This window comes from Leucopleurus acutus (assembly GCF_964270905.1).
Source record: "Leucopleurus acutus genome assembly, chromosome: 3".
NCBI classification, from domain to species: Eukaryota; Metazoa; Chordata; class Mammalia; order Artiodactyla; family Delphinidae; genus Leucopleurus; species Leucopleurus acutus.
Window position 1 is genome coordinate 108,567,570 of NC_139145.1, and position 144,179 is coordinate 108,711,748.

Here is a 144,179-nt window from a genome sequence, read left to right on the forward strand (position 1 = left end):
AGTTGAGGACTAGTTATTGTTTATCTTGAGAACATGTATATAATGAGTTGTACCTGATTGGCTATATAAAAGGGTCAGACTTCTTTCTGTCTTTGCAGTCTCTTAGCAGATTGCCTGTGGTGCGTATCACATTCTGTTTTAAATCTAATTCAATAATAGTGTTGTTTTCTTTTCTCTTATACCTTTGTGGAAAGGTTTTCTGGGTTGGTAGAATATTTTGTTTTTAATTATCTTTCTCCAACACCATACACATGTGATGTAAGTATATGCTAATGTATATGCATACATATATAACATCCATATATATTTAAAATAACTTAAATATCTCTAAAAAGAGCTTTTCAAACTTCAGCCTTTTTTTAACAGCCTTTACAGAAATTAAATCCAAATCCACTATAAAAAAATGTGTCATTTTCTTTTTACTTTCTTCATTGAATGTTCTATGTCTTTATTTTTATGAAACTTCATCTCATTTAAATAAGTAATGAAAACAATTTTGAGTGTAAAAATTCCTTAGAAGAAAAGTACCCATACATGAAATTTCATCTGTTAAATTTAATTAAAGTGTATGGCTTCAGAGCCTTCCTTGATGAGGGATTCATTGAGTATAGAAAATTGTCACATAAAAATGATAGGGGGGAGTTCCCTGGTGGCCTAGTGATTAGGATTCCAGTTTTTCACTGCCGTGGTCCAGGTTCAATCCCTGATTGGGGAACTGAGATCCCACAAGCTTCACAGCATGGCCGAAAACAAACAAACAAACAAAAATAAGAAAGAGGAAGAGTATATTAAACTCCTTTTGAAAATAATAAAAGGAGTTTAGCTCAAGAAAATTAGAGTTAACATTGACACTGGAGAGGAGAAAATGAACCAGGGTTGTTTTTAGGGGTGCTAATGGCATGGGCTTTACTATGAAATCTATTCATAGCAAGTGAGATGGAGACCCAGACATTCCTGGCCATCATCGTAACACATTCATCCTGATGACCGAAGAAGTGGTGAACAAATGTGATGAATCATAATCAGTCTATTAAACCTTTTGCCCAGTGTGATATATACCACTGATATATTTTTTGGCCAAAGCACATTGTGGGGAAGTTATAAAGCCATAATATTTGAAGAACAGCATTAATGGCCAGAGTAGTGTTACTAAATTTCCTCTTCCTAAACAAGCAAATGCAGATGAGCCAATGATTATTAGACCTCTAATGATTGGGCCTTGAGAGTACAAAAACCATTGAATGAGCTTATGATGGCAGCAGTCTTAAAATACAGTCTTAATACATATTAAAGTGTACCATCCAATCCAATGTTAAATTTTAATTTCTTATTAAATTCAAAATGTTAGCCAACCCTCTTTTTCCACCCTCCCCACACTCCCCAGTTAGTTCCTCATGCCTAATATGTGGCTCTTTGAGAGCCATAGGAAGTGATTGTATGATCTATTCTTTCATTCACCTCTTAACTACCTCCATGACCTAACCATTATCTGTTGATTTCAGCTCCTCCAGGGTTGAGCAGAGTGGAGAGATTTCAGAACCAGGACAAGGGTCTATTAATTTAGCTTTTTTTATTTGTATTTCTCTCAAGGCTGAGTCAAATATATTTTTCAAATGCTGGCTCTTTTGAGGAACATATAGGTGGTTCTCTCAGAGACAGTTAAGGATCCCTGTGGGCCTTCTAACCATTTTCTAACACAGGCAATGTATTCTTCAGCTCACTTTTGTCACATACCTTCAGCTTTGACACAGTAGTGATCTCCCTCTCCCTGCTGATATCTCCTTATCCAGAAGATAGTTCTTTTGAGCAGTATCCTTTTTTTTTTTTTTTTTTTTCCGGTACACGGGCCTCTCACTGTTGTGGCCTCTCCCGTTGCAGAGCACAGGCTCTGGATGTGCAGGCTCAGCGACCATGGCTCATGGGCCCAGCCGCTCTGCGGCATGTGGGATCTTCCCGGACCGGGGCACGAACCCGTGTCCCCTGCATCGGCAGGCGGACTCTCAACCACTGCGCCACCAGGGAAGCCCGGAGCAGTATCTTTTCGTGACTACTCAAACTCAGTTACCTTTTATGGCATAGAATTGGAGCATGGAAACTCATGCAACCTTGTCCACTACCTTGGAAAGCAGCTGATTCTTTTTCAGATTTCCTTGCTGCTTAGGGATATTCAAGTCAGCCTCTGCCTTCAGACTTCAGTCAGTTACCAGTCTCTGACGCACCACCAAACATCATAGGGTTCTTGTTAATTCTCCCAAGAATCTCTCTCACTCTCTATTCCAGTAGTTACATGGCTTATGCATCTCTGCCATTCATTAAACATTCAAGTAAACAGTAGGATGTTTATTTCTCATAAACCATTAGAATTTATATAACTTCTTCTTTGAGTACCCCTTCAGTTGATTTGAATTATAGGAGATGCAGTCTTCTATCCTCCATGATGAAGAAAGAGAGGGGAAAAAAAAAAACAAACACGAGAATAGTTATGGGTTTTGAAATTCCCTTTAAAGAAGCTCTTCCTCTACTGAATTGCTAGTCTTCTCCCATGAAGACTATTGAGGTTGATGATTACTGGAGCATTTTGCTACCTCTCAGTAAGTCCTTTGAGTACATGATTATATTTCTTTTTAGAATATGAAGACAAATATCATTAATCATCTCTGACTTTGAGCCTTTAACTGAAATTCTTAGAGAATAGGAAAAGTCCCATTTTACATTCCATTCCATTCCATTTGAAAGAGACATAGCACAGTAAAGAAGTGTCAACTATACCAGGCACATCCATCTTCCGGGAGAAGGTTAGGCCATCAGAATGCCTTGCCTTGCAACAAAAATTAAGATACAGAGGAACATGGACCTTGATCTAACTATGCCATTTTCTTTTGTATATGTTTACATATATATATCATTGGTAGATAATCTCTTTTAGTAATTAAGCATCAAAAATCAATTCATTAATACTCATAGGTTACTTACCTCTTAAAATCAATCTCTTATTCTGAAAAAGGCTAGAAATAAAATTAAAATATTTGCAACTTTTCCTTCACATTAAACTGTTGAGATTAAGAAGAAAGTGAGATAATTCTTGAAAATAAATACTTGTCACTTAAAGTAGGAATGATAATAACAGTGATAATAACAGTGACATGACCTAACATCATCAAATGATTGTCATTTTTAAGGGATTTTTTGTTTCTGTTCTCAAAGAATTGTCATGATTTCAGATAAATGGGTGTTAGAGGTATTACAAATCCAAATGGAAATTGTTTTCAGTTTTATGTGGAGAGTGATCATCAGATTATAAATCTTGACCCCCATCTTTAACCATGTGACAACTCAGCACCTCTGACCTCAATTTCCTGGTCTACTTTTTCTTCCCCTTTGTGCTGTTTTAGTTGAGAATTCAGATTGCATATGTGGCCATGCTTTGAAAACTGAAGAATAATACAGCAATGAGAGATGTCAGTCCTTTAAATATGTGAGATAAAACATTTCTTTTATAGTACTATGTTTTCACAAGTAGCTTTCATTTTCTCACGGGGTTATCATACACTTAGATACTTTTTTTTGTAATCATGGTGTATTCTTTACTCCTAACTCGCTGACTGAGGTTTCCAAATGTTTTGTATACAGTAGATAGCCTAGTCTCTTCATGAAAAATATATTTTTCATTTTTCCTGTCACCTTCAAATAATGTCTTTTTAAAAAAATTTTTAATTTTCCTGTTTGCTGTTTCTATAAAGTTGATGTAGCAATTGATTCCTCTGTTTACTGAGGATTAAGAATTACTTGGCCTAGAGTCAGCAGCTTAGTAGAGAAAAGGAGATAATTGCTTGAATTTAATTTGAATTTAATCTAGAATATATTATATAGTCTAGAATATATAATAGATATGTATTTCTATGGTAATAGAATCTCATACAACTATCCAAATGGCTCATATGTATGAACTGTTGTAATAGTAAATTGGATATAACGGCTTACTTCTCTTGAGAGTTCCTTACTTTTTCCCCATTTTCATTGTTTTAATGGCATGCACGTAAGTTTCTGTTAGCATTTCCATTCTCCACACTTGTGTTAGTGAATTCATATTGCATCTACTTCTTTAAATTTCATTTTACACTAATCTTAGGTTTTCCGTACAGAAATTCTTCACAACTATTATATTTCAATTTGGCTACGGTAACCCTAAATGTTAAAAAGAATAGCTGAGTCTTTATTTAATGGTTCCATGCTCCCAATTTGTGCTCTTAGAACTGAGCTGCTTAGATTTTACAGGTCATTAGCACCATCATGAGAGCATCTGCCACTGGCTATATCAGAGACATTTAATTAGACAGAGATATTGAGGTTTTAAAGCTATCTAGTGCACAAGTCTGTGACTACTTGGAATGATTTTTATAGGACGTATTTCTTCTGTAGATTCATAGAACAAATATGGACACAAAATTCATTGTTCAAATAGAGAAAATGCCATAGAAAAGAGCTGATTATTATTTCCATACAAATTGAGTATAATATATCACATTGAGTTTTCTGTAACATTATGAAGTTTATATTGTCTGGTTGGAAGATATATAAATTTTATCAATCCACTCTACCTTTGGAAATAGTCTCATCATTTCTGTGCGTACTGAACTTATTTTAGAGTGTTTTCTCGGTCTGTACGTTCCAAACTTTTAACAAAAATCTCTGCCCTGTGAACAGGTTTTCACCCTGGCAATTAGTCTGTACTATGAAATTTGTCCCCTGCCACAGTTGACTTTGGACCAATCCTAAACTTCTTTCCATAGATTTAGAATTTGGACAGAGCAATTTCAGCTAGTCTCTTGTTATGCACTTAAACTGGTTAAGTGTGACAAAGTTTGGCTGAGATTACTGATTTGACTGTGAACATGATAAAATCCAAAGTAATCCATGTGTCAGGGGAGCAGAATGATGCACATATGTGGAGAAATGCAGAACAAAGAGACCATGTGACCCAGAATTAAAAGAGCATTCTCATTTCCTGATTTGAGAGTTCCTGATTCCTGTTACTAGTGAGATTTAACTCTGCTTCATGTCACTGGGTTTCATGTGGATAAGCTAATATGCTGACAGTAAATTCTCTCCCCTTACCCACTCTTAAGGTAATTGGAGTGAATTTCTAATATTTCTGTTCAAAAGAGCTTTGACTACACCCTCATGGCTCAGCATGGAGTGGCCAGTTTATTAATCAGTGTCAATATCAGAGAGAACAGAATACTGTAATAACAAGGTCAGGGTTTATTTAAAATTATAGAATATTAATGCCGAAATGGACTCATATCATTTAATGAACCTATCTCATTTTCCTTCTCCTCACACACAAACAGGGAAAGTAAATCACAGAGGTACTATATTCATTTTTTAAATTTTTTTACAATTATTTTTTATTTCACCATGCCTATAGATTAGTATTTAACAATTTTTATAGAATTAGATATAATATATACTTTCTTTGAGAACTAATAGAAACAATCATTTTTGTCTTGGCTATATAACTAATTTACAGTTTGACTTTATACATGTTGTTTAACTCTTCTGAATAACTACTGTCTTATTTATAAAATAAAAGTATGCATTAACACCATTTCACCATCTGGAGGAGGTGAAGACCATGAGGATTTCTTGTCAGTGAGTAATGTATAATATGATTACATAGATATGACCATGGGAGTGACAGAAGGAGTATAGAAATGAGACTTACTGAGTCCTTGCAGCAATTCAAGAAAGGAAAGCAAAGGACAATAAGAGCTCAATTTGAATCCCAGCTAGGTCAAAATTGACTGAAATAAATGTGAATATACTACACATATTAGAAGGACAATACGAGGCTAGCAAAATATGTAGAGAGTTGGAAAAAAAAATATATATGTACATATATATATATATATATATATATAATGTTCAATTTCCCCACATAATTCTTTAAATCTTTGAATCCTAGCACCTGTTGTATTTAACAAAGTTCATGACAAATACTCCTATTCTTAAATGAGAATAAAGAAGAGCCACATAAAATTTTTAAAAAAGAAAACAAAATTTGAAAGAAGGAAAGAAAGAGTTGCTGCTGGTGTTTCTATAATGTCCTCCATAAGGGAAAAAGGAGGAGAGAATAAAGAGAATAAGATGACCTATACCTGACATGTCTCACATGCCACTTTAAATCTTTAGGGTGTTACCCCATATCCCAGCCAAATTTATGTTCACTTTGACCAGATTCACAGGGATGCAATCTGAAATTCACAATTCTTGTTGACTGCCTTTGAGCCTCTTTGAGATCTTAGCATGAAATTTCTGAGGAAACATTTCTTCTTCTGGCATGAGCAGTTACAGAATTAATGCTACCTGTGAAAAGACTACTCTTGACAAAAGCAGGATGAGAGCAAAAGGATGAACTTTTCTTTTTGTCTTCCTGGCACATAGTTCTGAGAACCATTGCTTAAGGCTCCTAAACAAAGTCGCAGGGGATTGAGCCCCTGCTACAGGTAGAAATGACCAATTTAATACTGCACCCTTTTATTGGCTTTCCCATCTTCTCTGGGTTACTATCTTTATACCTCACTTGGGCATATGGGATAACTTCCATAAGCTTTCAAATAAGCTGCAGTTTCACGTTTGACTTTCAGGTAAATCCAGACTGAGAAAGTCAGTACCTGGGAGTAGGCAGACAGGCACGTGAATTGTGGGGCTGTATCATTCATTCATCACATGAAAATCATGACCTTAATACTGGTTATAATAGAGATGGGGACAACCCCTAGTAAACAGTACCATCAACAGTTACCAAGAATCTCTCCTGGTAGGTTGAAATAATGTATAGATAGAAGGTGAAAAGCAGGTTATGATGTAGTTATAGTACTTGAACAGAATGAAGAAATACTAATTATGAGAATTGTTTAAGTAGCATACTTTTGTTAACTGCTTACTAAGTTTAGGGAAAGATAATGATAATTCAGATCAGCCAACTATCAACTCAAGGCATGCTGTGGAACACACAAGGCAGGCCTCCATGGAAGCACTGAAGGAGACCAACATGGAAAATCAGGGCCAGAGTCTACTTATAAGAGCAGAAATATAGAGAATACTGGAATTACAGCTTTGGCATGTCACTTATATTGGGATTCTGATATTTAAAAAATGGGACACTGAGGACTTGAAGGAGATAGAGAGCTCGGTAGTCCTGCACACTTCCACCACCTACCACTAAGAAATAGAGCACATTGTGGAAATCTTAGAGCTAGGAGGCAGCATACCTCACACTTGGGAATACTGCTCTGACTCACTATTAGAGGACTGCAGGCTGCTAATATTGATTGGACCTAAGATTATAAGAGAGGTTGGAGCAAATCCAGGTTGTGGTACAAGCTTCTTGACAACTCAGGCCATATGATCTAGCAAATCTGATGAGGCTAAAAGTATAAGTGGCAAATAAGAATGTGCTATTGGATCTCTGGTAGTCCAGTAGGAAATTCTCAGCGCAGTTTCCTAGAGTTCTGGAATAGGACCATCATGCTGCCAAATAACTTCTGTTTGAAAACTCCTGACATGCTCTTGGGCCCTCACAGTTACTGAGTGCCTGAACAAAGAATCAGAACAGTTCATCATGAGCTTGGTATTGTCAGATCTGTTGAGTCATAAGGTCAGGCAGGCACAGATGCTATCCATTCCAAAGTGGAAATGTATATTGAGCTACAGGCAAAAGCAGTATCATAAGGCACAGGTAAATTACATTAAATTGTGGCACTTCTATCATACCTTCTCCTATTGTACCACTGCCTCTCTCTTAGCTTATACCTTTGTTATGAAGGGGAGTTCCCTATGATCAACTGACAGAGGAAGAAAAACCTTAAGGTTGGGTTAAAGATCGCTAGTGTAATATGTTGGTATTACTTATACATTTGCAGGTGAAGCACTGAGGTAAAGGAAAGGAGTGGGTAGACCTCCAAAGAGTATACTTCAGAGGGAAGAGTGGCCTGAAAAAGAGAATGCATGAATACTTGGGCAGTGGCAAAGGGTTTAGTTGGTTCATCAGGTGTCTGGAAAGAGCAGTCCTGGAAAATCAGAGACAAACTAGTCTGGGTAGAAGCTTGCACAGTGTGCAAAGCTTTGTGTCTCGTGTTAATTTCCACCAAAAAAGTCCATACAAGAGGAAACACTCAATAACAAAGTAGATGTCAACCAGCCTTTTTTGTTAGCAACTCTAGTCCAGGCTAAAGGAACCTGGAACAGAACAGCCATGGTGACATGCATGGAAATGTTCTGGGGGATCAACATATGAGCACTGTTCTCTCCAACTCTGATTCTCCTTCAACCACTGCTGAAAACCGAACCTTCTCACAGAAATCAAATCTGTGCCCTTGATATGCTACCATCACTTAAGGAGACCAGCCAGCCATATGATGATTAGATTTTATCAGATCCTTTCCACCCTGTAGGACAACAATGCATCCTTACTGAAATTGACATATACTCTTGCCTGTAAAGCTTTTACCTGCACCACCATCCAGAGACTTAAGATGTGCTTACTATCTTTCATAATATTGCTTTAGAACAAGGGACCAGTTTATGGTGCCTAAATATCAGATCAATTTGTAATACAAATATTTTTGTCCTAATAGAACCTTAAAATGCCCTGAATAACAGCTCAGATACATTTATTATACTCTAAAAATTTCACTTATAAGTTCTAGGCTAAGGAAATAATCTCAAATATGAAAAATTGTGTTAGTGTTATTTGAAACAGTAGAACATTTAATTTCATACATGTATGCAATAAGGTGACAGATAACTGATTTAAAATTTCATGATTAAAATGTATTTATGAACAGATATAATCAAAGAATTATAAGATTAAAACTGAATTAAAAATAAATTATGCCAAGAAAACTTGAAAACTGATATTCTGAAATATTCATTGTGCTTCTACATAGATGACATGACTGACTGGTGTTTTTCTTATTTATATTTTTATTAACTGTATAGATATAGTTATGATAAAAATTAAGCACTCAAAAGAAATGGAGATAGTTAATATATTTGCCACTGGAAAAAGAAAAATAGACATAATCAGTCCAAACTTTTAAATTCTCTTTGTCTTGAGCGATGCAATTTGTTTCTTTTTCTTAAATATTTAGAATGTGATGGCCATTATATCACAAAGTTTTCTGCAGAGAAAAGGTTTAAGGAAACAGAAAGAAGAAAACCTATCAAAGGAACTTAATAAAGAAGACTCTAGAGTGGAGATAATAATATATTTAATTAGGATAAAAATGAAAATATTTTCTAGAGAAACATCAAAGAACATTAACAGTTATATAACCTGGGGTTAATAGCAGTGTTGATTTTATAATTAGTTCAGGAAATTATTAATAACTAAGGTTGTTCTGGGACTAGATATATAGAGAGGGTTCTTGACCTCATGAGGGTATGTAAAGGGACAGCATTTAAACTTCTGCCACAATTCATATGGGCAAATTGGTATACTCCTAAAGAGGAGGAGTACTAGTACTCTAGTATTTTGTGAAGACAAGCAAGCATCTTAACTAAAAATTGTTAGTTGTTTGAACCATACCTTACTGTTGGTCAGAATAGATCTGTGATCTAATTTAAGGCCTAGTCTGTTAGGAGCCAAGCTTTCTTTTATGGAATATCTATGAAAATCTTTTAAATTTATTTCTTGAAGAATCTACTTTTACAAAGAATTCTGCTGTACTGTTACACACACTGAATTTCCATCTGAGTTTAGAAGAGAAGCCCTGAACTGCCTGAATTCCAGTTGATCTGGTTAGTTTAATAATCCTGAGAAGCAAAAGGAATTGGGCAACAGTAATTGACTATGTGAGAGAAATTATAACATTAATATGAGCACAAAACAAGAGGATTAGAAATAAGGAGCAAGTTCATAAGTGAAGAGAATCGCAGTCTGTAGTGTGAAATGACCTGGGTTCGAATCTAAGCATTTCATGTGTGTACACAGGAAACCTTAACTGTTTTGAGTCTTGGTGTCCTTTTTTGCAGAATTATGGTTAAGAGTAGTGCTTAGCTCAAGAAACTATTTTAAAGATAAAAAAAATAAAACAAAAAACTTGTGCACAATCCCTGGCATAGTTAATGGTCAGTGAATATTAGCTGTTTTCAAATATTTGTTTGGATAGTCCATTCAACTAAGATAAATATTGCTAGCTGAAGGCCTTTGTTTTGTTTTTTTTTAAACATCTATGTTGGAGTATAATTGCTTTACAGTGGTGTGTTAGTTTCTGCTTTATAACAAAGTGAATCAGCTGTGCATATACATATATCCCCATATCTCCTCCCTCTTGTGTCTCCCTCCCACCCTCCCTATCCCACCCCTCTAGGTGGTAACAAAGCACCAAGCTGCTCTCCCTGTGCTATGCGGATGCTTCCCACTAGCTATCTATTTTACATTTGGTAGTGTATATAGGTCCATGCCACTCTCTCACTTCATCCCATCTTACCATTCCCCCCTCCCTGTGTCCCCAAGTCCATTCTCTACTTCTGCATCTTTATTCATGCCCTGCCCCTAGGTTCTTCAGAATTTTTTTTTCCTTTTTTTAGATCCCATATATATGTGTTAGCATACGATATTTGTTTTTCTCTTTCTGACTTACTATACTCTGTATGACAGACTCTAGGTCCATCCACCTCACTCACAAATAACACAATTTTATTTCTTTTTATGGCTGAGTAGTATTCCATTGTATATATGAGCCACATCTTGATCCATTCATCTGTCAATGGACACTTAGGTTGCTTGCATGTTCTGGCTATTGTAAATAGAGCTGCAGTGAACATTGTGGTACATGGCTCTTTTTGAATTATGGTTTTCTCAGGGTATATACCCAATAGTGGGATTACTGGGTCATATGGTAGTTCTATTTTTATTTTTTTAAGGAACCTCCATACTGTTCTCCATAGTGGCTATATCAATTTACATTCCCAACAACAGTGCAAGAGGGTTCCCTTTTCTCCACACCCTCTCCGCATTTACTGTTTGCAGATTTTTTGACGATGGCCATTCTGACTGGTGTGAGGTGGTACCTCACTGTAGTTTTGATTTGCATTTCTCTAATGATTAGTGATGTTGAGCATCCTTTCCTGTGTTTGTTGGCAATCTATATATCTGCTTTGGAGAAATGTCTATTTAGGTCTTCTGCCCATTTTTGGATTGGGTTGTTTGTTTTTTTGATATTGAGCTGCATGAGCTGCTTGTAAATTTTGGAGATTAATCCTTTGTCAGTTGCTTCATTTGCAAATATTTTCTCCCATTCTGAGGGTTGTCTTTTCGTCTTGATTATGGTTTCCTTTGCTGTGCAAATGCTTTTAAGTTTCATTAGGTCCCATTTGTTTATTTTTGTTTTTATTTCCATTTCTCTAGGAGGTGGGTCTAAAAGAATCTTGTCGTGATTTATATCATAAAGTGTTCTGCCTATGTTTTCCTCTAAGAGTTTGATAGTGTCTGGCCTTACATTTAGGTCTTTAATCCATTTGGAGTTTATTTTTGTGTATGGTGTTAGGGAGTGTTCTAATGTCATTCTCTTACATATAGCTGTCCAGTTTTCCCAGCATCACTTATTGAAGAGGCTCTCTTTTCTCCATTGTATATTCTTGCCTCCTATATCAAAATAAGGTGATCATATGTGCATGGGTTTATCTCTGGGCTTTCTATCCTGTTCCATTGATCTATATTTCTGTTTCTGTGCCAGTACCATACTGTCTTGATTACTATAATTTTGTAGTGTAGTCTGAAGTCTGGCGGCCTGATTCCTCCAGCTCCATTTTTCTTTCTCAAGATTGCTTTGGCTATTTGGGGTCTTTTGAGTTTCCATACAAATTGTGAAATTTTTGGTTCTAGTTCTGTGAAAAATGCCATTGGTAGTTTGATAGGGATTGCATTGAATCAGTAGATTGCTTTGGTTAGTAGAGTCATTTTCACAATGTTGATTCTTCCAATCCAAGAACATGGTATATCTCTCCATCTGTTTCTATCATCTTTAATTTCTTTCATCAGTGTCTTATAGTTTTCTGCATACAGGGCTTTTGTCTCCTTAGGTAGGTTTATTCCTACGTATTTTATTTTTTTTGTTTCAGTGGTAAAGGAGAGTGTTTCCTTAATTTCTCTTTCAGATTTTTCATCATTAGTGTACAGGAATGCAAGAGATTTCTATGCATTAATTTTGTATGCTGCTACTTTACCAAATTCATTGATTAAGAGTTTTCTGGTAGCGTCTAGGATTCTCTATGTATGGTATCATGTCTTCTGCAAAGAGTGACAGTTTTACTTCTTTTCGATTTAGATTCCTTTTATTTCTTTTTATTCTCTGATTGCTGTGGCTAAAACTTCCAAAACTATGTTGAATAATAGTGGTGAGAGTGGGCAGCCTTGTCTTATTCCTGATCTTAGTGGAAATGGTTTCAGTTTTTCACTGTTGAGAACGATGTTGGCTGTGAGTTTGTCATATATGGCCCTTATTATGTTGAGGTAAGTTCCCTCTCTGCCTACTTTCTGGAGGGTTTTTATCATAAATGGGTGTTGAGTTTTGTCAAAAGCTTTTTTGCATCTATTGAGATGATCATATGGTTTTTACCCTTCACTATGTTAATATGGTGCATCACATTGATTGATTTGCATATATTGAAGAATCCTTGTATTCCTGGAATAAACCCCACTTGATCATGGTGTATGATCCTTTTAATGTGCTGTTGGATTCTGTTTGCTAGTATTTTGTTGAGGATTTTTGCATCTGTGTTCATCAGTGATATTGGCCTGTAGTTTTCTTTCTTTGTGGCATCTTTATCTGGTTTTGGTATCAGGGTGATGGTGGCCTTGTAGAATGAATTTGGCTGTGTTCCTCCCTCTGCTATATTTTGGAAGAGTTTGAGAAGGATAGGTGTTAGCTCTTCTTTAAATGTTTGATAGAATTCACCTGTGAAGCCATCTGGTCCTGGGCTTTTGTTTGTTGGAAGATTTTAATCACAGTCTCAATTTCAGTGCTTGCAATTAATCTGTTTATATTTTCTATTTCTTCCTGGTTCAGTCTCGAAGGTTGTGCTTTCCTAAGAATTTGTCCATTTCTTCCAGGTTGTCCATTTTATTGGCATATATTTGCTTGTAGTAATCTCTTGTGATCTTTTGTATTTCTGCAGTGTCAGTTGTTACTTCTTTTTCATTCCTAATTCTATTGATTTGAGTCTTCTCCCTTTTGTTCTCGATGAGTCTGGCTAATGGTTTATCAATTTTGGTTATCTTCTCAAAGAACCAGCTTTTAGTTTTATTGTTCTTTGCTATTGTTTTCTTCATTTCTTTTTCGTTTATTTCTGATCTGATCTTTATGATTTCTTTCCTTCTACTAACTTTGGGTTTTTTTGTTCTTCTTTCTCTAATTGCTTTAGGTGTAAGGTAAGGTTGTTTATTTGAGGTGTTTCTTGTTTCTTGAGGTAGGATTGTATTGCTAGAAACTTCCCTTTTAGAACTGCTTTTGCTGCATCCCCTAGGTTTTGGGTTGTTGTGTTTTCATTGTCATTTTTTTCTAGGTATTTTTTAATTTCCTCTTTGATTTCTTCAGTGATCTCTCGGTTTTTAAGTCGTATATTGTTTAGCCTCCATGTGTTTGTATTTTTTACAGATTTTTTCCTGTAATTGATATCTAGTCTCATAGCATTGTGGTCAGAAAAGATACTTGATACAATTTCAGTTTTCTTAAATTTACCAAGGCTTGATTTGTGACCCAAGATATGATCTATCCTGGAGAATGTTCCATGAGAACTTGAGAAGAAAGTGTATTCTGTTGTTTTTGGATGGAATGTCCTATAGATATCAATTAAGTCCATCTTGTTTAATGTACCATTTAAAGCTTGTGTTTCCTTATTTATTTTCATTTTGGATGATCTGTCCATTGAAAGTGGGGTGTTAAAGTCCCCTACTATGATTGTGTTACGTCGCTTTCCCCTTTTATGGCTGTTAGCATTTGCCTTATATATTGAGGTGCTGCTGTGTTGGGTGCATAAATATTTACAATTGTTATATCTTCTTCTTGGATTGATCCCTTGATCATTATGTAGTGTCTTTCTTTGTCTCTTGTAATAGTGTTTATTTTAATGTCTATTTTGTTTGATATGAGAACTGCTACTGCAGCTTTCTTTTGATTTCCATTTGCATGGAATATCTTTTTCCATCCTGTCACTTTCACTCTATATGTGTCCCTAGGTTTGAAGTGGGTCTCTTGTAGACAGTGTATATATGGGTCTTGTTTTAATTGTCCATTCAGATAGTCTATGTCTTTTGGTTATAGTATTTAATCCATTTACATTTAAGGTTATTATCGATATGTATGTACCTGTTACCATTTTCTTAATTGTTTTGGGTTTGTTATTGTAGGTCTTTTCCTTCTTTCATGTGTCCTGCCTAGAGAAGTTCCTTTAGCATTTGTTGTAAGGCTGGTTTGGTGGTGCTGAATTCTCTTAGCTTTTGCTTGTCTGTAAAATTTTAAATTTCTCTGTGGAATCTGAATGAGATCCTTGCTGGGTAGAGTAATCTTGGTTGTATTTTTTTCCCTTTCATTACTTTAAATATGTCCTGCCACTCCCTTCTGGCTTGCAGAATTTCTGCTGAAAGATCAGCTGTTAACCTTATGGGGATTCCCTTGTATGTTATTTTTCCCTTGCTGTTTTTAATATTTTTTCTTTTTATTTAATTTTTGATAGTTTGATTAATATGTGCCTTGGCATGTTTCTCCTTGGATTTATCCAGTATGGGACTCTCTGTGCTTCCTGGACTTGATTAACTATTTCCTTTCCCATATTAGGAAGTTTTCAACTATAATCTCTTCAGATATTTTCTCAGTCCCTTACTTTTTCTCTTCTTCCTCTGTGACCCCTATAATTTGAATGTTGGTGCATTTAATGTTTTCCCAGAGGTCTCTGAGACTGTCCTCAATTCTTTTCATATTTTTTTCTTTATTCTGCTTTGCAGCAGTTATATCTACTATTTTATCTTCCAGGTCACTTGTCCATTCTTCTGCCTCAGTTATTCTGCTACTGATTCCTTCTAGAGAATTTTTAATTTCATTTATTGTGTTGTTCATCACTGTTTGTTTGCCCTTTAGTTCTTCTAAGTCCTTGTTAAAAATTTCTTGTATTTTCTCCATTCTGTTTCCAAGATTTTGGATCATTTTTGCTATCATTAATCTGAATTCTTTTTCAGGTAGACTGCCTATTTCCTCCTCATTTGTTTGGTCTGGTGGGTTTTTATCTTGCTCCTTTATCTGCTGTGTGTTTCTTGTCTTCTCATTTTGCGTAAGTTACTGTGTTTGTGGTCTCCTTTTCACAAGCTGCAGGTTCATAGTTCCTGTTGTTTTTGGTGTCTGCCCCCAGTGGGTAAGGTTGGTTCAGTGGGTTTGTAGGCTTCCTGGTGGAGGGGACTAGTGCCTGTCTGGTGGATGAGGCTGGATCTTGTCTTTCTGTTCGGCAGGACTTCGTCCAGTGGTGTATTTTGATGTGTCTGTTACCTTATTATGATTTTAGGCAGCCTCTCTGCTAATGGGTGTGGTTGTGTTCCTCTGTTGCTAGTTGTTTGGCATAGGGTTTCCTGCACTGTAGCTTGCTGGTCATTGAGTGGAGCTGGGTCTTAGCTTTGAGGTGGAGATCTCTGGGGGAGCTTTCACCGTTTGATATTACATGGAGCCGGGAGGTCTCTGGTAGACCAATGTCCTGAACTCGGCTCTCCCACCTCAGAGGCACAGGCCTGACACTTGGCCAGAGCACCAAGACCCTGTCAGCCACATGGCTGCTAGTGTTGGAGCGTTTCCTGCAGAGGTGGGTTGTGGCTGTGGCTCTCCGTGAGGACAGGGACACTGACAGCAGAAGTTCTGGGAGGTACTCCTTGGCGTGAGCCCTCCCAGAGTCCGCCCTACACAGGAAAGCTTCTTAACTGTTTTGAGTCTTGTTCTCCTTTTTTGCAAAATTATGGTTAAGAGTAGTGCTTAGGTCAAGAAACTTTTTTAAAGGTAAAAATAAACAAAACAAACAAAGAAAAAACTTGTACACAATGCCTGGCATTTTAATGGTCAATAAATATTAGCTGTTTTTAAAGATTTGTTTGGATAGTCCATTCAGCTAAGATTAATTTTGCTACCTGAAGGTCTCTGTTCAGGTCTATTTTAGTATGAATTATTCTTGATGGAGAGAAGTGCAAGACATAAGAATATTGGTTCCCTCTTAGATTAGAATCTCAGAAGTTTTGATTGGGTACTGATTCTTAAAAAATATATTTTAACCTGTACTCAAGTATCTTTCCTATGTCCTCATTGTGAACTAAAGTGTATTTTAGGATATATTTCTACAAAAAAAGGTAATATATTTCTGGACATAAAAGATTAATGTTTAAAGAAATATAAAGTTTCAATTATTTTGTTAAATTTCAGTTGTAGTAATAAGGTCTAGGAAAAAGGAGAGTAGATATACAATGTAAATGTTTGCTAAATTAACGGGTAGATGAATGAATGAACAAATTATTAAATGAATTGAATTAAGTGAGTTTATAGGGGAGAAAGCAATACAGTATACATGCATCCAAACTGAATTGTGTTAGAATGATAGAAAAGTAGTGATGATGTATTGTTATAAATATGTGGTTTATGAGGTCTTATTAAAAATGAGATGAGGAAGAGCTAAAGATTAATATCTTTTAGAAGATTCCTTAGGTAATATTGAAAATATCAAACTTCTTGTTGCTTAAGAGTGAACAAGGATAGGTTATAAAATTTATAAAAGTAGAACCAAAGGAGACAATTGCATAAAAATAAGGGAAACATGGCTTCTATAACTTTTTCTGAGCACATTCTTCTGTAAAATTATATTTGAACTCTTAAGCTTATTAGTGTACTATATGTGGCACTAGTGATTTATGATTTGACAACAAAATATACGTGTTAATGACTAAATGCCATTTACATTTTAGTGAATCAAACTATTGATCAACTATCAAGATTTAGTGATATACCACAATACCTGCTCTGACTGTGAAAAGCATAGGTATTGTGAATATTACACTCAAGTATTTAACTACTTTGGGAGAAAAGGTATCAAAGACTACAATGAACAAAAATATCAAAATTTAACATAATTATTTCTTTCTAAAATGTCACATTAGGCTTTAAAATGCCAGTGTTAGGGAAATAAGTCACTTTTCTGCCAAAGGCATTTTTATCATACCTTACTTAAGAAGTATTATGACTTTTTAGTCATATGGCAGCAGACTATTTTATATTTTAATAATAGTTATTTAATATTTTTTGGCATAGCATCATTTTTTGTGCAAAATTTTATATAGGAAATAATTTTGGAAAACAAAGCTTCAAGCTGGAAGCAAAGAAAATCATAGAAATACATTGTATATTTTATAGTTCAATTCAAAATTATCAAAACCCATTTTTGGCTTTGTTGTTTTACTAAACTATTATTAAAACACCTGCCTATTAAACAATGAAGAAAGTACCTGCCATAGGCACAACTGTAATACTTAAGAACTAGCCTCAGAATATCCAGGTTCTCTGTTAAGCAGAGCAAAGATAAAGCAGATCTATATAGATTCTTTGCTACTGCAGAAAGTTTGCAGAACCTCAGAGGCTTTCTGCTCCTAAAGCAACAAAAGATTTCCTCACAAGGCCCAAAGGTGCCCAGCTTGGTGATGAGGTCCTGGGCCTAACCCACTGTGCCACAAAACCTGGAGAAAAAATTCCTCGACAATAATGTAAAGTGTCCTTTTGAGTCAGTGGTTGATATAACATGATATGACAGGAAATGTCACATTGTTGAAACCATCTATTTACTTTATCACCTCTCAAATATTAGTTGACTTATGGTCACACTGGATTAACCCAGATGAGAAGAATGTGTTTTTTTTTTTCTTGTTTCTTTTCTTTAAAGCATACTATATCATCAGTAATAAAATCAGCACGCTGAAAAAAAAAATCAGCACCCTGAAGACAGTTTTCAAAGAGAAGTTATCTTATGGAACTTCTTTTAGTCACTTTTCAAAGGTAACTATATTTACTACTCTAATTTTCCTGTTTGGTAAAGGAAAAGTATCATTTTTGAAATATTTTTCTATTTGATCTATTTGCTCCCTCTGAAATATATTCTAACACAATATTACACTCAGTGTGTGTTCTACTCCCCATCTGTGACAAGATTTATAAGTACCCAGCCAATTTGTGCACTACCAGTTTAAAGGTTTAGGCAGTCTCTTCTGAGTCAAATTGCTTTCCTTGTCCTAATGCCAGTGAAGCCTCAGGCCTAGATGAGCTCTTCTCAGATCCTTATATCCCTAGCAAAGCCAGACCTTTCTCCCTGTGCCTCAGATTCATCTGATTCAGCATTAAGGTAAACTCAGACTGGGACTTCTGTTCTTGGCAAAGATGGAGCATAGGGTCTGAATGTCTCCTTCCACCCAGAGTTAATAAAAGACTAAACAAAATGTGCAAGACAGTGGACATTTCACAATAAAAGTGAGTAGTCTTGGAGAGATAGGGAACAAAGTGTGTAAGTCTTCTAGTGTCACAGCTTTCTACTGGTATGAGGATGGGGAACCCTGTGAGAGCCCTGATTTGAGGAGATGGAGCTGAGGGTCTGGAGAGACTAAGGGTAGAGTTCTCAAGGCAGAGCCTTAGAAAGGAGAGAGCAGCATGGAGATAGAAACTATTTGAGGCCAGGTAAGGAGACACCTAAAAGGATTAGAGGTGACAGGAGGGACAGGAATTTACATCAGACCTGAAATAAATCATAATGCTACTAGTAAGAGTTGAAGACTCCACAGTTCACTGGACATGCAAAGTAGGATTTTGTATTAGTAGTGGGACAAAAGTAACCCTAGGTCAAGTGTTACTCTGGTCCTATTTAATAAAACCTAAAAGTAAGAACCAAAATAATCAAACTACAATTAACTTAAATACTTCTAGGAAGAAAATTCAAGAATATGCCTAGTAATAAAAAATATCCAGAACATAAAAAAGTAAAATTCACAATGTTTGACATCAAACCTATCAATTTTAATAGAAGCAGGAAAATACAACTTATCATGAGGAGTAAAATCAATCAATTAAAACTGACTCAAATAATACAGATGATAGAATTAGTTACTAGGACATTAAAACAGTTATTATAACTGTACTGCACATGTACAAAAAGGAAATAATGAAGATTTTAAGTGTGAACATGCAAGATATTAAAAAAGGTATAAATCTGACTTTTAAGGAAGAAAATTACAATGTCTGAGTTGTTAAGTACCACAGATGACATAAGCAGCAGATTAGATATTTCCAATAAAAAGAGTAGTGAGAATGAAGTTATAGAAATGGAAATTACTCAAAGGGAGAACACAAGAGAAAAATGGCTGGAAAATAAATGAACGGAGCATAAGTGAGGTGTGAGACAACCTCAAACAATGTTATTGGAGTCCTCAAAGTAGGGGGTTAAAAAACTATTTGAAGGAATAATGATTTCGCATTTAGCGTATTTGATAAAATCCACAAATCTACAGATACAAGCAGTTTAACAGACCCTAACTGCAAGAAACATGAATAAGTGACCATCAGGGCAAATTAGATTACTTAAAATCAATAACAGTGAGAAAAATCTTAAAATCAGCTTTAAAAAAAGACATTATGTACAGAAGAGCAACGATAAGGATGGCAGTACTTTTCTTGGGCAAAAACTGTCCAAACCAGAAAATTCTGGTGAGTGACTTCTTTAAAGAAGTAAAAAGAAAAAAAAAATCAAAATAGAAAAGAATGTTATCATAAAAATCTCTACCAAGCAAAAATATCTTTCAAAAATGAAGGTTAAATAAAGACTTTGCAGACACATAAAAGTTGAGGATTCATCACTAGCATACTCACACTATAAGAAATGTTAACAAGAAATCTATCGAGCAGAAGAAAAATGACACCAAATGGCAGTATGGACAGAGTGTTAAAAATTTTCAATTTTCTCAAAAAAAGGTAAAAATTAACAAAGGGCAAAGAAAGAGGAGACAGAGGAAATGAGTAGCAACATGGTAGACTTAAACCAAAGTATATCAGTAATCATTTTCAGTGTAAAAGGTCTACACTTCAATAGAAAGAGATTGCCAGATTTTATTTAAAAAACAAGTAGATGCTACTTATAAGATTTCCATTTTAAATATAAAAGGTGAAATAGTTTAACACAAAAAAAGTTAAAAACTATACAGTTCAATGCTAAATAAAAAGAATGTTGTAATGGCTTTTCTAAAATAAAGTCAGTATCAGAGAAAAGGATATTGCTAGGAAATATGAAGCTTATTTCATAATGATAAAAGGGTCAATTCATCAAGAGGACCTAATGATCTTAAATGTTTATGGATCTAATAAAATAAGTTAAAAAACAGAACTTCAAGGAGAAATAGACAAGTAAAGTAGTTCAAGATTTTAATATTCCTTTTTCAACTTTACTGAATTCACTTATTAGTTCTAACAGGTTTTTTTTGTGTGTGTGGAGTATTTAGAGTTTTCTATATATAATATCATGTCATCTGAAAATAGTGACAGGTTTACTTCTTCCTTTCCAATTTGGATACATTTAATTTCCTTTTCTTGCTTAATTGCTCTGGCATATCAACATTTGTGGAATAATGCTAAAGTAGTGTGTAGAGGAAAGTGTATAGCATTTTGATATTTCTGTTAGACATCTCTGAGTAAATGTTTAAAAGAGTGATTTAATATAGAAATTTAGAGTTATGTTAAAAAGTAAGGATTGTAACATACTCTAAAATTTATGTTTGGAGTATGTTAAAAATCTAACTTAGTCTCATATTTCAGAAATATGGAGCTAAATTTATATGAAATGACTTAGCTAAGGAATGAGAGGAGAAGATGATCCTATACCCAGTATTTAGAGAATAGATGGAGAAGATTTAATCAATAAAGAGGACTGAGGGGATTCCCTGGTGGCACAGTGGTTGAGAGTCCGCCTGCTGATGCAGGGGACATGGATTCGTGCCCCGGTCCGGGAAGATCCCACATGCCACGGAGCGGCTGGGCCCGTGATCCATGGCCGCTGAGCCTGCGTGTCCGGAGCCTGTGCTCCGCAACGGGAGAGGCCACAACAGTGACAGGCCCACGTACTGCAAAAAATAAAAAATAAAAAAATAAAGAGGACTGAGAAGAAGCAGACTCTAAATTACGAGCCAGATAAGTAGAGGGTTGTTTCTCAGATTTGAGAAGTGATGCATTTCAAGGTGTAATGGAAGAACACCTACCAAAACTTCAAGTGAAATGAGGGGAAAAAGGTGGCTAGGGGCTGTAGTTGCAAAAAGGATTGTTGAAGACCATGATCTAACAGTTTTGATGATGGAGCTGAGAATGGTATTGAGATTATGTTGGGTTCTAGAGTAAATGGTTACTGAGGAAGTACAAATATCAGTTTTAGAACTTGTACGAAGTTTTGCCATTGATATTAAAAATATTAAAACAGAGCATTAGCTTCATGGAGCAGGGGATCTCAGAAGGGTTTAGATTTTGTTCTTATTGTAAATTATGGATGTTCCTATAGTATGGTTTTGTACTGATGAGTATAATCTAGGAGAGAGGGAGATATGATGCAAAAGGGGAAAAGGTGAATAATTGTAAGAGCTTAGTCTCAAAAATTCAGGATGGTGTAAGATTCCAACAGTGTTACAGATTTGAACTTTGATTGACTCAGAAACATTTATTCAATTGTGACTAGGGAACATACAAAGAATATGGGTAGTAATGCAGGCAATTTGTAAATTGGTAAAAGGAAAAGGAGGAAGTTTCTATCCATTTTTTTAAATATTCTCAGTAAATATGAGGTAAAGCTATCAAATTAAAGTGATGATGGAAGTGGTAGAGGTATAAAGCAAGATGTGAAGGTAAGAAATAATTGTCTCAGGGGAAGGAAAAGTTAAGTCCTGTAGTATCCAGGCAGTTTTGAGTGCTGAACTGATGTTTGCAGTCATTATCTTAGAGTAAAACAGTCTGAGTTATTGTTATTGTTGTTGTTTTTTACTTTCTTCCATGAGTTCTTGCACTCAGGCCAAAAGGGACATAGTTAGGTTTAACCAGTATTAAAATGTTTCCAGACATCCAGTAGAGCTAAGAGTATTTCCACAGAACTGAGTATATGAATATGATAGGAAATTATAGTTGTCAATGGAACAATGAAGACATGAGGAAAGTTGATGGGTACAGAGGAAAATGGTGGAGGCAATGAATAGGAAATCTAACTTTGGTGAAGAAGTTTTGGAGTTCACAGTCTAGGACAGGAGGAGGAAATGCAGAAGATGGTTGTAAGATAATGAAATAATTGATTTGAGATTTAAAAGGTAAAAGAAAAGCTATAGCATGTGCCCATGTGAGTGGGATACTGAAAGAAGGGGCAGATGAGTAGGTCAAAAAACATGGCTTGACTGGATAAACCATCTACATGTGTACTGAAATTCCAGAGAAGGATGGCAGAATGTATAAAGGAAAATAGTAAGCCTCTGTTGATGAAGTCATAAATAAACTTTTTGTTGATAAATCCAAATGATCCTAATGGATGAGAGACACGGAGGGAGTAGCATGAAAGTGATTAGCTGGGAGCAATGTCTAGCAATGGTAGGTACTGTCAGGATATGATCATTACCTTGGTCAGTTTTACTCTGAGCTTATACCAGTATTTTTATTTATTTATTTATTTAATTTCAGGTCGTTTTGATTTTTCTCCTGTGACAACTCAGTAGGTTTGCTTCATTTCTAAAGCCTAATTCCTGCTTCCTTCTCTATTCCTAACTAGGTTCTAGGAAGGATATATGTGTGTTATTATTCATGCAGCATATAATTATTTAGTACTTACTATGTGTCAGTGATGTAATAGTAGGTTTGGATTACTATCAACTATGATTTGGACATTTAACATAAAGTTCTTGTCCTTTAGCTTTTAAAATGTGGTTATCATATGTATCAGTTGACCTTCTTTTAAAATGAATTGAGTATTGAATTGAAAATCTTCCTCAGTTCTATTCCCATGCCAGACTCTTATGAATATATAAGAACTTTAGAGAGATTAAGTGACAAAATAGGAAGCACAGTACTTGTGTACTTTTACTATTGTGTACAATTAACATCCTAACAACTGTGAACAACACTCTAGATCTCATTTCAGACATTGAAAGTAGCGTCTATTGATTTGCTCACTTTTTGTTCACATTTACCACATTTGTTCCAGTATATATCAGGTTTGTGCAACCATTGCTTTGTTGGATTTTTATCAAGTCCCATATTGATTATTTAATGTCTTTCTATAGATCTCATTTTGTGTTGTTAAAAAAAAAAACAACAAACACCTGTTTGAAAGTTTATGGCAAATCCACATTGTACAGAGCACATGCCTTTAATGTCTCCAGAAGAAAAAAAGCCTTAATATTTGCACTTTGGGGCACAGTTTAACAGAGAGGGCATTAAAAAGAAAAGTATGGGTGGAGGTGAATAAATACTTTGAGTAAAATGTTACCTTTGTCTTATGCATAGAATGTCTTTTGATCTAGTAAGTAGTCTTTAAAAGATAGAAATGCTGTGTGATAGATAAAACAGTAATTATGTTAAATTTCTCAAAATCTTATATTTTTCGCCATACTTAGTGTATGTTATTTATCAGATATTTTGGTGTGAATTGTGATTTTTTTCTTCTAAATCTTTCTTGTAAAAAAAGTGGATTTCTGCTAATAAATTCAACAGATCTTTAATATTTTATATTCCTTTGAACTGTGTCTTCATATTTGAATACTTGATACCTTATTTTATTATGTAATTGGTACAATGGTGGTGAGTATTAATGTTAGTGCAGCCATATACTTGTAATGTCTTGGAATGTATGGTTATTGTGGAAGAAATAGTTTGTCAGTGTTTGCCAGCTTGCAGTAACTTAGTGTGAGAGCTTAAAATATATAAATGAATAAATAAATAAATAAGTACAAAAAACCACCCCACAAACAAACACTGAAAACAAACAAAGAAAAGAAATAGACCAGAACATCAATCATTGAAATAGATCGTAACAGTAAAATAGTTAAGTTAGTACCTTTCAGGGTAAATGTTCATGGTAAATTTATAAGAGAAAAGAACTTCAAAACAGCAGGATCATATTTGGAAATTAATAAATAAGTTGTGACATATTTATACAAGGAAAACTATACTTCAAGAAAGCTAAAATAAGTATTGTTACAAAAGAAAAACATTGATGATTCTCACAAAGTTTTAAGCAAACACACAACTAAACGCAAAAAAGCATATGTATTTTTTTTTTTTTTTTTTTTTTTTTGTGGTACGCGGGCCTCTCACTGTTGTGGCCTCTCCCGTTGTGGAGCACAGGCTCCGGACGCACAGGCTCAGCGGACATGGCTCACGGGCCCAGCCGCTCCGCGGCATGTGGGATCTTCCCAGACCGGGGCACGAACCCGTGTCCCCTGCATCGGCAGGCGGACTCTCAACCACTGCGCCACCAGGGAAGCCCAGCATATGTATTTTGATTCCATGTGTGTCAAGTTCAAAACAAGCAAAACTTTTTAAGTTTATATAATTGGTAATTGAAGAATGGAAAGAATTTGTTTAACCCAATTCTGATTGCACAAAATCACCCATATGTCTTACATAAGCATACACACACACTCATACACATGCATACATAAATGTGTATACAACATGTTACATTGATTTAAGGAATATCTTTGGTACTTGGAGAATATTTTCCTTTGATTTAGCAATGTTTAATGATGAAAATATAAATCTTTAAAATAATTTTCACAAAGAAATTTAATGTCCTCAGATATTAAAAGTAAAGATAACTGCATTGACCTTGATTTTGCAATTTCTTTAACCTCATAAATATATTCAGCATAATAAAACATTATTATAGCCTGTTTTATGTAAGTTTTAATGTTCACTATTTTATAACTAAGAGAAGAAAGTTATAAAGGATTTATACTCTTTTACTATAAAAGCTGTAAGAATTATGTACTGAGTGATCAGAAATAAATTCACAAGGAATTAAAAATGTAGTAACAAATTTGTTTTGTTGAAACATATTTGTTTAGAATTATTGATTATGTTTGATGTGTAGCATATTTCCCAAATACTGTGTGTGTGCATGAGTATATGGGGTGTGAGGGAGGTGTAGGGAAGGGTGTTATAAATAGAATCCAATGTGACATGGGTAAGTATGCTAACTTTGTAGTTTTTGTAAAGTTTGAGTTTTAAACTGTCATCAAGAATAAAACTACTATAACCACTTTAACATTGTCTGATGGGACAATATGTATATACAGAGAAAGAAAAACAATAATAATTTTGAAAATAATTTAATAAATGTAAACACAGTTATGTTTCTTTTATAGTAAATATGTAGAATCATGTCTTGTGGATTGCTTTGTTTGCTTCATATATTGTTTGTGAGAAGCCTCCAAGGACTTATGTGTAGGAAAAATTGATTCATTCTTGTGGCTGAATAGTACTCCTTTATATGAATATACTACAATTACTGTGTGACAAATTGTCAATTCTACGATTGATAAATATGTCAACATTTTTGGGCATTTTGGTGGTTCCAGTTTTTATCTATTAAAATCATGTGCACTTCTTTTGGTAGATATTCGTATACATTTCTGATGGATATATAACTAGGAGTATAATGGCTAAGTCATGAGGCATATGTGTGTTTAGCATTAATATATACTGGGAAGATAGTTTTCCAAAGAGGTTGTGCCATTTTACATATGAACAGTGTATGAGTTCCAGATGCTGCATATCTTCACCAGAATTTGGTGTTGTCTTTTTCATTTTATCCATTCTCATGGGTCTGTAGTGGTATTATATTTTGGTTTTGGTTGGAATTTCTCTGATAACTAGTAAAGTTGAGTGTCCTGTCATGCACCTCTTAGACATTTGAATTTCTACTTTTGTATAGTGCTGTTCAAGTTTGCCTTTTAAGAATATTCCTGGAGAGTTTATGTGAACTCTTTTTTTTTTGTCTTTTAATTTAATTAAAAAAATTTAACTATAGTTAATTTACAATGTGTTAGTTTCTGGTATACAGCAAAGTGATTCAGCTATATATATATATATATATTTGCATATTCTTTTCCATTATAGTTTATTACAAGATATTGAATATAGTTCCCTATTCTATACAGTGGAACCTTGTTGTTTATTTATTTTATATATAGTAGTTTGTATTTGCTAATCCCAAACTCCTAAATTATCCCTTCTCCCCACCTCCTTTCCCCTTTGGTAACCATAAGTTTGTTTTCTATGTCTGTGAGTCTATTCCTGTTTTGTAAATAAGTTCATTTGTAACATACTTTATGTTCCACATATAAGTGAATCATCTGATACTTGTCTCTGACTTACTTCACATAATATGATAATCTGTAGGTCCATCCATGTTGCTGCAAGTGGCATTATTTCATTCTTTTTTATGGCTGAGTAATGTTCCACTGCATATATGCATGTATATATATATATACACACACACACACCATATATACCACATCTTCTTTATCCATCCATCTATGGACATTTAGGTTGCTTCCATGTCTTGGCTATTGTAAATACTGCTGCGATGAACATTGGGGTGCATGTATGTTTTTGAATTAGAGTTTTGTCTGGATTTATGCCAGGAGTGGGATTGCTGGATCATATGGTAATTCTATTTTTAGTTTTCTGAGGCACCTCCATACTGTTTTCCATAGTGGTTGTACCAACTTACATTCCCACCAGCAGGGTAGGAGGGTTCCCTTTTCTCCACACCCTCTCCAGCATGTATTATTTGTAGACATTTTGATGATGGCCATTCTGAGCGGTTGTGAGGTGGTACCTTATTGTAGGTTTGATTTGCATTTCTCTAATGATTAGTGATGTTGAGCAAAATGTGCCTATTGACCATCTGAGTGTCTTCTTTGGAGAAATCTCTAGTTAGATCTTCTGCCCATTTTTTGATTTGGTCGTTTGTTTTTGTTACTGAGTTGTATGAGCTATTTGTATATTTTGGAAATTAAGCCCTTGTTGTTCGCATCATCTGCAAATATTGTCTCCCAGTCCGTAGCTTGTATTTTCATTTTGTTTATGGCTTCCTTTGCTGTGCAAAAGCTTATAAATTTCAATAGGTTCCATTGGTTTATTTTTGCTATCATTTCTATTGCCTTGGGAGACTGACCTAAGAAAAATGTGCTAAGATTTATGTCAGAAAGTTTTGCCTATGTTCTCTTCTAGGAGTTTTGTGGTATCAAGTCTTATATTTACGTCTTTAAGCCATTTTGAGTTATTTTTCTGTATGGTGTGAGGAAGTGTTCTAACTTCATTGATTTACATGTGGCTATCCAGCTTTCCCAACACCACTTTCTGAAGAGACTGTCTTTTATCCATTGCATATTCTTGCCTCCTTTGTCAAGGATTAGTTGACCATAGGTGTGTGGGTTTATTTTTATCCCATCGATCCATATGTCTGTATTTCTGCCAATACCAAGCTGTTTTTTGTTTGTTTGTTTGTTTGTTTTTTGTGGTATATGGGCCTCTCACTGCTGTGGCCTCTCCCGTTGCGGAGCACAGGCTCTGGACGCACAGGCTCAGCGACCATGGCTCACGGGCCCAGCCGCTCCATGGCATGTGGGATCTTCCCGGACCAGGGCATGAACCCGTGTCCCCTGCATCGGCAGGCGGACTCTCAACCACTGCACCACCAGGGAAGCCCACCAAGCTGTTTTGATTTCAGTAGTTTTGTAGTGTTGTCTGATGTCTGGAAGGTTATGCCTCCAGCTTTATTCTTTTACCTCAGGATTGCTTTGGCAATTCTGGATCTTTTATGGTTCCATATAAATTTTAAGATTATTTCTCCTAGTTCTGTGTAAAATGTTGTGGGTAATTTGGTAGAGATCACATTAAATCTGTAGCTTGCTTTATGTAGTATGGCCATTTTAACAAAGTATTAATTTTTCCTATCTAAGAGTGTATGCTCTCTTTGCATTTCTTTGAATCATCTTCAATTTCCTTGTTATCAATGTTTTCTAGTTCTCCTTCATCAGGTTTATTCCTAAATATTCTTTTTTTTTATGTGATTTTGAAAAGGATTTTTTTTTAACTTTCCCTTTCTGATATTTCATTGTTAGTGTAAAAAGTACAGTTGATTTCTGTATGTTAATCTTGTATCCTGTACCTGGCTGGGTAGTGTCCTAGGTTGTAGGGTTTTTTTCCTTTCTGCACTTTTAATATATCATGACACTCCCTTCTGGCCGGCAAATTTTCTGCAGAAAAATCAGCTGATATCCTTATTGGGGGTTCCCTTGTATATTTATCTTTATTTTTCTCTTGCTGCCTTTAAAAATATTTCTTTGCATCTTTAAATTTTGCCATTTTAATTATGTTGTGTCTTGGTGTGGGTCTTTTGGGCTTATCTTGTTTGGGACTTTCTGTGCTTCCTGTACTTGGATATCTGTTTCCTTACTCAAGTTTGCAAAGTTTTCAGCCAAAATTTCAAGATATATATTTTCCATGTCCTTTTCTCCTTCTGGGACCCCTATAATGTGAATTTTGGTATGCTTACTGGTCCAGAAGTCCTTTAAGCTTTTCTCATTTTTTAAAATTTGTTTTCTTTTCCCTGTTATGATTGTTATTCTACCCTCTAGATTACTTATGAATTCTTCTATATCACCTAGTCTGCTATTAATTTTTCTTAGTGAGTTTTTTATTTCAGTTGCCATAATCTTCATTTATGGTTCTTTTTTATATTTTCTAGTTCTTTGGTATAATTCTTACTGTGTTCATCTATTGTTTTCCCTAATCCAGTTAGCATTCTTATTACTAATGCTTTGAACTCTTTATCTGGTAAATTGTTTAATTCTGCTACAGTATTTTTTTTTCAGGAGTTTTCTCTTGCTCTTTCAATTGATTACATTTTCCTCTGTCTTCTCATTTTGTTAACTTTCTCTGTCTCTATGAAATTAAGTAAAATAGTTACCTGTTGCAGTCTTGAAGGTGTGTCCTTGTGTGGGAGCATCCCTGTATAGCCTGAGGGTGCCCCATGGTGTGGTGGGAGAGCTGTATCTGGCATGAACACATATCACATCTTTCCCCAAATTGTGTTGGCAGCTATCACTGGTAGGAAGTTTGGCTGGAGATAGGGGAACTAGGGCCAGAGCCATATGTGAGCCAGGACTTCCCTTCTGCTCAGTGGCCCTCACTGCCCTATTAGGGAGGGTGGGTCAGATTCCATGTTTCTGGAGCAGAAGCCCTGAGTTTGAGTTAGAGCCCTCTCTGTTCCCTTTAAGTGTGTGCTTTGCCCCTTCCCAGAACTGGCACCCTCACCCCGGAGGGGAATAGTGCTGGAGTAAGAGAGGCTGATGTGGGTGCTTGGTGTGGGTCCAGGCATGGGCTGGGTCTGTCTCATCTGTAGTCAGAGACCTGGACTGCTTCTGACGTGCTGTCTGTGTAAGCGCCAGTAATGACTACCCCATCCGGCTCAGACACTGCTCTAGGTTTGAGCTACCTTAGTGCCTCACAACCAAGTTCTCACTTCAGCCATGGCATCCCTCACCCCATTGTGGAGCTGGGTCATAAAGCAAGCATGGCTGGAACAGGAGCTCAGTTCAGACTGGAGTACACTCCAGGGCAGTTGTGGGAAACTGGCTAATGACCCTCACAGTTTCAATCCACTCTCTGCCCTGTTTTGGGAGTAAGCAAGCTTGTGCGTGCTCCTCATGAGTGGAGTCTGGGATCCCACAGCCTTCCTGTTAGTCCCACCAGCCTTTCAGCCAGCCAAGGGGACTCATCTTTACAGTTTTTGGACCTCAGGGCTGGGCGCTCAATATGTGATTTGAACCACTCACTCTCCAAGGAGGATCCCAGCTTGTGTAATTCTCCTCTGCTGAGTCCTCTCCCAGGGGCCCAGGTCCCGACCTCATTACTTGTCTTACCTTCCTAACTGATTCTGTGTGGATCTTTCTTACAGCCTTGGTTGTACAGGAGTCCTTCTGTCAGTCTCTAGTTAGTCAGTGAGAATTATTGCACATGTAGATGTATTTTTGATGTGTCTGTGTGGGAAGGTGAGTTCCACATCTTCTTACTCTGCCATCTTGATCTCTCTCCCTGGGAGTTTGCCACATTAACTTTTAACATAGTGTTACACACATGTACATACACACAAAGTATTACAAGTGACATTATATTAAGATAATGCAAATAATTATGTTAATATTGATGCGATCCAAAATTATCAGCATAACAAAAAACCCCCACATAATGTAAGTAAAATAGCTGAAATATAAATGTGTTTTAAAAATGTAAGTATGAGTCCATAATGTATTTTCTCTTTAAAAAAAAAAAAAAAGAATAGTCATTCCTAGTTGTTTCCAGTGAAGAGGCCTAGAAACAATGACTAAATCCTTCACAGTGTACAGTTGTAGTATCAGATATAATCTGTAACTAAAAGGAAAACAGGGCTCTTTGAGGGAGTGTGATTAATCCCACATTTGGAACAGGAGTTTTATGAGCCTGGAATACCTTGTCATGTAGAAAGTTCCAGATAACAAAGACTATTAGGATCATGTCAGAATGGCCTAAATTTTAACTTGAAAGTTCTCTTATTAGCCAAATATAGGATGCTTGAGCATCAATAAAAATAAGTTCAATGATTTGAAGTATATCAAATATGTCAAAATTCATTAATTGTTCCTCCTTGTAAGGTACTGTGGAAGATGGAATAAGGTAACAGTCTCACTTGCATGGAGCTAAAGAAAAATAAACTGGAATTCAAGACCCCCGGTCAAAAAGTTTTGAGAATTTAACATCTTATTATTATGAAAACTAGTAAATAACAAGACACTCATTTTTTTAACATCTTTATTGTAGTATAACTGCTTTACAATGGTGTGTTAGTTTCTGCTTTATAACAAAGTGAATCAGTTATGCATATACATATGTTCCCATATCTCTTCCCTCTTGCGTCTCCCTCCCTCCCACCCTCTCTATCTCACCCCTCTAGATGGTCACAAAGCACCAAGCTGATCTCCCTGTGCTATGCAGCTGCTTCCCACTGGCTATCTATTTTACGTTTGGTAGTGTATATATGTCCATGCCACTCTCTCACTTTGTCAAAGCTTACCCTTCCCCTTCCCCATACCCTCAAGTCCATTATCTGGTAGGTCTGTGTCTTTATTCCCATCTTGCCCCTAGGTTCTTCATGACCTTTTTTTTTTTATATTCCATATATATATGTGTTAGCATATGGTATTTGTTTTTCTCTTTCTGACTTACTTCACGCTGTATGACAGACTCTAGGTCCATCCACCTCACTACAAATAACTCAATTTTGTTTCTTTTTATGGCTGAGTAATATTCCATTGTATACATGTGCCACATCTTCTTTATCCATTCATCTGTTGATGATAGTTCAATTGCTTCCATGTCCTGGCTATTGTAAGTAGAGCTGCAATGAACATTTTGGTACATGACTCTTTTTGAATTATGGTTTTCTCAGGGTATATGCTCAGTAGTGGGATTGCTGGGTCATATGGTACTTCTATTTTTAGTATTTTAAGGAACCTCCATACGGTTCTCCATAGTGGCTGTATCAATTCACATTCCTACCAACAGTGCAAGAGGGTTCCCTTTTCTCCACACCCTCTCCAGCATTTATTGTTTGTAGATTTTTTGATGATGGCCATTCTGATCAGTGTGAGATGATATCTCATTGTAGTTTTGATTTGCATTTCTCTAATGATTAATGATGTTGAGCATTCTTTCAAGTGTTTATTGGCAATCTGTATATCTTCTTTGGAGAAATGTCTATTTAGGTCTTCTGCCCTGGGTTGTTTTCTTTTTTGATATTGAGCTTTTTTGATATTGAGCTGCATGAGCTGCTTGTAAATTTTGGAGATTTTGGAGATTAATCCTTTGTCAGTAGCTTCATTTGCAAATATTTTCTCCCATTCTGAGGGTTTTCTTCTTGTCTTATTTATGGTTTCCTTTGTTGTGCAAAAGCTGTTAAGTTTCATTAGGTCCCATTTGTTTATTTTTGTTTTTATTTCCATTTCTCTAGGAGGTGGGTCAAAAAGGATCTTGCTGTGATGTATGTCATAGAGTGTTCTGCCTATGTTTTCCTCTAAGAGTTTGATAGTGTCTGGCCTTACATTTAGGTCTTTAATCCATTTTGAGTTTATTTTTGTGTATGGTGTTAGGGAGTGTTCTAATTTCATTCTTTTACATGTACCTGTCCAGTTTTCCCAGCACCACTTATTGAAGAAGCTGTCTTTTCTCCACTGTATATTCTTGGCCTCCTTTATCGAAGATAAGGTGACCATATGTGCATGGGTTTATCTCTGGGCTTTCTATCCTGTTCCATTGATCTATATTTCTGTTTTTGTGCCAGTACCATACTGTATTGATTACTGTAGCTTTGTAGTATAGTCTGAAGTCAGGGAGCCTGATTTCTCCAGGTCCATTTTTCTTTCTCAAGACTGCTTTGGCTATTCGGGGTCTTTTGTGTTTCCATAAAAGTGGTGAAATTTTTTCTTCTAGTTCTGTGAAAAATGCCAGTGGTAGTTTGATAGGGATTGCATTGAATCTGTAGATTGCTTTGGAAAGTGTAGTCATTTTCATAATGTTGATTCTTCCAAAGATACTCATTTTTAACCTCCAGTTCCTACATGAACAGTACCTCATGAAAACCAAATAATTGATGACAGGAAGTTTAAGTTTCTCTAAAGAAATGTTTCCACTAAAAATGAAGTATTAATGATTCTGAATATTACTCTTATGCCAACGTCTAATAGAATAATGAATCTAGGCAATGATTATCAAAGTCCATTAATAGCATAAAAAGGGAGATATGTAGATGTTATGTGCCACCTTGTGGAAATACATGACTCTACGCATGAAATATTCTTGCCAAAATGGAACCTGAGCAATATCAAGATGCTAGTTGATCTGAAATAGCCAATAAGCAGATGAAACATTTCTCATTCTTAATAGTCACAGAAGAATTTAATTAAAATCCAAATGAGATAGTAGTACAGACATCAAGGTTTTGTAAAAGTAAAAAGGTTGATAATGTCATAATACCATCTTTTGGCAACAATGAGAATTAATTGGAATTCTCAATATAGTGCCAATAGGAATAAAAATTGGTATAACCCACTTTGGAAAATGTTTGGAGATATCTACTAAAGTTGAAAATGCAAGTAATCTATGAACTGTCACTTTCACTGATATGAACACAGTCAATGTAAATATGGAAATATTTGGACCAAACTTTATATTCATGTATTTTCTTAGTGGGAGTATTATACTAGCCAAATCCTGGAAATAACTAAAAGGTCTATAAATATTAGAATAATAGATAAACAGATAAATTACAATATAAATTTTCAGTGTAATTGTGTTTAGAAAAGTGACTGAACAAACTACTCATGTGCACAACAATACACTTAAAACTCATGAGCCTGGTATTGAGTGAAATAAACCAGACACAAAACAGCATATATTGTAGAATGCCATGAAGATAAATTTAAAATTCAAATACAGGGACTACATATTCATGGCATTAGAAGTTAGGGGACGAGAAGAGATGTCACTGAGAGAGCTATGAGGGGGTTTCTAGGATGTGGTAATGTGTTTCTTGATCAGAATGGTGGTTTCATAGATGAGTCCAATTTGCAAAAAGTAATCAATCTGTACTCTTCTGATTTGCATAATTTTCTGAATTAATTTTATATTACAGTAACAAAATTTATTTTAAAAACTACTTTAAATTAGTCCTTGTCTTGTGGAATTCTAAAGATAGTTTCTGAGATTGCAAATCTTGGGAATGCCAGGCCAAAATATAAAATAAGAAACAAGAATTAAACCTAAATTCAATTATTATTTTGATTATTTTGATTCCCTTTCAAATAAATCAACCAGTTAGTTAAAAGCTAAGAAATTTTCAGTTTTAATGTATGGTAAGTGTATTATAGTATGCATTAATAAATGAGTTCTTAGGATTTAGAGATTTATATTGAAATATTTATGGATGAAATTATATAACACATGGAATTTGTTTCAAAATAGTACAGTATGTGTGGACAAAGAGGTGAGGGGAAAGCTATGTACTTATAGATGAAATAGGTTTGTCCATAAGTTGATAATTTTTGAAGCTGTGGGTGCATTATACTAATAATGATACATTAAAAATATAATTAACGGCTTCCCTGGTGGCGCAGTCGTTAAGAATCCACCTGCCAATGCATGGGACATGTGTTCGAGCACTGGTCCCGAAAGATCCCACATGCTACAGAGCAACTAAGCCCGTGCGCCACAACTACTGAGCTCTTGTGCCATAACTACTGAAGCCCGTGTGCCTAGAGCCCGTGCTCCACAACAAAAGAAGCCACCCCAACGTGAAGCCTGCACTCTACGACGAAGAGTAGCCCCCACTCACTGCAACTAGAGAAAGCCCATGCACAGCAATGAAGACCCAATGCAGCCAAAAATAAATAAAATAAATAAATTAAAAAAATATATAATTAAGTACAATTATGATTTTCAATTGAAAACTTTAAAAAAACTATAAATTTTAAAATATAATGGTAAAAACATTAAATAAAATCAATAAAAATAGCATTATAAAGTGTGATTACAGTTTTAATAAGTAATATAAATAATTTTTTGTTTTAAACAGAGACTATTTAGAGGTATTGATTTGGTTTTTCTGAATGTACCTGTAATTTTCAGGAAGATAGAGACTTCCAAACAACTTATTTTTAGATTATATACAATAATTTTAACTTCAGATGTTCAAAAAGATTGAGGACTTTGGACACTAAGAATGTACTGTAGCTTTAGGACAAATTAGTCACTTGAAGCAGGCTTTTTAATTTGTATTAACTCTTTTTACATACATAACCTTGTACATATCCTTTTACCTTAACTGAGAAATATCAGCGTTTTAAAGAGTAACATTTTTATGAGGGTTCTGATTTAATGTTACTGAAAGCTCAGTAGTTCCACTTCATGCATTGAAGTAAAGTAGAAAGATATCGGTAACCTTTCAATAACAGCTTCATGGAAGGATATGACGACAGCTGTAGGTTATTTTCTTACATAAAAAATCTTCCTTATTTAATTTGAATTCATAAGGGATTATCAGCAAAATTTCAATAAAACATTAAATTTCAAACTATTTGGAGTAACATATTTTACCAGTATTTTATAACTTCTTGCTGGATTTTGCCACCAAAGTTCTTGAGGCTTTCTTCAAGTCTTTGTAAAGTAACCTAAAATCCTTTATGTTAAGATTAATACATTTATAATCATTCTATTAAATTGTTTAACAAGTGAAGCAAGGCTATAAAACTTGCTTCAGAAGATGGAAGACTGTCAGAAAATAGTTATGTGGCATTTAACAACCACATTTTCTAGTCATCAACTTCTTATTTGATAGAGTCCATGGCACAGTTTTAAATTTCCCATCAGTTCAAATACTACTTAAAAGCAGAAGGGGGAAAAAGACACTGTTGCAAATAAGTGTATTCTCTTTTCCATTTTGAATGATTCTCTGAAAGATATCAGGCAATGATAGAACCATTTCAAGTTAAAATTGGGTATATATGTGAATTATTCAAGCATTTGTTTTTGAGTCAGTTAATTTTAGATCCAATATACTTTTTCTTTTTTCTTAAAAGCACCTTCATCCTCTATGTTACCTAAAGTTAAATAAGGTAAGCCTGTATATTCAGTACATGGAGAGATCCTCTTGCAAGAAAGGAAAAACCATCTGCCTTATTATAAACATTTGAGTGGTTAATGCTATATTGCTATTACAATGAGACTCAAATGTAAACCTTAAAAATCATACAAATTCAGTTATCTTTCATTTAACACTTCAGAGGGGACCAGAAATGAGCAGTATATCTTTACTTCTTGGTCATTTGCAACCCCGGTACCCTAAAATTGTTCTGCCTACCCTAACAGGAAGAAAGGGGTTCAATACCATGGAGAGAAACTCTAAAAGTATTAAGTACAAGGCATGAAATCAGTAGACATCGCTTCTGCTCACATTTCATTCATAAATATATAGTCATAGCTGACTGCAAGGGAGGCTGAGAAATGCAGTCCAGCTGGGTAGCATTGTGGCCTGTTATATTTCTATTATTATGATTAAAGAGAAGAATGAAGTTTTTGGAGAGCTCCACTAAAATTAATAACTAGAAGTAAAGGTTGGTGTATTAGATTAAGAGAAATGGAGAAGTAGGAGAAAAGAGAGCCAAAGGAACAGTCACCTATGAGGATATCTTTTTACACAGGGTTTTGTTTAGTTCCTGATATTAACTAAATGAATGGCCTTGATTAAGTCACTTTTTGCATCCTATTTTTTTGTATTTTTAAGGTAAGCAGCTTGTGTTACCCAGTATTTCTCAAAATTCAGTAATCAAAATGTAAAAAAATTGTGTGTGTGTGTTTGTGAGAGAGAGAGAGAGAGAGAGTATGCACAAGAGTGCAAATCTGGGAACCTGGAGATTCTAATAGATTTAGTTATGTGAGTGGGATAATCTGAGAATATATGTTTTAACAATCTCCTTAAATCCTTCCATTGCATTTAAACCATAAGTGATACTTGGAGAAACTCTAAATTTAATGGTCTCTAAAATACCATTCAGCTCCAAAATTTTGAATCCAGATATTCATGAAACTGAGAAGTATGATATGTGAAACACACAGAGAGATTTTGGAAGTCTTGAAGACTATAGGAGCAAGCATATTGGAGTTGGGCAAATATTATACTGATATCTGAAAATAGAGAAAGGTAGTTTCCAGAAATGATGACAAAGTATAAAGGATAAATAGTTAAATTTGTCCTTGGTAAAATTGTAAACTTCTCTTTATCAAAAGGCACACCCAAAAATAAAAGATGTACTGATATATAACTAACATTTAACATATAGCCAACACATATAGTCAACAAAGGACTGATGTTCTAGATCAGTGGATCAGTAGATAGAGAGATGATAGGTAGATAGATGGCCATAATTTAATAAGAAAAAAGATGTATAGTCAAATTAATAAATGGGCAAAAATCTAATACTATCCCCTTAAGAGGAAATCCTTTATGATCAATAGTCAATAAATAATCTCAAATTAATGGAAGCCACTTCCTTTGATACCAGTGTGCTGCCTCTTTTCATTCTCTTTGACTTCCAAATGGCCAATATACCTATGAAAAGGGATTCAGCATTATCAAAAATCAAGGAAATGCAAAATAAAGTAAATAAGTTACAATTATACATCCATCAGATTGGCAAAGATTTAAATATTTGACAACACCAAGTGTTGGGAAGGACATAAACCAATGAAACACATATACAGTGCTGTTGGGAGTATGATATAATATTTGAAAAGCAGCTTGGTTTTTCCAAATGCAGAAAAGGTAAAGTTTTGCATTATGTATGACTTAGTTATATGCTCTAGAGAAATACTTGCACATTTACACTGAGGGACAAGTACAAAATATTCGTAAAAATGTTGCTTTAAATAGGTAAAATTTGGAAGCTTTGCAAAAGTCTGTAACACATTCTATTCCTACCAAAGACATTAATAAACACATAACAACCATCCTTATCCTTATCAATATAATTTTGACTGGCACAGAACTAAAAAGGGAAAGGATAATTGAAAGTTGAGAAAATTGATTTCCTATATGATTTAAATGATTTGAAATCATGAAAAACATTATTGATTAAAAAGAATAGAAATGTTAAGTACCACATTTAGATGCAAAGCCTGTTACATTGTCAAAGCATGGTCTTGATTTATACATACCTACTATGAAAAAGGCCTAAAGGTTTTGGTGGATCACAAGTGTAATACAAGCCAACAATGTACTATGATGTCAAATCAGACCAGACTAATAACATTTCAGACTTTATTAATACATGCAAAAATTCTCAAATCAAGGAGAATAACTATCCCATTTTTCTCTCCACTGGCTAGTATGTATTTGGAATAGGGGCTTCAGTTTAAAGGGCATATTTAATGTTAGATTAACCTAAAGGTTGTGAACTCTGGAAATGTCTGAAGGAAAAGAAGATATTTCAGCTAAGGTTAGACACCCAAATTTTTTCAGAGGCTAGATAAGTACATCTGCTTTCTTGCAATAGACCAGATAAGTAAGATAACTACGTGAAGTGTCTGAACTTAAAACTTTCATGCTCTGTCTCAAGAAAGCAGATCTTTTTTCGTCAGTAACAGAGACTGAACAATTACAATATGTTACCTAAAAAAATGAGTTTGTTTCACCACTGGAAGCATTCAAACAAGCATGATATGATCAGCTCTGATAGAGCACTGGAGAAAGGGTTTGATTGAATTTTGTATAAATTATTTTGTATAAATTATCTTTGCCATGTAAAAGTCTATTTAATTTTCCAAAACAGTTTTATAAAACACTTATTTTTAGATATAATGTCAGCTTTTTAAAAAGTGTATGATTATGATTGTGTTCAAAAGGAATGGTATTTTTGAAAAGAATTTTATTTTCCAGTGTTGATTAGCATTATCATTCCTGTATCAGATAGGTTAAAGAATGGATGTAGTTAGGCTCTTAAATTGGTTCCAAGCTTCCAGACAAAATATCTACATATACTTATATTCATTTCCTGTCAATATTATGGACTATAAGAATGTAATTTGTTCTGCCTGCATTTAAGTGGGAAGTACAGAGCTACTCATCTAAATTTTGATTTTAGATTTCAGTTGCTGTTTTGCCTGTGGTTAAGACAATTGCAAAGGTTTTATCCCAAGTGATTCAAATTTTATTCTACTGATAATAGTGCCTAAATGCTCTTAATTTGATTTTAGTGGAATCTTTAGATGCTTTTCTTTCCAACCGAATATAATTGTGATTTAATGTTGTTGAATTGAAGTTTAGGATTACATTCTTAAGGATGTTTTGGTCATTTCATTTTTACATTTTGAAGTTCTGATTTCAGTTTGTGTAAGGGTTATTTTCCTAATGGAGATACAAACTTTATGTCATTTGTAGACAGAAACAATTTTGTGAGAGAAAACTAGCACAGCACATAATCACATAGACTTTTTCAACCCTCAACCCTTATTTCCTATGTATTTTCTTAAAATTTATAATAATATTTAATAGAAAATAACTCAGCACTTACCAATTACCAGGCATGCATCTAAGGAGTCTACATGTTATTACATCAGTTAAACCTTCCAAAAAATTATGAAAAAACACTTTGTTCTATTCTAGGACTTTATTTCACCAAGCTTTGTTTCTTAAACCTTGCTTATAGATCCAGGTTTGTTTATTTATTTATTTTGGTGACAAAAGCCAATGTCAAATTTCAGGTTTCTGGTGAAGTTGGACAATGTTATAATGCCGTAAAAGCTTCTCAAAATATGGCCTGTGGAAGGGTAGATGTAGAAGGATAGAAAGATTGCATTTACCATTGTTAAAGTGCTCCTACTGCTGCCTGATTCATTCTGTGGGGTTACACTCCCTTGGAGAGTCCCATGGCCAAGGAAGGGGCATTCAGGCACATTGCAGCTTTATTATTAAGCAAGTGAGGCTCTCTTTGCTACTGCAGTGCCTTGGATATTCTAGGCACACCTATGTAAACATGCTCGAAATGGATTGCCCTTCATTATAAGATAGTTTTATGCCCTGAAAAGAAAATGAATAAATTCAGGACTGCAGAGGTGAGTAGAAGGCAGGAAAGCATGAAGACATAGAGATTTTAGGGCCTGAATAATGCACAAGAATACAACTGCAAGTAAATTAATTTACACATTTGTCAAGATAAGAGTGAAAGGTCAGCTTGCAATCCTAATTTTTCTGTAAAACAAAAAGTTAGGTAAATTCTAAGAAAGAATTCTCACTTAAGGCAGTTTTCTCTCAGTTGTTTTTAGGTAACCTTGCTGCCTGTTAAGCAGAGATTTACAGGTGATCTGTGAAGGAGAGTTTGTACTGCCACACATTAACAGAAGATGGAGAGTAAAAACATAGTCAAAGTCTTAACTTCTTGAATTTATGATATTGAAACTCTTTTAATGTCATTTTAAATTCGCTTAATTTAATCTCCCTGTTAATTTAAAAGAACATGGAACCCACTAGTTTTATGCTTATACTTTATTTTTCCCTCTGTGACCCTCTATTTTAATTCATTTCATGGTGGTTTTAGGCAGGCAAAACTAGGCTCATCACACCGCACCTCAATGATCTTACCAATCACAGTGTCATTAGCTGATCTAGGGATGCCTTATCTTCCTTTATTTCACTTGTGCCCTCTCTTCTTTAAATGCATAATGAATGCAAAATAAAGGTCTTTTCAAGTTTGTTGGTATTCTTCCACTTTTAGTCATGTTGTGAATGATCTATGCCTGCTTCCTAGTGGTAAGGATTGGATCTGGGGAGGGGACTGGTAGAGGAAGGGGTAAATCATCTGGTCCTTAATTGCTTCTCCCTGTTCCAAGTGAGAAGAGAGCTCTATGTGACTTACAGTTAGTCTCCAAGGAGACTTGCCTTGCTAAGAAATGAGTGGCTTCTTTGGAATCCTGGCCATTTATAAGCAGTATCCTGAGTGTTTTTAGTCATCCTCTGAGGACATAAAACTCTCTGGAATTTGTTCCTTGTAGAATCCTGATTGCTGCAAGGTCATATCTACTTGAGAATTAATCTGACATAATTAGTTATTTTGTGTTCTAACTAAGTTCCTTAAAATGTAAGTTACAAAAGTGGCCATACTCCTTTTCAATCTAAGAGAAGTCTAGTCCTTCAATAAGCAATATCTATCTATTAGAATTGTAATAATATTCACAATTCTTATAGATTGTGTACTGAGACAAAGTCAAGACATTTACATTTATTTTCTTATTGATTCTTCACAGTGAAGGTGTTATTTTTTTATTTTACAGAATAGGAAAATGGCATGCAGAATTTTGGGCTCTCAGATTTTCTTATGTAATCCCTAGACAACAGGCAATCTATTGTACTAATAAACCCAAGACTACCTTATTACTTGCTTCAACAATGAGAGGCTACCCCTGAGTTAAACTGTGTTTGTGCTACCTTATTCCTCATAGGAAACAGTTTCTGATATTCTGGAGTTTTGTCTATAGTACTTTACACACACAGTATTTAAATCTGATGATGAAAAATATAGAAATGATTTAACATAGGTTACAGATAGAGCCCCTTAATTATGCTGATTCATTTCTCTACTTGGCCCATCCCTGTAACTTACACACAGGTAAATGGACTCATCTGCAAAAGTAATCAGGTCATAAGCTTATTTAAGGAAGAACATAATTAATTCCAAATGAATAACAGTTAAATGTGATAACGCTGCATTTTTTCTTTTACATTGTTTGTATTTTTGAACATTTTTAAACAGTTTACCCTTGTTAGCATATTTTGAATTGTTCACTTCTGGTAATATGCTACAGATTCATAAAAAGTATGCTTCTAGAAATTTGAAGTCATGAGGGTATATTCAACTTACTGAATATAATCAGGACTCAAAATGAATCTAATGTACAGTAACAGGCTATGGTATGGCTAAATGTGGGCAGTAAAATACTAAGTGAAAATGTAAATTTGAAAGATTACATTCAATATGATATACATTTTGCAAATTGGAATAATAATTTTAATACATATATGCTTCAGGAGATACATGAATATTAAAAAGAGGGCAGAGTAATAATATACGCTGGGTTTAGGTCTGTTACTTCAAGGGAAGAAAGACAAGGGTATGAGATGGGGGCAGACCACATAGAAAGGTTTTTGTGGTCTTAGATTCTCTTTTTGTTAGTGGGTTCCTGTGTCCTTATTATATGATAATACTTATAAATATGATTATGTACAAGTGTATACTTATATAAAATAAAAAAGAGGGCTTTATATGGAACAATGATCAGAGTGTATCATGAGGCAAAAATTATGGTTAACCTAATTATTTGTCCCTGACATTTTAACAAAAAAACCTACATAAATGTAGACATGAGATTATATTCTAGCTCAGCCATTTGCTAACTGGGTCTTCTTGGGCAAGCTACTTAATACTTAATGATTCTAATTTACTTCATCCATAAATATTTGTGTTGAACAATAATACTTATGTCTCTAGGTAAGGATTAAATGATGCAATTATCTTACTTCCTGGTTAGAGTAACAGAGGTTATTTTATTTTCCTTTTAAAGAATTTAATTTTCTCAATTTTGAACTAAAATTACCTAAGAAATATATATTGCTAAAATTTTAAAGTGTTAAAAATTCTCTCATAGTTTTATCTACTGTATTTCTGTGAATTGTTCTTATAGATTCTCTGCATAGACGTATAATATAAGGGGGAGTATAAAAATAATTTATGAAATAAATAATAGATGAAAAATCATAATTAGATAGAAATCTGACACTATGTAGTAAGAAGTTAAAATAAATCACTTGCCATTCTTTGGTGAAGCTCAGTCTTTAAAAAAAAATCTTTATGCTACCCCCATGACTAATTAGCTCACTTGCTTTTACTCCCAAATATGCCTACTTTTCCTTGGAAAATGTTCATATTCTGCAAATGTCCTTTTTATTAAATATCTTTTGAAGGTTTCTAAGGGAAAGTCACTGGCCCTGGTTACTCGAGTTTGTTTGTAGCAAAGATTAAAAACACAGTCCCTGACCTTGAGGGTGTACTATAACTTTGGAGAGGAAATCTATATGTCAAATATATAATACCTAAGTATGATAGAATTTATTGCCCAACTGGTTCAAGCATTTTTCTAATTGTTTTACAGAGAATATCACATTTAATGTTTTTGAAGCCTATGAAATAGCTATGATTATTTTCACCCCCATATTACAGATGATGTAATTAAGGCACAGAAAGTTCAGATCATTTTCCCAAGGTCACACACTTTGACAGTAGTTGGGATTTTAACCCAGCTGCTAATTCCAACCCTTTTATCTTTAGTACTATTCTATATAGTTTTTCCTGTTTCTCCGGTGATACACACTATAATGTGATACATGGAAAATGATAAATGAGTACCTATGACAGAGCTTTAAAATTTCATTGAATAGAGATGACACTCCTATTGACTGGCTAAGATATGGCTGTACTGAGAAGGTTTAATTTGAAGCAAAATTAGAATATAGATAAGGTGCCAGAGCAGTAATAATTCTATGAAATTACTCAGAAGAGAGTAGTGCTGAAGTGACCAGCTACCATTTGTTTGTTTATTTATTCTTTCAGTAAAGCATTAGTGAATGTTTACCATGTGTAAATCAGTATATGGTACTAGAGATGCAAAAATTTTAAGACTGCTAGTTCTATTAAATTATTATGTATTAGGGAAAAAAAGCAGAATAAAGCATTAACCACACAGATTACACATCTAACGAGTGGCAGAGGCTGTCCAATCTCAAATAGACACTGTGGGTTATAAAAAAAAAGGTTAGGGTGATGAGGAAGACATTAGTAAGATATTGCTAGTGTTCAACCCTCATCTGCTTTTTTTCCTTGGCCCAAGAGTGGCAATCTTCCCAGTACCTTTGTAGTTATATGGGGTAATAAGATTAATTCTATCTTATGGACTATAATGAGAGTGATGCATATAACGTCTGCTCCAAAGCATGGAAGAACAGATGTGAACCCTCTTGTGTTGCTTCTCTTCTGGCCACAGTGACAAAAAGTAAGGTTGAGATAGTAGAGGCTGTAAAACCAAAGAAAACTTGATAGCAGTTGGAGGGAAGTCACCCGGGAGAGTTATCCAAATATATCATCAACATTACATGAGGATAAGCTTACTATTTATTTATTTTATATTTTGGCCACGTCGTGCAGCTTGCAGGATCTTAGGGTCTTAGTTTTCCGACCAGGGATTGAACCCGGGCCATGGCAGTGAAATCACTCAGTTCTAACTACTGGACCACCAGGGAACTCCCCTACTATTTTCAGTCACTGAGATTTGGGGGTTGTCTTTTATCACAGCATAGTTTAGTCAAACCAGACTAATGTAAATGATTGCCCTTGTCTTTTGGAAAATTATTCCTGGGTGGAGGTAATGTGTTATAAAAAAAGACAGTTGAACTGATCACAAAGAACTAAAGGTCGGAACAACTCCTACGGAGCACCTACTGAACGCTGGCAGAAGACCTCAGACCTCCCAAAAGGCAAGGAACCCCCCACGTACCTGGTTAGGGCAAAAGAAAAAACTAAACAGAGACAAAAGGATAGGGACGGGTCCTGTACCAGCGGGAGAGAGCTGTGAAGGAGGAAAAGTGTCCACACACTAGGAAGCCCCTTCGCGGGTGGAGACTTCGGGAGGCGGAGTGGGGGAGCTTGGGAGCCGCGGAGGAGAGCACAGCAACAGGGGTGCGGAGGGCAAAGCGGACAGGTCCAGTGCAGAGGATTGGGCCGACCGGCACTCACCAGCCGAGAGGCTTGTCTGCTCGCCCGCCGGGGCGGGCGGGACTGGGAGCTGAGGCTCCGGCTTTTGTCGGAGCGCCGGGAGAGGACTGAGGTTGGCGGCGTGAACACAGCCTGCAGGGCGTTGGTGCGCCGCGGCTGGCCGGGAGAGAGTCCGGGGAGGGGTCTGGACCTGCCGAAGAGGCAAGAGACTTTTACGTCCCTCTTTGTTTCCTGGTGCACGAGGAGGGGGGATTGGGAACGCTGCTTGGGAGAGCTCCAAGGACGGGCGCGAGCCGCGGCTAAGAGTGCGGAGCCCAGAGACGGACATGGGACGCTAAGGCCGCTGCTGCCGCCGCCAGGAGGCCTGTGTGCGAGCGCAGGTCACTAGCCACACGCCCTTCTGGGGAGCCTGTGCAGCCCGCCGCTGCCGGGGTCCCGGGATCCGGGGACGGCTTCCCCAGGAGAGCGCACGGCGCGCCTCAGGCTGCAGCGTCACGCCAGCCTCTGCCGCTGCAGGCCCGCCCCGCACTCCGTGACCCTCCCTACCCCCCGGCCTGGGTGAGCCAGAGCCTCCGAATCAGCGGCTCCTTTAACCCCGTCCTCTCTGAGCAAAGAACAGACGCCCTCCGGCGACCTACACGCACAGGCGGGGCCAAATCCAAAGCTGAGCCCCTGAGAACTGTGAGAACAAAGAAGAGAAAGGGAAATCTCTCCCAGCAGCCTCAGAAGCAGCGGATTAAAGCTCCACAATCAACTTGATATACCCTGCATCTGTGGAATACCTGAATAGACAACCAATCATCCCAAATTAAGGAGCCCTGTGGATGAAAGGCTCTTGGTGCTGCAGCCAGGACTCAGTGCTGTGCCTCTGAGGTGGGAGAGCCAACTTCAGGACACTGGTCCACAAGAGGCCTCCCAACTGCACATAATATCAAACAGCAAAAATCTCCGAGAGATCTCCATCTCAACGCCAGCACCCAGCTTCACTCAACGACCAGCAAGCTACAGTGCTGGACATCCTATGCCAAACAACTAGCAAGACAGGAACACAACCCCACCCATTAGCAGAGAGGCTGCCCAAAATCATAATAAGTCTACAGACACCCCAAAACACACCACCAGACGTGGACCTGCCCACCAGAAAGACAAGATCCAGCCTCATACACCAGAACACAGGCACTAGTACCCTCCACCAGGAAGCCTACACAACCCACTGAACCAACCTTAGCCACTGGGGACAGACACAAAAAACAACAGGAACTATGAACCTTCAGCCTGCAAAAAAAAAAAAAAGGAGACCCCAAACACAGTAAGATAAGCAAAATGAAAAGACAGAAAAACACACAGCAGATGAAGGAGCAAGATAAAAACCCACCAGACCTAACAAATGAAGAGGAAATAGGCAGTCTACCTGAAAAAGAATTCAGAATAATGATAGTAAGGTTGATCCGAAATCTTGGAGATAGAATGGACAATAGAATGGACAAATTGCAAGAATCAGTTAACAAGGACCTAGAAGAACTAAAGATGAAACAAGCAACGATGAACAACACAATAAATGAAATTAAAAGTACTCTAGATGGGATCAATAGCAGAATAACTGAGGCAGAAGAACGGATAAGTGACCTGGAAGATAAAATAGTGGAAATAACTACTGCAGAGCAGAATAAAGAAAAAAGAATGCAAAGAACTGAGGACAGTCTCAGAGACCTCTGGGACAACATTAAACGCACCAACATTCGAATTATAGGGGTTCCAGAAGAAGAAGAGAAAAAGAAAAGGACTGAGAAAATATTTGAAGAGATTATAGTTGAAAACTTCCCTAATATGGGAAAGGAAATAGTTAATCAAGTCCAGGAAGCACAGAGAGTCCCATACAGGATAAATCCAAGGAGAAATACGCCAAGACACATATTAATCAAACTGTCAAAAATTAAATACAAAGAAAACATATTAAAAGCAGCAAGGGAAAAACAACAAATAACACACAAGGGAATCCCCATAAGGTTAACAGCTGATCTTTCAGCAGAAACTCTGCAAGCCAGAAGGGAGTGGCAGGACATATTGAAAGTGTTGAAGGAGAAAAACCTGCAACCAAGATTACTCTACCCAGCAAGGATCTCATTCAGATTTGATGGAGAAATTAAAACCTTTACAGACAAGCAAAAGCTGAGAGAGTTCAGCACCACCAAACCAGCTCTACAACAACTGCTAAAGGAACTTCTCTAGGCAAGAAACACAAAAGAAGGAAAGGACCTACAATAACGAACCCAAAACAATTAAGAAAATGGGAATAGGAACACACATATCGATAATTACCTTAAATGTAAATGGACTAAATGCTCCCACCAAAAGACACAGATTGGCTGAATGGATACAAAAACAAGACCCATATATTTGCTGTCTACAAGAGACCCACTTCAGACCTAGAGACACATACAGACTGAAAGTAAGGGGATGGAAAAAGGTATTTCATGCAAATGGAAACCAAAAGAAAGCAGGAGTAGCAATTCTCATATCAGACAAAATAGACTTTAAAACAAAGACTATTAGAAGAGACAAAGAAGGACACTACATAATGATCAAGGGATCAATCCAAGAGGAAGATATAACAATTGTAAATATTTATGCACCCAACATAGGTGCACCTCAATACATAAGGCAAATACTGACAACCATAAAAGGGGAAATCGACAGTAACACATTCATAGTAGGGGACTTTAACACCCCACTTTCACCCATGGACAGATCATCCAAAATGAAAATAAATAAGGAAACACAAGCTTTAAATGATACATTAAACGAGATGGAGTTAATTGATATTTATAGGACATTCCATCCAAAAACAACAGAATACACATTTTTCTCAAGTGCTCATGGAACATTCTCCAGAATAGATCATATCTTGGGTCACAAATCAAGCCTTGGTAAATTTAAGAAAATTGAAATTGTATCAAGTATCTTTTCTGACCACAACGCCATGAGACTAGATATCAATTACAGGAAAAGATCTGTAAAAAATACAAACACATGGAGGCTAAACAATACACTACTTAATAATGAAGTGATCACTGAAGAAATCAAAGAGGAAATCAAAAAATACCTAGAAACAAATGACAATGGAGACACAACGACCCAAAACCTGTGGGATTCAGCAAAAGCAGTTCTAAGGGGGAAGTTTATAGCAATACAAGCCCACCTTAAGAAGCAGGAAACATCTCGAATAAACAACCTAACCTTGCACCTCAAGCAATTAGAGAAAGAACAAAAAAACCCCAAAGCTAGCAGAAGGAAAGAAATCATAAAAATCAGATCAGAAATAAATGAAAAAGAAATGAAGGAAACAATAGCAAAGATCAAAAAAACTAAAAGCTTGTTCTTTGAGAAGATAAACAAAATAGATAAACCACTAGCCAGACTCATCAAGAAAAAAAGGGAGAAGACTCAAATCAATAGAATTAGAAATGAAAAAGGAGAGGTAACAACTGACACTGCAGAAATAAAAGAGATCATGAGAGATTACTACAAGCAACTCTATGCCAATAAAATGGACAATCTGGAAGAAATGGACAAATTCTTAGAAATGCACAACCTGCCAAGACTGAATCAGGAAGAAATAGAAAATATGAACAGACCAATCACAAGCACTGAAATTGAAACTGCGATTAAAAATCTTCCAACAAGCAAAAGCCCAGGACCAGATGGCTTCACAGGCGAATTCTATCAAACATTTAGAGAAGAGCTAACACCTATCCTTCTCAAACTCTTCCAAAATATAGCAGAGGGAGGAACACTCCCAAACTCATTCTACGAGGCCACCATCACCTTGATACCAAAACCAGACAAGGATGTCACAAAGAAAGAAAACTACAGGCCAATATCACTGATGAACATAGATGCAAAAATCCTCAACAAAATACTAGCAAACAGAATCCAACAGCACATTACAAGGATCATACACCATGATCAAGTGGGGTTTATTCCAGGAATGCAAGGATTCTTCAATATACGCAAATCTATCAATGTGATAAACCATATTAACAAACTGAAGGAGAAAAACCATATGATCATCTCAATAGATGCAGAGAAAGCTTTTGACAAAATTCAACACCCATTTATGATAAAAACCCTGCAGAAAGTAGGCATAGAGGGAACTTTCCTCAACATAATAAAGGCCATATATGACAAGCCCACAGCAAACATCATCCTCAATGGTGAAAAACTGAAAGCATTTCCACTAGGATCAGGAACAAGACAAGGTTGCCCACTCTAACCCCTCTTATTCAACATAGTTTTGGAAGTTTTAGCCACAGCAATCAGAGAAGAAAAGGAAATAAAAGGAATCCAAATCGGAAAAGAAGAAGTAAAGCTGTCACTGTTTGCAGATGACATGATCCTATACATAGAGAACCCTAAAGATGCTACCAGAAAACTACTAGAGCTAATCAATGAATTTGGTAAAGTGGCAGGATACAAAATTAATGCACAGAAATCTCTGGCATTCCTATACACTAATGATGAAAAATCTGAAAGTGAAATCAAGAAAACACTCCCATTTACCATTGCAACAAAAAGAATAAAATATCTAGGAATAAACCTACCTAAGGAGACAAAAGATCTGTATGCAGAAAATTATAAGACACTGATGAAAGAAATTAAAGATGATACAAATAGATGGAGAGATATACCATGTTCTTGGATTGGAAGAATCAACATTGTGAAAATGACTCTACTACCGAAAGCAATCTATAGATTCAGTGCAATCCCTATCAAACTACCACTGGCATTTTTCACAGAACTAGAACAAAAAATTTTGCAATTTGTATGGAAACACAAAAGACCCCGAATAGCCAAAGCAATCTTGAGAACGAAAGAAGGAACTGGAGGAATCAGGCTCCCAGACTTCAGACTATACTACAAAGCTACAGTTATCAAGACGGTATGGTACTGGCACAAAAACAGAAAGATAGATCAATGGAACAGGATAGAAAGCCCAGAGATAAACCCACGCACATATGGTCACCTTATCTTTGACAAAGGAGGCAGAAATGTACAGTGGAGAAAGGACAGCCTATTCAATAAGTGGTGCTGGGAAAACTGGACAGCTACATGTAAAAGTATGAGATTAGATCACTCCCTAACACCATACACAAAAATAAGCTCAAAATGGATTAAAGACCTAAATGTAAGGCCAGAAACTATCAAACTCTTAGAGGAAAACATAGGCAGAACACTCTATGACATAAATCACAGCAAGGTCCTTTTTGACCCACCTCCTAGAGAAATGGAAATAAAAACAAGAGTAAACAAATGGGACCTAATGAAACTTAAAAGCTTTTGCGCAGCAAAGGAAACCATAAAGAAGACCAAAAGACAACCCTCAGAATGGGAGAAAATATTTGCAAATGAAGCAACTGACAAAGGATTGATCTCCAAAATTTATAAGCAGCTCATGCAGCTTAATAACAAAAAAACAAACAACCCAATCCAAAAATGGGCAGAAGACCTAAATAGACATTTCTCCAAAGAAGATATACAGAGTGCCAACAAACACATGAAAGAATGCTCAACATCACTAATCATGAGAGAAATGCAAATCAAAACTACAATGAGATATCATCTCACACCAGTCAGAATGGCCATCATCAAAAAATCTAGAAACAATAAATGCTGGAGAGGGTGTGGAGAAAAGGGAACCCTCTTACACTGTTGGTGGGAATGTAAATTGATACAGCCACTGTGGAGAACAGTATGGAGGTTCCTTAAAAAGCTACAAATAGAACTACCATATGACCCAGCAATCCCACTACTGGGCATATACCCTGAGAAAACCATAACTCAAAAAGAGTCATGTACTAAAATGTTCATTGCAGCTCTATTTACAATAGCCCAGAGATGGAAACAACCTAAGTGTCCATCATTGGATGAATGGATAAACAAGATGTGGCACATATATACAATGGAATATTACTCAGCCATAAAAAGAGACGAAATTGAGCTATTTGTAATGAGGTGGATAGACCTAGCGTCTGTCATACAGAGTGAAGTAAGTCAGAAAGAGAGAGACAAATACCGTATGCTAACACATATATATGGAATTTAAAAAGAAAATGTTATGAAAAACCTAGGGGTGAAACAGGAATAAAGACACAGACTTACTAGAGAATGGACTTGAGGCTATGGGGAGGGGGAAGGGTAAACGGTGACAAAGCGATAAAGAGGCATGGACATATATACACTACCAAACGTAAGGTAGATAGCTAGTGGGAAGCAGCCGCATAGCACAGGGAGATCAGCTCGGTGCTTTGTGACCACCTGGAGGGGTGGGATAGGGAGGGTGGGAGGGAGGGAGACGCAAGCGGGAAGAGATATGGGAATATATGTATATATATAACTGATTCATTTTGTTGTGAAGCTGAAACTAACATACCATTGTAAAGCAATTATACTCCAATAAAGATGTTAAAAAAAAAAAAAGAACTAAAGGTCTTACTCTTCATAATGATTTGTATATCATTAAGAAAATCTTTTTGGCTCAAGTGATCATTTCTAAAATTAGAAAACTTTATCACATTGTTCTCTTTCAGCTCTAATAGTGCATGACTATATAAAATAAAGTCTTTGAAAATTTTACAATGGTAGGTGTATGAAAAATGTTTTTGAGAGAATGAGCATGACCTTTTCAAGATAGTGAAGGATGTAAAATAGAATGATCTGACTTTGATAGCTATGTGCTTTGACAAAAGGAGGCAAATTATTTAATCTTGTATGTAGTGTGCCCCTACTCCTTTGTTCAAAGGCAACATTAATATTTAGTTTGAAATACAAATAATTTTTTTAAAGCTGTGAGATTTTTTTCTCTAACGTAAGTCAAATGTACAAAATTACTTGCTCTTCAAGGTATTTGGTTATAGCTTACATTCACTTTTTAAACATATGCATAATAGCTTATGATCTTTTAGACAAGCCTTTTTATAACATGTTTTGTAATTTACTTTATAATTTAAGATAAATAGCTATATTCATTAAATTGTGTTACATTATGAATAAAATTTTATAGATGATACTGAGTCACCAAAGTATTTTACATACTTTAATTCTACAATGTTCTGTTCAATAACAGCCATTATCTATTTCACAAGTATAATTAATGCAGTGAGTGTCAAATAAAATATTTTTTTAATAAATGAATTAGACAAGTTCTCTTCCCCTCTTGGGAAAAGAGAAGGCTCACATTTTTCTAGTTAGAGGAAAAGACACAATATTCTATCTTCTCTTTTCTCTGCTTCAAAAACGTACGAGTGTAATGGTCATAGAGGTGCAGAATTGCAGGGTGACTGGGTTGGGCCCAAGAAAGTGGACACAAAAAGGAAAAATCTTCAGGACCATGATCTCTTTTCATCTGCTGGCAGCAGTCACAACAAAGCTCCATCTCCATTTACTCTTCTTCTGCATAAAATGTCTGCAGTTCACATCTGTAAAGAAATAAATATAGTACATTTATCGGAGGATTTCTGTATTGTAAGATGTAACAGAAAGTGTAGTTAGGTATTTCCATATGTAGCATTGAAACAATTTAGCTTCTTTTCAGAGACACCAAGTTTAGCCAGAAATTTTCCTATCAAGTCTATAAATGAGTCCCTGCTGTTTGTAATATTTTTTTCCAAAGGCTTAAAATAGGAAAGGAAATATTTTGCTCATTACCTAGCGATGTCAGTAAATATTATTTCCAAGTCACTTATTTTTTTTTTTACATTTTACCATAAATGACAAATAGTAAGACTGCATTCCTGTGTTCTCACTATGAAATCTTTAAAGTTCAGATTTAAAGATTTTCCCTCTAGTTCTTATAGGTGAAAAAGAGCTATAAATGATGAGAAATCCTCCTTCTGTGTCTCTCTTCTGGTATCTGTCTTCATTCATCTGAAGCTGAATCATTGCACATAATGATGGTAGTGATGGTGGTGGTGTGCCTGTGTGTGTGTGTGTATGATGTGTATATGTACTGGAGGTGGGGCTGCACCAATACAGCTTAATCACTTTTCTGTGTTGTTTTAAGAACGCTAGACAAGGAAAAAATCTGTATCTCCACCCAGTTTATATTCCCAAACAGGTATACGCCCTAGAGAAGACAGCAATCATAACACCTGTCACTCTACCTAGTCTCAGAGAGCGGACTGCAAGCCTTTCATAAAACTAACTTAATAACAGATTAACACATGTTATACCAGTCTAACCAATAAGTGTTGTTTAGGTTGCGGGTCAATTTAAGCCACAGAGTGTCTCCTCTCCTCTCTTGATTTAGAAAGTTTATATATGAGATACCCTGATAAGTAGAATTTGAATAGCTTACTGCTGTTGCCCTAAAATATATGGATTTGTCAGTATAATAGCTTGAGGGACATACCTAAAGTGGTACGTTACTTAAATAAAGGCCTGACGTGAAAGCCAAAGGCTTCACTGTGTTCAGCAAGTTTAAAGATTATTGTTAAGCATCTGCATGGGCAGCGGTATTTGTAACTTTGCCATAGTTTCTGAGGAAGTTGTAAGGAAAATTAATGAAACCATGTGTGAGAACTAATGCTTTATGAAATGTCAGCTGTTTTATTTTGTTAGCATTTTCCTTGTAGTATTTAGGTTCAATTTCTGTATTTGAGGAATATAAAAATGATGTAAAATTTTATACCATCATGATGGATTTCAAATGTTAAAATATTCTGTTACCCCACCTTATCAAAGTTTAATTTAGATTTAGATATATCAAATCTAAAGAAGAAAATTGATACTGCATTTTTTTTCCTCCAAGTTGGCAACATTTTCAATATAACCAAAATTTGTGTTTGGGATTACTATAAAGCTTCAAGAAAATTAGCAGAAATGCTGACTTCCAAATATTTTATAAATTGATTTAATTATAGTCTAATTCTCTTATCTATGAATTGGTGGGCACTTCTGTATCTTATTGAGATGAATATCTGTTGCAAGCAGAGAATTAATGAGGGTTGGGGAAAGGGAATGTGGGCTTAAGTTGACTCAGTGTCTCTGTATCTTTCCTGTATAAATCCAAAGTAGAAGTGGTCCGTGTACTACATGTATGAGATAGAGGGAAGTCAAAGACTTAATATTATTATAGTCTCCAGGCCAGATAAGTATTAAATTTTTTTTCCTGTTACCATAAATTAGCTTATTTTTAAAGAAAGCAACATGTTGCTTTTTTTGCCTTCTTTTCCTCCCTTGCCTTGTAAGTGTACTAAATTTCCAGTAGAGTGGCCAAATGCTATTGCCACATGGATCCATTGCCTTGTCTCCAAAGCTTCGTAGTAGGAATGATGCATTTGGCCCCTCTGGCTAAAAGAACACCTTTAGGCCTGATATTGATGGACACAAGAGAAAACTGCCAGGGCTCAAGAGGGAGATGCACAAAGTACTTAAACTGTTCAGAGAAGATTGCCAGAAGGTAGTTAAAGGTAGAAAAGCAGGGATTTAAAACTTTGGTTTCAAAATATTTAGCTTTGTAGAGTGGAAACATTCCTTCTTTCAGTCTTTTTTCTTACAGGGTTTAGAACAGTACAGACCTCCTAAGAACTAGAGAACATTAATTGGTAAAATTTGGTTTGTAATTTCAAATAGCTATTGATTCAGTCCTACAGTCCGAAATAAGTTTCAAATTTAGAGAAATAGGTGATGAATATGTTCAGAATACTGTTACATAAATTGACTTTTAACATGTGCGCACTTTCACAAATATCCTATTTTGAGAAAAGAAATTTACACATATTATGGTTTCCACCCTCCCCCTTTTAAGCAAAAGTTACGGTCTAGTTTATGCCAAGGGCTAATCAGACTTCTCAATGCTGGGAATTAATATATTTGGTGATGACCAAGAACTTCCCAGATGATATAAAGAACCCTCATAAAAAGATATCTATCACTGCTTTATTCAAAGGACATGAATATTTTTTCTTCATTAGTGCATGTTGTGTTTTTATTTAATATGCTGAGTCTTTTCTCCACATGCATAACTGAGTGCAACTGCAAATGAGAGTTAAACATTGAAGTGGCCCAAAAGGAGTTTAGGCTTACTTCAGTGGTGTATAGACAATGTAAGAAACACATATTTAATCTATTCTTATATGTAAATGAAAAAGTAGACTTCAAAGTCAATGTAGGGGCTTCCCTGGTGGTGCAGTGGTTGAGAGTCTGCCTGCCGACGCAGGGGACACGGGTTCGTGCCTCAGTCCAGGAGGATCCCACATGCCGGCTGGATCGGTGAGCCATGGCCGCTGAGCTTGCGCGTCCAGAGCCTGTGCTCCACAACGGGAGAGGCCACAACAGTGAGAGGCCCGCGTACCACACACACACACACAAAAATCAATGTAACCTCTTGGTGGAACTTGCTGATTCTAAGGAAATAGAATTATGTGTAAAATACACATAAAGTTTTCTAAAGTTTTTGGTCTTTTTTCTATTAGTTATCTATTTTATATATATTAGTATATATATGTCAATCCCAATCTCCCAATTCATCCCACCAACACCCCCCCACCCAGCGTTCCCCCTTGGTGTCCATACATTTGTTCTCTACATCTGTGTCTCTATTTCTGCCTTGCAAACCTGTTCATTTGTGCAGTTCTTCTAGATTCCACATATATGTGTTAATATGCAATGTTTGTTTTTCTCTTTATGACTTACTTCACTCTGTATGACAGTCTCTACATCCATCCACATCTCTACAAATGACCCAATTTCATTCCTTTTTATGGCTGACTAATATTCCATTGTATATATGTACCACAACTTCTTTATCCCTTCGTCTATCAGTGGGCATTTAGGTTGCTTCCATGACCTAGCTATTGTAAATAGTGCTGCAGTGAACATTGGAGTGCATGTGTCTTTTTGAATGATAGTTTTCTCTGGATATATGCCCAGTAGTGGGATTGCTGGGTCATAGGGTAATTTTATTTTTAGTTTTTTTAAGAAACCTCCATACTGTTCTCCATAGTGGCTGTATCAATTCCACCAACAGTGAAAAGAGTTCACTTTTCTCCACACCCTCTCCAGCATTTATTTGTAGATTTTCTGATGATGCCCATTCTAACCGGTGTGAGGTAATACCTCATTGTAATTTTGATTTGCATTTCTCTAATAATTAGTGATGTTGAGCAGCTTTTCATGTGCCTCTTGGCCATCTGTATGTCTTCTTTGGAGAAAAGTCTATTTAGGTCTTCTGCCCATTTTTGGATGGGGTTGTATATTTTTTGTTTAATATTGAGCTTCATGACTGTTTCTGTATTTTGGAGATTAATCCTCTGTCCGTTGGCTCATTTGAAAATATTTTCTCCCATTCTGAGGGTTGTTTTTTTGTCTCATTCATAGTTTCCTTGCTGTGCAAAATCTTTTAAGTTTCATTGGTCCCATTTGTTTATTTCTGTTTTTATTTCCATTATTCTAGGAGGTGGGTCAAAAAAGATCTTGCTGTGATTTATGTCAAAGAGTGTTCTTCCTGTTTTCCTCTAAGAGTTTTATAGTGTCCGGTCATACATTTAGGTCTTTAATCCATTTTGAGTTTATTTGTTTTGTATGGTGTTAGGGAGTGTTCTAATATCATTCCTCTACATGTAGCTGTCCAGTTTTCCCAGCACCACTTATTGAAGAGGCTGTCTTTTCTCCACTGTATATTCTTGCCTTCTTTGTCATAGATTAGTTGACAGTAGGTGCATGGGTTTATCTCTGGGCTTTCTCTCCTGTTCCATTGATCTATATTTCTGTTTTTGTGCCAGTACCATATTGTCTTGATTACTGTAGCTTTATAATATGGCCAGAAGTCAGGGACTCTGATTCCTCCAGCTCCATTTTTTTTTCCCCTCAAGATTGCTTTGGCTATTCAGGGTCTTTTGTGTCACCATACAAATTTTAAGATTTTTTGTTCTAGCTCTGTGAAAAATGCAATTGGTAGTTTGATAGGGATTGCGTTGAATCTGTAAATTGCCTTGGGTAGTATAGTCATTTTCGCAATATTGATTCTTCCAATCCAAGAACATGATACATCTCTCCATCTGATTGTGTCATCTTTGATTTCTTTTATCAGAGTCTTATTTTCTGAGTACAGGTCTTTTACCTCCTTAGGTAGGTTTATATTCCTAGGCATTTTATTCTTTTTGTTGCGATGGCGAATGGGATTGTTTCCTTAATTTCTCTTTCAGATCTTTCATTGTTAGTGTATAGGAATGCAAGAGATTTCTGTGCATTAATTTTGTATCCTGCAACTTTACCAAATTCATTGATTAGCTCTAGTAGTTTTCTGGTGGCATCTTTAGGATTTTCTATGTATAGTATCATGTCATCTGCAAACAGTGACAGATTTACCTCTTCTTTACCAATTTGTATTCTTTTATTTCTTTTTCTTCTCTGATTGTCATGGCTAGAACTTCCAAAACTATGTTGAATAAGAGTGGCAAGAGTAGACAGCCTTGTTCTTGATCTTAGAGGAAATTTCAGTTTTTCACCATTGGGAATGATGTTTGCTGTGGGTTTGTCATATATGGCCTTTTTATGTTGAGGTAGATTCCCTTTATGCCCACTTTCTGGAGATTTTTTATCATAAGTGGGTGTTGAATTTTGTCAAAAGCTTTTTCTGCATCTATTGAGATGATCAGTTTTTATCCTTCAATTTGCTAATATGGCATCTCACATTGATTGATTTGCATACATTGAAGATTCCTTGCATCCCTGGGATAAATCCCACTTAATCATGGTGTATGATTTTTTTTAATGTGTTGTTAGATTCTGTTTGCTAGTATTTTGTTGAGGATTTTTGCATCTGTATTCATCAGTGATATTGGTCTGTAGTTTTCTTCTGGTAGTATTTTTGTCTGGTTTTGGTATCAGAGTGGTGGTGGCCTTGTAGAGTGAGTTTGGGAGTGTTCCTTCCTCCACCAATTATTGGAAGAGATTGAGAAGGATGGGTGTTAGGTCTTCTCTAAATGTTTGATAGAATTCTCCTTTGAAAACATCTGGTCCTGGACTTTGGTTTGTTGGAAGATCTTTAATCACAGTTTCAATTTCATTATTTGTGATTGGTATGTTCATAGTTTTTATATCTTCCTGGTTCAGTCTTGGAAGTTTATTATACCTTTCTAAGAATTTGTCCATTTCTTCCAGGTTGTACATTTTTTTGTCATAGAGTTGCTTGTAGTAGTCTCTTAGGATGCTTTGTATTTTGGTGGTGTCCGTTGTAACTTCTCCTTTTTCATTTCTAATTTTATTGATTTGAGTCCTCTCCCTCTGTTTCTTTATGACTCTGGCTAAAGCTTTATCAGTTTTGTTTATCTTCTCAAAGAACCAGCTTTTGGTTATATTGATCTTTGCTATTGTTTTCTTTGTTTCTATTTCATGTATTTCTGATCTGATCTTTATGATTTCTTTCCTCTACTAACTTTGGGTTTTGTGCGTTCTTCTTTCTCTAATTACTTTAGGTATAAAGTTAGGTTGTTTATTTGAGATTTCTCTTGTTTCTTGAGGTAAGATTGTATTACTATAAACTTCCCTCTTATAACTGCTTTTGCTGCATCCCATAGGTTTTGGATCATTGTGTTTTTGTTGTCATTTGTCTGTAGGTATTTTTTAATTTCCTCTTTGATTTCTTCAGTGAGCTCTTGGTTATTTAGTAACATATTGTTTAACCTCCATGTGTTTGTGTTTTTTACATTTTTTTTCCTGTAATTGATTTCTGATCTCATAGTGTTGTGGTCAGAAAGGATGCTTGATATGAGTTCAGTTTTCTTAAAGTTACCAAGGCTTGATTTGTGACCCAAGATGTGATCTGTCCTGGAGAATGTTCTGTGTGCACTTGAGAAGGAAATGTAATCTGCTATTTTCAGATGGAATGTCCTATAAATATCAATTAGATCTATTTGGTAGGGGCTTCCCTGGTGGCACAGTGGTTGAGAGTCCGCCTGCCGATACAGGGGACACAGGTTCGTGCCCTGGTCTGGGAAGATCCCACATGCCACGCAGCAGCTGGGCCCGTGGGCCATGGCCACTGAGCCTGTGCATCCAGAGCCTGTGCTCCACAACAGGAGAGGCCACAACAGTGAGAGGCCCACGTACCAGAAAAAAAAAAAAAAAATCTATCTGATCTATTGTGTCATTTAAAGCTTGTGTTTCCTTATTAATTTTCTGTTTGGGTGATCTGTCCATTGGTTAAGTGAGGTGTTAAAGTCCCCTACTATTATTGTGTTACTGTCAATTTCCTCTTTTATAGCTGTTAGCATTTGTCTTATGTATTGAGGTACTCCTATGTTGGGTGCATATATATTTATAATTGTTATTTCTTCTTCTTGGATTGATCCCTTTATCATTATGTAGTGTCCTTCCTTATCTCTTGTAACATTCTTTATTTTTAAGTCTATTTTTTCTGATATGCATATTGTTACTCCAGCTTTCTTTTGATTTCCATTTGCGTGGAATATCTATTTCCATCCCCTCACTTTCAGTCTGTATGTGTCCCTAGGTCTGAATTAGGTCTCTTGTAGAAAGCATATATTCAGGTCTTGTTTTTTGTATCCACTCAGCGAGCCTGTGTCTTTTGGTTGGAGCATTTAATCCATTCACGTTTAAGGAAATTATTGATATGTATGTTCCTATTACCATTTTCTTACTTCTTTTGGGTTTGGTTTTGTAGGTCCTTTTCTTCTCTTATGTTTCCAACTTAGAGAAGTTCCTTTAGCATTTGTTGTAGAGCTGGTTTGTTGGTACTGAATTCTCTTAGCTTTTGCTTGTCTATTAAGCCTTTGATTTATCAGTCAAATCTGAATGACATCCTTGCCAGGTAGTTTAATCTTGGGTGTAGGTTCTTCCCTTTCATCACTTTAAATATACTGTGCTACTCCCTTCTGGCTTGTAGAGTTTCTGCTGAGAAATCAGTTGTTAACATTGTAGGAGTTCCCTTGTATGTTATTTGTCATTTTTCCCTTGTCGCTTTTAATAATTTTTCTTTGTTTTTAATTTTTGTCAATTTGATTATTATGTGTCTTGGCATGTTTCTCCCTGGATTTATCCTGCCTGGGACTCTCTGTGTTTCCTGGACTTGGGTGGCTATTTCCTTTCCCATGTTAGGGAAGTTTTTGACTATAATCTCTTCAAATATTTTCTTGGGTCCTTTCTCTCTCTCTTCTCCTTCTGTGACCCTTATAATGCGAGTGTTGGTGTGTTTAATGTTGTTCCAGAGGTCTCTTAGGCTGTCTTCATTTCTTTTCATTCTTTTTTCTTTATTCTCTTCTGCGGCAGTGACTTCCACCATTCTGTCTTCCAGGTCACTTTTCCGTTCTTCTGCCTCAGTTATTCTGCTAATGATTCCTTTTAGTATATTTTTCATTTCAGTTATTGTTTTGTTCATGTCTGTTTGTTCTTTAATTCTTCTTGGTCTTTGTTAAACATTTCTTGCATATTCTTGATCTTTGCCTCTGTTCTTTTTCCGAGGTCCTGGATCATCTTCAGTATCATTATTTTGAAATCTTTTTCTGGAAGGTTGCCTATTTCCACCTCATTTAGTTGTTTTCCTGGTGTTGTATCTTGTTCCTTCATCTGGTACATAGTCCTCTGCCTTGTCATTTTGTCTATCCTTCTGTGAATGTGGTTTTCGTTCCACAGGCTGCAGGATTGTAGTTCTTTTTACTTCTGATGTCTGCCCTCTGGTGGATGAGGCTATCTAAGAGGCTTGTGCAAGCTTCCTGATGGGAGGGACTGGTGGTGGGTAGAGCTGGGTGTTGCTCTGGTGGGTAGAGCTCAGTAAAACTGTAATCTGCTTGTCTTCTGATGGGTGGGGTGAGTCCCCTCCCTGTTGGCTGTTTGGCCTGAGGCGACCCAGCACTGGAGCCTACAGGCTCTTTGGTAGGGCTAAGAGCAGACTCCAGGAGGGCTCATGCCAGGGAGTACTTTCCAGAACTTCTGCTGCCAGTGTCCTTGTCCCCTCAGTGAGCCACAGCCGCCCCCTGCCTCTGCATGAGACCCTCCAACACTAGCAGGTTGGTCTGGTTCAGTCTCCTATGGGGTCATTGCTCCTTCTCCCGGGTCCTGATGCACACTCTGCTTTGTGTGTGCCCTCCAAGAGGGGAGTCTCTGTTTCCCCCAGTCCTGTCAAAGTCCTGCAATCAAATCCTGCTGTTGTTCAAAGTCTGATTCTCTGGGAATTCCTCCTCCCATTGCTGGACCCCCAGGTTGGGAAGCCTGATGTGGGGCTCAGAAGCTTCACTCCACTGGGTGGATTTCTGTGGTATAATTGTTCTCCAGTTTGTGAGTCACCCACCCAGCAGTTACGGGGTTTGATTTTTTTGTGATTTCACCCCTCTTCCTGTCTTATTTCAGCTTCTCCCTTGTCTTTGGATGTGGAGTATCTTTTTTGGTGAGTTTCAGTGTCTTCCTGTCAATGATTGTTCAGCTGTTAGCTGTAATTCCGGTGCTCTCGGAAGAGGGAGTGAGCGCACATCCTTCTACTCCACCATCTTGAACCAATCTGACCTCTAAATTTTTTATATATCCAAATTGTTTTGAGATTATTTTGAAAGAACGAAAGTATGAAATTACTTGAATAAGTTACGTATGATTTCAATTAAATTTAATTTCAGTGATTTGTAGCATCTTTTCTTGACCCAAAACCTCTGAGAATAATATACTCTCCCTTTAGCTAATAAGGTGGCTCACTAAAGTGTAGTTCTCGAAGTCGAAGAGTGATATTATATAGTGTAGTATATCCAAGTGTAGATGGAAAATGAGGGACATGCAATATATTAAGAAAGACAGGTAATTTTGTTATATTCATTTAGATCTACCAGTAAAGATAAATCTTCACTAAATGCATTTCAATTTTCTATGATTCTTTGATAAAAGACAATATAGTATTGCATGCTTTTGAAATAAATGAAGTACAGATTAATTATTTGCAAAAAGAGACTAAGGAAATCTTTAAAATTTCATATTATTCAATCAATTTAAATTTCATAAGAGTAAGTTTACTTAGCATGTTTTTTTCTGGAATGTTATTTTTGTTTGTTTAGATCTAGTTGTTTAATATGTTAGTTTTCCTTTGCTATCTGATAAATTACCACAGCTTAATGCTTTAGCAGCTTAAAACAGCATAAATTTATTATATTACCGTTTCTTTAGGTCAGGAATAGAGTACAGGTTAGCTGTTCCAAGTTTGGGTCTTAATAGACTGAGGTGTTTGTAGCTGGGGCTGATATTCTCATCTGTCACTCAGAGTCCTCTCTCAGGATCACTGGTTTTTGGCAGAAGGTCTCTTCTTTCTCCAGTCTTTCTCCAGTCTTTGCTCTTCTCTGATGATCAAGCCTGCTCTTATCCAGCAATGAAAATAAGCAGATCTGAGTTCCACTTTGCTATATCTTCTCAGTAGAATATATACTCTAATATTTCAATCAGTGGGCTTTCTAGTCCCCTCACTCCAAAGCTTCTTTTCCTTATATACCCTTACTTGCCCAGAAGACAGGAAAAAGATAACAAAAATGTCAAGGTCATTGGGTTCTTTTAGTTCTTTCTCTAAAATTTTACTCTCTTTGTTTCATCTCATCACTCCATAGATTCGTTTTTTTCCTCCTATTCAACACTTTTCCTAATTTTTGTTTTTGTTTTACAGTAGTCTGCATATGAGAGCGTTTGTTGTTTGCCACAACTAACCTGCCAAGTAATAGCAGCTCAAACAAGATAGAATTTTATTTTTTTTACAGAAAAAAAGTCTAGAGATTGGTTATTCACCACTGCGATTGTGGATCTCCATAATTTAAGGACCCAGACTCCTTTTATCTTTCTCCTTTGTTATTCCTGATGCTTGCCTTGTTATCTTAGAGTCATGGGAATAAATACAGACTCCAGGGGAGTTCTAGCACAATTGCCTAGCAAGTCCTCAATACCTCTTTTTGTGAATGAGTGACCACATGAATTAATGAACAGAAAGATGCTTATTTTCTCTATCCTTTCGTTGCTTTGCAACCTCCTCCGGAGCTTCCTGAGTGTGATCTAAAACTTTCCCTTTGTACAGAGGGCAGGGAAAGACTGAAGAAAAAGGAAGACCCCTCCAGATTGGTAGGTGGCAGGTTTAATAAGCAAGGGAACTTACTTAAGTGGCTTGTCTTGGGCACCCCCAGCACTAGTAGATTTCTGTACCCATCTGCCAGATCTTAAAAGTTTATATTGAGGCCTTAACTGGTTTCAGTCATGTTCACAGTCCATATGGTCTCCACACCACATTGTTATCTCAGGGCTGTGTCCTTGGGCAGCTTTTATCAAGAGGAAGGCAATAAAGCACATATTTCAAGGACAGGGAGAGGGTGAGGTGCTTCCCATTGTCCGGGTCCAGCAGGCAAGTCATACCGGCAGTCACTGTCTTCTTGATAACCTCCTTTGACACCTTTATATAAAAATTTTCTTAGCTTCATGCAGGATTTGCATGATTGAAAACATTTCTTTATTCCAAAAGTAGAAGAACAATGAGACATCCCTTCATTAAAAATGAGACATCCTTTCACTGATAAATACGTTTTCTTTTATTGCTTTCTTCCAGTACACCTATAAAGTACACAAGAACTCAGCAATTAGTAGTGCATGACTAGTAGATGGGTATACTTTGAGGGAAATTTTGATAAGTTTACATTTGAGGACAGTTTTTTATTACAAAAATTGCATATGTTAGACACATTTTTAAAAAGAAAAATTCTTTAAAATTTTCAGCATTATATGATAAATGCTAAAAGATAGAAAATATTTTTATTTTAGCATACAGTTTTAGGCATATGCCATAAAATAAAACGTCCCAAATGTATAGAAAGTTAAAATACAATATAACACATTAAATTTTAAGAAAATGTCAGTTTTTAAATAGAAAATTGGTGGAAAAAATACAAGTACTAAAAAGTAATTGAAATCACAATAGCTACACACTAAGAATGACATGAGAAACTTGTGTTTATGTCAAATAAAGCCCTCATGGGGCTTATTTTCTACAGTCTGCTTTGTATTCTCTAGCTGCCAAAATTTTAATAGCCAATTGGTTCTAATTGAAAGATATTGTTAGCTTTCCATTCTAGCCTATGGGGTAGCTTGTTATGAATCTATACAGAGCTGTCTTATTCATAATTCTTTATATCAAAACTTAAATTTGTAATCTGAATTAGAATCTGAAATGGGAAAGACTTCCACAGAAATTCAGTGCCTGAATGCAGTAGGAACAGCTCGGTCAAGCCCTAGAACTTGCACTTTCAAAATAGTCATCAAAATACCAATTATTCAATCCAATAAATAGCAAGTAGAGACAGGGAGATTATTCATATGAGAAGCAAGTCTGATGAAAGTCGTTTGCAGAATAGAACAATAAAAAATCTGTGTTAGACCTTTATACAAAATCCCCAATGTAATGTAATGTATTCTGTAGTTCATACAATTATGAATTTTTCCACATTCAAGAATCATTTTGACGACAAAACCAATCAAGGCTTTTGAAGGTTTGTATTCTCTTTTTTAGTTTTAAGACTTTTCCTTGTCCACCTAGCTATTTTCAGTTTTCCGTCATGTACTCTTTTATATGATTACCTTCCTGAATGTTTCCTAGAGTTCTCACTTCCTCAGTTCTCTTACCATCTCTTGACAGCCCATTTAGCACACATGTTTATGTTCATCCTTGTACACTTTGTATGTAGCACAAAGATATGAAAGTTTGTTTATAAATAATTCTAAAGGAAATGAATGCCCTTTAGCACAATAAAATTTTGCTCAGAAGCCATTTTTTGTTGGAAGACATCCTTCAGATCTTTAATGACTTTTATTTCCCAACCAAATTTCTCTATATATATTTATTAATTACAGGGTGTTTATAATCAATAAAAAAATCAGGTTGTTTTTGGTAATAAAGAGTATTTTTGTAGGTCCAGTACCCACCAGAGAAGCCAGTGGAACTCTTTGTCTCTCTTCGAAGTCCCACTCACCCTCATATCCACATATTTCAGGGATTTATCAGCATTTCTTTAATGGTGAACAAGTTCTGTTAACTTCTATCCACTTTTTGGCAATTTCCTTTTTTACTCTAGATGCGGGCATTTTGGAAGTCACAGAAAGGTATCTCAGTGCCGCTAGTACCCATTAAAACAAAGGCACCATCTCCCTTTGCCTTCAAAGCCACCTGTATTACCTGTTACTTTTGGTGTCAATTCGTGCGGGATTCCCTAAAACTTCTTAGAGCAAAAGGCTCTCCCAGGAACTGCCAGTGCTACCAAAATGTACTGGAGGACACTGCAAGCATTGCTGTACCAAATTATCGTAGATTTGTCCACTAGTTTTCAAACCAGTGTGGGCATTAATACCACTAGCTGTCTGTCTCTTTTACTGATTCAGAATAAATTGTAGTGTGCTAATACCAGACAACACTTAATCCTGTCTAATAAAGAAAGAACAATCCTTAAGTTTCACCTCTGTTTTACAATCTTGTATCAATTAGGATTCATATTTGCAATCACTGAAGGCTGACTGGGTGATTAAGCAGAAAAAGAACTTGAAAGGATATCTCACAGATTCGTTGAGAGTCTTGAAGAACAAGGCCCAAGGTTACATTTTCAAAAAATTTCCAAAGCAACACTAAAAATATATCTTTGAGAAAAATATTGTTGCTGAGTTCAACTGGATGCTACAGGTTTCCATTGCTTCCATTTATGCAAAAGTAACTAAACTTTGCAGCCACTGCTACTGTGGGGAGGGAGGGAGGGAGGGAGGAGGGGGTAGGGGGAAGGTAGAGGAGAGGAGGAGAAGAGAGAGGAGAGGAGCGAGAAAAAGATATCTTTCTGGATGCGCAGGCTCAGCGGCCATGGTTCATGGGCCCAGCCGCTCCGCGGCATGTGGGATCTTCCCGGACCAGGGCACGAATCCGTGTCCCCTGCATCGGCAGGCGGACTCTCAACCCCTGCGCCACCAGGGAAACCCGAGAGATATCTTTATTCCTCATCCCATGTCATCATGTTAGTCTGATGTATATGTCTGAGTAAAAGAGCTTAGGTCATGTGCTTGTGTCTTAGGTGCAGAGAAAGTTGAGAAGATGAGTTCATAGCAGTTTTTTAGCTTCCAGAGGTGGAGGTGTTTATTGCTCCCTCACCAAGACTCATCAACTTGGACATTCCCACATAAAGCAGCATTCAGAGATTGTTTGGCCAAAAGAAGTAACAAACAATATATACAGATGTACATGAAACATCTCTATTGGTCTCCCTGTGTGTCAATGCTTTGTAGTAGTGTTTTAAAAAGTAGTGTTAAAAAAAAAAAGATATTTCCACCTAGACTTAAGCTTGTTTCCATGTTCATAAGAGAGAATACTCTGAGTTACAGGCTCAATAGTTTGCTCAAAATTGCTCATTCCATCCATTTCATGCTAAGTAATTGTTTTTGGACCTAGTCATGTGCCCCATACTCTCTCTACTTATAGTGAGTTCTTTCTCTGTAGACTCCAGATTTTTTTTTTTTATCCAAATAGTCTTCTGGTATGTTCCTTACTCAGTAGTGCTTCATATATACCTCAGTAATAAAGTGAGTGAGCTTAAGTTCAAGTGTTCCCTATAGCATATGATATGGTTTGATGATTATTTAGGTATTTTCCATGACTAACATATGCATTAATTTGATGGCAGGGTAATTTATTGGCATATGATCTTGTGTTTTTTCTCCATTTATATTCTCTCACTCCTTCCAGGAATGCAGTGTAGAAGAAACAGTGTGTGTGTATGTGTGTGTGTATGTGTGTGTCTGTAGAAAATTGTTAGAGGAAACTTTAATATTAGCTTTTTGTAAGTAGCTGCTGAGATGCAAGAGTCTCAAGTGTTCCCACTCCCCAACTCCCTGCCAGATGTATTGTGGAGTATATGTAGATAGTAAGAACAAAGAAAGAGAAATAGGAAAAAAAAATTACTACTAACTTATAAAAATAGTTATTAACAACCAGCCAAAATTATCAGCTATATTCCATAGAATTTAGGGGTTGCTGTGATAAAAAAGTTTGACATTTCATAGCACTTATCTTTATATTCAAAATGAGGAAGCATAGAGTAAGAATCTGCACCTTAGGGTAAAGAAGAGGGCATAGTCATTCCATTTAATCTTACTGAGAACCTTTGCTCCAGCCAGATGAATCAGTTAACAGGGATCTTTATTTAGCTCACTGGGTTGTAAATATTCCTTGTCTGTCTTAGCCTTGTACTACAAAGAATAGCAATTTTTTAAACATAGTGCCAGAACTAAAAGAATTTCATGATATCATTTCTTCTTTTTTTGAAATACCTTGTCTATCCCAAATGTTAATCAAAGTGGATTCTTTTCTCAAAGTGAGACCTATATTCAACAACCTCTAAGCTTTTCCTCATCATCACAGGTTAGGGGTAGAGGTAACAAGATCAGTCATACAGCAAGACTAAAAATAGTTGGAAGACAAATATAAAATAATATCTCCTATATGTGAGAGGATACTGATTGAAGAAGAAAGTAGAACCCCAAGGTAATATTACAGAAAACATAGGCAATGGAGAAATTTTTCAGAGAGTATCACTTAGAGTGTGTAGGTCAGCTACACAGAAGAAGTTCTGTACCTTCTTCCAAGAAAGTAGCATACCACTCCTGAGGAGTGTATTTGTATTTACTTACCCATCCTTTAAGAAGCCATCACACCATGAGGTGAGTCCCTGTGAGAGATATTGCTGTGAAGATTCCAGAGTCTTTACACCTCTTCAGGGAACATACAAATGAGCAGTCAATTTTTATGCTGATGCCTAGGCTCCCTGGGATATCTACATGTCTGAATTTCATGGTAGTCTTTACCTTTTAAAGGACCTAAACCAGGAGTACAAATGGAAGTGTATAAATCATAAGTCTAAGTATTTCAGAGTCCTAAATCAAGTTAATAAAATGTTAATATAGCTTATCTCCTCTGTTGAAAAGATATAATTCCATAAAGGCTAAGAAATCCAAATTCCAACTTGAAATACTTAGACAGTTGGGGTTCTACAAAAGACAAAAGGTAGTGCCTGTACCTGCCCCTTATCTTCCCACTCCTGCCTCTATTTTGTTCCTGGTACAGGCATGTCCGTCCACTCACGTAATCCCTGTTTCAGCGTGGAATGCTGGGTTCCCATATATCTGTAGCATTATGTTGAAGAGACATCCTATAGATCTCATTAAATGTGTAGAGGCATATTGGATGGAAGGCCAAAGTGGGGACTTTTAAAGTGTGGGGCCCATGATGGGGGCCCCTCTTCCTAAGTATGTCAGTTTTATTGAACATGAAATGACTCTCTGCTTGAGATGATGAAGATATGACTTAGGTGAAGGAAGATCACTATTTGGTTTATACTCCAAAGAACACTTTGAGAGCAGAATATCTGTAAAGCTGGAATGAAAAGAGAGGGAGATAAAGTGAGCTTACAACATATCATACCAAAGTAAGATTACTAACTTCTAAATTAAAAGTTGTAAAAGAAGCACTGAATAGTATATTGATATTGGAGAAAACATAATTAGTTCAGTACAGAACATTTGAAAAATAATCCTAGAATTCCAAGGAAATATTTAAGAAAAAGAATGGAAATATGAGGGACATGGGGAACTAAGAGAAGCTTCAGAATATTAAATATGTATAGATATGAAGAGCTATGTAGAGTTATCCAAATAGCATGTTATTTATTGTAGAACACTGGGTAAAGGTGATAAAATCATCATTTCTTTGAACAAGGTTTTATTTTAATTAAATATAATTATATCTACTTCACAAATCCTCAGCCATGACGCAAGTGATGATGTTAATAGAAGTACAGCACATACTTTAGGAAAAGGTCAGGGTGGTGCCTGGAGCAATAATTTTCCCAGAGAGAGAGGATATTGTGGGGTTTTTTTCATGCTCTATCCACCATACATCAGCATCATTTTCTTGAGACTTCCTGGACATTGAACTTAGACATTGTATTTTAAAAGTTTAACAGTTATTTAAGGGTAAGAAAAATCTACTCAAGATATGAAATCAACATTTTAGAAAGTATTCATTTTTCTCTCAGAATAGCTTTCTCTTTTTTTATTTAATGAAGATCATTACCCATGGTAGTGCTCAATGTGCTCAGGGAATAAAATTCTTCAATATTTGCTAAACCAAATATAGTTCATTTGGCAAGTTTAAAGCAGAAAATTTTTTCTCAAACTAAAACTATATTTTTTGGTTTTTCTATGCTGTTTGTATTTTTTCTTCCAGTTTTTTTGAGATGTAATTGACATAATTTAAGGTGTACAGCATAATGATTTTACTTACATATATCATGAAATAATTATCACAATAAGTTTAGTAAACATCTGTCACCCATATAGATATGAAATTAAAGAAATAGAAAAAAATTTTTTCTTTGTGTGATGAGAACTCTTAGGATTTGCTCTTTTAACTTTCATATATAACACACAACAGTGTTAATTATATTTATCATGTTGTACATTACATCCCAAATGCTTATTTATCTTATACCTGGAAGTTTGTACCTTTTGACTGCCTTCATTGAATTCCCCTTCCCTCATCCCCCACCTCTAGTAACCACAAATCTGATCTTTTTTTCTATGAGTTTGGTTGTTTGTATTTCAGTATAATTGACTTACAACACTATATTAGTTTCTGTTACAAGATATAGTGATTTGGTATTTCTATACATTTCAAAATGATTACCACAGTAAGTCTTGTTACAATATGTCACCGTACAAAGTTATTACATAGTTATTGACTATATTCCCCACACTGTACATTTGATACCCATGCCTCATTCATTTTGCAACTAGAAGTCTGTACCTCTTAATATTCCTTATCTACACCCCTCCCCTGTGACAACCACCTGTTTGTTCTCTGTATTTATAACTCTGTTTCTCTTTTGTTGTTTATTTCTTTTGTTTTTAGATTCCACATAAGTGAAATCATACAGTATTTGTTTTTCTTTGGCTTATTTCACTTAGCATAATACCTTCTAGGTCCATTCATTTGTTGCAAATGACAAGATTTCATTATTTTTTATGGTTGAGTAATAGTTCATCATATACATATATACTACATCTTCTTTATCCAGTCATCTCTTGATGGGAACTTGGGTTGCTTCCATATCTTGTCTATTGTCAATGATGCTACAATGGTCATAGAGGTGCATATATCTTTTCTAATTAGAGTTTTTGTTTTCTTTGGATAAATACCCAGGGATTGAATTGTTGGATCATATGGTAGTTACGTTTTTAATTTTTTGAGGAACCTCCACACTGTTTTCCATAGTGGCTGCACCAATATACATTCACACCAACAGTGCACCCTTTTATCCACATTCTCTCCAACATTTATTATTTGTGGTCTTTTTGATGATGGGAGTTCTGACATGTGTGAGGTGATATCTCATTTTGGTTTTGATTTGCATTTCTGTGACCATTAGGGATGTTGAGTATTTTTTCATGAGCCTGGTGGCCATTTGTATATCTTCTTAGGAAAAATGTCTGTTCAGGTCTTCAGCACACTTTTTGATTAGGATGTTTGTTTGTTTTTATATTGAGTTATATGTGCTGTTGATTTTGGGTATTAACCCCTTATTTGTCATATCATTTGCAAATATTTTCTTCCATTTAGTAGGTTGCTTTTTGTTTTGTTGATAGTTTCCTTTGCTGTGCAAAAGCTTTTAATTTTACTCAGGTCCCACTTGTTTATTTTTGCTTTTTTGCCCTTGCCTGAGGAGACAGATCCACAAAAATACTGTGATGATTTGTCAAAGAGCATTCTTCTTATGTTCTCTTCTAGGAGTTTTATGGTTTCAGGTCTTACATTTAGGTCTTTAATCCGTTTTGAGCTTATTTTTGTATATGGTATGAGAAAATGTTCTAATTCCATTCTTTTCCAGCTGTCCAGTTTTCCTAGCACCACTTATTGAAGAGACTGTCTTTTCTCCATTGTTATTCTTGCCTTCTTTGTCATAAATTAGGTGACCATATGTGTGTGGGTTTATTTCTGGGCTCTCTATTCTGGTCCTTTGATCTATGTATCTGTTTTTGTGCCAGTACCATATTGTTTTGATGACTCTAGCTTTACAGTATAATTTGAAATCAGGGAGTGTGATACTTCCGGCTCTGTTCTTCTTTCTCAAGGTTGTTTTGGCCATTTGGGGTCTTTTGTGTTTCCATTCTTTATAACATTGTTTTTATGTCACAGGCACTTCTTTTTGAGAGTTAGAAGTTTTATAGATATATCAATAAACCAACAAACAAAATCCACCAGTTGAAACACAAGGAACAAATACTTGCATGTGGTAATCATGAGTAGGAAACAGAACCAAGAAAGAATTACTAGTGTTTACAGGCAGAAAAACTGATGTTTAATTTGAGAACTTGATATTAAAGTCATAGAAATAGAAATAAATAAAATACAGATCTAGATATAGATATAACAATTATATAGACTGAATATATTGAATAATAAGCTATTCTACATGAACTCAATAATGCAGGTGGTAAAGTACAATTTAATTTTAATATAAAATAAATCATTCATCTTTTAATGTCAACTACTTTATTTGAATCTAGGAATTTTCACAGTCACCTAGCTTATTATATCTTTCCAGCATATTAGGGAAGCAAATGTTCACATCAGTGCTGTCTTTTGATTTCTTGTGCTGTTTTTGCATTTTCAAAATGGAGTTTTCAATAACACAAAAACAATTTTATATTAAAAAAACTTGAAAAAAGTGCTGTCTTAGAGAAAACTGAATACCTAAGTGAAGGAATTACTCTTCTTTTCTGAAAAGAAACCAAGTACAGTATCAATGATGTACCAGTGTACACACAGAGTGTGTGTACAAAAATACATGCAGAGTATTTTTTTGTTTTTTTGAGTGACGTTATAAGATAGGAGAACTCTTTATGATCAAGAACAAATAAGAGGGACTTCCCTGGCAGTCCAGTGGTTAAGACTTCACCTTCCAGTGCAGGGGGTGCAGGTTCAATCCCTGGTTGGGGAGCTGAGGTTCCACATGCTTTGCAGCCAAAATAACCAAAACATAAAACAGAAGCAATATTGTAACAAATTCAATAAAGACTTAAAAAAAAAAAGAACCATAAGAAAAAATCAAGCATTAAATTTCTTTTGAACATATGAGTTGTGTAAATATAATTCTCTTGCTTTCTGGATTGTTTTGTCAGATCCTAAAATGAGGCTTTCTGAATATATGATCCTTTCCTTTTCTGGACTTTGCATGCATTGTACTGTCACTTTACAGTCATTTTCCCTTTATAAGATACTAGTTTGTTTAACATCACTTTGCCACAGCTACAAATTCTGGAAGCTTCTTAGAGCTATTAGAACAGTGTCTCAAGGTTCCTGAGTTATATATTTGACATGAGTGAATCTTAACAGTATATGAGCTAGGTGGTTGTTGGACTGTATGAAATAGTTGTTCAGTGTTGAATTACAGGGGCCAGTTCTCCCTAGGACATTTTTTTTTTTCCTTTTAAGGGGAAGGGGAGGAGTGACCATTGTTCAATAAAGTTAAAGAACATAATAGTAAATCTTTAATGCAAATTTGCATTTAATTGTATACACATTTATTAAATCTGAAAAAGCATGAATGTGGCAAAAAGCAATATAAATTCAGTTTTCTGAACTTTAACATCTTCAAGAATTTGATATAAGCTAGATTTTTGGCTATTTTCTTCAATATCTTATTAAGTTTGCCATAAAATATAAATAATATCCTGTGTCATGTCCGTAACCATGAGAGTTAATTAGCTTTAGTCAACTGAATTATGGGAAATAAGGGATGGCAACCAAGCAAAACAGTTCCTACTATAAAAAAAATTCCAGCACAGGATTTATAGCTGCAGCTTTGGAGTCTCAAGATACAGAAGGAACATGGCTGTCAGTCTCAAAATGAAAAATGATTTTTTTAACCCATTGGATTGCTGAAGTTGCAGAGGAATCAACTGACCAAAAATTTAAAGAGAGATGACACTGGCAGGTAGAGAAAAGATGTGAGAAGTGGTTCCCTTTGGGTAGACTCAGCTAGATGGCAGTAAAAAAAAAAAAAAAGTTTAGCTAAAATAATTGACAATTCATCCAAGACCAAGCGTGAGTTAGTAGGACATTATGAAGCCTATAGGAGGCTCAAAAAACTGTGGGAGTCTATATCATCTTGGAGGTTCTTTCTCTGTAGACCACACTGAGGAGTCACAGAGAAGATCTTAAAAAACGTAAGAAATGAGCATTCTGATGCAGATCTAGGGAAGAGGAATAGAAGCCCTCTAGAAGATACAGGAAATTTTGCCCAATCCTATCTCTACTTCTCAACAAGAGCCTTAAAATGTGGAGGAAAGGGCAATGAGCACTGCTTCCCTTAATGCCTTTATGAAAATTCATTACATTTGAGGAAAGGGAATAGAGGGAAAAAAATAAACCTTACTTCAGGAGAAGTGTGAAATAATATGTTGGGCCCAAAATTATAGTTTGGGAAGGGGCAGAGGGTACAAAAAGGCCACACATCTAAAACCCAGACACATGATTACCTAAGATTCAGGCTTAAAGCAACAGAAAAAGCACCCTCCCCTTCATCACCAACTCCTCCCTAGGTAACATGCTTTGAATAACAAATAACAGTAGAAAACTGCTGGGAGAGAGAGAGAAGAGCAGGAGCAATCAAAGAGACCCTTTTTGAGGCACAATGCAAAAGGTAGATACAAAAATCAGAAGCAAATACTCATTGCTCCAGTAAACCAAGCCCCACCGTAAAAAAAAGATATCCCTACAAGAATTTAAAGGCTGTGGTACACTGAGGGTAACAATAGCAGCAACAAATTTAAATCCAGACCAATTCCTAAGTAGTTCACCTAAACATCTCCCTATGCTAAATGAGCAGAAGCAAAGGCCTGTCCATTTCCAAGCATGAAAACTATTCATCTTATTCTCTACTATTCTATGTAAAATGACTGGCTTTCAACAACAACAAAAATAATAACAAAATTATAAGGCATATAAAACAGCAAGAAAGAACACACTCATAAGAGACAAAGCAATCATCAAAACTAGACACAGGTAGGACACTGGCAGACAGGAAATTTTAAAAAAACTATAGTTAATATGACAGACATGCTAAAGATAGAAAACATGCAAGATTAGATTTGGTTTGATTCCTTTTCTTCCTGTGGTTGTATAGGTGGAGCTCCTTCCTGAAATGTCAGGCAGTCCCCCAGTGGTCCTTTCCTCCACTCCTGTTTTGATGAATCTGTACCAGACGAATATCTTTATAGGGAAGATGGAGATTTAATTATTTAAAAACTGAAAATGGCAAGAAGTCATACTAGAATTTTTGAATACTAAAAGGATGAAAAAAAATAGTAGGGCTTCCCTGGTGGCACAGTGGTTGAGAGTCCACCTTCCGATGCAGGGGACATGGGTTCGTGCCCTGGTCCGGGAAGATCCCACGTGCCGCGGAGCGGCTAGGCCCATGAGCCATGGCCGCTGAGCCTGTGCGTCCGGAGCCTGTGCTCCACAACAGGAGAGGCCACAACAGTGAGAGGACCACGTACTGCAAAAAAAAAAAAAAAAAAAAAGTAAACCAAAATTTCTTCAGTAAATCCTTGAGAACTTTGTGGCCAGTTTTCTATGAAGACCTTCAGTTTCAGAGAACTGACACAGATACTATTTGTCATTATATTCTTCTTTTAAAATTTATTTATGAAAAATTTTCTGTGATGTAAGGAGATTTATAAAAGGAAAATAATAATAAAATGTTAATAGTATTTTGGAAGTGGTAAGAAACAGTAAAATGAAAATTAAAAAGAATAGCAACAGAGATGAAGAGTGTCTTCAATGTGTAGACTCAATGCAGACAAAGAAAAAAAATCAGTGAACTTGAACATAGGTCTTTAAAAAGTACTAAATATAAATACAAAAGAGAAAAAATAGTTAAAAAAAGAACAAAATAACCAGTCTATGGGGCAATATAAAATGTTGTAACATAAGTGTAATAATCCCAGGAGAAGATAGAACTGGAAAGAAGATATATTTGAAGAAATATTAGCTGAGAATTTTTCAAAACTAATAATAAACACAAATTTTCAGTTGCAGAGAATTCAGAGAATATCAGATAGGATAAAAAATATAAAACAAAACAAACCTAATCATATCATATTTAAACTTCTAAGAAAATACAAGAAGAAAATGATGAAGACAGCAAGAGAAAACAGAAGCACTAAGTTCCTTTTCTAAAAATTTTAAAAAAATTTTTATTGGAGTATAGTTGATTTACAATGTGTTAGTTTCAGGTGTACAGCAAAGTGAATCAGTTATACATATACATATACATGTATCCACTCTTTTTTGTATTCTTTTCCCATATAGACCATTACAGAGTATTGAGTAAAGTTCCCTCTGCTATACAATAGGCCCTTATTAGTTATCTGTTTTATATATAGTAATATGTATATGTCCATCCCAATCTCCCAATTTATCCCTCCCCCCAGCCTTACCCCCAGTATCCATAACTTTGTTTTCTACATCTGTAACTCTATTTATGTTTTGTAGATAAGTCATTTGTACCACTTTTTTAGAATCCACATATAAGCGATATCATATGATATTTGTCTTTTTCTGTCTGACTTACTTCACTTAGTATGACAATCTCTAGGTCCACCCATGTTGCTGCAAATGACAATATTTCGTTCTTTTGTATGGCTGAACAATATTCCACTGTATATGTGTACCACATCTTCTTTATCCATTCCTCTGTTGATGGACCTTTAGGTTGCTTCCATATCCTGGCTATTGTAAATAGTGCTGCAATGAACATTGGGATGAATGTATCTTTTCGAATTATGGTTTCCTCTGGGTATATGCTGGGGAGTGGGATTGCTGGATCATATGATAGCTCTATTTTTACTTTTTCTAAGGAACCTCCATACTGTTCTCCGTAGTGGCTGTACCAATTTACATTCCCACCAACAGTGTAGGAGGGTTTCCTTTTCTCCACACCCTCTCCAGTGTTTATTGTTTGTAGATATTTTGATGATGGCCATTCTGACCAGTGTGAGGTGATACCTTATTGTAGTTTTGATTTGCATTTGTCTAATAATTAGTGATGTTGAGCAGCTTTTCATGTGCTTTTTATCCATCTGTATGTGTTCTTTGGAGAAATGTCTAGTTAGGTCGTCTGCCCATTTTTTGATTGGGTTGTTTGTTCTTTTGAAACTGAGCTGCATGAGCCATTTGTATAGTTTGGAGATTAACCTCTTGTTGGTTGCTTCATTTGCAAATATTTTCTCCCATTCTGTGGGTTGCCTTTTCATTTTTTTTTTAATGGTTTCCTTTGCTGTGTGAAAGCTTTTAAGTTTAATTAGATCCCATTTGTTTATTTTTGTTTTTATTTTTATTACTCTTGGAGGTGGATCAAAAAAGATCTTGCTGTGATTTATGTCAGAGGGTGTTCTGCCTATGTTTTCCTCTAAGAGTTTTATAGTATCTGGCCTTCTATTTATTGATAGGTCTTTAATCCATTTTGAATTTATTTTTGTGTATGGTGTTAAAGAATGTTTTAATTTCATTTTTTTTTACATGTAATTGTCCAGTTTTCTCAGCAGCACTTATTGAAGAGACTGTCTTTTCTCCCCTATATATTCTTGTTTCTTTTGTCATAGATCAGGTAACCACAGGCGTGTGGGTTTATCTCTGGATCCTGTTATCCTGTTCCACTGATCTGTATTTCTGTTTTTGTGCCAGTACCATACTGTAGAAACACTAAATTCTGATGAACAAAGATAAGAATTACAGGTGACTTCTTGTTCATACCACATAAAGCAGAAGCTGATGGAGTGACATCTCTAAAGTGATGAATGCAAAAGGAAAAGCAAGAATTACATGCATTGAAAATATCTTTCCAAAATGAAGGTTAAATAAAGCCTGTCTCAGACAAACAAAAATTTAAGGATTTATTGCCAACAAATAAACTACAAGAAATTTTAAAATATATGTAGACATAAAGAATGTAATAAACATAAAGCAGAGAATAATTAAAACTACAAACTAATAAAGAAAATAAATCTAAAATCTGGTATTTTGAAGATATCAGTCAAATTGATAACCTTTAAATAAACTAACCTAGCAAGAAATAGAGGAGACAGAAATTACCAATATTGAGCATGAGAAGGGATAATACTACATATATTACATACATTTAAAAGAGAATAAGAAAGATTGAGTCCATCAGTTGAACAATGGAGGTGAAAGAGACTGATTCCTTGTAAGGTACATATTTCCAAAAATCACTTAAGAAAAAATAAAAAATATAGGATATAGGAATGGTCTTATGTCAAATAAAGAAACTGAATTTGCAGTTAAAACTATTCTAAAAATAAATCTCCAAGCCCAGATGGGGACTGATTGTGTTGAGTTCTACCAAATATTTAAGAATAAAAATAATATTAAATCTGCATAATTTCTTACAGAAAATTAAGGAAAAGGAATCATTTTCCAACACATTATATAAGCTTAGCCTAACTCTAATACCTAAACAAGACAAAGATATTGCAAGAAAAGAACTGAGCAACCCTTAATGTCCCTCATGAATATAGAAACAAATATCTTTCAGAGAATTCTAGCAAATTTAATCTGGCAATATATAAAAATAAAAATATCCAGCCAAGTGGAGTGTATCCTCAGAGAAACAAGACTCATTCAACACTCAATAATCTGTGTCATTCATCATATTTAAAGACTTAGGGAGAAAAAACATATGATAATCTTAAAAGATGCAGAAATACCATTTGATAGAATTTGAAAATATTCATCATAAAAGCTTTCGGTTAAGTAGATATAAAAGGGAACTTTCTTAATCTTATAAGATTATCAAGATAAGATTATAATCTTATCAAAACAAACTTATAGCTAATATCAAACTTAATGAAGAAAGACTGAGTGAATTTTTCCTGAGATTCAGAGCAAGGTAAAAATGTCCTCTCACCTCTACTATGTGACATTGTATTCGAAATACAAGCCAGTGCATTAAGTCAAGAAAAATAAATAAAATGCATACAGATCAGAAAGGAAGAAATAAATTGATCTGTTTTCATGTTATAATTTTCTAGGTAAAATATTTTTTATGTAAAAAGAATTCACAAAGAAACCTCTCTAAACTAATTAATTAGTTGAGCAAGACCCGATACAGACATAGAAAAATCAACCCTATTCCTATGTACTTGTAATAAACAAGTGAAATTCACAATGGAAAAAACATTATAATGACACTAGAAAAAAGATGAAATACTTGGGTAAAAATCTAACAAAATATGTGTAGGATCTGGTATATCTGAAATTATAAGTTACTGACATAAATTTTTAAAAATTGGAGATATACAGTATTCATGTTGCTAAGTTATAGTAGCCAAACATAAAAGGCTAAATACTGTATGATTCTATTGACATGACACTCTGGAAACTGGTAAAACTATAGGAAGGAAAATAGGTCAGTGGTTGCCAAGAGTTGGTTGGTAGGGAAGAGGTGGGTAGCATGGGGGGATTTTTTTGTGGGAATTATTCTCTTTGTAAGTAGTGTGGCAGATACAAGACTCTATGTGTTTGCTCCAATCCATAGAACTATACAGCACAAAATGTGAATTTTGTCGTATGAAATGTCTTTAAAATATCAACTAGGATGTTGGGGGATATTAGGATTGCTATGGACTGAATTGTATGCCCCCAAATTTCCTATGTTGAAGCCCCAGTGTGAGTGTAATTGGAGTATGGAAGCAATTAAGGTCAAAGAGGTTATAAGAGTAGGGCCCTAATCTGATAGGATTAGTGTCCTTATCAGAAGAGACACTGGAGAGCTCTCTTTCTCATCACCATGTGAGGACACAGGAAGAAGAGTGCCATCTGTGAGCCAGGAATAAAGCTCTCACCAGGAACTGAATTGACTAGCACCTTGTTCTTGAACTTTTTAATCTCTAGAACTGTTAGAAAATAAATTTCTGTTGTTTAAGCTGCCCAGTATGTGGCATTTTGTTATGGCAGCCCAAGCTGACTAATATTTAATACAAGGACTGGACAAGTGAATCTAACTGTATTATACATGAGCTAAATAACCACATTGAAGGAGATGGAAAGAAAGGAGCTGACCTAAGAAACATGGGAAAACTGTGTTTTGACGGGATGCAATATGACTAAAGACAAAAAGAAATTTATGCAAACAGTTTACTCTAGTTGAAAATTATTTTTTTCCTCACAAAGGTATGGCTTCTGTGTCCTGAAACTATAGTTTGTATCTTAAGATTGAACAAATAGGTAATATATTATAGAAAATGAAAATTACATTTCTCATTGTAAGAAAATGAAATTAAGAAATAATGAAATGGAGAAAGCTAGATTGAGCTCACTGCTCCTGAATTAGAGTCAGAGTAATTTTTATGGACTCATTTAAAATATATATTTAGGGAAAATCGATAGAAATATAATTGTGTGTTTGTGCATGCTTAGTATACACTCATACATTCCCTAGCTTTATTCATTCATAGGAGTTTGAAGCAATGACACCACGTAGCACCTAGATAATTGTTTCTAAATACCGTTTTCTAATAAAAGGAACCAGGGCGCCTTGAAGAACAGTCATTCCAGGGCTGGTATAGGGGAAATACAAGATAAACCTGAACCATCCTTTGGATTCCATAAAGTAAGGAATTGCTATATAAGAAAGGGGGAGGCAGGGAAAGAGAGAAGAAGGGAGGGAGGGAAGGAGGGAGGGGGGAGGAAGGAAGGGAGGGAGGGAGGGAGGAAGGAAGGAGAGAAGGGAAAGATGGGAACTTATTAAAAGAACATCATAGGGGCTTCCCTGTTGGCGCAGTGGTTGGGAGTCAGCCTGCCGATGCAGGGGATGAGGGTTCGTGCCCCGGTCCAGGAGGATCCCACGTGCCGCGGAGTGGCTGGACCCGTGAGCCATGGCCGCTGAGCCTGTGCGTCCGGAGCCTGTGCTCCGCAATGGGAGAGGCCACAGCAGTGAGAGGCCCACATACTGCAAAAAAAAAACAACAAAAAAAAGAACATCATATAGACAACCTGAAAGACTTCTCAATGGCCACAAAATTAAAAAATATACATAGCAGTAGTATTGGACTATAACATAATAAATATCCATGTGTCCATATTGCTGCAAATAAATATTAAATGAGGAAGAACAACAGTTCCTTACAGAAGCATTCTAATTAGTAATGTAGAAGCAATAAGGAACTAGAAAATCATTATTAAAATATGAATAATAATTGCCACAGACAGGATCTGCTGATGGATATTAAAATTAGTGGATAAAAGTTTAAGCAGAAACAAGATATTTCTATAGTTTCAAAGTATCTCTCCCCCAATATTTAATAATTACAAAGGAAAAAAATAGAAATTTTGCCTTGGAGAATCCTGATAGATACCACTTCAGTCAAGTGATCAAGATTTACATTACCAGCAATAAGTTATGATAGTATCATGTACCTCCTGATATTATGTAGTGAGGGCATATCACCTCTGTGATATTTTCCCCAAAATGCAAAACCTCATTCTAATAATGTAAAATGCCAAACAAACCTATATAAAAAATATTAAAAATAACTGTCCAGTACTCATAAATTATCAAGGTCATGAAAGACAAGGAATAATTGAGGAGCTCTCACAATAGGAGAAGACTGAGGAGACGTGGCAACTAAATGCAATGTGAATGGACAGTGTCTTGAAAATTCTCATTAATAGCTCCAAAATTTGAGGGTAGAGAGCTAAGGAAAATTCTTTTTATTTTCATTTGAGGGAAGCCAAATGGCTTTGAGGAAAAGATATGTGAAACCAGGGACATTAGACAAGTAGTGATAACTCACTCTGATAAAAATAGAGTCTACAATGCTTCACATAAGAATCAGGGAACGAGCTGCATCCAAAGTGAATCATCAGATGTGAATATGATTCAAACTCCCAACCCAAAGAGCCAATCCTTGAACAGAACATTCAGTAAGGCCTCAGAAAAGAAAGCGAAACTAAGTTCCTTCACAAAAGCTGTTTTTGCCCAGTTTTACCCTCTTCGGTATGTTACAGAAAAAGGTTCAAATACACAACTTTCTTTCAAATTACAGCTTAGGTATGGAGACAAACAAGTATTGGATAAGGTGCAAAGAAAGCCAAGCATCATATAAAAGTAAATGAATGGTTTGCACTGCGCTGTCCACTTTAAACATGAGCAAGAATTAAAGGAAACATGATTGTACAGATATAGCATTACCAAAAAAAGAAAGAAAACAAAGAAAAAAAAACAAAGACCAAAAGACCCTATGGAGCCAATGTGGAAAAATATACATGATCAAAGAAATTATTAGCTGATAAAATGACACCGTTACAGCCATCTCAGTTACCTAATTGCAGTCTAAAAGATGAAAACGTATTAATCTCGTGCTCTGTGATTCCAAGTTATCTACTGTAGTGAGAGGTGCCCTCAGAGGGAATTCAAAACATATTTTAGATTCCTGTTCCTAGTATTTTAAAATTAAATTTTATTAACATGCAGTCATAGTTAATTTATCTCAGTAAATGAATAATAATATTGTGCCTGTATAAGTTAATGCAGTAACAGAAAGAGTAATTGTTTTATGTTGTTTGGATTATAACTGTTCTATAAGTCTGCAAGGCAACAGCTAGATTTTTCATTTAGTAATTTTTTTGTCAGTGATTATCACTGAGATAATCATGAGATTTTATCACAGTGAGACAATCATTATATCAATTTGTTATACAAAATAAAGACAGGTGATATAATTATTCTAGCAAAAGGCAAAATAAATGCCCTAATTCTTATTTCCAAATTCAACATTAACATAGATTTGCTGGAACTAGACATTATTTATTGTAAAAATTGCACTATAGAAAAGAAAATGCTTATATTTTGTACAACTGATTTTTCACTAATCATTAGGATATGTTTGGAACGATTTGACAAAACTATTATCAAACTAATAAATAATTACATTCCTGAAGCTACCTTCTTTTGCTCATTAATTCTGTCAACAGATCACTTTATGGGTCTATGTAATGTGAAACACACCCAGATGTGAATAGATTTCTCTGGAATTGAAGAAGTCTAAAAATGCTGCTGATTAACCGGATTTTTCTGTGCTCTAGTATCTTGACAGAAATTGTCAGTTACATTCATCTAGTTGAGGCATCAATAGAAAAAGGTGTACCTTATATTTGCAAGGTATATGGAATCATATACTTCTTGTTTAATGGACCTGTAAACTGATGAATATTACCCAAAATAAGACCATCAAATTTGTATTACATGTAAAATAATACATAAACTAATGAAAATATATAACATATTAACAAACAGAAGTAATGTAACATTATGAGTCTTCAAATTAAACCATAAATTAATGGAATTCAATTAACTTCTACTAGTATTCTTTGAGGAATTTGACAGATTCTAAAATTAATTTTGAAAATACATGAATTGGTAATGAAATCTGTAAAACTACAGCAAAGACTGTATTTGGTACAAAAAGATTCAACTTACGAAATATTTAGGCATAACTCAAGACCATGTTAATTAAAAAGCGTAGCAATAAACTAAAGTTTCATATATGAAAAAAGGTAAATGTGGCACCGCATAAAAAGCCTGATTGTTTGATAATAATGGAAAAAATGGCTTGGTATACAGATACAGTTATAGTTGGATACCTAATCAATATAGTATACAAAGGAGTCCATGTGGAAGAGATTTAGAGGTTATGATAGTAGTGTTGTAATTAATAGAAAAAAATAGAGGGATGTCTTTGTGATCATAGAATAGGAAGCAATTGTTAGATAAAATCTTAAGAAGAAAAAATAAGGCAAAAGCAATAGATTTTTATCGTCAACATTTAGGAATCATTGTTAATAGAGAGGACTATCTATATCCAAACCTACAAACAGAATTAAAATCTAGAGTATAACTAGAGTTTGGAGAAGTCAAAATAGAAAACGAAACAACAACAAAATACTTAACAGAAAAATGAGGTACTCAAAATGAATTCAAGTAAAAGAAGATATACTCGATCATATAGTAATAAAAGAGATGTTAATTAAAACAGCCTTGAGATACCATATCTATCATATTGGCAAAATTTGCATTTCTGCAATACAATCACAGTTTTTACTGAGACAACCTGAATGTCTCTGGTTTACTAGGAGAAAGATCACTTCCTAGGAAGTGTAGAAAAGTAAAATGCACAAATGAATTCTTCCAGATACTATCACATTCCATGTATCTGAAAATATTTTCATTTTTTCCTTATGTTTGATTATGGGTAGAGAATTCTAAATTCTTTTTATTTTGATTTTTATTTTTTATAATTTGAAAACACTGTTCTTTTGCCTTTATGGTCAGTGTAATGATGAGTGCATTGCTAATCTAATACTCATTACTTTCTTGATGAACTTTTCTTCCTAGTCATTGGAAATTTTTAAAATCTGTTTTCTTTTATTCTTGGCACTTTGAAATTTCAGAAAGGTATCTTGAACTTCATCTTTTTTCTCCTATAGGAACTAGGTGAGCTCTACTAAACTCTGATGACCTTCTTTCTTTAACTCTGTGCATTTTTATTATTTTTTAAAATAAATACTGTCTTTTATTTTCTCTGCTCTTACATAATGGAATCGTTTTTAACCATATTTTGTAACTCCAGGATTGTACTGTCTCTTACACTCTCTGATATTTTCTGCCATTTTGCTTGATATTCAGGAAGATATTATTGACTTTATCAGCTATCCTTTGTATTCAATTTCTCATTTTGGCAATAGTATTTGTAATTTCCAATAACTACTTTCTAATTACCTATCCCTTTATTTTAAGTGTCATTTTCTTATACTGTCAGAATTTACTTTACTTTGATGTTGTAGGCTCCCCTAATGTCAAGGGGTAGATGTACTGAAAGACAAGCTATATCTTCAAAGGCATAGAAGAATTTAACATTCACAAAAAAGGAAGGAAATTCATATTGTGTTAAAACAAAAATAGAGGAAAAACATCACACACTTTGCTTGGGGACTTGCAATCCATCCATTTTATTTGAAATATATCATACAAATTCTGGGATACTCACACAGTAGAACAGATTAAAATCTGGTTTTGACAGGTAGTTCTTACATGTCTAAAATTTGGAACCAGTTTATTAGGCTGTGGGAAGCCAATGAAGTTTGCATTATTTAAGATATAAAAAGTTAAAAAGCCATATATATATATATGTGTGTGTGTATGTGTATGTATGTGTGTGTATATATATATATATATATATATATATATATATATGGAGAGGGAAGATGGGAAACTGGGCACAATATCCAATAAGAAGATTTAAAACTTAGATGAATTATGATGCCATTAACCAAATTGTATAAGCTGGAAGCTGATCTATAAGGGAATAGTAAAGTGCCTCCATATATCACAAATATCTTCTATATTAAATTGTTAACCTCTGTAATAAAATTATGTTTTTATCATTTGGAAAACTGAGTGACTAAATGAGAAGCTAAACTGTATTATTTTGGTTGAATCAAATAGTCCACTTTCCAAAGATTTTCTTTTGACTAATTTTTTTTCCACACGCAACAGCAATCTTAACATCAGATTTAAGTATAGTTTAAGAAAGTATACAGTTCCATTCAGGAACATAGAAACTCCAGAATTGGAGTTTCCCAGGTCAGTGACAGATGACATTATTTCTGTTTCAATAATCTAAGAGGAATATTAAACACCGAAATACTTAGGAGGAAATAAAAATATATTCCCATAAGCAAAAAGTTGGTAAGGGAATATTTATAGAATTTATAATGCTACAAATATTGTTTTAGGAATAACTTAATACTTGCATATTAGTATGTAAAAATTAACAGAATTATTTTATCACAAATGAAATAATTGTATTTTCTTCTTCCAAAGCATCCAGTATTAATCCCTCTTAGTGCTCCTTTTACAGACTCTTGCTGTTTCTTTATCACACAAACTCATTCTGGCTCCAGGACCATTCTATTTGCTTTTCTCTTTCTGTGGAATCTCTTGCTATAGATCTTCACATTACTAATGTTCCACACATTTCTGGTCTTTGTTAGAATAACATTGCTTTGGAGATATTTCTCTGATCACTTAATCTAAAATAATATTCCCCCTCCCCATTCAGTCTATCCCTTGCTCTCATTTTTCTTCTCAGTACTGTCTTGGCATTATATTAATTGCTTCTTTATTTCTATAGTTGTTTGGTGTCAGTTTCCCCTACTAACAGGTAAGTTCCATAGGAACAGGTATTTTCTCCAAATACCTGAAGGTAGACTGAAGGTAGAGTTCATGATGCTATTCCTGCAATACTGTCTGTGATCTCTCCCTTGTCCAGTGACCTGTGTAGTACTGTTTGGCACAGATAAGGTCCTCAGCCACTTAATCTAAATGAATGAATGAAAGAATAGAGCGGGTTTCGCCAAACAATTCTGAAAGAGTGCCAAAATATTGTTAACACATCAAACAATTTGCATACCAACCTCTCCTTTCTGCCACATTACTCATCCATTATTATGAATCCATTTTTAATCTTCTCCTTCAACTTTTGTATTCTTTCAGTCATCAATTAGTACTTTTTTTGTATTAGTATTACATGTTACTGCCTCTCCAATCATACTTTTGCCAGACTAAGATTAGGATTCTGTTTACTTCATACCTATACTATAAAACTGACTCCTAATAGATGTTACATACCAATACTTACCCCATGCCTGTGATCCCTGTTACTTATATAATGGATGCCAAACTTCCTATTTTAACAATTAAATCTCAAACTTTACTGCTTTTCCCACACCGTTCCCTCACTATCCCCTACTACCCTTTATTAATGTTATTAATTGTTGGCTTTGCTATTTCTCAACTTTATGTGATTTAGTTTCTTTTCACTGTGCATAACTTGGTTTTTTTCTCTTTCATTTCATCTATCATTCCTCCAATACTCAATTCCTGATGTACTTCCATTGATGTTTTCCCTATTCACTTCATCTTCCAGTGTTCTCTCCTGAAATAAATATTTTACATCTGATAATATCTTACTAATGTAGGTGATGGTAGTACATATTTTTATTGATGATTAGTATTCTCCTCATTCTAAATCCTTACCCTTACCCCTTAGAAATATAAATGCTAACATAGAAACTTACTTCAAGCCCTGGTGTTTAAAACTTAATAATTTGATTATCCCACTATTTCTATGGAGATAAGTCCTGACTTTTTTGAAAAACACAAGTCTCCAAGAGTTGACAATGAAATATTTATTTTTATTTTATTTTTTTATTTTATTTTTTTTTTGCGGTACACAGGCCTCTCACTGTTGTGGCCTCTCCCGTTGCAGAGCACAGGCTCTGGACGCGCAGGCTCAATGGCCATGGCTCATGGGCCCAGCTGCTCTGCGGTATGTGGGATCTTCCCAGACCGGGGCACGAACCCATGTCCCCTGCATCAGCAGGCGGACTCTCAACCACTGCGCCACCAGGGAAGCCCATATTTTTAAATACAGTTTTCTGACATGGTGCAGATGTGGTATTGGAACAGTCATACCAAGATCCCTTTATTGTGTGATAAGTAAAAATTAGCAAATCATGGAAAGGAAGACTAAGAAAGAGACTGGCCAAGTAGAAGGATGGGTCGGTATATATATATATATGTATATATATATATATATATATACATATATATATATATAAAATTTATATTTAAAAGATAGCCATAGAAAAATGATAAAAGAAACTAAAAGTCTGTAAGATTAATGTTTTCCCCCTGAATGCTTATCTGGCTGGAACAGATATTCAATCTACATCTGGGTAAAGCTATTGCTGACAAATTCTGATCTAACTTGTCAACACCAGGTGTTATTAGGTTGTTTCTACCACATTCTGGAATAATTGATTTCTGTGTAAAATAAAATTCTAATGAGTAGAGTGCACTTAAATGTCTAAACAAATTGACTAAAAGAGTCATAAAGTTGGACTAAAGATGGTAAACATTCAAGGTAAATTTATTTGGGGGAAGTAGAGTTTCTGGCTGATACTTGTTGTTTTTGATGGGCGATCCATAAGTCTGGATCATAATTATCAACTTAAAGCCAGTTTATTTCTGGGGACAGTAAGTGAGTATAAATGAAATCATAAGATAAGTAGCAGAAGTGTACATGGAGTGCAATGCTACCATGATATAAAAAACCAACAATCAGAGTTTTTATCATAATGATGGTAGTTACATATCCTTTTAACGGTTAGAATTTAGTATTCTGGCAGTGGAAAAATTCTGAAAAAGGAAGATGACTAAATTTTTAAAATATGTGATGGCCCCTATATTGTTACTTATACTTTCTTTCGTAAAGATTATACAGTCGTGATAGTTAGTTAATACCAATGAAATATTAGAACAAATTAAAAGTTACATAGTATTAAAAAAAAAAAAGAAGACCAAAGCTGCTGGAAAGTGATGTTTTCTTTGCATCTATTCAGGTATCTAGTGACAGATACTTAAACAGCTTCCAAAGAGACTGATTTAAATGTCAAAACTAAATATACTTTGTATTTGCTTTTGAAATGGGGTTTAACTTTTTAATTTTGAAAATAATTTGAGTTATTCAGAAAAACATGTCTTTGGTAATTTGTCGACTGAAATGTAAAGTGATTGTCTTTTGCTCCTTTTTTCCCCTGCAACTATACTTCTCCTTGTCCTTATAGAACAACTACAACATCTGGTTAGTATCTGATATATTCAGAGTAGAAATAACATATTGTACTGTTTTGACCTTTTCAGTATTCTGCACTTTAACTGGCTATTCATTCTATCTCTTCCCTACAGGTTAGTGGGACACCAGGCAAGGGAAAAATGCAATGAGTAGCCAATCAAATCACAGAACACTGAAAAGGTCACCACTGTGTAGTAGAATCCTGTAATTTATAGGAATATATGAGACATTAGAATTCTACCACATCCTTCTTATGACAGAGACTGTAATGAAACAGAAAATGGCACCACATGAATCTGTTCCTACGACAATCATTGTTCTGAGAGTTGAGAACATAATTTAACACATTCCAGTTATGATTTTTGAAATTGTATTATTTTGGTATCCCACAGATTTTGTAGTGGTGGAGTTAAATTACACTTAGATAGTGGAACTAATGTCTAGCAGTAGATATTCAGTTCAACATAGAATAGCTTATCAATCTTAAATTTAAATAGGTCTACACTTCTAAAAATCCAGAGGGACATTATTTGCATAAGGCATATTTTTTGTCTTATGCAGGACTCACTAGACTTACTTGAAAAACTTAGGGAAACTTGTCTTTTTTTTTTAAAAGGGAGACCTCAAACTAATATAAGAGAGTTTTCTCCATTTTCCCAGAAGCTATCTTCATTGATGATAAAAACCAGACTCAGAGTTCCCTAAGAGAAAGCTATGGGGCCTGAAGCTGTAAATATATTCTGTTAGCTGGTTCTTAGATGATAATCAAAGAAGACAGTTATACACACACACACACACACACACACACACACACATATACACCAAGAGCACTGGAATTGATAAATTTGTGGATAAATATAAAAAATGTTTGTCCTGAATCCCCCCAAATTTAATTGTTTGATGAAAGCAAATATATTAACAATGTATTGAAATAGAACTAAAGTGAATAAAAATAATACACAAAGATAAGGGAGGCTGGTTAAATTATAGTGCTGTTATTATACTGGAGAGAAGGAGGGTAATATTAATATAGAGTATAATGTGATAGATTAAAGATATATATTGGAATCACTAGAGTAAGCATAAAAGTAATTAAAAATATACAGCTGATAAGCCAAGAAACTAGAAAAAATATTAAAACAAGCAGGCAAACAAAAACAAATAAACAAAAAACCGAGATTAACAACAAAAACAAAAGGTAGAAGAAATGGAGGAACAAACCAGAAGAGATGTATAAAAAACAAATAGCAATACTGATGATTGAGACCTTACATATTAGTAATTACATTTAATGTAATTAGATTAATATGTTTGATTATAAGGCAGTGGTTGGTATCTCTCTCTCTCTACATATATCATATAGAGAGGCAGTTTAATTATAAAGACCCAAGTTGAAAATAAAAGGATACAAATATAAAAGTGTAAGAAATTTGATGTGATTGTATTTATATCAGATAAGCTGACTTAAATACAAGGTGTATAGCCAATGGTTTGAAAATGGATTTGGGGGCCATTTCATAATAACAAAGAAGACTTCATGACTTAACAAACCCAGAAGGAGGTATTTTCTTGGTGAAAGCCAGTGAGATCCTAGGTATCCTTACATTAACCAGAGTTCAAACCCCACTATCATTATAAACTCAGTATCCAGAGCCATCTAAGGAGGAAAGCAAAAGGAAAGGAGAGGGGTAGAAACTTGAATTGATTCAATTAACCCAAAAGAAACTAAATTTTAAAAGAAGACTCCAACTTACTTAAAAGGCCAATGTTTTCCACTGACATCAGTGGATATAAGAACTTATAAATAAGTTGAATTCACTAGCAGAAAAACAGGTTTCATTTCTTACCTCTGAATTCTATCAATAGAATGTAATTTTTTACATAGTCCAAATTTATATATTTTTTTAAATAACATTTTTATTTTAGAGCATGTTTAGATTTTCAGAAAATGCAGAGATAGCATAGAGTTTCCATATACGTTGTGCCCAGTTTCCCTTATTAAATCTTATTTGAGTGTGGGAGAAAAGCCACTTGCCAGCATGGAAGAGGAAATTGCTTCTCAACCACAATCAGGAAAATAAGTAAATAAGTAGAGAGATACATAGATAGATGATAGGCTTTTGAGCTATAAAAGCTGATTAAGACTAAATCTTACAGAAGGATTAAATCAAGAATAAGGCCTTCACACTAATTTTTAAAAACTCTGAATGGACTAATGAATTTCAGAGTAACGATCCAACTCAGATTGTGGCACCTTTCAGTTATATAAAAGGTTTAAGGAAAAGAGAATATATGTGCATATATGTGTGTGTGTGTGATCAAAATCTGAAATGCTAACTAAAATTACATAGAGAGGAGAGTAAGATAAAGCTAAGGAAGAAAAATACAGAAAATATGAGAATTTTGTCTAGAAAGAAATTGTGTGTTGTGTTTTGGCATATACAGCTAACTAGAATCAAATATCTAAGAAGCCAACAAAGTTTGAGAGAGCTTAAATCCTGGTGTCAATAGAAACATTAGCCCAGACTAAACGAAACTTGGATTATTCTATATCTGTGTGCAGGATGAGGGTTGGAAAGTGCTGTTCAACCTCCAAAGTGGATGTGGCCAAGGAAAAAATTTTGAGAGGGAGGAGCCAGGGTCCCAAATCAAAATCGACACTGATCCCAGGGAACAGATAAAAGGCTAATCAAGAAACATTCTCTACTCTTAGAGCAGTAAACCCATAGACCCACATAATATTTCTAATTCTAGAGAAAATTTTGTTTTTTTGTATCTTTCTGCTTTATACTGTTTGGTCTCATTGGGATAGCAGAAAGATCTAAGACATTTTTTTTTGTAGTGATGCTTGTCATTTTAGTAAATAGGTATCTTATTCCAGAGAGTCCACCACAAGACTTGATGTAGATACTACAGCTGCTACCCTACTATCAAAAGACTATATAGCACATCACCCAGAAACCCTGGATTTTGAGCCTGATTGAACATTACAAAGGCAGATTGTGGTAGTTATGGGGGCTGATCAGAAATAATCCTCACACATGATAAGATTGTACATCCCTCCCCCACTTTGAAAGAAAGTTTGGCTTTCTATGTGGATTTGATCTATATATATGAATGGAAGTGATAAATACATTTCCAGGTAGAAGCTCTAAGAGCTAATATACAATTTGCCATTTTCCTTTTCCCTGCTTTGTTGACTCTGAATCATGTATTAAGATTGAACATCTGTCATCCCGGGTCTCTGAGTGACTATGATCTGAGGCTTATAGAACTTTTAAGTAAAATACCCAAGGCCACATAATCTGTAACAATACAGATACGAGAATTAAACACTTGACTGTCATCATAGTAAAAGTGTGTGCTGTTAACTAGACTATTACAATAGAAAAATAGACAAAGCAAAGGAATAACAATTCACAAAAGAATACAATTGGCCCCATACATATATATATATATATATATATGTTACATATTTATATATATAAATGTGTACTTCAGTAAAAAAAAGTGAATACTTAGGAAAAATTAGATCATGGTGTTGCCTGCTATCTTGATAAAGATATGTGTACACGCACAATCACACACAAAGTGATATTAGATATAATGCAGGGCAACAGGTAGTCATGCACTGCATGTGGTATTATGTTAGTATACTCTTTATGGAGAGTAATTTGACAGTATTTACTTAATGCCATGAAAATGTGCATTCCCTCAGATCTAGCAATTACAGTTCAAGGAAGTTATAATAAATAGATAATTTCACAAGCACACAAATCTTAGTGTGTATGGATATTTAAAATGCTTTGTCACTTCCAATAATATTTTATAGGCCAATGAAAGTTATATGGCATGCCAAAATTCATATAGACAGAATTCAATGCTGTCAAATTCTGGGGAGGAAGATAATTAGAATGAGCCTTAATGTCTACCACAGGATGACCATGTATCATCATATATTCAGTATATATTTTTGCTTGAAAAATATACTCACCTTCTTCCAAAGGGTATCAGACTAAAGTTTTATTCTAGTCACAGCATCAAACTCAAAGATAGGGATGCAATGTAGTTTCCACATAAGTTTCAAATATGGTCCTAGGCTCTATACCCAGTAGAATTCCTTCTTTTCCACATCCTCCTTAGATACCTAAAAAATGAGTTTTGAAGCATGTACCATCATTGGTTTGTCATGCCAAAAAGTGGTTGCGGATCCCAGGGCTATTTTAGGTCTTGTTTTTTATTCTCTACTTCTGATTTCTTTAGCAGAACACATCTCTCAAATACTTAGTAGGCTTCTCCTCTCTTTAACTCCAGTCATTTCCCTTTTTTTTTTTTACATTTGCTATATGTTGAGGTTTTGTGACCCTATGCTTTTGCCTTTCTCTCTCTTAAATTAGATTGGTTAACTTGAGACTATAAGGCTTTTATAAAAAAGCCATTAGTTTAGTTTCATTTCTCTCATTTGATAATCCAATTGAAAGATTTTACTCAATGTCACACTCACAGGCCTTTTCTCTCAGGAATATTATTTATTTATTCAGTTTTTAAGAATGGTTGCAATGTTTTTACTCTTAATTTGACCCTTCCATTGGGCTTTAGTGAATCAAGGCATTTCTCCAATGTATATATTCTTGAATGGGTCTAAAATAACTGGATATTCTGGTATTTCAAGGCCATGAATTTCTGGAATCAGTCTAGTTTCTTTCATTTCTGCTTGAAAAGTAAATGATTCCTTTCTGACTACATTTGTTTATTGTAATTCCTACATAGTAAGGAACTAATATTCTATTTTCTAACTTTGTCTAATAGAGCTAAACATTTATGAAGTAAATTTTCTGTAAGGTGATTATATGATATACTGCTCAAACCAGGACCCTTTTGAGAGGAAAGGGAAGACCACTAAGAGTAATACTGGGTCAATGGATACAGACTAGAAATGTACTGAGCAAACTTGGATAGAAATTCACACTAATTATCTGTTATTCAAATCATGGCAGATGAGAATTTTACAAAATATTTTGCCACCGTATTAATCAAGAGCACTATCTTTCTAGGTTCTGGATATCAGTTTTTCCTGTCTGTGGGAAGATTGCTAATCCAATGCCACATATTTTAGATTTTTGTACAATACCACTCGATTTCTGTATACTACATTCTACATGAGACAAAATGGGCTAGTTTATATTACAGTTTAAAAAGCAACTCTAAAATCTTTGTGGTTTAATGAAACATATTTTTATTTCTCTTATATGCTGCTTATCTATTATGGGTTGGCAGTGAATCCCTGACCACTTTGGAGACTTTATGGACTGAATTTTGTTCCCCAAAAGTTCATATGTTCAAGGTACACCTCAGAATATGACTGTATTTGGAATAGGGCCTTTAAAGAGGTAACTAAGGCTAAATGAGGTCACATGGGTGGGTCCTACTCCTACAGGACTAGTGTTCTCATAAGAAGAGACACCAAGGGTGTACATCTACAGAAGGATGACCATCTTAAGAAACAGCAAGATGGAAGCCATCTGCAAGCCAAGGAGAAAGGCCTCAGGAGAAACCAAACCTGTCAAAACCTTGATTTTAGACAGGTTTGGCATCTAGAAGTGTGAAAAAAAAAATTGTTGTTTAAGCCACCCAGTTGGTGGCATTTTGTTACAGCAAACTAATACAGAGACTCAAAGAATCTTTTCTTGGATTCCCGACTGAACGTGGGCTGTCATGATCACTTGGACAGGCAGAGTAAGCTTGATGAGTCACACTCTGCCTGAACCAGGATGCTACCAGGAAACTACATATATATATTTGTATATATATTATATATATATATATATATATATATAAAATATTTATTTATTTATTTATTTATTTATTTAATGTCTTTGGCAAAACAATTCATAAAGCCACACATGATACTTACAAGATTCTAGTTCTGCATGTAAGATCTTGGAAGTCACCACTCTGTCCTAACAACAAGTACAAAGCTGAGCAGACTGAAAAATTAACAACTCTTCTTGGATACGTAAGAGTTAGTAGGATACAGGGAAAATTGCTGCCCCCAAGACTGGAGAGATAGACAAGTGTATACAGGGAGTCACAGCTTACTGGAGCAGACTCAAAGTGGAAACTACCATGGGAACCGGTGCCAGAATAGGAAACCCTGAACTGTTATTGCCAAGTTGCTGGAGGCTCAGTTTGGACAAGTCTGAGATTAAAAACTCATGGGTTGTGGAGTTGGGGGACACAATGTTGTAGATTTATCTCCAGGAACTTGACCAGATTCCCAAAGTCAAAATCTGAGAAAAATCCCCTCATGCTTCTAGCAGGGGGAGGGAGAAAGAAACTATTTTGAAATATGCCAGAGTATTCTGCTCTTCTTAACAAGGCCTGAACTCAGGGGAAGCAACATAACTAGAGCCTAACCTGCTGGAAAATTATCAGCGCCTAACTGACCTGGGGGAAGAGAAATATCCATCTCCAACCAGCTCTAGCCTTCCCCATGGGAAAAGGGGAACACCCAACTCCAACCCATTCTAGCTATCCTGTCCTCCAAGGGGGAATTAAACAAAGAACTGGGAAACGCTTGTGAATTCACAGACCAGAGTCATAGGCTCACTGAGAGATTGAGTCATAGGCTCACTGAAATCATAAGACCATAGAATGCTTCCTGGCCCCCAACACTTCACCACCACCACATTACTAAAGGCCTATTTATAGCAGCTACTTTTATCTGTTACATAATGTATGGCTATCAAGAAAAAATTACAAGGTGTACAAAAGGAAAAAAAAAAACAAAAACACAGCTTGAAGAGACAGAACAACTGTCAGAAAAAGATATGGCAGGGATGGTTGGATTTTCAGACAGAGAATTTAAAACAACGATGATTAATATGCTCAGGGCTCTAATGGATGAAATAGACAGCATGCAAGAGCAGATGGACAGTGTAAGCAGAGACGGAAATCCTAAGAAAGAACCAAAAAGTCACTCTAGAGATTAAAACATATTGTAACAGAAATGAAGAATCCCTGTGATGACCTGTCAGTAAACTGAATGGTGGCTGAGGAAAGAGTCTCTGAGCTAGAGAACATGTCAGTAGAATCCTGGGATCTACATAAAGAAGCAGAGAGCATCAAAGAAAGAATAAGCAAAAGTAAATAAAAGCATCTATTTTTCTTACTCTTAGTTGACTAACACAGAGGTCCCCAACCCCCAGGCTGCGGACCGGTACTGGTCTGCGGTCTGTTAGGAACTGGACTGCACAGCAGGAGGTGAGCAGCAGGCAGGTGAGCAAGCGAAGTTTCACCTGCCGCTCCCCATCGCTCCACATGGCTCGTGTTACAGCCTGAACCATCCCCCGCATTGCTCACATTGCCTCCTGAACCATCACCTGCCCCCATCCATGGAAAAATTGTCTTCCACGAAACCAGTCCCTGGTCCCAAAAAGGTTGGGGACTGCTGGACTAACAGATAACAGTTTGTTCAAAATTACAGCAAAACTGTATTCAATTATGTATGCACCTTATGTGTATATATGTATATATATATATGCTTATAAATGATTATATATAAGTGAAATGAATGCCAGCAATGATACAAGAGATTGGAGGGAGGAATCAGGATTATTTGGTTATTATAAGGTACTCACACTATTTGTATAGTGGTATAGTGATATTGGAAAGGTGGCTTGGATTAATTATAAACGTATATTGCAAACTCTAGGGCAACCACTAAAAATGTAAAAAGTATAACCGATGTGCTAAGGAAGGAGAGAAAATAGAATTATATAAAATGTTCAATTAAAACCAGAAAAGGCAGAAAAGAATGGAAAATAGAAACAAAGAGCAAGGACAACAAATAGAAAACAGTAACTAATGTGGTAGATATTAACCAGATCTATCAATAATCACTTTCAGTAGCAGTGGCCTAAATCTACCAATTAAAAGACAAAGATTCACAGTGGATCAAAAAATAAGGCCCAGTTATATGTTGTCTACAAGAAACCCACTTTAAATGTAAAGACACATATAAACAGTAAATGGTTAGAGAAAGATATACCATGGTAACACTGATCAAAAGAAAGCAGAAGCGCTATCTCAATTTCACAGAGTGGACTTCAAAGCAAGGAAAGTTAACAGGAATAAAGAAGGACATTACATAGTGATAAAGGGTCAGTTCTCTAAGGAGACATAACAGTCCTTAACATGTATGTACCTAATTACAGAGCCTCAAACTATTTGAGGCAAAAACTAATAGAAATGCAAAAAGAAATAGATGAGTCCACTATCATAGTTGGAGTCTTCAACACCCCCCTGTCAGAAATGGACAGCAAGAAGAAAATCAGTAAGGACATAGTGGGACTCAGCAGCACCATCAAGCACATGGGTATAATTGACATGGCCACACTTACCTTCAAGAGATTAGAGAAATGCAATCCTTTCATGTGGCCTTCTCCCAGAAAAAGAACTGCAACATCAGTGAATAGTTCTAATGAGACTTGCAAAATCTATTGCATTTTCCCTCTGAGACTGATAAGCTTATATATCTGCATTCATTATGCTTTGTGCAGACCACCGTATAGCTCTTATCTTACAATTTTGTTTACTGTAATTAGTAGCCCCAGCTAGATTATAAACTCATTGAGGCACAACCTATAGCTTTTTTTTTTTTAACCTCTGATACCCAGAAAAATGCAAGTCATGATTCTGAGTGTGTGCTTAAGGAATGCTATTTAAAGGACTACCTGCCTGATTTTCTTTTCATTCTTTCAGTATGAGGTATTCCTTTCTGAATTCTCTAGTTTAAATCTAATTATTCTTTTGATAAGCATGCACCAGTTATCCAGTGTGTTAGGCACTAACACAGTATCTTAGTCCCTGAAGAGCTCACAAATATAAATAAGTAGACACCAATTATATAGGGAAACACAACAAGCACATACTCACAAAATATACTGGGGAGGTAAATAAATCGTCCCACAAGGAATTTTATATTTTTATAATTTTATATATTTATATATAAATATATATAATTATATAATTATATATATAATTTTATATATTTATATATATAGTTTACAAGGATTAAAATGAACCGATCTTATGTGTATAGTTTAGCAAGTTTTGACAAATATATGGATGTGTACACTGATGAATTTTACAGCCCTATGAAGATAAAGTTATCTTTCCAGAAAGTTCCTCATGCTCCTTCCCAGTCAATTCTGATCACTCCCCAGAAGAAACCACTGTTCTGATTTTTAAACACAAATGATTTGTGTGCCTGTTATTCTAGAAATAGAGTCATAAATGTAGCATATGTATTTCTAGCAAAATATTTTTAAGTTCATCCATATTATTGGGTGTATTTGTAGCTCTTTTCTATTGGCATTGTATAATATTTAAATTTCTTTTTTATAATATCCATTTATGTTAAAGCATATTGGGTTTGTTTCCAACTTTGATTATTCTGATTATATGGCTTTTAAGAACCTTCATATAAGAATATATTTGTTGACTTACATTTCTATTATCCTGGGTTAGTTAAGTAGGAATAGACTCACTGGATCACAGGATAGGTGAATGTATAACTTTATTAGAAACTGCTAGGACAGTTGTCACAGTTTTTGTATCATTTTACACTTCCATTGATTGTTCCACATACTTGCCAACATCTGGTCATTTTGGTCTTTTTGTAATTATCCACGTGGCAGACCTGTAATGGTATATCACTTAATTTAGTAGTCTTAATAAAACTTAATTTAATAGTCTTAATTTTTATTCCTCTGTTGACTAATGATATTGAACACTTTTTCTGATGTGTATTGAACATCTGTCCATTTCTGCATCATCTTTTTTAAACAGATGGCAAGTGATCTTGTTTTATTTTTTTTTTTTTTTTGTCTTTTTGACTGTTGAGTTTAGGAGTTCTATATATGTTCTGTATACAGGGTTTTTTTTTTTTTTTTTTTTGGTCAAGTATATTTACTGTGAATATTTTCTCTATATCACTTTATTTATTTTCTAAAATATTATTTTGATGAGAAAAGTGATTTGGTGTTGTTGAAATACAATTTAGCATTTTTGTTTTACAAATTTGCTTTCTGTGCCATTTTTAAGAAATGTTGCTAAATGAAGATATTTTCTTATGTTTTAATCTACAGGGTTTATAATTTTAGCTTTAACGTTTACGTTTGTGGTCCATCTCAGATTAATTTTTATATATGTTTGAAGGTAGCATCAATTTATTTTATCTCACATTGATATAAAGTTGTTCTAGCCCCATTTTTTGCAAAAAGAAAACCCTTATACTATGAATTTCTTCAATGACTTCATTGAAAATCAGTTGATTAGATGAGTTTATTTCTAATCTTTTTTCTGTGCCATAGGTCTTTATGCCTATGCTTCTGTTATTACCAGCCTGTCTCAATTCCCATAGCTTTAGAGTGAGTGGAAATGAGGTAGAATATCTAAAATCAGGTAGTATTATCCTTCCTCCATAATCCTTCTTTTCCAAGATTATTTTGCAGAGAAAGACTACATTTTTCTTTTCTTGCATCAGTCCTGCAATATTTGTCTTTTTTAGAGATTTTCCATTTTATCCAAGATGCAAGTTTTTGGTATATATCTATTGGTTACAATCACTTGTTATACTTTTAGTGATCTGAAGTGATGTCCTCTCTTTGTTTCCCTTTATTGGTAATTTTTTTTCTCTTTTATTGTCTTAATAATTCCTATAATGGTTTATAAATTGCTTTAATCTTTTTTAAAGAACACATTGTTTTCCTTTTTTTCTCCTTGTCCATTTTCTCAGTTATTCATTTCCACATTTATAATTTTAATTTGACTTCATTTAGCCATTTTGTTTTTAATGTGTCTTTTTTTTCCCTAATTTTTCTAAGGTGGAAAATACATCATTGATTTTAAGGCTTTCTTATTTTCTAATACAATAATTTTTCAAGCCACTGTATTATTTGGAATTTACAAAGTTTGATGTGGTATATTTATACTTCATTCAATTCAAATATTTTATATTTTCCTTTTTAATTTCTTTTTTAACAAAAGTTTTTAGAGATATTTAATTTGCAAATATTTGGGGATTTTAAAGATGACTTTTACTATTGATTTTTAGTTTAATTTTATTAGGGTTAAATAACTTTTTTAAGATTGTGAAATTTATTAAAACTTGTTGGGCTTCCCTGGTGGTGCAGTGGTTGAGAGTTCGCCTGCCGATGCAGGGGACACGGGTTCGTGCCCCAGTCTGGGAAGATCCCACATGCTGTGGAGTGGCTAGGCCCATGAGCCATGGCCGCTGAGCCTCCACGTCTGGAGCCTGTGCTACGCAACAGGAGAGGCCACAACGGTGAGAGGCCCACGTACCACAAAAAAAAAAACCTTGTTACACGGCTCAACAAATGATATATCATGGTGAATGTTCTATATGCATTTATAAAGAATATCTGTTGTATTTTTGGCATACTGCTCTACAATACTAGTAAGGTTAGGTTGGTTATCTTTTTCAATTTTTTTTAAACTCTAGGATTATTTTGTTTATTTCTTTTAGTAATTATTGAGAGTTTTGCTGAAATCTCCAACTTTATCTGATTTACTTCTTTATTTTGAAGGTCTATATTTAATCTTACACATATTTAAGACTAATATCTTTCTGATGAAAAGACCTTTTATCATTATGGAATGTACTTTTTATCTCTGATATTATTTTTCTTGAATTGTACTTTGCCTGATTTTAAAATAGGCAAATAAGTTTTCTTATATTTACTGTTTACATATTGTATATTTTTCCAGTTTTTAATTTTACCTATCACATGTCTGTGTATTTTTATTTTATAAATATCTACTCTGATTTTAATATAGTTGTACCTTCACATTTACTTTAATCTATGTTTATACTTTTTATATTTTATACTTAAATATGAAATAGGTATTTATATTTTAAAATGTAGAATAAGTTCCATATAGTTAGTTCTGTAAAATTTTCAGCCATTATTTCTTCAAATATTCTTCTCCTCCACAATTTTTTTCCTCTAATTCTGGGATTCCACATACACATATTAGACTATCTAATATTATCCCACAGGTCATTGAAGACCTGTTCTCTTTTTCGTTTATTTTTCTTTTTCCACATTCCATAATTTCACTTGCTATATCTTCAAGTTCACTAATCTTTTATTCTGTAGTGTTCAATATGTTGTTAAATTCATATAGTTAAATTTTAGATACTTTATTTTTCAGTTCTAGAATTTTCATTTGGTTACATTAACAGTTTCTGTTTAGTTTATAATATTGCCCATATATTCACTCATTAGGTTGATCTTTATTCCTTGGATGTTAATTTCAACACATAAGTTGTCTTTGGTTTCATCCTATTGACAGATTTTGCCTCAATATGGGTTTCATTTTTTTCTGCTTCATATGTCTTGTGAACTTGTAATTGAAAATTTGTGACCTTTTTATGCCTATTTATTGAGATACTAGATTTTGGTTTCTTTTTTTAAAGATTGTAGGGTTTTATTCTTACAGGCAATATATTTACTGTTGGATCAGATTGTTCTGTCAAGGTTTATTTGGGGCCTACTTGGGACAGGTTCCAGAGTAGCTTTCTCACTAGGAGTAAAGTAGTTATAATCTGAAGAATTGGTCTCCAGTTGATGTTTTCCTCCAGACCTTGCAGGGTCTCACCCTGCATATAGAGAGCTTATGATTTGGCCAAAGACAGAAAGGGCCACATGCAGATTTGTCCAGCTTCTTCTCTTTGTAATGCTTTCCTGTCCATTATCCTAACCCTCAAATTTCAACCTCCTCAGCTGCCCTGGACTGTGATCTCTGTTTCCTCTATCCAGTGACATTGTATCATGGAATACATACTTCAGTTTCTTGGAGAAATATTTCTCAAACTGGTATCTGTGGAATCCTAGGGTTAATTAGAAAAATTCTTATAAGTTTAGAATTTGTTTTCATTATCTGTGCTTTACTTAAGTTTGAAAGGCTTGAATAAAATGTAACCTAAAATGAATAAAAGTCAAGCAATTTTGAGCTACACCTGAAGTTGTAGCATGGCTGTGAAATGAAGCCAAAATTGCAGAATAGCATAATGTTTTCCAATCATGTCTTATCAGCATATGAAAAGGAAGAAAGTGATGCGGTTTTTCATGATTTTATGTTAGCAAGACCATTCTCGAAAGACTGAGGAAGCAGGAAAATATAAAATGCTTATAAAATTCTGGCACTTTCTAAGAGATTCTTAGAATCAGATAGGCTTAAGTGCCATTAAAATGTACATTAGATCATGTTAATGTCTCCATTAAAATTCTTTAACAGCTTTTAGTTACAATTTTTTAAATTAAAGACTTGATATTTTTAGAGTAGTTTTAGGTTCACAGCAAAATTGAAAGAAAGATACAGGGATTTCCCACATACACCCTGCCCCTACACATGCATAGACTCCCCTATATCAACATCCCCCACTAGAGTGGTACAGTTGTTACAATTAATGAACCTACATTGACATATCTTAATTACCCAATGTCTATAGTTTCCATTAGGGTTCATTCTTGGTGTTGTGCCTTCTATGGGTTTAGACAAATGTATCATGACATGTAGCCATCATTATAATATAAAACAGAACATTTTCAGTACCTTAAAAATCCTCTGTGCTCATGCCTCCCTCTTCTCCCCCACCCTAATTCCAAGCCCTTGGCATCCACTGATCTTTTTACTATGTCCAGAGTTTTGCCTTCTCTAGTGTCATATAGTTGCAATTATACAATATATAGCCTTTTCAGATAGGCTTCTTTCACTTACTAATATGCATTTAAGGTTCCTCCATGTATTTTCATGACTTAACAGCTCATTTCTTTTTAGCTCTAAATATTTCATTGTCTGGATATACCGCAGATTATCCATTCACCTACTGAATATCTTGTTTGCTTCCAAGTTTTGGCAATTATGAATAAAGCTGCTACACACATCTGTGTGCAGGTTTTTGTATGAACATAAGTATTTCACTCCTATGGATACATACCAAGGAACACGATTGCTGGATTGTGTGGTAAGAGTATGTTTAGTTTTGTAAGAAACCTTCAAAGTGTCTTCCAAAGTAGTGAACCACTTTGCCTTCCCATTATTTATGAGACTTCCTGTTGTTCCACATCCATATCAACATTTGGTGTTGTCAGTGTTTTGGATTTTGGCTGTTCTGATAGGTGTGTAGGTTTCTCATTTTTTTTTTAATTTCCATTGAAACTGAAATTAAAACAAAATCTGGCCTCCTTATGATGATTCACTAAGGCTTGCCATAATTTGGCCCTTACACAATTTTCACCTTAATTATTTATGACTGTCCTCTTCAAGTGTTGTGCTCGAGCCCAACTGATCATTAAGTTCATCAACCACATCAAACTCTCTTCAGGCACAGGGCCAATCTGAATGCTTTTTCTTTTACCTGGATTGTTCTACGTCCACTCTAATGGACTTTTTATCCATTAGACATAAACTTCAATGTTACTTCTGAGAGATTTTCTCAAATAACCACCCTATAGAGTGAGTTTTTTATACCATTTTATACTTTTTCCATCTCCATCTCTTAATTTCGGTCCATTATTACAAGTACGGTAATTGCAAATACTTAATTTTACTTTTTAATTTTTCTCCCTGCCTATAATACAGAGTCAGTGATGATGACATCCAAGTATATCTTATAAGTATGATATTCTGATATCACACAATTTCAGGTAAATAATGGGACTTTATTGACTGCTGAGTAAAATACAGTGTTACAGAGAACATAGATTTGTTTACATTCACCTCATGAAATAAATGGAACTTAGTTTGGGGAGAAATCTTAAAGGTCCTTTAATCAAATATCTGACTTCACTGAGACTCCCTTTCACAGATATATATCCAGATTTTGCTTGAATGCTTCACCCTGGGAAGATTAGCAGTGACATCCTACTGGACATATACACAGACTAAATAAAAGCAGAAAAAGTATTCTCCCCATGAATAAATATTTTTTCAAAGCTAAACTATAAGGTCCAAGAAAATCCCGAGTTTGTTACAGAGTTCAGTGGTTTGCCTGCATCTTCTGCATTGTTATTGCCTTTCAAATGTGTTGGGGCCCTGGAAACTAGCATAGGAAATGAAAAAGACCAATGGAAAACGTTTCAATCATGACTACCAGGACAATGATAGCTTACTGACACACTTAGCTGTAACTCACTTTCTAGTGATACTAGGTAAATGTCTTTATAATATTTTGATATGTGTGTGTGTGTGTGTGTGTGGATGTGTTTATGTGTCTGTGTGTATGTTTTGTTATGCCAGGATCTCCAAGTTTTAGAAAATCTCAACTCTCCTAGATTTGGGCCATGCTACTGTGAATCCTAACTTTAATTTCCTAAAGTTTCATACTTTTTCATTTCTTTTGAAATTTTTCCTTAGCTCCAAAGTATAAGTGTGTAGCTACCTAACTTAGTGTGTTTATTAGTGAATCTGCTATGATATAGTTTTTTGTAACTCTATAGTTAGTTTCATATAACATTAACTTTCTTCTTGAACAATTATGTATATCAATAACAATACTCTAAAATCAATACTCTTATTTTAACAAGTATGAGGATAAGCTCTCCTGATGATAACTCTAAGATGTATGGTCAGTGCAAAATCTGCTATCATAATATGCAGACTAGAAATGAATACCCTTACGTCTTTTTCTATGACTTTTGATAAACTTTTTAGACACTATGAAAGTCTTTGTTCTTGAGTTAATACTTACTCTTAACATGCAAATCTCTAAATGTTAGTAAATGATGAATTTTGATGTTTCCTTTAAAAAAGAATCAGCCTCTACTATTAAAATTTTTTTCTAAAATATTGCTTTGGATGTCTGATTATAAATTTGATACTGGCTCTTCTCATTATTTTAGGTTAGGATGTCCTTGCACATACCATGTCCTTGCACTCTACCATGCATGGAAATTAATTTCTCCCTTAAATTCTCATAAAAATAGGTGATTTTTAGGCATTTGGAGCAGATCCTTACAATATAAATTTTGAGGGTCGGTATTAAGTTGTTTCAGGTGCTTTAAAAAAATTAGCAATGTTTGTCTATTTTAGTAATGCCTGTTAATCTAATGTCCAAACTAATCAATTTAGTAAATATTATGAATTAAATCTTAGAACTGTGTCAACTGAGAAAAAGAAAAGTGACTATTGACTAATTGAATTATCATGTGGCAGAATTTTAAATTTGAATATGTACGAATGTGGGCATTTGTGTTTCTTTGTATTGATGTGTTGCAGAAGGAAAGAATGGATATTAGAACACAAAAACAGTTTATAGGTGCAACTGTTTTTTTTGTTGTTGTTATGTATTATTTTGTGTACTTTTTAATATTAATATGAGATCGAAATATGCTTCTTCTAAAATATAATATTTATATTTTCATTTGGGCATATGGACTTTGGATTGTATACTGGGTACTGGTGATGTTTTATTGTTTAATCTGGGTGGAATTACAAGTTGTATTCACAATGTGCAAATTCACTCAATTTATGATATGTACACTTTTCTGTGTGTATGCTATCCTTTGAATTTATTTTTTAAAGAATAGAAACTGGGCTTCCCTGGTGGCACAGGGGTTGAGAGTCCGCCTGCCAATGCAGGGGACATGGATTCATGCCCTGGTCCGGGAAGATCCCACATGCTGCGGAGTGGCTGGGCCCTTGAGCCATGGCCGCTCAGCCTGTGCTCCACAACGGGAGAGGCCACAGCAGTGAGAGGCCCGCGTACCACAAAAAAAAAAAAAAAAGAAACTGATTATAATTTTAAAAAAATAGCATTAGATTACCAGCTAAGTAAAGTATTATATTTGAAAGGATTAAAATAAAATTTATTTCTGGTAGTTGTTGCCTAAGTAATTTGGAAACACTCCCCCATGAGAATAAAATCAATACAATTTTTTTAGTAAAAATCATAGCCAATCTTCAGGAGAAGAGAAAAATCCAGAAAAATGGGCTAACTCTTGAGGGCTGCTTTCCCCCCAGGGGTGTCTGATCCAAATAAAAAACTTAGATATTCAGACTCCATAAAAATTAGTACACAGATAGTTTGAAACTAAAAGGAAGTAAAAAGTTTCCATGTAATCACAAAAAGAAAGCTGATGAAGCTGTAATTTTATCAAAGAGTCTGTAAAGCAGGAGACTTTTTTAGAGATAAAGAGGGGCATTTCATAATGATAAAGAGGTTAAGCCATCAGAAATATATCCCACTTATGTATGCACCCTGTAACACCTTCAGAATACAGAAAGCAAAAAATCAAAAATGGCAAAGAGAAATAGAGAAATTGCCAAGATAATGGAAGATATTAATAAACCTCTCTCAGTAGCTGCTAGGGAAATAGACAAACAAACAGAAACAGTATTAAAGATGAAAACAAACTTCATCAATGAGCACGTATACGAAATTACATCCAAAATTGGGAGAATTTATGCTTTTTCAAGTATAGTTAGAACATTTACCAAAAAAAAAAAAAAAATTAAACCACATGCTGGGCAATAAATAAAGCCTCAGAATCCTTAAATGTTTGAAATAATTCAGCCTGTGTTGTTTGAATGCAGTATAACGCAGCTAAAATCAATAAGGAGAAGAATAACTAGAAACCCCAAGTAAATGCAATTAAACAATACTAAGTCATCAAAATGAAAACACTTAAGGCTTAAAATCAGTCAACTAAATTTCCATTTCAAGAAGCTAATAAAATCACGTCCTTCAACTTCAAAGAAAGTAAAAACAAATAATAATGACAGAGCCAAAATCCATGAATATACAAAAAAAGAGAAAAAAGTTGATAAAAACAAAAGTTGGTACTTTTAAAAGACTAATAACTAATAAAATCTTAGCAAACCATAAAAAAGACATAAATAAAAATTTACCAATATCATAAACGAAAAAGGAGCTATTAATAGACATCAACATAAAGAGAAGATAAAAATTGATGCATAAATCTCATGAACTAATGAACATCATTTCAAAACTGTAACTTTGCAAAAACTGACAAAGAAATAGGCCAGTATTTAGCCTGCAAATTGAATCATTTATTTAAAATCTTCCCACAGAGAAAATCCCAGGCTCATATGGCTTTACTGGTGAATTTTTCTGAATATTTAAGAAAGATAAAAACAACGATATTGCGTGAACAGTTCCGGGGAATAGAAAAACAGAGAACACATTCCTGCTTTTTTATGAATCCAGCATAACCTCAATCTCAATACCTAACAAGCACAGTATAAGAATGGGAAATTACAGAGCAATCTGCATTAAAAACTGTGATGGTAGAGGGAGTAGTATTTTATATTGATGGCCTTTAATGAACCATGTCTCTCGGTATTCATGCTCTTGTGGAGTTCCATTTTCTTCAATTTGGCCTGAACCTATGAAATGATTTTGCCAATAAAATGTAAAAGTGATGCAGTGCTCGGTTTGGACCTCGGTTTTAAAAAGGTCTGGCAACTCCTGTGTTTTGCACTATTGGGAACTTTGAGCAACGTTTAAGAAATTCATTTATCTTTATGGGTAGAGAGACCATATGAAGAGGCTACATGGAAAGAAGTCTGTAACATGGAGAAAGTAGGCATGCTGTTCCATTATTCTAGCTAACCAAGCCCCAACCAACCAATTAGATGCAGCTACATGAGGAAGAAACACTAGCAGAAATGTTGCCCATCTGTATCCAGTCCAGACTTCAGAATAATGAGCAAATGGTTTCTGTTTAAATCTCAAACTTTGCAGTGATTTGTCATGCAACAGTGGATAAGCAGAGCAATAGGGTATATTATATCTGAATAGTTCTACTCTTACATGTACAACAAAAATGAATCTATAGGTCATGAAAATACATGTGCTGGAATATTTCTAGCAACCATTATTTATACTGGACAAAAACTGGAAAACACCCACATATCCTTCAGCAATAGGGGGGATAATACATTTTGGTATATTTGAAACACTGTAGTGCAATACAAGTAAACAGCTACATTCAGCTAGTTGAATGAATTTCACAAATATAATGTTCTACAATTGAAGCCAGACACAGAAGAGTTCTGAATAATTCCATTTATATAAAGAAAAAATATAGGCAGATCTAAACTATACTGCTAAAAGTCAGAGTAATGATTATTCTGGGCAAGAGAGTATAATGAATGGTCAGAAGCAAGTCAGGGAGTTTTGAGGTGCTGGAAGTATTTTTGTTCTTGTTCTGTATGGTAAGAGGTGTGTGTTTCATTTAAGAAAATTTATTGAGCTGTACACTTATGTGATATTTACATCGATAAAAAGTTGGAAAACTTATACAATACAAAGTGACAAGAAAAACAAAAGACATTATTGAAGAAGGTGGGAATACTGACTATCAAATATGAAGACTTATAGAGCCCTAAGAATTAAGAAAGGGTGGTATTAGTGAAACAATAGACAAATAAGGAAACAGAAGAGAATCAATAAATAGATCCATAGTTAAATGAAATTTATTTATGACCAAAATCACATTATAGTATAGTGGGGCAAAGCATGGTCATTTCAATGAATGATGCTGTTTCAACTGACTATCTATTGTAAAAATCACAGCTTGACCATTCATACCTTACATGAAACTATTTCAAATTTGATTATAGATTAAAATGTGAAAGTTGAGATAATGAAATATGCTGAAGAGAATATCTTTGCAATCATGGGGTTGGGAATGTTTTAAACAGGACACAAATGGAACAAACAACAACAAAAAAAGAAATTTAATACACTTAATTGCATTGAAATTAAGAACATCTGTATATCAAAAGATACCACTAAGAGAAAGAAAAGAAAGGCCACAAAATGGGAGAAGATATTTGCAGTATCTGTAATTGACAAATGACTCTTCTCAAGGGTATAATACAAACGAATAAGCAAGCATATGAATCAGTCAAAAAAAAAAAAGACAACCAAATATGATGTTGAAGAAACATGTTATTCAAGTGGTAAAGTGGTATATAAAGAGTGCTCTATTTCATTTTTCTTAAGGGAATGCAAATTATACTCAATAGATACTGCTGTATGCCTACTAAAATGACTAAAATTAAAGACACTGGCAATACCAAAAATGTGCAAGGATATTAAGCAATGGAAGCTCTCATAACATGCTATTACCAGAAAACTGATAGAACCACTTTGGAAGACAGTTTGGTAACAGCTACTGAACTTAAACGTATATAATGTAAGACTCAGTTATGCCATATTCAGAAATGTATCCATATGTTCAGTGAAAGACTTGTAGAAAAATGTTCATAACAGTCTTTATAATCACTTCAAATTGGAAACAATTCAAATGTCCAACATCAGAATAAACAAATTTATTTTGTTTATCTTATTTATATTAAGATGTGCATGCAGGTATGTATAATAGTATACCAAAATAAAAAAAACTATAACCATGAGCTCTAACATGGATGACTATAACAAAAAATAGTAAAAGAAAGAAGATATTGAAACCAAAGCATTGGTTTCCCTCTGGAGAAAATGGTGGATGTACTGAGTGAAAGCAAAAGGGGTGTTTCTAGAGAGTTTTGAATATTTGTAATAGATGCTTACTTTGTGCTAATCCAGTAAACTGAAATTACACTTGGTGTCTGCCTGCTTATTATCTATCTGTCTGTCTGTCTGTCTGTCTATCTATCTATCTGTGTATGTATTACTTCACTCAGAAAGTTAAGGTCATGATTTCTGCCACAAAACTAGTCTTTTGTCAGGATATTATTTAATAAGATTATATGTATCAAGGATGTTCCTCTAGATTCAATTAAAATAACCTCTATTCACAATAACCAAAAGAGAAACTTAACTGATACCTGCATTAAGCAAAACAAGTTTAAAAGGAATTCACCTTACTTTAAACAAATGAGCTAGTATAAGACCAGGAAGAAGTAAGATGTGCATTTTTTAATGCTGTATAATTCCACTTAGGTTGCAGTTTTCATACATTGTTAATTTTTTAAAAAAGAACTTCCTATGACAAATTTGATAACTCTGGCAGTTACTCATTATATTGACCAGGCATAAGATTATCATCTTCTTTGTAAAATCTCTTTAAAGGCACTGCGTTGGGAATTCTAAGATCATTGCTGTTTCTCTGTTACAGCATACTGGTTATATATTTAGCACAGATAGATCCATGATGCTTTAGAATAAATAGAGCTGCAAGCACTTATACATTAGAAAATTAAGATTATAAAACAATTAAAATGAAAATAAATGTGTGCCACATCTGAATAAAAGATCTATGGAGACTTCTACAGCAAGTTAGTATTGTTATTGGTGTATAAAATGTTGAATTGAATCTGCCCACATGTAAACCTCATTCTGATTATTAGGGCCTGTTTGAAAGCTAACCAGATTCCCCAAGAAACAAAACAGAGCATTGATACTGTTAAATGGAATCTTGATGGAGTGCCTTAGTGACTGTGAAAGTTTCATTTGGTTAATCCATTTGAGGTATGAAGAATGGAAAAGGAGAGAATAGAAATTGAAATATAATAGTAAGGGTGATTTGTTTTTGACCTAATAATATGAAAGAACTAATATAGTTTTCACAATGCTTACTCACTAAATCTGTTATTTCTTAAAGAATATTCCTTTAATCATCTGAAATCAATCTTTTTTCTCCATTGGTATATTTAAGTCTCCAGTATCTACAGTGAATGTGTCATGTTGCAGTGAAGTATTATGTTAATTAAAAAAATGGTTCTGGTGATAAAGATAGAGAGAATACATCAAGTGAGTAAATATCTGTGACATTTTCCTTCTCCTTTTAGAGCTACAGCAGTACACACTGATTAACAGTCACAGGGAATCTTGTTAGCTGTCTGCTTTCTACAAAATGAACACATAAATGCAAGAATGAGAATCTAGTAAGGTTCAAAATGACCACAATTCAGTTCTGTCCTGTGTGTTTTACTTTTGTTCTCTTTCTTTCTCTTGCTCTCACTACTTCTCTCTCATCTTTTGTCCTTATTAATATACCTTCAAAAAATATTGTATTAAACACACATAAGCATTTGTGCATACACACACCTATGGTGTAATAAATGCTGGTTTATATTTTTACTGTTATTAAAAATTTCCTGGAGAGATATTCATAAATGTGAAAAAGGTAATTAAAAAGTAAAAATGGAAAACAAGCCAATCTGAGCTGAAGTGGAAAAATAATTTTAAAAAATAAGATACAAATAATGTGGGTCATTTGGAAAGCTCATATAGTTTTTTCCAAAGAAAACAAGGAAGTTAAGCATGTGCTTAACTTAGATTAAAAAAGAAAAAGATTTTAAGAAGTCTGACTGTTTATTGAAGTTTTAAGGATCCTGGGGTCATCTAATAATGAATTATAGAGGCCTCATTCATTTTGCAGTCAGCCAAAGAGCTATTTAGTTTTATGGCTTTCTCCCTCAAGGTGGTAAAGCTCACAGGGCACCTTATAATTCAGTTATATTATAAGTACCCCTCGAATTTTAATTACATAAGGCAGATGAGTTTAATTCTTGAATTTTTTATGAGGTATACTTGAATAAACATGTGTTTAAGTTTTGAATCCAACTTTCTCCTTGAACAAAAGAAGACATATAAATGACACTATCTTAGTTATTAAGGAAAGTAAACTACTTTACTTTCCTCACTCCAAGTTCTCTAAGGGACCCTTCTCTCATCTGACCCCACACAAAATATTTTGACAATCCTGTTAGACACAGTCTCATCTATAATATACTAAGAAAGGAGAGAAACTGAGAAGTCCTTAGAAAATTTCTCATTACTTCTTCAACTTTTCATTTTCTTATTCCTTCCTAAATCAAGACTGTGACACTGACTGACTCTACAAAATCCAAGAAAGAATATTAGCAGAATAGACAGGTGACAGACTGTCCAGTGCCATTAGGAGAATTGTGTTCCTATCTATTCTGTTCCCTTTTATGTAAAGAATTGAATCAACTATGCAGGTGGAAGTCAAACCAAACCAAACTAAAGCAACAGGCAATACATAAAAGTTTAAAATAACTGGGTTTTAGTTTGTTTGTTTGTTTTTTTAGTTTGCTTGACAGATTGCTAGTCCTAAGTGATGCTCTCAGAATAAAGCCTAAATAAATTTAGGAAAAACTATTTCATGCATATCTCTTTCTAGGTCTTCATAATACAAATTACTATATTAAAATTTCTGATAAGTATTACAGTGAAGATATCTGCTTACCTGGATAACACATTAATCTCTCAAAACTACTGGCCAGAGAGCTCTATTTTCTAAGTCCTTGCTATCTGGTTGTACCAATATTTTGGAGAATATATCCCGAGAACCTCTTTGATGTAAACAATAAATATGTTTGGGAAAATTGTATGCCAAGCTAATTTTTAACTTAATTCTTATTCTAGATGGAATTGTAAAGATTATAGTTTCAGTAACCGCTAAATATATGATTAATACCTTTAGGATTTGGCCAAATAATTTTCTTATACCAGAGAACATCTATACTGTAAAGTATTTGTAAACAATTGATAATTCAATAATTTTACATCTGAAGTAACACATATCTCTCATTTTAAACACAGATTTTTACAGTAATGTGTCAAGGACATTTTAGGGATATTGTAAATTAGTTCTTGTTTGCCTGCATTAATGGATTTAGTCATTCCATACATATAGTTTAGTCACTCGGTCAGGTATGGAGATAGAATAATAATACTAAATGTAATAATAATTAGTGGTTAACAGTTACTGAGTGCTTTCTGTTTATATTGCATGTGTTATCTCAGTTTATCCTGAATATTGCCCTGTAAGGTAGAACTATTATTGTTCCCATTTTCCAGATCAGGAAGCTAACACAAAGGCTAATAATTTGTCAGATATCACAGCACTATTAAAATACATAGCTGAACGTTGGCAATCTGGTTCCAGAGTCTGCGTTCTTTACTATGCAATAGAATGAGTAACATAGAAATGAATATGGTAGGCTTCCCTTTGCAAATTTAAAGTTCAGTGAGAGAGTCATGACTACAAACAGATATGCAAAAACAAGTGGATGATAAGAGTAAAAGTGAAATGAGAAATACAAAGAAGTAAACATATATGAGTTGATGGAAAAGTGAGAAGGTCAGTGTTGAATATGTGTGGGTATAGTAGCAGGGGTAATCTGGGTCAAGATGTTAAGTAAAGAATCGATAATACTCGAAGATGCTCAAAAAGAAGTTAGTGTTAAAATATAATTAGGAAGTTGACAGGATATAAGTTGAAATGAAGGAAATCAAGTAAAGAAGATAATGTGAACCAGGGTGAATCGTGGTTAATATTAGCAATTAATCTGTGATATTAAGGTGTAATGGATATTATTTTTGCTCATGTTCTCAATGAACAGGAAACACTAATCAATCCATTTACACTGCTTATTTTATAATATGGCTGAGTTATATGGGAAGCAATATAAATAATAAAGTAATTATATTTTTAAAAATTCTATACTGGATATGGCATGCATTTTTATTTAATTTAACTCTCTTTGACAAATGTAACATAAAAAAAGGAGTAGAATTTATCAATATAAACCTATTTATAATTTGATCCTCTTGGTTAAGTAAGTCAGATCAGGCACAATGAAGCTGTCATCTGTGAGTGGTCAGGGAGTAACTGCCAGAAGGAAGAGAATTGTATTCTCAGGGCTTAAAACACTAATACAGTTTCTGCATAAGATATTTTTATTGAGGTGCAAAATAGCTTAAAGAACAGTGTTAGTGAAAGACATTTACCACAAAAAAGGAAATATAAATTCAAATCTTTTCTAACGTTTCTTATTAACTTTATAAAAGTAAAGAATTTTAAATATTAGCAAGCATTTGAAGCTAAAAATATGCTTTAAAAGTTAATTTTATTATAACTCAAGCTCTCAGTTAAGCTTTTTTTCTACTTTTGCTATTAACTCCATCTGCAAACTGGCATTTGTCCATTTCAGCATGCATGTGTGTGTGTGTGTTGGGGGGAGCTGTATGTGTTTAACAGTAATCTAATATGACAATTTTCTGACTATATAGCATCCTAGATTTAGCCATCAATGCAGTTTTATTTTATGTCTTTGAGTAAGTGACCTTTCCATTTCCTGAAATATAATATTGCCTATTCAGTTCAAATGTTTTGGGCAGTTTTTCTCTGAAGTGTGTACTTCCTACACTGAAAAATGCTAGTGTATACATTTATTGAAAGCTATGTCCCTTATCAATTGAGCAAAACCAACACCTACTGCATTTTTTTTTCATTGTTTCAGGAATACAGTAAGTCCCTTACATATGAACAAGTTCCATTCTGAGAGTGCGTTTGTAAGTCTAATTTGTTTGTAAGTCCAACAAAGTTAGCCTAGGTACCCAGCTAATGCAATAGGCTATATAGTACTGTACTGTAATAGGTTTATAATACTTTTTACACAAATAATACATAAAAAAGAAACACAAAAAATATAGAAAACATTTTTAATTTTACAGTACAGTACCTTGAAAAATACAGTAGTACTGTACAACAACTGGCATACAGGGGCTGGCATCGAATGAACAGACAAAAGAGTTACTAATTGGAGGAGGGAGAGAAGGTGGGAGATGGTAGAGCTGAAGGATGGTCAGCAATAGGAGATGGAGGGCAAGCTGCAATTTCACTCACGCCTGAGGTTGATGGCACAGGTTCTGGTTCCTTGCTGGATTCAATTTTATCTACCCTCTTGCAAAACTGATCCAGTGATGTCTGGGTAGTACTGTACCAACTACATCACCGCTGCTTTTGTGCATGCTTCCAGACATCCTGGGCCTGAAATAAAGATACTGTACTACTGTACTCTATACAGTACTGTACAGAAAAGTACACAAAAGCACAACCACTTGTAGGGGATGCATGCACGTGACAATGTATGCCAGACACTTGAACTAACCTACATGATTAGAAATACAGATGCACTTTCACATCTTTGAAAGTTTGCACTTTGAAGGTTTGTAAGGGGACTTACTTTACCCTTCTCCATGTACCAGTTTAGCTTCTTTTTAATTATTGCATGTTAAATTACCCTGCTTTTCATCGGTATTATTTTGTATCCAGTATTTACAGAGTATCACTCAATTGTTGAATTTTAAAATAGCATTCTAGTCTTCCTTTTTTTCTCTATTGCTGATTCTAAACATCTAGTTTGCATTTTTCCCTCCTTGTCATCCATTGTGTTACTATCTGCAATATCTGTTTATAGAATGCTATGGTTTATTCAGATTTGAACTTTTTTCCTAACTTGCCCAAGAAATCAATCCAGTGATCTTTACTAAATCATAATGTTGGTGGGAAGAGTAATGGTACAAAGCATGGTTTTATTAACAGTACTAGTTCTTTGGACAGCTTTTTGAAATGATGAGTGCGAGATGTGTGAATCTAAACACAGGCTATGGATGAGGATATGGTAGTTTTCTTAGGTAGTATCTGAGGAAGCTGTGAGCTTATATGAATCAGAAGAATAAAGATACCTTGATGGGAATAAAGGGAAGAGGAGAACTACCATATCAGTACAGGATCAACCTATTTTACCATTTTCTTGAATATATTAAAAATTAGTATTTAGAAAAGAAAACAAAGAACAGAAACCATTGTCACTGGGAGGCATTTTTGTTCAATGACGTTATCTTCTTTTTTTTTTTTTTTTTTTTTGCTGTACGTGAGCCTCTCACTGTTGTGGCCTCTCCCGTTGCGGAGCACAGGCTCCGGACGCGCAGGCTCAGCGGCCATGGCTCACGGGCCCATGCGCTCCGCGGCATGTGGGATCTTCCCGGACCGGGGCACGAACCCATGTCCCCTGCATCGGCAGGCGGACTCCCAACCACTGCGCCACCACGGAAGCCCCAATGAAGGTATCTTCTTGAACAACACATTCAGAGTTGCCAAAAACAAAATAAGATTATTTCACATAAAAATAGAGTATTAGTAGAAGATACATTCAGTGGTTTGTGATTACTAAGTTGCTAAGGTCAATAAGTAATGTGTTTCATGGTAAATTAGGCTTTGGCAGGTATATCAACTCTTTTAGTTTGTAGGAAACCAGAGAGAAAATACTGACTGATTCAGGTTAAAAATTGTTCTATTTTAGAATCAGATAATCTTTTTGGGAGCTGACAGATTATCTTATTCAACTATGTAATTATACAGGTGAAAAAACTGAGGCCCAGAGAGATAAACGGATAGTATCAGAGCTATATAACAATAGCAGGTCTCATAACTCCTAGATCAGGGAAGGGAAGGTTTTACTATGCTGTGTGATTTTCTGTTTTACTGAGGCCCTGAGCCTATATAACACAACAAATATGTTTTTGATACAGTTAAATGAAAGAGTAGATTCCACTGGATTGGGGAATTTGTCATTCTGCTAAAGATGATAGAAAAGAAAAATTTTCCTTTCCCTAACATGTGGAAGAAGGGTTAGAGAGGATGGTGGGGAAAGGAGGGGCTGCTTTAGCAGTAAACTGGATTCATTCTTCACTGAAGACTTCACACACACGGGAATTTGCTGCAGTGGATTCAGCACAAAATTTGGTCAGAGAAGAACCCTGTTGGACCCCAATTTTTTTGAACCTTTCAGAAATCAGCATGACTTCTGCTTCATAGAATCTGTAGATATTGAGTGGCTTTCTGAAAGGTTAAAAATAAAAGAGATCATGATGTTAGAAGCCTGTGCAGGAGTGTATTTCACAAAACGTGGGTCTCTTACTGTACAAGGAAAGACGTCTTGCTGTGTGAGCCTCCTTATAGCAGCATTTCAGTTTTAAAACAATCTGTGCACTATGTTATTGCAGGATTTCCTTATTTCTCACAAATTACATAATTTAAACCAGTCACAAACACAGAATGATTCACTTGGCATATAGGAATAAAGTATAAACATAAATATATATTTTTATGCATGGTAGAATGTAGTCATGGTTATTTTCAATGAGATTACAGATAATATATTGTGTGAAAGATTGTTGGAGTCTGGGAAATCTACAGTGACAGACCTCTTTTTATTTTTGGAATAAAACTTGTCAAGCTTAACAGTCTTCTATGAACTGAATTAAATTTTTATGCTGTAATATCATTTTTTGCCAAAGCAATTGCTTGACATTACGAAAGACTTGTTTATTTACAGAAATGTTTCCTGTATGAGAAAAAAAGAGGTAATCCTATCTTTTCTGAGACTATGTGAGGTTTCTACATCTTTTAAACATTTGTGACAGTTTGAGAATTTAATATGATTATAACTCTTTCATAATCTACAAATACTCTTTAGCAATAGAAATTGCTACTCATTGCATTGCATAGGATTGGAATGAAAACATAATCTGCAGCTTGGAATTTGAAGATAAAAGTAATAGTACTTGCTTTAGACAAGTACTATTGAATACTTAGGGAAATTATGGCCAAATTACCATAAAAGGATGAAGTTACATGTAGATAATGCATAATACTATAAAAATAAAAATATACCTGTGATTTTTAATAACCAATTAGACTTGAGCTAAAATAAATGAATCTTACAACTTATCTTCTTTTTTAAATGTGTGACAATTATCAACTATAATTAACCACCATCTTTGTGATATTAGCTAGAACAAACGTTCGGTGATAATCTAGTATTATGTCAAAATTAAAACCTTGGAATAAAATAAAATGTTCAATAGATTGAAAACTGTAATTTAAAAATAACATTCAATGTTTTTTTTTTTTTTTGCGTTACGCGGGCCTCTCACTGTTGTGGCCTCTCCCATTGCGGAGCACAGGCTCTGGACGCGCAGGCTCAGCGGCCATGGCCCACGGGCCCAGCCGCTCCGTGGCATGTGGGATCCTCCCAGACCGGGGCACGAACCCGTGTCCCCTGCATCGGCAGGCGGACTCTCAGCCACTGCGCCACCAGGGAAGCCCCCATTCAATGTATTTTTAACGTAAAAGACAAATAGACATCAAAATACATATCTGGGAGCTAGATTGTTAGCTACTCTTTTTGCATTTCTTCTGTTCTCCACACCAGTTCTTCCTAAGGCTAATAAGATTCCTTAAAAAGAGCATTCTATTTTTATAAAATTTCTCCATACTTCCTACATACTCTACCTTTGCACTTACGAAAAATGGAAAGAGTGGGGTGATTGATAGAGATTAGAGTATATAATCACAGATAAAATAATATTGAATAAAATTGATTATCACTAATTCAAAAATCTCATAAACTTCTTATAAGTACATTTTAAAATAGATTCTTAGTTTTTTGTAACTTGTAACAAAAATTTTGGTATCACTTAAAAAGTCTCAATTATACTGTGAAAATCTTTGGGGTTTTACATCATTGGTATTCAAGGTATTCAAAGTTACTCACTTTATTGACTTCATGCCCATTTATGTTCCCTGAATGGCTGCAAGGATAATCAAATTATACAATACCCGAGTTTCTACTTGTCTAATGTATTGTATTAGATTCTGTTTGTGTAATATATATTTTGAGTCAAATAGCTATTCCTCTATATGATGTAGTACAAATACTATATTATAATCATATAGGTCTGTTTCTATATCTCAAAAAATGACATTCATTGCATCACTGGCTACAGTGGATTAACATGGTGCAAACTGTATTTAATTAATTAATAAAATATAAAATGCTCTTTAGGTTTAAGTTATTAATTTCATTTATATCGTGTAATTTGTTATAGGTATTTCAAAATGACCACCTCTATAGACTTAGTTGGTGGAGGTTCCCTTCCAAGTTCCTTGCTATGCAAGTGCGGTGTTTGGATAATTCAAAGGTCAACTCTAGTTCTCTGAAAAATGCCATTGGTATTTTGATAGGGATTGCATTGAATCTGTAGATTGCCTTGGGTAGTATAGTCATTTTAACGATATTGATTCTTCCACTCCAAGAGCACGCTATATCTTTCTATCTGTTTGTGTTGTCTTCAGTTTCTTTCATCAGCGTCTTACAGTTTTTAGAGTACAGGTAGTTTAATCCTAGCTATTTTAGGATTTAGGTAGTTTAGTTTAATCCTAGGTAGTTTAATCCTAGGTGTTTTATTATTTTTGATGCAATGGCAAATGGGAATGTTTCCTTAATTTCTCTTTCTGTTCTTTAATTGTTAGTGTATAACAATGCAATGGATTTAAATGCAAATAAAAGCTATAATAAGGTATCACCTCACTCTGGTCAGAATGGCCATCATCAAAAAGTCTACAAATGATAAATGTTGGAGAGGGTGTGGGGAAAAAGGAACCCTCCTACACTGTTGGTGGGAATATAAATTGGTACAGCCACTATGGAGAAGAGTATGCAGATTCCTTAAAAAAATAAAAATAGAGTTGCCATATGAACCTGCAATCCCACTCCTGGGCATATATCTGGACAAAACTGCAATTCGCAAAGATACATGCACCCCAATGTTCATATCAGCACTATTTATAATACAATACAAAACATGGAAGCAACCTAAATGTCTGTCACAGATGAATGGATATAGAAGATGTGGTATATATAGGCAATGAAATATTACTCAATCATGAAAATGATGAAATAATGCTATTTGCAGCAACATGAATGGACCTAGATGTTTTCATACTAAGTGAAATAAGCCAGACAAAGACAAATATATGATATTGTATAAGTGTGGAATCTTAAAAATAGATACAAATGAACTTATTTAAAAAACAGAAAGAGACTCACAGACATAGAAAACAAACTTATGATTACCAAAGGAGAAAGGGCAGGGGATAACATATACACACTATTATATATAAAATCGGTAACTAACAAGGACCTACTGTATAACACAGTGAACTCTACTCAATATTTTATAATAACCTATAAGGGAAAAGAATCTGAAAACGAATATTTACATATGTGTGTGTGTGTATATATAACTGAATCACTGTGCTGTATACCAGAAACTAACATGATATTGTAAATCAACTATACTTCAATAAAAAATAAAATTTAATTAACAACAACAAAGACCAATTCCAGTCAATTTCTTTTGCCAAGAGTCTGTTTCTTTTCCAGGATTTTCCCTCAAGATTCCCAGAGGTACCTGGAGTCTTAAAGGGGAGGTGGATAGGAAACAGATGACCACATGGTCTAGAAGACTTTTTCACTGGATAATTGTCAATGACTATAAATCAGCCTATTTAGAAAAGAGAGGATTCCAAATGTTGGACAGATCTCTAAAAGCATTAAAATGTGGACTCAGCAGCTTAACATGATCTGGATCTCCTGATTTGGGTGTGGAGAGAATGACCCATTTTAGTGAGTTTCCACTAATAAGTACGTCTGATGACAGTTGTCCACAGAATAGTGCTCCTGTTCCCTGGGCCCTGCACGTTGGCAGTTTAGTTTACATTGTGGGGAAATAGAGGAAAATCACATGCCTTAGAGAATGCCGAGTAATAATTTTGCATTGGTTCTACATATATGGCATGCTGATACCTGAGTCTATTTCTTTATTTTTTAAAAAATTGTAAACTTAAAATTCATACAAAAACGTGATACAAGAGGTGAAAATTTTATTCTCCATCACAGAAACAGTTCTACTCTGACAACTATTAATATCTGGATAAGAATACATAGGCCATTTTAGTACAAAGAGCATTAATATTTGTGGAAAGAAATTTAAACAAATTAACTGTGCTCCCTCTTTACTAGCTTTTAACAAAAAATTTTGTTCTACTTGAATAGCTTCTAATTTTATACAAACTTTATTTGATTAGTTAATTACTTTTGCTTCTGAAGTTATTTCTCTAAAGAAATTACTAGCAGTTTGTAAAGCATGCTGTTCAGAATTGTTTTGACATATGTGGGTAGAAAAAAATGATGCTGAAAATATAAAACAGATGCCTTTGGTTTGGAACATTCATCCTTAAACAACTGTTAATATAATTGGTATTGCAACAAAATGCAAACAAATTCCTCACTTTGGACCCTACTAGGTTTGGAACATATAAAATTTATAACAAGTCTTATGAGCCTTGGTTTCAGTTCCTAAGGATGCTTTGCCTATACTCACCAATAGCCCACTCAAAACAAATCAACCTCACTCCTCAAAATTGTATCCTAGATTTATGATTTCAAAAGCTTGCTGTTTGTCTTATTCTTTAATTCAACGTTATAACCTTGCTTTCTAACCACCTTAAATGACGCTTTTAAAAATCATAAGTACTATTATTTCTTACACATTACTGAAGAACCATTATCCCAGTTGAGCTCTTTGGAAAAGAACCATAATATATTTACTGACTTTCAACTCTTATGACTATAAGTTGTGCTTTTGTCCTACTTTAGCTGCAGACTAAATGTTCTTTTTTATTTTGTTTTTCCACTTCTTATACAGGGTTTTAGAAGATTTGCTTTTCTTTTGCTGAGAAAATATACAGAGCAAATTTCCATCCAAGTTCTTTATCTCCTCTAAAGCTGTACCGAAACCAGAAGCGTGGCCTTTTGATTCCTCCATGACCCCAGCATTCTCAGCAGGTATGTTCAGGGCAGGTGGTGTTGTGAAGCTAATAAGCAAGGACTGGAATGACAATGTCTCCCCTGCTGTCCTCACAGGGCAGCTTCCATGAACTCGCTGTTTAAGTGTGTTTACAGTCTGACAAACTGTAAAGTGCTACCACCTCTTAACACTTCTCAAGGCATTTCATTGTTTGACATCATTGTGTTGCCAACAGCAGAAAACACATACTAGGATTTAAATAGTAAAAATACAAGTTGTCTTTGAATTTAATTAAAAGACTGTCATAACATGTTAATAGAGCAGTGCATGCATAAGGATACTTCTCCCAAATTCCCAGTTAATATACATGGCTAGATTACTTAACGAGAATTTGCTTTATTAGTAATGTTACAATGCCCACAATAATAATTAAATAAGATGTTCAGTAATCTATCATACCATTTACAATCTCAACATTTATATGTATTCCACATTTTCAATTTTCAACTGTGAATTTAAGCAATTCTTTATAAGTAATGTAATAAACACTAAAGCCATTCATATCACTTGAAATTCAATATCATATATCATGAAATTCAAATTCAGTATCATATCATATTACATAATAGTAATCTCTGAGAAATTCTAGACTGTGTTGCCTTTCAACTTCATATTATATTAGTTCATGAACACATTATTGTTTCACAGTGACATATATTATCATTTTAGAATGCATAGTTAGAACTTGTCACACTGCTTTTAACTATCTGTTTTTTCTTTTGTTCATATATTTGTCTGCTCCTTTGAGAGTAAAGTCCATGAGAGCAGGTATTTGGTTATTTATTATTGTATCCAGTGTCATTCAAAGTTTGGAAGAATACCTGAAGTATAACAAGTAACCAATAAATATTCAATAAAAATCTTAACAAATGTAATATTCATTATGCCACTTTGCCATGAGAAGCTTATATGACTTGAAATAGGAATTTGGTTGTTTCTAAATTATTATTTTTACAAACATCTTTTTCATTGAATATATGGAATTATACAGAGTAAAGAAGTATTACATATTTAATAATTTTCTCAAACATTAGCATTTTTTCAGTAAAATAAAACCTGTTTTTATCATATCTGAAAATTGCACCTTTATGCCCCAAAATCTCTAAACTTTTGCTTAATCTCGTCAATTTAATTTTTTTAATTTCACTGACTTTTGCAGTACTTTCTTATGTTGCTCAAATTTAAGTTTTTCTAAATTTTTGAACATAAAACATATCTTATTTCATTTTGTGTAATTAATGTTTAAAGTGTGCATGCTTGTGATTGTATATATTTGAACAATTTGCTTTTCATATTTGATAAAATTATATTAAATGTCTGCTTCAACTTGTTTATTATTGTGTTATAATCACCATTTTAACATATGACTTTTTTATTGAATTGACTTGTGTGTGTAATTTTCTGTAAAGCATACCAGTGTATATGATTTCTGTAGAAATATGGGTATAATCAAAATAAAGGTATAAATCAACTTTACCTGCAGAAGAAAACAAACATGAATTGCAATATTGAGTAATATTATTTGTAAATGTGATAAAGTTAATGTTTACTATTATATAATATTATTTTTACTCTGCTTTCCTAAGACTTTTCAAAACTGCACCCTTTCCTAGCCCTCTGTTTATACTCTTACCTCCCACATATTTATTATGTCATTTTCTATTTCTCTCAAAAGAATTAAATTGGAGAGATGGTTATTTGTTTTTTAGAAGAATTTTTTCACAAGAACATACTGCAACAATATTGTGTATGGAAAGCACATGGTTTCCTAAAAGTTAATTGTGAGAAATTAAAAGTACATTGGCAGTTTCATTTTCAATGATTGACTAGGAGTACAAATATTTTAAAATTAGTGTTTAAATATGTCTTTGTTTTGTTTAAATATCTTAAAATATCTTTGTGATAGGTGTATGGATAATTATTGAAGTCAAAATATAATAAAATCAATCATTAAATCTAAATTTTTCAAAAAAGCAACCATTTGAAAGAAAAGTAAACATAAAGGTGAGCATATATATCTATTAGCTGAATTGCTCCTAAAGTGCAGTCCCTATTTTAGGTTGCTGAATGCTCATGGTTATTTATTTTTCATAGAAAATTTATTTCAAGTTTATCTCATTACAAAGTTGTAGCAATTTTATTATTTTTAATATACAGTAATTGGCTTATAGAAATAACAAATCCTAACTTATGTAGTTAAATTTTATGTAATCTCCCAAATTAGTTTTATTTTTCAACTTTCACTTAAGTGCCCAATATTGAATATATTATTTAGATAAGTGTTTCTTGCTCCAGTGTGATGACTTATTGAAATCAAACAAATAATTTATCACCAAATTCTTAATAATCAGAGTGTGTAAATGATTTTATACATTGCAACATTTGTAGGCTGTCCTCAGTAACATCATTAATTTTCACTTCCTCTTTTGGTCTCCTCATTCATTTTACTAAAAGAGTAGGAGAACATCAAGCTCATTAATCCCTTCAAAAAATGTATGAAGCACTTATTTCATATATTCTAAATAAGTGTGTTATCTATTTTGTATCATAGCGAAGAAGAATAACATTTCAATGCTCTGAACCATTAATATAAATGTCAAATCTGACCCATCAGGCATCATTATAACATATGATTAAGAATTGTCTTAGTGTCATCCAAGGACACTTTATGAACTCAGTGATGTCATCGGCAAAATATTTTAATTGCCACTTGGACATTTGGCTTATCAAATGTCTTCTTTCAAGCAACCCAATCCTAAGGAGAGAACTATAAGTTTGACTTAATTTCTTACAGCCCCATAAAGTCTTAGGACTTTGAAAGAACTATTTTGTTACTATTTTATGTCATGCTTATGTGTAGAGAAATTCAGCTGAAGAGTGTAGAGTGGAAAGATAAAATTTGGACAGGATAAGGTCTGATAGATGGAGAAATAGAAATGTAGGGTAGTGGGAGTAGAGAACCAGATAATGATCACTACATTTAAGCAGAAGCAGGGTAAACAAGAATAATAGGAACTCTAGAGACTGAGGGTCAACCAGAGATGAGATTTTCATTGATGCAGTAGGGATAGGGAGGAGTAGGAGAAGGGAGAAAAACAGAGAAATGGATTTTTTGTAAATGATGTTGCCATGATTGGTGCAGTAGTGGAGAGCTGTTGTTTCTGTGCTTATGAGGAAGAGCATCATCAACACATTTAACATGGAGAACAAAAGGTGGAAAGAATCTGCATATTGATGATATGGAGATGTTGAAATAACTAATGCTAGAAGCGCACTACCTATGAGATTATTTTATATGAAAGAACAAGTTTCCTTCTTGTTTAACCCATTTTTAGCTGCATTTTCTGTGATGTGCAGTTGAAAGTTGTTTGATAAACTGTAAAAATTAATTTATTTCTAAAATGAGTACTATGCTATTGTACTTGATAATATACAAAAATGATTTTACCACTGAAAAAGTTAAAATATCAATGAGTAAAATCAAAGATACCTGTGTCAATCTCATCCTATGCATCTTAATTCTCATGGTTATTACTGTGAACAATTTACGTTTCAATGAAACGTATGTTCTTCAAAAGACCCAAAACAATTAATTTCAAGGAGTTTAGGTCTTGTCTTTGTAAAGCAATAGACAGTTTTAGGAATAACACCAAAATGATTGTCACTTAAATATATTTTACTCTGCTTAATTATCCTTAAAAGAGGTAAGGTTCTTTTACAGAAAAAAAAAAAGTATGGATTATTTCAGCATATTTCTAAATATTTATAGGAATAAAAAAATCCTATACTCAAAAAGATAAAATTTACAATGTTGGGCATCCAATAAAAAATTACCAGGCATGCATAAAAAGCAGTAAAATATTATCTGTAATAAGATATTTAATCACCTGTATTTGACCCACATATGTAATAGATTATAGAATTACAAAATAAGGATATTAGGAGATGTATTATAATTGTATCCCATATGCTCAAGAAAATAGAGGAAAGAAAGACCTGTAGAGACATAAAAGATAAAAAAAGAGATCCGAACTGAACTTCTAGAAATGGCAACTACAATGACTGAGATGAAAAATACACTGGATGGGATTAAGAGAAGATTAGACATTGTAGAAAGAAAGATTAGTGAACCTGAAGGTGAAACAATAATATTATACAAAATAAAACACAGGGAAAGAGATACAGAAAATTTAAAAAGTGAAGAGTATCAGTGACCTGGGAGATAACATCAGATATCAGTGGAAACCCTGAAAGAGAGAAGAAGAGAGGGCAGACAGACACAAATTTGAAGCAATGACAGCTAGCATTTTTCAAACTTGGTGAAAACTATAAACATACATACACAAGAAGCTAAACAAACCTAAGCACAAGAGTAAAAGATAGGAAATTGTAAATGTATCCAGAGGAAAATAGACTTGCTATATACAGAGAAACAAAGATAAGAATGAGAGCAGATCACTTTTTAGAAACCATACAAGCAAAAACACAATGGAAAATATCTTTAAAGTAGTAAAAAAACAAATCTCTGCCTAGAATTCTTTACCAAGGAAAAATATATTTCAAAAATGAAGATAAAATAAATGTTTTTTTCAGTTATATGAAGGCTAAACAAATATATCACCAGCCAAAATGCACTACTAGAAATGCTAAAGAATTCCTTTATGTAGAAGGAACATAGTACCAGGTGGAAATGGTTTAAATCCAATGAATGACAAGCACCAGAAATGGTAAATTCATGGGTAAATATAAAGATTTTTATTAAAGATTTTTATTAAAATTATCATTTAAGGCTCTTTAAGTGATAACTGACTGTCTAAAACAAAAGTAATAAATCTGTATTGTGGACGTTATAGAGAAGTAAAATGTCGGACAACAACAGAACAAGATCAGAAAAGAAGAAATCCAAAATATACTGTCATAATGTCCTTTCATTATACATGAAATGATAAAGTATCATTTCATAATAAACTGTGATAAGTGAAAAATGCATATTCTAAGCTCTAAATTAGACCTGTAAATAAAACAGAGTTAAAATCAGTGTATTAAGTTTCTCTTCCCACATAACAAATTGCCACAAATCTAGTAGCTTTAAACAACATGTATTTATTATCTCACTCGATTATCAACTTTCCTTGGGTTAGGAGTCTAGGCATGTTTTAGCTGGTTCCTTTGCAAGGGTCCCACAAGCCTGCATTCAAGATATTATCTGGGACTACATTCTCATCTGAGGCCCAAGATCCTCCTTCAAGAACATGTGGTTGTTTCCAGAAACATTTTTTACAGCAACAGAACTCATGGCAGTTTGCTGTTTCAAAGCCAGCAGGAGAGCATCTCTCTGACCTCTAGACCATCATTTAAGGAGTCCATCTGATTACCCAGGTCAGATCTACCCAGGAGGAGTTCATTTTGATTAACTCAAAGTCAACTGATTATGAGAACTTAGTTAGAAAATGCACAGTTCTTTTACATGTTCCTTCTAATGTATCATAATCATGGGAGGGATAGCATATTCCCAAGTCCTGCCTCTACTCAAGGGGGCAAATGTCAAGCAAGGGCATAGCTCATTGTCATAAAAGATTTATGCCTACTACAGACAATAAGCCAATAAAGGAAATAAAATAGAAACATAAAAATAATTAATACAAAATCAGGGAAAAAAGGTAAAGGAGGGACAAATTGAAAACAAATAGCAAGATAGTAAATTTAAAACCCAACCATAAAAATAATCTCATAAGTGTAAATTATCTAACAATGTCATTTTCAAGAAGCAATTAGCAGATTGTATATAAAACCAAGACCCAACTATATGCTGCCTATTTTATGTAAACTTTAAATATAAATACACAAATAAAATAAGAATAAAGCAAAAAATACACCATGATGATGCTGATGACAAGTCAGAGTGGCTGTATTAATATCAGGCAAAATAATTTTCAAGGAAAGAATATCACAGATAAAGAGAATGATTTTTTGATGATAAATGGGTTAATTCATCAGGATGGCAGAGGATGCTGAACCTTTTTTGCATATCATATCACACTTACAATATACATATAGCAAGGTCTGATAGATCCATAAAGAGAAATAGAGAATTCCACATTAGAGCCAGGAATTTCAACACCTGTCTCTATAATTGATAGAAAGAGTTGACAGGACATCAGTGACGTTAGAGAGAAATTGAGTAAAACTTAAATACTTTGATCTAATTGACATTTCTAGAACACTGCACTCAACAACAGCAGAATGTATATTCTTCTCAGAGCACACAGAACATGTTCCAAGATAGAACATATTCTGGGCTATAAAACAATTTAAGAGGATTCAAATCATTTGAAAATTGTGGGATGTAGCTAAAGCAGTACTTAGATTGCAACATATAACACTAAGGATGTATATTAATTAGAAAGAAAGAAATATTTCAAATAAGTGACTCTGACTTTGGCACCCGCTTTAAGAAACTAAATAAGGGGAAGAGGTTTCCAGTTCAGTGTGTAAGGAGCTTGGAAGTAAACACTCCCTCCTAACAAGTAAAATTGCTAAAAAAACTGAAAAATGAACAACTCTTCTTAGATCCTTAAGAGTAGTGAGGTCACAGGGCAAGCCACTGACTCCCAGTATTGGTGAAAAAGACAAGTGGTTACAGAGAGTGACAACATACTGTAGTAGAAACATCTGTAGGAACAGTGCCCAGCGGGAAACCTGAACTGTAATCAGCTGAGCCACACTGGAGGCTCAGTGTGGACAACTCTGTGATTTAAAAACTCCAGGGGGACCCAGTCATGGGAGGGGAGAGGGCATGCTTTTGTGAATTTTACCATCAGGAGCTTGACCAGATTCTCACAATAAATATTAGGGTGGGGAGGGAATTGGATAATTTTGAAATAAACCAGAGAACTCGGTTCTTCTTAACAAGAAATACCCTCAGGAAAAACTAGTTAACCAGAAACTAACTTGCTGGGGTATTATTGGACTAAATCAGCTAGAAGAGGAGAAATATCCAATTCCAGCCCACTCTAGCGATTCAGTACCACCTATAAAGGAGGAGAAAAAAACTAAGAAACACTTGTAAATTTTGCAGTCTGTAGGCATAGACTGACTAAAAGACTGAAACCTAATTATAGGACTATGAAATGCTTCCCTTTCCCCCGCACCACATTACTAAAGACCTATTTATAGTAGTTCCTTGGCTCAGTACATCATATCTGACTGTCAAGAAAAAATTACAAGGTATACTAAAAGGCAAAGAACAGTTTCAAAAGGTAGAGCAAGTATCATAATTAGACATGGCAGGAATGTTGGAATTATCAGATAGGGATTTTAACAACTATGATTAATATGCTAAGGGCTCTAATGGATAAAATAGATGAGAGAAGAAAAAATTCACCAACCTCAAATTGTGTACCCTGTGAAATTTTGCTTCAAAAGTGAACAAGATATAAAGACTTTCTCAGGTTAAAAAAAAATAATAATTGAAGGAATTTGTTGCTAGTAGGATAGCTTTGCAAGAAATATTAAAAGAAGTTCTTTAGAGAGAAGGAAAATAATATAGGTCAGACTTGGATTAACATAAAGAAAGGAAGCATGATAAAGAAAGAATAAGTGAAAGTAAAATAAAAACTTGTATTTTTCTTATTCTTAATTTACATAACAGGTAACAGTTTGTTCAAAATAATAATAGCAACAATGTAGTTGATTATGTATGCTTATGAATGATTATATATAAGTGAAATATATAACAACGACACAAGGGTTGGGAGAGAAGAATTAGAATCATTTGGTTCTTATGAAGTGCTCACACTGCATACAAAGCGGCATAGTGTTATATGAAAGATGGCTTGGATAAGTTGTAAATGTATATAACTGTAGGGCAACAACTAAAAAAAGTTAAAAAAAAGTCTAACTGATATACTAAGATAAGAGAGAAAATAGAATCATATAAAACATTCAATTAAAGCCAGAAAGGCAGGGCTTCCCTGTTGGTGCAGTGGTTAAGAATCTACCTGCCAATGCAGGGGACATGGGTTTGAACCCTTGTGTGGGAAGATTCCACATGCCACGGAACAACTGAATCTGTGTGCCACAACTACTGAGCCTGCGCTGTAGAGCCCATGAGCCACAACTACTGAGCCCATGTGCTACAACTACTGAAGCCCTTGTGCCTAGAGCCCATGCTCCACAACAAGAGAATCTACCACAATGAGGAGCCTGTGCATCGCAACAAAGAGCAGTCCCGCTCGCCACAACTAAAAAGAAAGACTACGCTCAGCAACAAAGACCCAACACAGCCAAAAAAAAAAGAGCAGAAAATGTATAAGACAAAGGTAGGAACAAAGAACAAGAGCAACAATTAGAAAACAGTAACAAATATGGTAGGTATTAATCCAGATATATAAATAATCACTTGAACTTCTGAGTGATTTGGAAAACAATAACCAAATATATGTTGTCTGTAAGACCTGTTTTAAATCTAAGGACACATATAGATTAAAAGTAAATGGATAGAGGAAGATACACCATGCTAACACTAATCAAAGGAATAGCTATATGAATTTTAGAGCAAAATTCAAAGCAAAGTTATCCGAGATAAAGAGGGGCATTACATAATAATAAAGGGGTGGGTTCTTCTCAAGGTCACAGGAATATGCACCAAGGTAGACCACATTCTGGTCCATAAAACATACCTTAGCAATAAATCATACAGTGTCTGCTTTCAGATCACAATGAAATTAAAGTAGAAGTCAACAACAGAAAGATAACTAAGAAATCCCCAAATACATAGGGATTAGATGACAAACCTCTAAATAACACAGAGTCAAAGAAAAAAAAATCTAAAGAGAATTTAAAAGATATTTTAGCTAAATGAAAATAAAAGCACAACTTACCAAAATTTGTGGGGTGCAGTCAACATTGTACTTAGAAATTTATAGCATTGAGTGCATATATTGGAGACAAATAAAGATCTAAAATTAATCATCTAAACTTTCACCTTAGAAAAAAAAAAAAAGAGCAAATTAAATCCAAAGTGAAAGAAAGAAGAAAAATAATAAGAACTAGAGCAAAAATCAATAAAATTGAAAATAGGAAATCAATGAGAAAATCAATGAAACCAAAAGTTGGCTCTTTGAAAAGATCAATAAAATTCTAGCAAGGCTAAGAAAAAAGAGAAAACACAACTTACTAATAGCCGAAATAAAAGAGGGGACATCATTACAGATCCCATAGATGTTAAAAATATAATAAATACTTTGAACAACTCTATCCCTATAATTTTGTACGTTAAATGAAATGGACCACTTCCTCAAAAGAAACAATCTACCAAATTCACACAGGAAGAAATAGAAAATTTGCATAGCCTAAATCTGTTAAATTAATTGAATTAATAATTTTCCAAATCAGAAAGCACCAGGCCCAGATGGATTCACTGGCAAATTCTCCCAAACTTTTAAGGAAGAAATTATAACAATTCTCTGCATTCTCTTTCAAAGGGTAAAAGCAGAAGGAGTACTTCTTAACTCATTCTATGAGGCCTAGTATAAAAAACAGACAAAACATTATAAGGAAAGAAAACTACAAAACGATGTCTCTCATGAGCATAGATGCAAAAATCCGGAAACAAATATTATCAAACCCCATTCAAAAATTTTATGAAAATAATTATACATCATATCAAAAAGGATTTATTCCAGGTATTTAAGACTAGTTCAACATTTGAAAATGCATTAATGTAATTCATCATGTTAATGGACTAAATTTAAATCACATTATCATATCAATAAATGCATAAGTATTTTACAAAACCCAACACTCATTCATGTTAAAATTTCTCAGTAAATTAGTGATAGAGGGGAACTTTCTCGACTTGATGAACATTATCCTACAGCTAACATCATACGTAATGGTGAGATACTCGAAGCTTTCCCACTAAGATCAGGTATGAAGCAAGAATGTCCTCTCAACACTTTTTCAATATTGAACTCAAAGTCTTTGCTAATGCAATAAGGCAAAACAAGGAAAAAAATATACAGATTGTGTAGAAAGAAATAAAACTGTCTTTGTTCACAGATGACATGAGAGCCTTTGTAGAAAATCCAAAAGCATCAACAACAAAATCTCCTGGAATTAATAAGCAATTAGAACCAGGTTACAGAATGAGGTTAATATACCAAAAAAAAAAAAAAAAATCACTTTCCTATATATCAGCAATGTATGAGTGGAATTTGAAATAAAAAACACAATACTATTTACACCAGCATCAAAAAAATGAAATACTATGGTATAAATCTAACAAAATATGTAAAAGACATATATGAGGAAGACTATAAAGTTCAGTTGAAAGAAATCCAAGAAGAACTAAATAAATGGGGAGATAACCCATTTATACTGGTAGAAAAAATTAATATTGTCAAAATACCAGTTCTTCCCAAATTGATATATAGATTTAATGCACTCCTAATTAAAATCCAAGTAAATTATTTTTTACTTATTAACAAACTGATTTTAAAATTTGTATGCAGAATAACCAACATAATTTTGAAGGAGAAGAACAAAGTTGGATGACTGACACTATCCTACTTTTGGACTTACTACAGTAATCAACATGTGTGTTATTGGGAAACAATAGAAACATAGATAAATGGAACAGAATAGCATCCCCATAATGGAGTCAACTGCTCTTTGAAAAAGGTGCAGAGGCAATACAATAGAGCAAAGATTGTCTTTTCAACAAATGGTGCTGGAATAACTGAACACACATATGTAAATTTAAAAAGAATAAATCTAGACACAGAACTTTTGCCCTTTACGAAAATTTACCTGTAACAGATTCTAGACCTAAATGTAGAACACAAAATTATAAAACCTCATAGAAGATTACATAGGAGAAAATCTAGATGACCTTGGGTTAGGTAATGACCTTTTGGATGAGGCACCAAAGGCACAATCCATGAAAGAAAGAATTGATAAGCTAGACTTCATTAAAATTAAAAATTTCTGTTCTGCAAAAGATACTACCAAGAGAATGAAGAGAAACCACAGACTGAGAGAAAATATTTGCAGAAGGTATATCTGATACAGGATTGTTAAATATACAAAAAAACCTTTAAAACTTAACCAAAAAAACACTTGATTTAAAAATGTACCAAAGACCTTAAGAGACACCTCAGCAAAGATATTCAGATGTCAAATAAGCACATGAAAAGCTGCTCCACATCACATGTATTCACAGAATTGCAAATTTAAACAATAATAGGATATCACTATGTACCTATTAGAATGGCCAAAATCCAGAAAACTGACAACACCAAATGCTAGAGAGGATTTGAGTAACAGAAACTCTTATTCATTGCCAGTGGGAATGTCGAATGATACAGACAGTTTGTAAGACAGTTTGGAGATTTCTTACAAAACTAAACATACTCTTACCATAGGATCCAGCAGTCATGCTCCTTAGTATTTACCCAAAGGAGTTTAAAACTTATGTTCATGAAAAAAGTTGCACACAAATATTTAGAGCATCTTTATTCATAATTGCAAAACCTTGGAAGCAGCCAAAATGCCTTTCAGTTGGTGAGTGGATAAACTGTGGTACATACAGACAATAGAGTATTATGGTAGTGCTAAAAAGAAATAAACTATCAAGCCATGAAAAGATATGGAGGAAACTTAAATGTATATTACTAAGTGAAAGCAGCTAATCTAAAAAGGCTACATACTGTATGATTACAACTATATGACATTCTGGGTAAGGCAAAACTATGAAGACGGTAAGATCAGTGGTCAGCAGGGGTTGGAATTGGGAAGGGATAATAGGCAGAGCACAGAGGATTTTTAGGGGAGTGAAACTACTCTGTGTAATACTATAATGGTGAATGCATTCATTATACATTTCTTCAGAGCTATAGAATGAAGAGTGAAACTAATATAAACTGTTGACTTCAGATGATAATGATCTACCAGTGTAGGTTCACAGTTTTAACAGCTGTCCCACTGTGGCAAGTGTGTTGCTAATAGTGGGTGAGGCTATTCATGCACATATGGGAAATCTCTGTACCTTCCTCTCAATTTTACAGTGAACCCAAAACTGCTCAAAATATAGTTTTTAAAGAAGCTAAATAAAAACAAAAGAAACTCCAAAGTATAAAAAATAAAGAAATCTATGAAATAGAAAAGATAAAATAATAAGGAAAAGTAGTGAACAGTGTAGTTACATGTTTGAGAAGATCATGATAAACATTGAGACATATCAGAAAAAGAGAGAAAACACAAATAACCAATATCAGGAATAAAACAGGTGATATTTAATACCAAAATTAGAAAAATACAAAGAGCAAAAACCAATAAAAAATAATCCACATAGTTCTAAATTCTGGAAATTATTTTTAATAAAGCATGCATACTTTATTAAAAATGAGTAGCCATATAAAGCATTCAGAACAATCAGTAAGGATGATTTCAGTAGCACTAAAAACAAATGCCCTAATTGATATTTTTAGAACACATCACCCAACAATAGCAGAATAATCATTTTTTAAAGTGAACATGAAATTTTCAACAAAAGTGAACATAAGGTGGACCATATAATTAGTCTCAATAAATTTCAGAAAACAATTGCTATGTTACAGAATACATATTTACTGACCAAGCAGGAGAAAAATCTGTAATTAGTAACAAGAAATTATCTAGAAGATATCCATGTATTTGGAAATTAAACAACACATATCTAAATATATCTTATATTTTTTAAATGGACATTATTTTCAATTGAATGGTAATGAAAATGCAATGTATTACAATTTGTGCAATGTAGTAAAAGCAATGTTTAAAGGGATTTTTTTTTTTTTTTGGTTTAAATCTTTCTATTAGATAATAAGAAAAGTTTAAATTAATTTTCTAAATCTCTAAATTAAAAAACTAAATAGAGTAAAAAATTAAAAGCAAATTAAGTAAGAAGTAAAATTATAAATGCATATGCATTATAAGTTTATTTTAATAGCCTCAAACTGGGAACAGCCCAAATGTCCATCAATAAGAGAATGGGAAGATAAATTTTTCTAAATTTATATGATGGAACCCTACTCACCAATTTAAAAAATACTTACCAAATTCAGAAAAATGATGAATCTCAAAAAATTTATGTTGAGTAAGAAAAATCAGGTACATAATAATATGTAATATATTATTTCACTGATACCAAATTTAAAAACAAAACTTAAAACTGATTTCTGTTGATAGAAATCATCACATTGATATCCTAGGGAGATGAGAGCTAAGTGGAATGATCATGAGGGAACTCCCTGGAGTGATGGAAATGTTCTGCCTCTTAATTAGGTCATTGATGGTGTGTGTATGCAGTCATTAAATCTTGTTGAACTGTAGAAATAAAATGTCTATATTTCACTGTGTTTAAATTTTACCTGAGTAAAAGTGTAGAAGTTATTTTCATCAATAAAGCAAAAGGAGTGGGGTAATTTTACCTCCATATGGACCTGGTTTTTTTTCAATATATTTGACATTGCCATATGAGTACTTCAGCCACACTTTTCAAACTGTTCTGTGAAACGTGGCGGCAGCAAAATAGAACAGCACTTTACTCAGGAAGCAACTGCTTAACTAGCTGTATGGAAATGACTTTTGGATCAAACAAGTTTATTACTTTTTTTTTTTTTTTTTTTTTTTTTTGCTGTATGCGGGCCTCTCACTGTTGTGGCCTCTCCCGTTGTGGAGCACAGGCTCCGAATGCGCAGGCTCAGCGGCCATGGCTCACGGGCCCAGCCGCTCCGTGGCATGTGGGATCCTCCCGGACCGGGGCACGAACCCGTATCCCCTGCATCGGCAGGCAGACTCAAAACCACTGCGCCACCAGGGAAGCCCTCCAAGTTTATTACTTTTTAAGAATACTGGAATACTATTTTTATTTATGTTTATTTTTGGCCTCAACCAACTTTTCTGTTTGTTTATATAGAAAGTGAATGGATCAATAGATAATCAGTCATACTGCACAGAGAGCCCTGATATAGTGCAATTAGTTGTGGGACTTTAAAAAGACCTTTTTGACTCATTCATCTACTCATTCAACAAGCATATGAGTTTCTGTGATGTTCCTGGTCTGATTCAGGCACCAGAGATATACTGACAAGCAAATTAAGAACTTTCTGTATGAAATTAAGAGAGAAACAAAGGATGAAATAACTGGACATTAGCTATCTCAGTTGAGATCTATGATAACTGAATTATAGCAAATCCTTTCTCACTTATTAATACCTCTGCAGAGACTAGATGAAATAACATATATAAAATATTTGAAAATTGTAAATACAGGACATTAGAGTTACGTACAGTATGCTTCATCAAGTAAACTGCTTTACAATGTAATGAGCTTAATTTGTAATGTAGGAAGGCTTTTAAAATATAGTTCTAGAAATGTTCTGTTACTTATTTCTAAGGAGATACCAAAGTTTATTTTGGCTGATGTATAAGCAGAGATAATAACCACTGTATATATTTATTAAATGAGGCTCCTGTTGTATGCTTCTATTAGTCAATGTTGTTGAATCCCTTTGTTTGCTTGGTTTGAATAATTTTCATATATATTCATAGGTTAGCTGACAACAAGAGGAAACAAAGACACCTACAGAAGAAATTCTGCCTCTTCTGTAAGTTCTTATCAAATACATTTATTATTTACAAATCCTGGTTTCTAAACACATGAAGTATATAATTATACATTGTGTATTTGTGCAATTGTGTTTTGGGTACAGTTAGCATATATGTGTATGTATATATCCATATACATGGATAAATAGCATAAATAGCAACTAAGATATTCCCTTAAACAGTAAATTTAAACCATATAACCATTATGGGGGAAAAACATGAAAGAATGGAGTCTTGTCACATCTTTTAAACATGAGAGCTATAAAGGATGGAGTGTGAAACTTAATACTAGGAGATTTCAGGCTCTGTTAGCAAGGCCATCATTTCCTCATTATAACTATACATTATGTACTGTTGTGATATACAAGCCATAATTGAAAGCAATTTTTACATCTAAAAAACAAACAGCAATATAGAGGAAGAATAGAATGTTTAGAAAAATCACTTAATTAACTTATCTTAAATTTTGCCTAAAGAAAGAAAAAGGTTTGTCATCAGGAATTTGTATCTACCAACATGTTTTATACTAGAAGATAAATAATAGGGATAAATTGATGCAACAAGCAAACAATATCAAAATTGTTTCAAATTTTCATTTAGACTCCATACTACTATAGATGGCAACATGGGGAACACTGAAAATTGCTGCTTGGATAAAATTTGGATAACATACTATGCACCAAATAGGGAATTTACATTTCTCTTATTTTGTCTACATTTACAAAAAACAAAAACAATATTTGACAAATTTCCCAGCAGTTTCAATACATTTATTTTAGAGCTAAATTTTCCAATTTTACAGGATATATTGATAAGCTTTACCACATACTTGCTGTCTCTTCAGTTCACACTGTGTTATGTAAATATGGCAAAAGTATACTGCTACTGACTAGCCATACTTAATTTTTGTAAGTAATTTAAACATATAGAATTAAAAATTAGATTCAACAATGTTATCTCTCTAGAAAATATATTTTTACCATCTGTAATTTTTTCACCATCCTGTATTTGTTTCTCTGTATCATCCACTGTAATTGTCCCTTAAATATTTTTGGTTATTATTTTTTAATGCCTATTCATCTTTTAAAATATGGAACTCCCTAAATATAAGGATTGTACATATCTCATTACAATGTGTTTCCAATACCTGACGGAGTGCCTGGTGCTGAATAAGCATCAATATATAGTATTGAATAATGGATTATTAACTAAATTAGGATGAATTCTATTTATGGGATTCTATTCCATTAGATTGGGAAAGATAGGCTAGCTTGGATATCTGCTTTCTGCACTGCTACCATAACAGAAAGAGGACATAATGACTGGAGGTGGGGTGTCATTATCTTTAAAGAAGATTTTGTCTTTTAAAAGCTTGTGAAATGATGAGAAAGAGGTAAACCTGTCTTAAAGAAAGGGGAAATTATTAGGTATTTGGGACAAAATAGCAGCCTAAACTGTGGCTTAATGACTAGAGATTACATCTAAATGCAAATTTAGAGAATTCACTACATTTCCAGGTAGTCATCTATTGGAAGGGAGGAGTTCTACTCCTGAGACTTCTATCACACAGAGTGGGTGGTAGTAGGAAACTCGGAAAATGAAGTGGGAAGGAGAGAAACAAGGACCCATATAACTAGCAGAATGAAGCAAAGGACTAGCAGAACAAAGTGGAGGGGGTAGGACGGGGATGTGAAAATATCCTAAGTTCCTGGTAGTAAGGTCAACCTGCATTGTGTTTGAAGGTTTGTTTTTATTTTTCCTCACAATGCGCATTTGCAGTTTTGGTCTTTTGTGTTTGGTTGTTGGTGTTGTTTTTGTGTGTTTCTTTGCCTGTTTGTTTGTATTTTCATGCTTCATGCTGGATAATGGAACATTTATAAAATGCATGGATTCAAGAAGAGGAACGACAATCTACTAATACCTGGGTGTTCCTTCTTTACTGATGTAGCCAGGCTGAGACAGAGTAGGGTGGGGTTAGAGGTGATGAACAGGTATTACTCAGTTTGATGTGCTAGGTCTTGACGTCCCTATCCCTTCAAGAGGTGGTCTCACACAACCCTTACTATGCAAGTGCTCCAGGAAGGAGAATCTTCCTAAATTTTCCTAAATTTTTTTTCCTAAAAAAATTTTTTTTCCTAAAAAATTTTTTCCTAAAAGAATTTTAGGAAAATTTAGGAAGATTATGGGTTTTCCTAAATTTCTTGCCACTACTCTCTGTTCTCTTTTTTGTTTACTGTATGTAGCTTACTCTGGATGCTGCTGCTTTTACTGAAATGTTGAAGTTCCCCATCCACTTTCACCTTCTTCTGGATCTGAAGACCATTGGTCTTCTAATAATGATATGGTTAGAACATTACAATCTCTCCCTCTATTTATCAAACTTGCTTTGCATATTTTATACTTAGGTGCCTCCCACAGACATAACACCTAGGGATTCAAAATTATCCTACATTTCAGTCTGGAAAACGTTCAGTTTCTGACTGTTGAATCCCTTGCCCCTCATACTGTGTCTTCTCTTCTTTCTATTGACAACTCATCTTTTTAAATCCCACTTCTATTTAGACTGAATAGATTTTATATGTTAAGAAAGATCTATTTTTAATGTTCTTTCAAATGCTCATATTCATATACCACGTGATACGTTCATCTTACATCAGAAGGTTGATTTTACTAGGTACTTCTTATTTTCCCTATCAACTTCAAATATATCTATGTGTCTATGTAGAATATAGTCTAATTATGTCTTCTCAGTTACTTTCGGAGAGCTGTAGTAAATTTGGGGTTAATATTTCAGAGGTAAGCAAATGAGACTGATTCTGGATATGACAGTAGTCACTGAATTCTGGAGTGTTTGGCTCTGTGTCAACAAGGATTTTTTTGAAGTGTTACACATTTGTTTTTATTTTCCCTTCAATCTTCTATTATCTGAGAGAAACCTGTTACCATTATAGTTCTGAGTCTTCAGTGTTTAGCTCAGTCAGTTTGCTAAATTTAAAGATTCGGAAGCTGTAGCCTTAAATATACTGCATTAGTTATATTGTTATTCATCGTTATCTAAATTCAACTCACATTAATAAAAAATCTATGAAAATGATTAGTTTGTATAATAGAATTAATTCTGCATAGGAGAGCTTTTCATGATACAGCTATTTTGCCATAAGTATATTTTCAATAACCTATTGATATTTAATTTTTATTACTAACTTACTACTAAATATTTATTAAAATCTGAATGAATCATTTTGTTAAAATTTAGGTGAGCTAACAGCTACTTTCTTTTATAATAAATGTTTATTCAAAGTCAGATTTTTCTTGTTGTTGTTAAATCAGACATGTGTGCAAAAATTCTAACAAGCTTGCTTATGAAGGGTCTTTGTACCTGGTTTTAGATTGCTAAGGACAGAAAATGAGACAGAGTACGGTCATTGCTCTGTCTATATCCAAGTTGTTCAAAGCATCAAGACTAAAGGGGAATAAAAAGTTAAACATATTTTGTGTAGGCCCTTCTAGTAAGGTTAGTAGGGTGTATTAGCAGAAATCTAGGAAGCAGGTACAGAGCTAAGTAGCGCTCCTTGAAATTGAGCAGAAATAACAGCAGCTATCTGACAAGCAGACCATTCACAATAAACAAGCAGATATATTATGGGTATTCAGTTTTCATAAAAACTGAAGTTGATATTGTGCCTTTTTGTGTCTGACTTCTTTTACTTAGCATACTATTTCTGAGATTCATCCAAACTATATGTATGAGTAGTTGGTTATTTTAAATTTTTATTGTTGAGTAGGAGTCCACTGTGAGTGTACAACAAACATACATACACACAGACACACACACGTTTGTTTACATAGTCACCTTTGATAGAAATTTGAGATGTTTTTAGTTTCTGACTATCAAGGATAAAAAACAATTTATGTTCTTGCTTCTCTTGGATGGAGTTACTGGGTTGTACATATAAATTTGTAAGAAACAGACAAATTGTTTTCCAGAGGCTTGTTTCCAGTTACTTCTTCTCTTTGACAGCATTTGATATTATCAGTCACTTTAAATTTTTCTATTGTGTGTTTGTAGCAATATCTTACTATGATTTTAATTCTCATTCCCTTGATGACTAATAATGCTGAACATTTTTTCATGTGCTTAATAGCTAGCTTTATATCTTCTGTAAAGTATGTCTTAAGATAATTTAGTCATTTTAAAATTCTAATTTAAATTGGTCATTTTTAATTTATTTCTCTTTCTTTATTATTGTTTTAAAGCTTCTTTTTATATTCTTGAGCATGATTCTTTGTCATATCTATATGAACCAATATTATTTTACTTCTGGTCTGTGGATTTCCTTTTCCTTTATTTATCACTGTCTATCAAAGGTTTTATCTTGATGAAGTCCAATTTATAAATTTCCTTTTTATGGTTTGTGATTTATCTGTCCTATGCATGATACCTTTGCTTACTCCAAGGTCACAAAGATTTTCTTATGGAATACTTTTATTTTCTTGTAGAAGTTTCATAGTTTTACATTTTAAATTTAGGTCTGTGAATGGCTTAAATTTAATTTTTGTACCTGGTGTGAGATGAAAATTAAGGCTTTTTAAAAAAAAATATGGATATTCATTTGTTCCAACGCCTCGACATCATTGTAAATCATAAATCGGCCATATATGTGTAAGTTTATCTTCAGTCTCTCTACTGTAGGCTACTGTTCTATATGTGTATCCTTAAGTGAGTTGTTGTTATTACTCTGTCTTTCCAGTAAGTCTCAAAATCAGGTAATGTCAGTCTTACAGTTTATTCCCCCCACCAAATTGAAATTGTTTTGGCTTTTCTGGGTTCTTTGCATATTGATATGAAATATTAATGCAAGCTTTTCAGTTTCTCCAAAATTACTTCTTACATTTTGTTTGGAATTATATTTAATGTATTAATTAGTTTGGGAAGAATTTCTACCTAAACATTATTCTATGACTTCCAATCCAAACACATGATAGATCTTACCATTTATGTAGGTTTTCTTTAATTTCTCTCAGCAATGTTTATAGGTTTAGGTGCAAAGGGTCTTGCATAGATTTTGCTGAATTTATTGCTATTTCATATTTTGAGATGCTGTTGTAAGTGGTATTATTTTAAATTTTATATTACAATTTTTATTGCTAGTATATAGAAACAATTATTTTTTAATAAATTGTATCACTAAATTCACATATGAGTTCTACAAGTTGTTTTGTGATTCCTTATTTTCTGTGTGCATAATTGTTTCATTTGTGAAAAAAAGATTTTTATTTCCAAAGTGCAAGTCTTTTATTTCATTTCCTTGCCTAATTGCACTTTTTAGAGCCTCCAGAAAAATATTAAAGAGAAGTAGTGTTAGTGGATATCTTTCTTTTTCCCAATATTACAGGGAAAGCATGTAATCTTTCACTATTAAGGATAACGTTAGCTGTGGTCTTCTTTTTTGTTTTTGTATTTTTTTCACAATGTTCTTTCTCAGATTAAGGACTTTTACTCCTTCCCTAGTGTTACTACTGTTTTGTAAACAATTCATAAATAGGTGTTGAATATTTTGAATATATTGAGATGACCATATTGGTTTTATCCTTGTGAATATTCATGTTTTTAATATCACTATTTATCCCAACAAAGATAAATAAAATTAATCCCATATCAAGCTAGACATAATGAAGAGACAATTTAGTATACCAAAAAAAAAAAAATAGTAAGTCCCCTACATACGAACCTACAGGTTGTGAACTTTCAAAGATATGTACACGTGTATGCATGTCCAATCACATAAGTTAGTTTAAATGTCTGGCGTACATTGTCACATGCATGCATCCTCTATAAGTGGTTGTGCTTTTCTGTACTTTACTGTACAGTACTGTATAGAGTACAGTAGTACAGCATCTTTATTTCAAGCTAGATCTGCAAGAGGACAACTTCATTGAACTCCTTGCTGTGCAGCACGAGCTTACTAATGAAGACCTGATGGAATTGGAGGCCGAGAGAAAGGACAAAGAGAGACAAGAGGAAGAAGTAAGTGAAGAACCGAAGAAATTCACTTTGCAGGAAATAGCAAGTGGATTTTCTTTATTTGAGGAGGCACTGTTAGTTTTTGAGGCACAGGACCCGAACATAGAATGATACATGAAGGTTGCAGCAGCCATTCAGAATGCAATCCAGTGCTATTGTGTCATCTATGACACGAAAAAAAGAGCTACTACCCAGACATCACTAGATCATTTTATCAGGAGGTTAGATAGAATTGAATCCAGCAAGGAACCAGAACCTGTGTCATCAATGTCAGGTGTGAGTGAAATTGCAGCTTGCCCTCCATCTCCTATTGCTGGTGATCCTTCAGCTCTACCATCTCCCACCTCCTCTCCCTCCTCCAGTTAGTAACTCTTCTTGCCTGCTCACTTGATGCCAGCCCCTGTATGTCAGTTGTACTGTACTACTGTACTTTTCAAGGTACTGTACTGTAAGATTAAAAATACTTTATTTTTTGTGTTTGTTTTTTATGTATTATTTTGTGAAAAGTATTATAAACTTATTACAGTACAGTACTATATAGATGATTGTGTTAGTTGGGTACATAGGCTAACTTTGTTTGACTTACAAATGTGCTCTCGGAACAGAACTCGTATGTATATAGGGAACTTACTGTAATAGCTTCAAAATGCTCAAAGAAAATAATTACCAATTTATTTTTTCTAGACAAGAAAGTGTTATTTATGGTCAAAAGTAAAATACAAACTAAAAACTAACAATAACGAAATTCTAAAGCATGTCCTCAGGAAAGAGGCAAATGGAAAGAGGTACCTACAATACTTCTGAAATGCATGATAAATGGTAAGAAAGAAGAGTAAACATGGATTGAATATGAACAGTAAAACACTATCATAATTATGTGTAACTATTGAAGTAAAAAAGCAAACAAGGTAAACTTAACACAGGATACAAATAAGCATAGTTCACAGAAGCATTTAAGATTGTTATATTTTTCAAGAGGAGGGAAGTGATAGTAATTATGTTTGAACCTGGGTAAATGAATATTCATTTTGAAATTTTAACAACATGTTTGATAGAAATGGAGTATATAGCTTTCAAGCTAGGAGAGGAAAAAGTGGAGTAAAAAAGTCAACTAAAATATGCAGAAGAGAAGAAAAATTGAAGCATAGCAAAAGTTTAGAAAAAGGTAGAAAAATAAAGCAGGTAAAATAGAAAGTATAAAATTAAAGGGCATTAATAAATTTGCATTTAACAGTAATTAAATTATTAAAAACAGGAAAAATTTATAAAATTAGCAATATTTTATTGCACTATAAAAATGAAGACAAGCATAAAGGAAGTAAAAATAGTTATGAAAAATATGCCAGTCAAATATAACAATAAAACAATTCAGTGTTTTAGGTTGAAGATAAGGAACACAAAAAAGCAAAACAAAATAAATTAAAAAAACAAATGAAAACAAGGTTTTCTACTTTATTGGCAAAGAAAAGATTCAACATCACCTATTTAAGGTATGTACTCATTGCTATAGTTTAACTCTTGCATAGAATTCCAGAGGATATATCCATAAAATCCTACTTATTTCCCCTAAAGATGGATATCTAGGTTTCCTCTATATTTCTGTTCTATCACCATGAAAATGAGTGTATTCTTATTCCCTTATGCACCAAGAAAAGGTATTCTCTGATGGTAATTGCCGAGGACTGTATTTCTGGGACCTTAATGTGTGCTACTTAATTTCACCAAGTTTTGAATCTTTCTTTTTTAATTTTTTAGACTATAGCCAATTTACAATTTTGCCATGAGCCAGTGAATTTTCCCAGATCTCTAACATTGGTATTATCTTTTAATTTTTGCCAGCCAGGTCATCTGAAATTATTATCTTATTATATTAATCTGAATTTCCATTACTTTGAATTTATTACTTTTAACTTAACCTGAATTTTCTAGTTGAATTTCTCATTATGAATCGTGTTCTTTGCTCCATTTCCTGTTGTTTTCTGTGTCTCAGTTGTTTTGCAGAGGTTCCTCCTATGCTCCTGATCCTAATCCCTTGTCAGTTGTAGATGTTGTAAATATTAAAGTTCAGACTGTCACCCCATCTGTTAACTTTGTTTATGTGCTTCACTGAATAGAAATCCATGAATCTTAATATTTATACTTCGTATACCTTTGATTTGCAAAACTTAGAATACTTTCTCCACTCCATATTCTCAAAGGGGGCTTTTTAAAATCATAGTGAAGGGCTTCCCTGGTGGCGCAGTGGTTGAGAGTCCGCCTGCCGATGCAGGGGACACGGGTTCGTGTCCCGGTCCGGGAAGCTCCCACATGACGCAGAGTGGCTGGGCCCGTGAGCCATGGCCACTGAGCTTGCGCGTCCGGAGCCTGTGCTCCACAACGGGAGAGGCCACAACAGTGAGAGGCCCACATACCGCAAAAAAAAAAAAAAAATCACAGTGAAGAGAAAGAATATATTTCCCTTCACTTCATCCCTCAGTCAGCATCCATAACTTTATAAAGGCAGCATTTTCACATCTTTAATTATTCCAGGTATTCTTTTCATAGAAACCACTACCTAAATTTGATAATCAAGTGTCACCCCAAGCTCAAAAGGCCTTGCCTTATGCTGTGATTTTAGTGGTTAATTCCAGGGTATATATTAACTTGGAAAAAATGGGCTGCTGCTAATGGGATACCCCATTGAAGTGCTATCTTTTGTCACTAAATGGAGTTTATTTAAGTCATTTGGTGGATTGTCTTTTTAGTTTCTTGATGGTGCTTTGAAGCACCAAAGTTTTAATTGTGATGAAGTTTATCTACTTTTTCTTTGGTTGCTTGACACTTTGGTATCATATCTATGAAACTGTTGCCTAACCCAAGGTCAGGAAGATTTATGTATAGGTTTTCTTCTAAGAACTTCATAGTTTTTAAAAACAGTTTTAGTTCTTGTATTCGGGTCTTTGGTGCATTTTGAGTAATTTTGTGTATGATGTAAGGTAGGGGTTGAACTTAATTCTTTACATGTGATATCCACTTGTCTCAGTATCATTTGTTGAAAAGAATAGTCTTTTTCCATTGAATTTTCTTGCACCCTTTCTCCAAAAATGCCCATAAACTTAAGAATTTAAGACTCTTAATTATATTTCATTTATCTTTATAGCTATCTTTATGTCAGTACTACACAATTTTCATCACTGTAATTTTGTAGTAAGTTTTGAAATTGAGAAATACAATCCTCCAATTTTGTTCTTCTTTTTTAAAACTATTTTTTGCTCTTCTGGGTCCTTTGTAGTTCTGTATTTTGATAATCAGCTTGTGAATTTCTACAATAAATGTAAACTGGGGTTCTGGTAGAGATTGCAATGAATCTATAAATTAGTTTGGGAAGTATTGTTATTTCAACAATATTAATTCCAATCTATGATGAACACATGGTGTCTTTCCATTTATTTAGGTCTCCTTTAGTATATTTCAAGAATCTTTTGTTGTTTTCATTGTAAAAATCTTATACGTCATGGGTAGGCTCATTTCTAAATAGTTTACCCTTTTTGGTGCTATTGTAAATGGAATTATTTCCTTCATTTCATTTTAGGTTTTTCACTAACAGT